Source organism: Bos grunniens, chromosome 11, assembly GCF_055505025.1.
Source record: "Bos grunniens cultivar Pamir isolate PY7600 chromosome 11, Bosgru_T2T1.0, whole genome shotgun sequence".
NCBI lineage: Eukaryota > Metazoa > Chordata > Mammalia > Artiodactyla > Bovidae > Bos > Bos grunniens.
Genome location: NC_141175.1, coordinates 15,430,980 through 15,575,158, shown reverse-complemented (window position 1 = coordinate 15,575,158; position 144,179 = coordinate 15,430,980). Strand labels below are relative to the sequence as shown.

The following is a 144,179-nucleotide window of genomic DNA, read 5'->3' as shown; positions in this document are numbered from 1 at the left end:
GTTTTGTGTCAGTCTCCACCTATTGACAGTGATGTTATCGGCTAGGAGTGCCTGGGGGCACTCACTGGAGTCCCTACTACTTGTGGTAAGACATCCCTACTTCCCACCAGACATCACCAGAGCCTATATTATGGCTGGACCAGTCTTTGTCATTCTTATTATAATCTCAAGGAGCACCTCAACAACAACCATAGGGAACTTTGAGAAAATAAGCTTTATTAATCACAAATCCTAGAGGATACGTGGCATGCCTGGGGCCACACAGTGAGGTCACAAGTTAGAAGTGGTGGGAGAGAGAGAAAGAGAGAAACACAAAGCACCTAGGGTTCTGCCTTTACTGGGTTGAGGGTGGGGTGCCTAGGGTTTTGCAAGTTCACTCTATTGATAAGTTTTAAACTTAAAAGCGGAAGTTAAAGCAAGGGAGGGGGAAAAACGGGGTCATGCAAGTGGTCATTTGTGTAGATCAGATCACTCAGGACTTTCTAAAAGGAAGATTTCATGGGTATGGTGACTTGGCTCTTTATCTAGTTGTTTAGCTAGTAAGCAATATTTTTATTTGAGATGGATGTCTTTAAAGTGGATATCTCAGGGGATTCCCTGGTGGTCCAGTGGTTATGACTCTGCCCTTTTATGGCACAGGGCCCAAGTTTTCTCCCTGGTCAGGGAACTAAGATCCCACAAGCTGTACAATGTGGCCAATGAATAAATAAATAAAATGGATGTCTCAGCAATCAATCAAAAGCTTAATATCAGGCATGTACAATTAAAAAAAAAACTTACTGTCACTACAATGGCAAACATTTTTTCCCCCAATTTTTAAAATGTTTTCTATGTTGGAATGCTATTAGACTTACTATGCTGGATCTTAGCAAGGCCTGCTTCCCAGTTGGTGCTAGTGGTAAAGAACCTGCCTGCCAATACAGGAGACTTAAGAGATGTTGGTTCAGTCCCTAGATTGGGAAGATCCCCTGGAGAAAGAAATGGCAACCCACTCCAGTATTCTTGCCTGGAAAATCCCATGGACAGAGGAACCTGGCAGGCTACAGTCTATAGGGTCGCAAAGAGTCAGACACAACTGAAGCTTAGCATAGCATTAGATTTACAGAAAAGTTGCAGATATATTACAGAGTTCCCACATATTCTCTACCCACCTTCCCCTAATAGTAATATATAACCATAGTACATTTGTCAAAACTAGGAAATTATCAGTGGTAAAATACTATTAGCTAATCCACAGATTTTATGTGATTTTCATCAGCTTCTTCCCTAATGACCTTTTCAGTTTCCAGGATCCAATCCAGAACACACACTGCATTCAGTCACTAGTCTCTTCTAGTCTCCCTAGTCTCTTCCACTCTGTCAATTTCTCTTCTTTTTGGTCATGACCCTGACCATGTATTTTGTAAAATGGCCTTCAGTTTGTGTTTCTCTGATTTTTTTCTTAGGTGAAGTTAATTTTAAGCAGTCAGACTTATCAGTATTTTCCTTTATGATTAGTAGTTTCCATGTCTTGATTAATAAATCCTTTTCTATCTTGAGTTCATGAGATATAGTTTTTCTTTTAACTACTGGTCTTCAAACTACCTAGTAATTGATGTTTGTATGTTTGTACATGATATGCTATAGAGGTACAATTTCAGGTTTCCTGTGTTGACATTTTCTCCAACATCATTTATGGAAGTCTTTCCCTACAGGTCTACAGTGCTATTGTCAATAAATAGAAAGTCTTTAAAATTTGTATGGCATTTTTCCATTTTATTTTATTGGCTTAATTGTTCATTCCTGTAGCAGATATTCATGTTGAAAATTTCCATATAGATACTTTAAATCTATCCTCCTAGTTTCAGTCCAATCTATACTCCTAATTTCAGAGGAAATTGATGCTATTTATTCCTGAGCTTTCAGAGGTTCTTTAAAACAGAGTGGGGGTTTCATGGTGAGGTTACTGAGGCTGTGGTTTCAGTGCCCCTTCCCTTATACAGTACACCCTTCCAAGACCCTGTATTCTATTCAGGAGGGTGTAGGAAGGAACCAGAAACTCCATCTGTGTCCTGAAGGTAGAAGCACTGCCCCGAATGGGGTCACTCCCCAGGATCTTGTTACAGATGCTGGGGCAGCAACTTGAAGAGACCACAGTGAGTCTCGGGAGGAGGTCATGGGAAAGTTCTTCAGTAAGGAGTCTTCCCTTCCTCCTCCCTTTCTTCCTCTTTCTGTGTTCTTTTTATTAAACAATAAATTACTATCAATATTTAATAGCAAGTTGCTATAAAGCTGATAACTTTATCATTTTAATGAGTGATAAGTATTGTTCAACTTAATACTTTTTTTTGGTATGATTTTGATATCAAGGCAGAATTTGCTTCATAAAATGATTTGGGATGTGTTCCTGTCTAGTCTCTTTTCTGAAAAAGATTGTGTAGAATTGATGTTAATTTTTCTTTAAGTATTCGGTAGAATTCTCTGATGAAACTATCTGCGCCTGAGGACTTTGAAAGTTGAAAGTACTTTCTTTGTGACCCCATGGACTATATCTAGTCCATGGAATTCTCCAGGCCAGAATACTGAAGTGAGTAGCTGTTCCCTTCTCGAGGGGACTGTCCTAACCCAGGGATCGAACCCAGGTCTTCTGCATTGCAAGCAGATTCTTTACTAGCTGAGCCACCAGCTAGCAAAATTTTTTAAATTATGAATTCTATTTCCTCAATAGATATAGGGTTATTCAAATGATCTGTTTCATGTTGGGTGAATTGTTGTTGTTTGTACTTTTTAAGGTCCATGTCCTCTAAATTGTCAGATATGTAGAGAATGTTATCGTGGTTCCTGATTATCCTTTTAAAGTCTACAAGGTCTGAGATGATATATCCTGTTTCTTTCCTGACATTTATAATTTGCATTAATTTTTTTTTCTTGGCTAGTCTTCCTGGGTGATTATGGATTTTATTGGGGGTTTTTTTCCCCCAAAGAACCACATTTTTGTTTCATTGATTTTTCTCTAAGACTTTTCTGTTTTCAATTTCATGGATTTCTGCTCTCACCTTTATTACTCCCTTATTTCTGCTTTCTTTGGTTTTATTTTTTTCTATTTTTTCTAAATTCTTGAGGTATATTATTGATAATCTCGCATTTTCTAAAATAAAACACTTGAATATAAAGGTCATTCAGCAATACCTACCTTCCCACAGCAAACACAGTTAACCCCACAGTAATTTTATGATTTGCGTAATAATTTTCCAGCACCACTTCATCATAAGTGCCATGCCACACAACGGGAGCTGCCCAACTGGTAGTTGTTATGTTTGAGTGATTTATGGCACTGTAAGGAAGATATAAGAATTATGAGCAAAATACTTTTAATAAAATTGTAGTAGATATTGCTAATGTATAAAGCCTATGTCTGATTGCAGTATTTCCTTATTCTAACCCAGAGCCTTGATGGCACGATAAACTGAAGAAATAGTTTATCAGAAATGGCTCAGTTCAGTTCAGTTCAGTCACTCAGTCATGTCCAACTCTTTGCAACCCCATGAACCACAGCACACCAGACCTCCCTGTCCATCACCAACTCCCGGAGTTCACCCAAAGTCATGTCCATTGAGTCAGTGATGCCATCCAACCATATTATCCTCTGTCATCCCCTTCTCCTTCTGCCCTCAGTCTTTTCCAGCATCAGGGTCTTTTCAAATGAGTTAGCTCTTTGCATCAGGCAGCCAAAGTATTGGAGTTTCAACTTCAACATCAGTCCTTCCAATGAACACCCAGGACTGATCTCCTTTAGGATGGACTGGTTGGATCTCTGTGCAGTCCAAGGGACTTGCAAGAGTCTTCTCCAACACCACAGTTCAAAAGCATCAATTCTTCGGTGCTCAGCTTTCTTCACAGTCCAACTCTCACATCCATACATGACTACTGGAAAAACCATAGCCTTGACTAGACGGACCTATGTTGACAAAGTAATGTCTCTGCTTTTTAATATGCTGTCTAAGTTGGTCATAACTTTCCTTCCAAGGGGTAAGCATCTTTTAATTTCATGGCTGCATCATTAGGGTGAGATGATTACAAAAGTACATGTACTGATTATATTATTGTTCCAAGATCTTTGAGGATGCATAGTTGAAATGTCACCCAAAGCCCAAAGTAACAATTTCTCTTACAGTTGGACAAGATCTACCGTCTTAAGCTATGGACACTGATTCTTTTCAGAAGCAATATTTTAAAAAACGAACTTCCCAGTTTTCATAATCTGAAATGCTGCCAGTGTTAACATTGCTGCATACTGTCAGAATCAACTTTGTCAGAACTTTGGAAGATAGCCAAAGATTTAGAGCAACCAAGCAAAAGTTATCTCAAAAAGAAAAAAAAAAAAAGACTCAATATGGTAGGACTAGAAAACCTTTGAGGTATTCTAACCCAGCCTTGCACCAATGCTCTTCCTAGTATAACAATGGCATTGAAAAGACAAAACCATGTTATGTTCTCAGTGTGGGTATCTGACTCAGAGAGTAGAAGAGTGAATCTAATTCCCAGCGATTGTGTTTATCTTTTTAAGCTACCTGAGAGTTCCTTGAAGGATTGACTCATAGTGCTTTTTTTCTTGTACTTAACATTCTCTAAGAATTGAATGGGAGGGTATTCCTTGAAAAAAAGTTGTAAAAGAACAAGCCCCTTTCACCTGAGTCAAAAGATTTCAGTTAAACACTATATATGCTGAAAGTCTGGGGAGGAAACATTTGAAAGACAGTTCTTTGGGAAGTAAGGGCTTTGACAAGATCCCATGGGTCAATCAGACACACACAGAACAAGGAACTGAGAAATCCATGCACATGTTCAGGGCAGAACGAATGTTCAGAAAAGACCTGTGAAGATCCTAGGCTTTTACCTCTGACTGGTATTTAGGCTCAAGGCCCACAAGAAGTGAAAGCTAAGGCAGAGTTATAAGCAACTGGGCTGTGTTGAAGAGGGGCCCAAACACAGAGCCAGTCTTTAAAGAATGTAATCATCTTCTTCTCTTTGTTTTGTTTTCCTTTTTTTTCTGTTTTTTTCTTCTTCTCCTTCTCCTCCTCCTCCTCCTTAATTTCCTTTTCCTCCTCCTTCTGCCCTCTAACACCTCTATCTCTCAGGTTTTAGGCACTTTAAGGAAATCTCTGTCAAACAACTCACTGGCTACAACCTAAGAGTAGCTCAGAGACTTCTGAGACCAAACCAGACAAAAAATACAGTCTTTAAAAAAAATAGTTTAGAAAAGCCACTAAACAAACAACCATAAAAAAAGAAAGATCTCATATTAATAATCTCACCTTCCACCTTAAGGGGAAAGGAGGGAAAACTAGAAAAAAAGGGAAAAACAAAACCAAACAAACAACCAATAGCAAATAAGAACAACAAACTCTGAGGAGGCAAAAGTATCTGATTTCCAGAGAAAATATAATACTCAAAATGTCTAGTTTTTAACCAAAATTTAAGAGTTATCCAAATAAAGAAGAATGCACAGCCCATTCACAAGAAAACAAATAAATGAGAACTGTCCAGGCATTGACTGAGTTTTTCTAAAAAGACTTTAAATCAACCATTTAAAATATGCTTAAAGTGCTAAAGGAAGCCATGGGCAAAGAACTAAAGGAAACCAGAAGAACATTGTCTTAACAAATAGAGAATATTAATAAAGATACAAATTATAAAAAACAAATGAAATAGAAATACTGAAGTTGAGACGTGTATAGCTGAAAGGAAAAAATTCACTTTAGGATGTCAACAGAAGATTTGAGCAGGCAAAAGAATGAATCAGACACACACAGAACACTTTATCTAACAACAGAATGCCTGTCCTTCTCAAATACACATGCAATATTCTCCAGGATAAATCTCACGTTAGAACATAAGACAAATCTCAATAACCTTAAAGTGACTGGAAACATACAAACTATCTTTTCCAATGATAATGGAATGAAATTAGAAATCAGTAACAGAAATGAGTCTAGAACATTCATAAACACCTGGAAATTAAACAACCCACCTAGACAACCAATGAGCCAAAGGAAAAAAATCATAAGGGAAAAAAAAACAAAAACAAAAAACTCCAAAATCATGAGGAAATTAGAAAATAAATTGAGATCAATAAAAATGAAGATACAACATGCTAAAACTTACGGGAGACAGTGAAAATCAGTACTCAGAAGGAAATGTATAGCTGTAAACATCCATGTTTTAAAAAAGAAAGATCTCATATTAATAACCTCACGTTCTACCTTAAGGGGAAAAAAGGGGAAGACTGGAAAAAAGAGGGAAAAACAAAGCCAACAGAAAGAAGAAATAATAAAGACTGGAGTAGAGAGAACTGAATAGAGAAAAAAATGATGGAATGAAACCAAAAGCCAATTCTTTGCAAAGATAAATGAAATTGGCATACCTTTAATTAAACTGACCAGGAAAAAATCAGAGATGACTCAAATTATTAAAATCAAGAACGGAAATGGGGACATTATTATAGACCTTATAGATGAAATGGATAAATTTCTAGAAATACACAAACTACTAAAACTGGTTCAAGAAGAACTAGAAAAACTTATAGACCTATAACAAGTAAAGGTAATTGAAAATCTGCTAACAAAGAAACCCCAGGATCAGATGGTTTACCTGCTGAATTCTACCAAACACTTAAAGAATTAACACCAATTAGATTCTCAAAGTCTTCCAAAGAAATAGAACTTTCTAACTCATTCTATGAGGCCAATATTACTTTGATGCCAAAGCCAGACAAAGACATCTCAAGATCAGCATCATTAGTCATTAGAGAAATGTAAATCAGAACTATAATAAGATATTTCACACACACTAGAATGGCCCTAACATAAGCAAAAACAAACACACACACCCAGAAAAACAAAAAATAGCAAGTGTTGGAAAGGATGCAGAGAAATTGAAACACTCATACATTGTCGATGGGAACATAAAATGATGTAACTATATGGAAAAGAGTTTGGTGGTTTCTCAAAAAGTTTAACTTAGGATTACCATATACCCAGTAAACCCACTTATAGATATATACCCAAGGGAACTGAAAGTATGATTTCAAATTAAAACTTGTACATGAATGTTTATAGCACCATTACTTACAATAGCCCCAAAGTGGAAACAACCTAATATCCATTTACTGGTGAATGGATGTGTGGTATATCCATACCATGGAATATTATTCAGCTATGAAAAGGAATGAAATACTGATAGATGCTACAATATAGATGAACCTTGAAAACATGCAAAGTGAAAGAAGTCAGACATTAAAAAAAATAACAAAACATACTATGCTCCCGTCATAGGAAATGTCCAGAATAGGCAAGTCCAGAGAGATAGAAAGCAGATTAGTGTTTGTCAAGGAGCGGGGAATGAGAAGTTACTTCTTAATGGGCAGAGATTCCTTTTTGCTATAATGAAGATATTCTGGAATTTGACAGCTAGAGCTATACATTTTTAAAAGACTTATTTACTTAAATTTTTGGTTCTGTTAGGTCGTGGATGCTGCACAGGCTTTTCTCTAGTTATGGTGAGCAGGGGCTACTCTTCACCGTGGCGCACGGCCTTCTCATTGAAGTGGCTTCCCCTGCTGTGGAGCACAGGCTGTAGGCTCTGCGGGCTTCAGAAGTTGCAGCATGCGGGCTCAGTAGTCACGGCCCACGGGCTTAGCTGCTCCGCAGCATGTGGAGTCTTTGTGCACCAGGGATTAAAAAGTTCCCTTGCATTGCAAGACATATTCTTAACTACTGGACCACCGGGAAAGCCCCAAATTGTACATTTTCAAACAATTAGAATAGTGACTTTTATATTATGTCTATTCAAATCTATAAGAAAAAGACAATCCATTGTGTGGGATAAAGAGAAGAGATATAAACAGGCAGTTTACAAAAGTGAATGTCCAAGTGGCCAATGTTCATATGAAAATGTGTTCGGCTTTAATGATCATCAATGAAAAAAATGAAAAATGCAATAGGAGTTGACATGCAGCAAGAGAAAGATTCTATTAGCTGTTTCAGAGCTTGTTGTGGACTGAATGTCTCCTCCAGATTCATGTGTTGAAGGTGTAACCCCAGTCTGAATATTTGGAAATAGGGCCTTTAGAGAGGTAATTAAGGTTAAACGGGACTTCCCCGGTGGCTCAGATGGTAAAGAGCCTGCCTACAATGCAAGAGGTCCGGGTTTGATACCTGGGTCGGAAAGATCCCCTGGAGAAGAGAATGACAACCCACTCCAGTATTCTTTCCTGGAGAATTCCATGTGTAGAGGAGCCTGGTGGGCTACAGTCCATGGAATTGCAAAGAGTCAGACACGACTGAGCAACTAACAGGTTAAGGTTAAACGAGGTCATAAAGACGGGGCCAAAGCCAAAAGGGCTGATGTCCTTTTAAGAAGAGTAAGAGACACCAGGGATGTGTACACAGAGAAAAAGCCCTGTGAGGACACAGCAAGGAGACAGGCAGCTGCCAGTCAAGAAGAGAAACCTCAAAAGAAACCAAACTTGCCAACACCTTGATCTTCTATTTCCAGCCTTCTGAAATGGGAGAAAATAAATCTCTGCTGTTTAAACACCACCCCCCACCCCCCACCCCCACCAAAAAAAAGGAATGGCGATCGAAACTTAAAAGTAGCCTACTGCAAACAGTCCATTCTAAAGGAGATCAGCCCTGGGATTTCCTTGGAAGGAATGATGCTAAAGCTGAAACTCCAGTACTTTGGCCACCTCATGCGAAGAGTTGACTCATTGGAAAAGACTCTGATGCTGGGAGGGATTGGGGGCAGGAGGAGAAGGGGACGACAGAGGATGAGACTGCTGGATGGCATCACGGACTCGATGGATGTGAGTCTCAGTGAACTCCGGGAGTTGGTGATGGACAGGGAGGCCTGGCGTGCTGCGATTCATGGGGTCACAAAGAGTTGGACACGACTGATCGACTGAACTGAACTGATTTGGAATCTACTTAAATGATTATGTGGTTTTGTCCTTTTTTCACCTGTTGTGATTGATCAGTACCTTGAATTATGAGGCTATAACTTACCTGTCTTATTAGGGGGATGCTGTATCAGTTATTAAGCTATTGTCTTTCATAGTTAAACCCACCACAGTATACCCTGCTTTATTATTTTGAGCTGGGACACTGCAAATCATTTCTCCTTTGCCAATGGGCACCCTGTTAGGCTGTACTAATAGAGGGCATTGGAGGGAAATTACAAGTCTGGAGGAAGAAGAAACTTGCTCTTTTCTGTTTCCTGTGGGCTTCTTGTCTACATCCTCTTCCTGCAAGTCCCATTCCAGCAATGCATCTTTACCACAGCAATAGCAGTTCTTTTCCCAAGCAATTGAATCCAACTTTCAGTTTTTGCAACACGTGCGAAACCAGTCTCGCCGTGCTCCTCCTTAGAAGGGCTGGTTCTCTGCCCCAAGAGCCTTCCCTGGAGCTCAGAGGCACCCGCACCAGGTGAGCAGCAGCGGAGTTTAAGCCCTGTGAGATTTGTCTCCAAGTTTTTAAGGTGTAATAATTCCAGTCCCTTCCTTTTGTTTCTTCAGAACCAGGGAAAATAATTACTTCCTGTAGCTGTTCCCTCTATGACACCTTAGAGTTGCATTTTCAGTTTTTCAGGTTACCTAGTTAATGACTTTATGGCTATCCATGGGTGCTAAATTGTTTTAGAAATGTGTGACTCTTTGCCACTCCATGGACTGTAGCCTGCCAGGCTCCTCTGGTCATGGGATTCTCCAGGCAAGAATACTGGAGTGTCATGCCCTCCTTCAGGGGATCTTCCCAACCCAGGGATCGAACTGACATCTCTGAGGTCTCCTGCATTGGCAGGTTCTTCCACTAGCATCACCTGGGAAGCCCCTTAATGACTATATGGTAATCAGCAATTCTTTATACTAAAACCTCTGTTTAAATAGCTGGTATGCTTTGTATGATCCGATTAGATCTGACAAATGTAGTGATATTATGGGAGGATGAGTCATGGATCATTATCCAATAACTGGATGTCTCCTTTCAAAGTTTTAATTAAGAAAGGTCCTCAGATCTACAGCATCAAGGTGAAAGACAGGTGCATAGAGTAAGAAGATGGAGTCAGCGAGGCCAGAAGAAAGCTGTTGTATTAAAGCAGGAAGTGCACAGACAGCCCACCCACCTGACTTGGGCTTTGGTTCTCTCATTAGTGAAATGAGAAACAACCAACCGATCTCAAGTGTACCCTTACATTTGTGACTCTCAGTCATTCTAGGATCCTTTGTGTTTCTGTCATCTAAATTCTCACTCATGGAGGACATAGGTCCTAATGCCCATTTCCGGTTGATCTCAGCTACTGCTTATTTGTTAAAATAACCATCAAAGATCTACGTGCTCTCCAACATTTGGAATGCCAGTCACAGTATTGTTGCCATCTGTTAATTTCTATTGAGCAGTCTATGGATTAATCTCATACGTATTAGATTTGGAATTCTTACTTGGGAAAAAACCAGTCTGATAGCTTTAATTCTTCTGTTTGAGTATTCTCAGACCTATTAGGAAAAATAATGCAAAGAGTCACATAATATGTATAGGGTTTGAGATGTATTATCAGATGTAAAATTCAAAATAAGCATGAAGCAGAAAATTAATAATGAACTTTAATGGTTGTGGCATGGAAAAATCATGATTTCCACCCTGAGAGTAATTCTGTGTGCTTCCCAGGAGTCTATCTGTTCCCACAGTTCTCATTCTAATCTTCTAATTCACATAGAAAATGGCAGTCATCAGATGGAAGCTCCCTCAACTTTCTGCAACCTCATCCCCAAATTTACCTGTAGTGACTTCTACCACAATTAAAATATATTCCTATTTTCTACCTAAGGTTAGCCTTAAATATCCTATCTGCTCAGAAGCCCTGATGTGATCATTATCCTCAGAAGGATTTTTATGTTCTCTGTTTGCTCAACTGACAATCTTCCGGGCATTTTTCTGTGGCTTCGAGTTCTTATATATAATGATACTTCTCCCATAAATTTAAGACTAAGTATACCCAACTGTGTTCTGAAGTCTTCTACTTGAATTTGCACAGATGCTACCAAAGGAAGACGTTTAAAGTCATAATCTTTTCCCCAAAGTAGGTCCTCTTTGTATGTTGCCTTAACTCACTGAATCTGCTTGGATTTGCATGGCAGAAACATGAGAGTCATTCTCCACTCAGAGCCCTTCTGAATCCCAACATCAAACCCACCATTAAACCCTGATGGTTTTACTCCCAAAACATCTCAAATGCATCCCTTATCTCCATTCCCTGCTAACACACGACTTCAGGTCAGCATCATTCCTTGTCTGGGCTGCTACCAAAGCCTGCTCATTGGCCTCACTGTTCACTTTTTAAAAGTTGGTGTACCTTTGAAAAGGTACACAAATGTAAAGAGAACAATATAATGAACCTTCCTTCATATTTCTATCCATGTAATTAGAGATGTGCTGCCCTCTGCTTATCCCTGCATTTTCCCTTTTCAACTGATTCACTGCTCCATTTCCACTCTGCTTCCAATAACATGTTTCTGAAACTCCAATGTTACCAATCATTATTCTATTTAACAATGTCCAGTGGCCTCCCACTGTCCTAAGGATCATGTCCATATTCCTTATAGAGCCACGATATTCTGCATGATCTGACCCTTCACACTGTTCCACCCACCTCTCCTACCTAGCCCCACATCGACAGTTTTTCAGACTCACTGGCCTTTTGTTAGTCCCTTAAACATGTCCCAGGTTCCACCAGCTAATTCCCACATAGCATTTAGGTCTCATTTAAATATCCCTTCTTAAGGGGAGTATTCCCTAATCTGCCAGATACATTTAGATTTCTTTTATTAATACTTATTGAATACTTTCCTAAGTATTATCTAATTCAATCCACTCCTAAGAAATAAACTGAAGAACAGCTTTTATTATCTTGTCCATAGTCACATAGTAGGTGAAAAGACCAGCAATTGTTCCTAAGCCCTTGTTTTTCCTCTTTCATAAAAGCTCTATGGCACTCTTGCTAAGACATCCTGGGAGAGCTGATTCTGGGCTGAGATAAGGGGATTAGGCAGCTGTGGAGCTGAGTCATACGTCATGAGATTGTCTTTGTGCCTATGTACACAGATGGGCGTAACTGCAAAGTTGGAATGTGGCTGAGATGTGACATTCTACCAGGCACTGCTTCCATCAGTAACAATGCCTTGGATGATAAGTATTACTATGCTACAGCTGTAGACTCTTGATGCTAAGGAGAGCCAATATTAATAAGAGGATGATTGTTAGGTTGTATTGCACTGAATACAGTTTGGCAGAAAGCATTTTAATCCACTCTTTCTCCCAGCATCTGCTGTAGCAGGCTTTCCTTGAATGTTCCCACCCTTGCTGGGATTTTCCTGCTTTTTTCAGGAGATGGAGAGTTCCAATGCCCTGCTAGCCATGAGAAAACATACTCTGCCTGGTACATGAAAACCTTCTTTATAATTTTCACATACAGCACAGCTCACCCAAGTATATGGAGTCTTGGTCTTAGTGGGGATGTTGCAATCATGAAACCATGAGAGAGACAAGGACCCTGAAGACAGCAAGCAACACAAAGGAAAGTTGCTTTCATTTCACTGTGTGTGTTCCTGTGAGCACAAGGAGAAGTAAAGGAACATCTTATGATACTGAACCTTGGACAAACTTTGAGGAAGCTTCCTCTCTGCACACACTCTGATGGCATGATTTTTCGGGTGGTATGTGATTAATAACTGGGAGTGTTTTAGCCAATACTCAACTCCCATGTGTTTCCCCAGAGCTTTAAAAGATCCAGGGTTCCTGTAGGCTAGCTTCTGGATTCTGGCTTCTATAACACACTTCCTTTAACCAGGTCTCACTCCTCTATCAGAGATAGCACCCTGCCAGTCTGCTCTTTCTTTGACTACTGGAACTCCGACCTTAAACAAATATCTCCACTCGTAAATACCTTAATTTGTAAAACTGCTTTGGTTTGCCCTGCCTATTGGTTTACCCTGCCAAGGACTTGCAGATAGTCCATTGCCCTCCAACTACTTTAGTCTTCAAAGAAGTCATAGCCTATTTGTAGATAAAGACTTACCAGCACTGATACATCCTCTGTAATTTCTTTGTGCTTAGAATAAATGAAAAGCATTGTATTAATTTCAAACTTATATAAAGGGTTTCCACATTTAATATAACTAGAGTTATTTCCCTGGGACTCCCCTGGTGGCTCAGTGGTAAAGGATCTACCTGCAAAGCAGGAGACGTAGGTTCAGTCCCTGGGTTGGGAAGATTCCCTGGAGGATGGAATTGGCTACCCACTCCAGTATTCTTGTCTGAAGAATGCCATGGGCAGAGAAGCCTGGCGGGCCATAGTCCATGGGGTTGCAAAGTATAGGACATGACTGAAGCAACTTAGCCAGCAGACAGAAATCAGTTCAGTTCAGTTGCTCAGTAGTGTCCGAGTCTTTGCGACCCCATGAACCACAGCACGCCAGGCCTCCCTGTCCATCACCAACTCCCGGAGTTCACCCAAACTCATGTCCATTGAGTTGGTGATGCCATCCAACCGTCTCATCCTCTGTCGTCCCCTTCTCCTTCTGCCCTCATTCTTTCCTAGCATCAGGGTCTTTTCAAATGAGTCAGCTCTTCTCATCAGGTGGCCAAAGTATTGGAGTTTCAGCTTCAACATCAGTCCTACCAATAAACACCCAGGACTTATATCCCTATAAACCCATTCATTTTATTACCTAATTTTGTTATCTAATATTACCAAATATTTAATGAACATTTAATGTTATATATGAAATATTTGCATGCCCCTCAAATTTGTATGTTGAAGTCCTAACTCCTAAGGTGATGGCATTAGGAGGTAGGGCCTTTGGGAGGTGATTAGATCATGAGGATGGAGCCCTCATGAACGTGATTGATGTCCTTGGGAAAGAGACCCCGTGGCAGAGACTTTTCTGCTACTGAAGGACACATTGGGAAGATGGCTGTGTATAAACTAGAAAATGTATCCTCAACAGACACCAGATTGGTTGGTGCCTTGATCCTGGACTTATCAACCTCCAGAACTGTGAGAAATTTCTGTAGTTCATAAGCCAATCAGTCTATGGAATTTTGTTAAAGTAGCTTAAATAGACTAAGACACACACTAGATGCCAAATACATTATTGGTTTTAGAGATACAGTAATAAACATGATAAAAATCATTACAATTATGACTGCATGCTACATCAAAAAAAAAAAAACAAAGTAATTATTTGAGATACAAATGACAGAGAAGCTTGCTTAATAACATTTAAAAAATGACATTTGTGGGAATTTCCTGATGGTCCAAAGGTTAGGACTCTCCTTTCACTGCCAAAAGCCGTGCAGCACAGCCAAAGAAACCAAGCAAAAGAAAAAATGAAATTTCCTAATTTCCAATGAAATCTCTCTACTTGCTCAAATATGTGGAGGGCAAATACCACACTTAATGTGTGAAGTCACCAATATTAGGAACTTTTTTTTTTAATGCCACCCATGTAAAAATGGCCAGTTTACAACATGTACTAACATTACACTGTCATTAATTCCATGGTAACTTCTTGGTAGCTTAACATCGCTTCTCCATGCACATATGGACCTACAGAAATTACATTACCTTTGATCACATTAGAAACAAAGAACTTTTATGCTGAAGACTATGTTTATGCTAATATATTTGGATATAATTGGGTATATTTGGATGATGATTCATTCAGGGGGAGAATTTATCACCTTTCTGAATACACTAGATCCTTTACTAGATCCTTTAATGAGATAAAATATCATTAATTTTTTTAAAGTTACCTGAAATGATACATTCTCTGAAAGGTCCACAGAAACAATAAAAATAATAACCCTTGAATTGTTTTCCTTTGGTATCTCATTCTGTCCTGGGAATAAAAAGAAAACAGGTAAAACTAGATTAAATAAAGCAGAATGTACACTGTATGCTGTGTTGAATCCTGCATCTCCATGACTGAAATTGTAATAAATGAAGTAATAGACATTGGTTGGGGTGGTGTAAGGCACCTCTGATCCTTGGATATCTCCCCGTATGAAAATGTAAAGTCAGTAGAAACACAATTTGAGCTAGCTGCCCAAAGACTTAGGACATTAGCTGGCCTAAGCTGGCCTTAACACAAGAGATCTTAAAACTTATGTCTTTTCTTAAGTACAAAGGGCTTTTCCTACAGAAACGAAAAATATAAAAGCCACTTCCAAGCCTAACTCACAGGGTGGGTGTCAGAGAAAGAGACTGTTATGAAAATACTTAATTGGACTCTAAAAAGTTGTATAGTTATGAAGGAATTATTTTAATTAAACAGTATTATGAAGATCATTCTAAGAAAGGTGATAGGACCAATAACAGCATAAAATATATGCTCTTTCTCAAAAGTATTTGAATATAAAATTGATTCAGATCACTGGCTGGTGGCTAAACTATCATTTTTAGATTATTTGTATACTGACCTCGGAATGTGAGCCAGGTTTACAAAACTCCTTTGTAATACTTAATCTAAGGAATATGAAATCTTGTGTGTACAGAAAAGGAACTAGATATGACTCAATTGTTGACATTAAGGACAAACTCTTACCTTTTGTTTCACAATGATTACATAGGAATTTTATACAGCTCTTCTCAGAGACAATGTTTATGGTATAGCGGTTTGGGAATTCATGCAGAGAATCCTAAGAGACTAGACAGTTTTCAGGTAGAACATTCTGAGATCTTTGAAAAATCATGAATCAGATAACCTAGTATTGGTTCTGTGATGCCCTCCAGTTTGTGTGTTTATGATTTCAGTCTCCTGTGATTGATGATGTCATCAAATTCTCTTTTGATGATGAAAGAATTAGACATTGTTACTGTAACAATTTATATGCCAGTAGCTTCTCTTTGTCATTACCAGGGGACTAGCTTTTGTCCAACTAAAAAAAATGACTTAAGTTTCTCTCTCCTTGGGGATTTTTTAAAGGTTCATAATACAGTTTTAACTGGTGTATAATTTACTCAAAGTAAAACATATGCAATGTAAGTGTACAGTTCATTGGATTTGTAACAAATGTACATGTACTTCTTTAAGATATAGAACATCTCCATAACTCCCAAAACATTTCCTGTGCCCCTTGGAGTCACTACCTTCCCACACCCAGGAAACCAGTTTTCTGATTCTATTACCATAGCTGAGCTAGTCCTGCTGTAAAACTTCACATAAATAGAACTATACTGATTCACTTGTTGTATTTGGCTTTTCTCACTCCAAAATTTTGCAACTCACCAATGTTATTGTGTGTATTTCACACCATACAAAAAGTTAATTCAATGTGAATTACAGATCTAAGCATAAAAGCTAAAGCCACAGGTTTTCTTAAAAAGTTATTTTATTTATTTTTATTGGAGGCTAATTACTTTACAATATTGTGGTGGTTTTTGCCATACATTGACATGAATCAGCCATGGGTGTACATGTGTCCCCCATCCTGAACCCCCCCTCCCCTCCCTCCCCATTCCATCCCTCAGGGTCATCCCAGTGCACTGGCTTTGAGTGCCCTATTTCATGTATTGAAGTTGGACTGGTGATCTATTTCACATATGGTAATATACATGTTTCAATGCTATTCTCTCAAATCATCCCACCCTCACCTTCTCCCAGAGTCCAAAAGTCTGTTCTTTATATCTGTGTCTCTTTTGCTGTCTCGCATATAGGGTTATTGTTACCATCTTTCTAAATTCCATATATGCATTAATATACTGTATTGGTGTTTTTCTTTCTGAGTTACTTCCCTCTATATAATAGGCTTCAGTTTCATCCACCTCATTAGAACTGATTCAAATGTGTTCTTTTTAATAGCTGAGTAATATTCCATTGTGTATATGTACCACAGATTTCTTATCCATTCATCTGCCGATCGACGTCTAGGTTGCTTCCATGTCCTAGCTATTGTAAACAGTGCTGCGATGAACATTAGGGTACATGTGTCTCTTTCAATTCTGGTTTTCTCGGTGTGTATGCGCAGCAGTGGGATTGCTGGGTAATATGGCAGTTCTATTTCCAGTTTTTTAAGCAATCTCCACACTGTTCTCCATAGTGGCTGTACTAGTTTGCATTCCCACCAACAGTGTAAGAGGGTTCCCTTTTCTCCACACCCTCTCCAGCATTTATTGTTTGTAGATTTTTTGATAGTGGCCATTCTAACTGGCGTGAGATGGTACCTCATTGTGGTTTTGATTTGCATTTCTCTGATAATGAGTGATATTGAACATCTTTTCATGTGTTTGTTAGCCATCTGTATGTATTCTTTGGATAAATGTCTGTTTAGTTCTTTGGTCCATTTTTTGATTGGGTCATTTGTATTTCTGGTATTGAGCTGCATGAGCTGCTTGTATATTTTTGAGATTAATTCTTTGTTAGTTGCTTCATTTGCTATTTTCTCCCATTCTGAAGGCTGTCTTTTCACCTTGCTTATAGTTTCCTTCGTTGTGCAAAAGCTTTTAAGTTTAATTAGGTCCCATTTGTTTATTTTTGCTTTTATTTCCATTACTCTCAGAGGTGGGTCATACAGGATCCTGCTGTGATTTATGTCAGAGAGTATTTTGCTTTTAGAGAAAAGCATAGGAGAATATCTTTGTAATTTGGGGGTAGATAAATGTCCCTTAGGTGACAGAAAACAACAGCTGAAAAAATGATAAAGTATACTTTATCAAAATTAGAAAATCTCTGGCTCATCATAATATACCATTCAAAAAAAGAATAAGGAAGCCATTATTGTTCACCAATGGTTTACAATTACCTGAAATAATACAACATGATTCAGGGCCTCCCTGGTGGCTCAGATGATAAAGAATCTGCCTGCAATGTGGGAAACCCAGATTCACTCCCTGCATTGGGAAGATCCCCTGGAAAAGGGAATGGCTACCCACTCCCCTATTCTTGCCTGGGAAATCCCATGGACAGAGGATCCTAGAGGGCTACAGCATGGGATCTCTAAGAGTTGGACATGACTGAGTGACTAACACTTGGTAAATTGATGCTTTTGAATTGTGGTGCTGGAGAAGACTCTTGAGAATCCCTTGGACAGCAAGGAGATCAAACCAGTCAATCCTAAAGGAAGTCAATCCTGAATTTTCATTGGAAGGACTGATGCTGAAGCTGAAGTTCCAATATTTTGGCCACCTGATACAAAGAGTCAACTCATTGGAAAAGACCCTGATGCTGGTAAAGATCGAAGGCAAAAGGAAAAGAGGACGGCAGAGCATGAGATGCTTTGATGGCATCAGCTACTCAATGGACATGAATTTGAGCAAATTCCAGGAGATAGTGAAGGACAGGGAAGCCTGGCATGATGCAGTTCATGGGGTCACAAAGAGTTGGACATGACTGAGCAACTAACACTTTCACTTTATACATGATTCATATACAAAATAAAAGCTGTATCAATGTTAGAGATTTTCTGTTGATTTCAGTTCTTCCTAGGAGAAAAAAAGAAGGTGGTGAAGGAGGATAATTAAGTTAAATTAGTGCAGAATTAGAATCTCTTTTGGATCACAACTGAATAGGTTATACCAGACTAATGCTCCCATATATTATATGAGTCATATGCTCTGGGTTAAATTTAAAGAAAAAGTTAAGTAAAATTATCAATGTCTAAAGGTAAATGAGAGGGACTAAAAATATGCCAATCCTTGAAAGGAGGGAAGTTTATTGGGCAAAATGCACATTTATAGAGCTTTTCATTTGAGGTTATCCCTCAATTCACATAGAGCTAGGTGGCTAGAACTCACATAGAAAGACTTGAAGAGTCAGAGGATAGAGTTGTAAAGGAGGCTGAAAAGCATAGGGAAATCCCAGAAAAAGGGATACACAGAATGAGGTACCCCAAAGTTGGCATAGAAACTTTTACCAAAACGTTGGATGACAATTTAACTGTCCATGCATAGGAAAGACTTTAGTTTCTCCAGGAAATAGCAACATTTACAAGGCTATAAAAATTGAGTAATTTCAACTGATGCCTCCTGCAGTAGAAATACGTTTTGGAATTTAGGTCCAGATCAGTTAACTAACTGTCCAAACAAAAATCAGCACTCTATAGAGGGAAATAACAGATCCAGAACTTCTACATGTCATCCATAATGCCAGATATATATTTTTAAAATGTTACTAGGCATGCAAAGAAACAGGAATATGTGATACATACTGACAAGAAATTAACCCCAATATAACTCAAACATTGGAAATGGTAAATAAGGACTTTAAAGCAGCTTTTATAAAAAAAAAAAAAAAAGTTTGAGAATTTAATGGACAACTTGTTCAAAATGAATGAACAGATAGGAATCAGCAAATAAATGAAAGCAATTAAAAACTAGAACTTTAAAAGTACTATATTTGAAATAAAAATGTTAGTGGGTGGACTTACAAAGAAATTGAACACTGTAGAAGGAAAGGTCAGTGAAATGAAAGGTAGATCATGTTAATCATCCATTGTGAAAAAAGAGAGGAAATTAAAATTTACTTATAGTTAAACTGCATTTGCTGGGCTGGAAGAAGCATAAGCTGGAATCAAGAATACCGGGAGAAATATCGATAAACTCAGATATGCAGATGACACCACCCTTATGGCAGAAAGTGAAGAGGAACTAAAAAGCCTCCTGATGAAAGTGAAAGAGGAGAGTGAAAAAGTTGGCTTAAAGCTCAACATTCAGAAAACAAAGATCATGGCATCCAGTCCCATCACTTCATGGCAAATAGATGGGGAAACAGTAGAAACAGTGTCAGACTTATTTTTTGGGACTCCAAAATCACTGCAGATGGTGACTGCAGCCATGAAATTAAAAGACGCTTACTCCTTGGAAGGAAAGTTATGACCAACCTAGATAGCATATTCAAAAGCAGAGACATTCCTTTGCCAACAAAGGTCCATCTAGTCAAGGCTATGGTTTTTCCAGTGGTCATGTATGGATGTGAGAGTTTGACTGTGAAGAAAGCTGAGCACTAAAGAATTCATGCTTTTGAACTGTGTTATTGGAGAAGACTCTTGAGAGTCCCTTGGACTGCAAGGAGATCCAACCAGTCCATTCTGAAGGAGATCAGTCCTGGGTGTTCTTTGGAAAGAATGATGCTAAAGCTGAAACTCCAGTACTTTGGCCACCTCATGTGAAGAGTTGACTCATTGGAAAAGACTCTGATGCTGGGAGGGATTGGGGGCAGGAGGAGAAGGGGACGACAGAGGATGAGATGGCTGGGTGGCATCACTGACTCAATGGACGTGAGTCTGAGTGAACTCCGGGAGTTGGTGATGGACAGGGAGGCCTGGCGTGCTGCAATTCATGGGGTTGCAAAGAGTCGGACACAACTGAGCGACTGAACTAATGACCTAACATTAAAAAATGCTTACTCCTTGGAAGGAAAGTTATGACCAACCTAGATAGCATATTCAAAAGCAGAGACATTACTTTGCCAACAAAGGTGCATCTAGTCAAGGCTATGGTTCTTCCAGTGGTCATGTATGGATATGAGTTGAACTGTGAAAAAAGCTGAATACTGAAGAATTGATGCTTTTGAACTGTGGTGTTGGAGAAGACTCTTGAGAGTCCCTTGGACTGCAAGGAGATCCAACCAGTCCATCCTAAAGGAGACCAGTCCTGGATTGTTCATTGGAAGGACTGATGCTGAAGCTGAAACTCCAATACTTTGGTCAACTCTTCTTTCATGTGAAGAGTTGACTCATTGGAAAAGACTCTGATGCTGGGAGGGATTGGGGGCAGGAGGAGAAGGGGACAACAGAGGATGAGATGGCTGGATTGCATCACCTACTCGATACACATGAGTTTGGGTGAACTCCGGGAGTTGGTGATGGACAGGGAGGCCTGGCGTGCTGCAATTCACGGGGTCACAAAGAGTCAGACATGACTGAGCAATTGAACTGAACTGAAACTTTATTCAGAAGTTATCTTCACTACTCACATAGGGAAGTTTCTGGATTCTCTCTTTGTGAGAATCTCTCCAAGCTGGGGGCCATCAGAAGGAGGGTAAAAAGGCAGTGGTGGTGGAACCAGGGGATGCAATGCTCTTTAGTTAGACAAATAGGGTGGTGAGGCATGAACAGGTGTAATAATATTATGAAACGTATTTTAAAGCCCATCTCCATTCAGGAGTTGTTTTAGATGGTTTACAATTAAGAAGGTGTGGTTGAAATAAACAGGGAAACAATATAAGAAGAACAAACAAGAACAGAAAGAGACATTTATTTAGTCACTCAGGTAGGTATTTTCCCATGACATTGTTCATCCCAGTCACTACATGAGAATAAATGTTTTACCTTTATTTTTATTTACATTTAAAGTAAAGTACTGATAGGGAGGGACTTAACTTCTGTCATTTTGCTATTTGCTTTCTATATGCCTTATAGCTTTTTTTGTCTCCCTTATTTCCTGCATTACTATCATCTTTTGTGTTCAGTTGATTTTTCAATAGTGAAGTATTTGAGATTATTTCTCATTTCCTCTTGTTTGCATTCTATAGCTATTGTCTTTGTGGTAATCTTGGGGTTTGCATCTAACATCCTGAAGTTATAACACTCAAATTAGAATTTATACCAGCTTGACTTCATAAACACACCAAAGTCGTGTCTGACTCTTTGCAACCCCATGGACTGTAGCCCACCAAGTTGCTCTATCCATGGAATTCTCCAGGCAAGAATACTGGAGTGGGTAGCCATTCCCTCCTCCAGGGGATCCTCCTGACCCAGGGATTGAACCCCAATCTCCTGCATTGCAGGGAGATTGTTTCCCATCTGAGCCACCAGGGAAGCCCAGACACACCACAACTCTGTTCCTTTTCAGCTCTGTCCCCACCCCTTGTGGCAGTTGATGTCATGAAATTACACACCTTTGTACATTGCACGCCCCAAACATAAACTAATAATTCTTTTAAAATTATTAGTCTCTTAAATTATGTAGAAAACAAAATTTGGAGTTACAAACCAAAGTTATAATAATAATACTAGTTTTTAGACAGGCAATTTAAAAATATATGTATATATATTTATCTGTCTCTTTAATAATATAGAAAACATGTGAAAGTTATAATAATACTAGTTTTCAGACAGGTAATTTTAAAATATATATGTGTGTGTGTGTGTCTTTACCAATGTAGAAAACAAAAAGTGGAGTTACAAGCAGTTGTTACAATACTAGCTTTTATAATTATCCATGTGTGTACTTTTATGCGATCTTTTATTTCTCCATGTAGGTTTGGGTAACTGGCTAATGTCCTTTCATTTCAACCTGCAAGACTCCCTTTTGGCTTCCAAAGATTCTAATGAAAAATCTGCCAATCATCTTTTTGAGGTTCTGTCATATGTGATGAGTCACTTCTCTCTTGCTTCTTTCACGATTTCCCCTTTGTCGTCCAAAAGTTTGACTATCGTGTGTCTTGGTGTGGGTCACTTTGAGCTCCTCTGACTTGGAGTGTATTGAGCTTCTTGGATGTTTATAGTCCTGTCTTTCATCAAACTTGGGAAAGGTTCAGGTATTATTTTTTCAAATGCTTTCTCCTCTCCTGCTGGGGCTCTTCCAATGCATATATTGCTCAGCTTGCTAGTATCCCATAGGTCTCCTAAGCTCCGTACACTTTTCTGCAATCTTTTTTCTTTCAGTTTCTCAGACTCAATAATTTCCGCAGTCCTATTTTCAAGTTCATGGATTCTTTCTTCTACTTCCTCAAACCTGTCTTTGAATCCCTCTAGCAGATGTTTTATTTCTGTTGTTGTAGTTTTCAGCTCCTGGATTACTTTTTGGTTTACTTTTAGATCTTCTCTCTACTGACATTTCCATTTTGTTCATACTTCATTTTTAAAATTTTCCATGTCTTCCTTTAGTTCTTTGGGCATCTTTGACAGTTATTTTAGAGCCTTTATCTAGGATATTTTCCATCAAGTCTTTTTTTTTTTTTTTTTTTTTTAGGAACAGTTGGTATTTGTTTTTTCCTTTGAATAGTCCACACTTTCCTGTTTGCTTGCATGACTTGTGATTTTTTGTTGTTGTTGTTATTGAAAACTGGACATTTGACTCACATACTGTGGTAACTCTGGAAAGCAGATTATCCTCTTTCCCCTGCAGTTTGCTGTTTTTTGTTATAGCTTTCAACTATTGTTTTTGCTTTTTTTGATTGTTGTAGGCTGTCTCTGTGTTAAGAATCAGTCTAACTTATAAACTTAAGGTCTTTGAAGTCTTTTCTGAGCCTTTCCCTGGGTATTCATGGTCGCTTACTAATTTCCCTTTATATGTATTGTTTTTGAATGTCCTTGTCTTTAATATCTAGAACCAATAGAGAAAAAGAAAAAAAAATGAAGGGAGGGGTAATGGTTGTTGACGCTTTAAATCCCCTGGAAGTTACTTCAACTGGAAGGGGAGGGACTTGCAACAATGATGGGAAGTGCATCATTGTTTGCCTCTCTGCACCTCTGTGATCAGAAGCAATCAGAGCACAGACACCCAATATTTGGAAGACAGGGTCCTTTTTGCCCACCCTGGCTTCCGCAAGCTGTGAGTAAGTCACTCCAGGAACACATGCACAGTGGTCTGTCTAATGGCTGGAAGAAGGGGATGAATGGCTGCTATGTGCCAAGAGCTGAAATCAATTGCAATTAACCTTAATCTGGTCTTCCCTGGTGGCTCAGTGGTAAAGAATCTGCTTGTCAATCCTGGAGACTTGGGTTCAATCCCTGTGTTGAGAAGATCGCCTGGAGAAGGAAATGGCAACCCACTCCAGTATTCTTGCCTGGGAAATCCCATGGACAGAGGAGCTTGGCGGGCTACAGTCCATGGGGTCACAAACGAGTTAGACACAACTTAGTGACTAAACCGCTATCACCAACAACCTTAATTTACCATTCAAGCCCTCCCTTGGAAGACGCAATCCTTCAATACAATCCAAAGTTCCAAAATAGTTACCCCAGAAAATTCTGCCAGCCTAGGTGGAGGGACAGCTTCCCAGTGCTTCACCTGGGAAGCTCTTGAAAGTCCCAGTGCCCACCCATACCAACTGAAACAGGATTCCTGGGGTTGGAACCAGGCAACTGTATTAGCTCTCCAGGTCATTCCAGAAAGCAACCAAGTTTGTCAACCAGAATGCAGCTTTAAGTCTTCTACTACTAAAGAGAGACATAACTCTTATGTCATACTTTGAATCTTGGAGGCAGTGTTCCCATGCATAAGGATATCCAGCAATCTCCCGCTTGTCTGATAAGTGTAAAAGCAGTGAGCTTCCAGCAGGACCTTGGACAGGAGAAAGCACTTCAGCTGGTCCATGTTTCAGACAAGTTGCCCTGCCACTGGACTCTTATGACCTTTAAATTTTACACGTTTAAAAAGATCTGAAGCAAACTGGGATGATGGATGAAGACTGTTGTTAGCCTTGATAGAAAACTTACCAGCAGAGGCCATCTGAATTCTGGAGTAAAGAAATGTCCTTTTGAGCAGATAACCATCATTCCCTCCTTTTATTTTTATTTTTTCCTTCCTTTGGAAAGATAGGAGTTACTGTAATGTTTCCCCCTCTTCCTTCCTTGCCTTTTACTACTGATTCTCATGTGAGCTAAATTTACTATTTATTTTAAAGATTGCAGAACAGTCAGATGGGCTTTCTAAGGAACCAAAGGCAAAATGGTTATTTCCTGGAGATAGTAGACTCTGAGAAACTTGGCCCTCTGACATTAGCTATGGATTCTGTGGTCTACTCGTCCCTTCCCTGGTGGCTCAGATGATAAAGAATCTGCCTGGAATGCAAGACACCCAGGTTCAATCCCTGGGTTGGGAAGATCGCCTGGAGAAGGGAATGGCTACCCATGCCAGTATTCTTGCCTGGAGAATTCCACGGACAGAGGAGCCTAGCAGGCTACAGTCCATGGGGATTGCAAAGAGTCAAACACGACTGAGTGACTAACATTTTCACTTTCTGTGGTCGATTAGGTGAGGGAGGCTGTGCTAGAATTGTGCATAATGTTTTTGAATCATGGTAGCAGGGAATATTTTAGATATCTGGAAAGAAGTGATCGACAGCCAGACAGCTATAAGTAAATGTTGTAGACACTTTTAGAGACATCAACGCAGCTCACAACAGCATGTCCTTCTCTGAGAACCACCCCAGAGAGCAATCTACCCTCCAGTAAACCTGCTCCAAGGTGCAGCTGCTGAAAGCATGAATGGATGCTACACCATTTGGCTTTTCTTTTCCAGGAATTTAGAGTTCTGAAGGAAGAAACCTTGAGTCTGGAGATAGTTGGAGCTTGGTCATATATGCAGACCTTTAGGGGAAGTTCACAGTTTTCAACTCTTGAGGCCCCTGTACTTCCCTGGCTCTTGCTTATGGCCTGGTTGTAGTGACGTGCTAGTAAATTTTTACACAACCACTTTCTTTAAAAAAAAAAAAAAAAAAAAACACATGGAAATGGAAAGGAAGGGGATGGAACCCTGATTTCTAGTGTTTGCTGATTTCCATGGTGCAAATATTCCCACTGTGGCCCATATCAAGCTACCGCATGAAGTCACTGAACAGGGAGCAGGGAAGTATTGCACTTAACAGGTTCTCATAAGCAGGTATGAACCGGCCTCAGTGTGCCACTATCTGGCTGTCAACTGTCCCTTATATTCAGTAGAACTCTCCAGTAGCCTCCCAGGAACCTCCCTTGGGATTTACACAACTCAAGGGGAATGTCAGTCCTTTGCAACAAAAATATCTTTAAAACACCTAGCTAGCATAACCCCCTTTTATTCTGAACAGTTTTGTTGTTATTGTTGTTCTTCATGCTAAGTCATGTCCCACTCTCTGAGACCCTGTGGACTGCAGCATGCCAGGCTTCCCTGTCCTTCACTATCTCCTGGAATTTGCTCAAATTCATGTCCATTGAGTCAGTGATGCCATCCAACTATCTCATCCTCTGCTGCCCTCTTCTCCTCCTGCCTTCAATCTTTCCCAGCATCAGGGTCTTTTCCAATGAGTTGGCTCTTCACATCAAGTGGCCAAAGTATTGGAACTTCAGCTTCAGCATCAGTCCTTCCAGTGAATATCCAGGGTTGACTTCCTTTAGGACTGACTGGTTTGATCTCCTTTCTGTCCAAGGGATTCTCAAGAGTCTTCTCCAGCACCACAATTCCAAAGCATCAATTTACCAAAAGTGTGTTCTAACATTGGCTGATTTTTCACAGCCACATACTTTAAATATTTACAGAAATCTTCATTTCTATGCAAAATTCATATATATTTCTACAAATATGCAGTCCTCTCCAGGTTCAGAAAAGAAGGTTTTTAATCATCTTTAGTGTTTTCATCAGCAGCAGTTGCCTAGGATTAAGTGTTGTCTTTGGAAATTCCTGCCCGCTGGTGTCCAGTATGGGGAACTACTTTCATCTTAGCTGTGAATGTTACTGGGGACTAAGAACAGATGAATTGGAAGCTTTTGGTACTGATCAGGGAATATTCCCTGGGTATAGACAGGTGGGTATTGTGCATATTGGCTCCCCTTTTTTCTTTCTTCATGACGTTCAAGGGAATTTCACACCAGATTTCTCTAGCTCATCACGATTGACATTTTGAGTCAGATAATGCTTTGTTGTGAGGGCTGCCCTGTGCATTGCAGGATGTCGAGGACCATCCCTGGCCTCTGCCCACTATATGTGCATAGCAACACTCTCCCTATAAGTTGTACAACCAATAAGATCTTAAGACACTGCAAAATATCCCGGGAGTTGGTGCAGGAGTGGGTGTGAGTGTGCAGCAGTGGTGGTGATTGTGAAAAATCATCCTGCTTGAGAATCGCTGTTCTACTCTGATGGAGGGAGTTTGTCCCCTGCGTCACTGACCTCGAGCCACACTGAACCTAGAGCTGAAAGTTACAGCCTGAAGCTCTAGAAGAAATAATTCCAGGTACCAGATAGAAAGGGCTTCCCCAGTGGCTCAGATGGTAAAGAATCTTCCTGCAATGCAGGATACCAGGGTTTGATCCCTGAGTCAGGAAGATCCCCTGGAAAAAGGAATGGCTACCCACTCCAGTTCTTGCCTGGAGAATCCCATGAACAGAGAAGCCTGCTGGGCTACAGTCCATGGGGTCACAAAGAGTTGGAGAGTTGGACACGACAGAGGACTATCACCTCTCACTCTGACCAGGTAGAAAAGCATCTACTTTGTAGTAGGACACAGAGTCCACAATCAAAAACATTTTTCTTGATTGCAAAAAAGCACTTCTTATGAGGCATGATGCGAGTGGAGGTGATGATTCATTTATTCATTCATCTAATAGATACTCTTAGCAGTGTCTGTGAGCCAGGTGATGTAATGGGTGCTGAAGCTCATGGAAAGGCAGACTTTAGGGAACTAACAATTCTAGAAGGGTTCAATGGGGATATTTTTAGTTCTAAGAGAAACCTGATTCCAAGTGTCTTAATGATGGGATTTTGTTGGCTCACACATTCAAGAGCCCACAGGCCGTGCACACTTTAGATAAGGCTGGATCCCCTGGCTCAGGGCTGTCATCGAGGACTGCGGTTCCTTCAGTGTCTCGGCTCCTAGGATCCTATTGTCAATTTCATCCTAAGGCTGACCTACCTTGTGGTCCCCAAAAGTGTTGCATGCATGCTAAGTTGTTTCAGTTGTGTACAACTCTACATGACTCTATGGTGCAGCCCACCGGGTGGCTCCTCTGTCCTTGGGATTCTCCGGGGAAGGATACTGGGGTGGGTTGCCATTTCCTCCTCCAGGGGATCTTCCCGACCCAGGGATCAAACCCGCGCCTCTTACGTTTACCTGCATTGGCAGGCGGGTTCTTTACCACTAGCGCCACCTGGGAAGCCAGACGTGTTAGCAGCTTCTAATGTCATCAGTATCATCCTAGATCAGATCAGATCAGTCGCTCAGTCGTGTCCGACTCTTTGCAACCCCATGAATTGCAGCATGCCAGGCCTCCCTGTCCATCACCAACTCCCGGAGTTCACTCAGACTCACGTCCATCGAGTCAGTGATGCCATCCAGCCATCTCATCCTCTGTCATCCCCTTCTCCTCTTGCCCCTAATCCCTCCCAGCATCAGAGTCTTTTCCAATGAGTCAACTCTTCACATGAGGTGGCCAAAGTACTGGAGTTTCAGCTTTAGCATCATTCCCTCCAAAGAAATCCCAGGGCTGATCTCCTTCAGAATGGACTGGTTGGATCTCCTTGCAGTCCAAAGGACTCTCAAGGGTCTTCTCCAACACCACAGTTCAAAAGCATCAGTTCTTCGGCGCTCAGCCTTCTTCACAGTCCAACTCTCACATCCATACATGACCACAGGAAAAACCATAGCCTTGACTAGACGGATCTTTGTTGGCAAAGGAATGTCTCTGCTTTGAATATGCTATCTAGGTTGGTCATAACTTTCCTTCCAAGGAGTAAGCATCTTTTAATTTCATGGCTGCAGTCACCATCTGCAGGGATTTTGGAACACCCCAAAATAAAGTCTGACACTGTTTCCACTGTTTCCCCATCTATTTGCCATGAAGTGATGGGACTGGATGCCATGATCTTTGTTTTCTGAATGTTGAGCTTTAAGCCAACTTTTTCACTCTCCTCTTTCACTTTCATCAAGAGGCTTTTTAGTTCCTCTTCACTTTCTGCCATAAGGGTGGTGTCATCTGCATATCTGAGGTTATTGATATTTCTCCCAGCAATCTTGATTCCAGCTTGTGTTTCTTCCAGTCCAGTGTTTCTCATGATGTACTCTGCATATAAGTTAAATAAACAGGGTGACAATATACAGCCTTGACGTACTCCTTTTCCTACTTGGAACAAAACTGTTGTTCCATGTCCAGTTCTAACTGTTGCTTACTGACTTCCATACAGATTTCTCAAGAGGCAGGTCAGGTGGTCTGGTATTCCCATCTCTTTCAGAATTTTCCACAGTTTATTGTAATCCACACAGTCAAAGGCTTTGGCATAGTCAATAAAACATAAATAGATGTTTTTCTGGAACTCTCTTGCTTTTTCCATGATCCAGCAGATGTTGGCAATTTGATCTCTGGTTCCTCTGCCTTTTCTAAAGCCAGCTTGAACATCAGGAAGTTCATGGTTCACGTATTGCTGAAGCCTGGCTTGGAGAATTTTGAGCATTACTTTACCAGCGTGTGAGATGAGTGCAATTGTGCGGTAGTTTGAGCATTCTTTGGCATTGCCTTTCTTTGGGATTGGAATGAAAACTGACCTTTTCCAGTCCTGTGGCCACTGCTGAGTTTTCCAAATTTGCTGGCATATTGAGTGCAGCACTTTCACAGCATCATCTTTCAGGATTTGGAATAGCTCAACTGGAATTCCATCACCTCCACTAGCTTTGTTCGTAGTGATGCTTTCTAAGGCCCACTTGACTTCACATTCCAGGATGTCTGGCTCTAGGTGAGTGATCACACCATCGTGATTATCTGGGTCGTGAAGATCTTTTTTGTACAGTTCTTCTGTGTATTCTTGCCATCTCTTCTTAATATCTTCTGCTTCTGTTATGTCCATACCATTTCTGTCCTTTATCGAGCCCATCTTTGCATGAAATGTTCCTTTGGTATCTCTGATTTTCTTGAAGAGATCTCTAGTCTTTCCCTAATGCATCCACATTTCCAGTAAAAGGCCTGAGATTCAACTTGATTGGATTAGTTTAGATCATCTGCTCACCAGGGGTAGGGTGGGAAGTGGGGAGGGAAAATGTTGATTAGCTTAGTCTGGGTCACTAGGTCCAACCATGGCATTAGTTGCCATAGAAACCACATAGACTCTATGAAGGAGATAAAGCGAGAAATAAAGGCACAGATGCTGGGCAAATGTGCAGCTCGCCACCAGCCAAAGCCCTTTCAAGCTCTTTGCTGCTTTTTACACAGGCTCTCCTATGAGATTTCATCCAGGGTCTCCCTAAAAGCCTCAGAACAGTCCTCCGTGCTTCGTACCTGCTGTTCCTCCCTCTGAAACCTCATTCCATTTCCACTTCTCAGTGATCCCTTTCTCTTCTCTCAATGCTCAATTCAGAAGCAGCCCCTCTGAGACTGTTTCCACCTCTCAGACCTTCCCTCCTCTGTACCTCCTCAGCTCTTGAACTTCCCTGAGCCTTGTATCACTCAGGTTCTGTTTGACTGCTTTCCAGCCAGGCTCCAGGGTGAGTTTAGACCTACCTTCCATCTCTGAAGAGTTTGAGTCCACTAAGTTCTCTTTCTTTAATGCTAATACAAGAATTGAGAGTTCTTGGTGGTGATTCCTTGCTGTCCTCAGTTTCAAAAACAAAATGGTTAAAGTGTGTGTGTGTGTGTGTGTGTGTGTGTGTGTGTTTGAAAGAGAAAGACTTGAGCTGTGGAAAGAACAAAGGATTTAGAGTCAGACAGTCCTGGGTTTGAATCCCTGAGACTTGACCAGTAGATCCCCACTTAACCTAGCTTTCTCTCTTTAAAAGGTATGCATCATATATTATGTATTCAGGCTTTCTATGGGGTTTCACACTTGTGAGTATGCTACATGCCTGTGTTATTCATGTACATAAGGTACATTTAATAAATGGTGATTTAATAAATTCTTAGAACTGTAAATATTGCCATAGCTATCAGTAAATTACATGGTGACTTTGGCTGAGAGGAAAAAAATGAGTCATTACGAGACAGACAAGCGATGACAGCCCCTTCCAGCTTTACAGAAATTTCTTTCTCTCCAGCTTCATGGGACCCCCAGAGTGGAAAAAGGAGGCATGGCTGTCCCTTTCACCTGCCCCTTCACCCAGCTTTGCCCTCCAAGGCAAAATGCCTTGGCATAACAGCTTCTGTGTGCCCATGGGGCTTCTAGGGGCCCTGCAGGCACAACCTAAAGTTAAGAATGATCACAGAGTCTTTTATTCATTTTTACATCATACATTGAAACTAATTTCATGCCCTTGGGGCAGGTTTCGGTGTCCCGGGCGGCACTAGTGGTAAAGAACCTGCTTGTCAATGAAGGAGATGTAAGAGACGTGGGTTCATTCTCTGGGTTGGGAAAATCCTCTGGAGGAGGGCATGGCAACTCACTCCAGTATTCTTTGTCCGGAGAATCTCATGGACAGAGGAGTCTGGCAGGCTACAGTCCACAGGGTCACAAAAAGCTGGACACAACTGAAGCAACTTAACACGCATGCACGCATGGGGCAGCTTTAGTGCAGAAAAAGTGGGAAGTGGTACGAGCCTAGGCGCATACCTAGTTTTTAAAATATTAATTCTTATGGCAAAAATTCCCCTTTATTAGATTCTTCCATAAAGCATTTTCCCTGATAGGAAACGTGGCCATGTGTGGGGTGGGCCACTTGAGGAGCCTGAAGTGGCTCAACACATTTATCCTTGTCAGCTTCTCTGGTGTGAGCTACAGCTCAGATGCTTTCTGTGTGGTTTAACCTTTCTGAACCTCATTTTGCTCGTCTGCAAAATGGCAATAAGTCTCTACTATGAGGGAATCATGCCCTCTTGTATATCCCATGCACCACACTACATCAGCCTGCTCCACTTTGACTTTGTATTCATAACAAATACACCCACCCAGTCGTGCTAGAAATTCAGCAAGTCTCTCTTGGGGCTCCCTTGGCCAGATATATTTCCCAGAGGTCAGGACTAGTAACCACCAGAAATGGTTATGGCATGGTTTTTTCCCTTTGCCCTCTTGCCCGCCCTGACCTTCATGGCAAGCCTAATCCTGCTGGTGCTGCTGCTGCTGCTGCTAAGTCACTTCAGTGTGTCCAACTCTGTGCGACCCCATAAATGGCAGCCCACCAGGCTCCCCCGTCCCTGGGATTCTCCAGGCAAGAACACTGGAGTGGGTTGCCATTTCCTTCTCCAATGCATGAAAGTGGAAAGTGAAAAGTGACAGTGAAGTCGCTCAGTCGTGTCTGACTCTTAGCGACCCCATGGACTGTAACCCACCAGGCTCCTCCATCCATGGGATTTTCCAGGCAAGAGTACTGGACTGGAGTACCATTGCCTTCTCCGAAGCCTAATCCTACTGGCACTTAATTACTTCAGTGCATCACTTTGGAAAGTTCTATATGAGCATTTGTTGTTATAAAAGTTAGCAAATCTCAACCATGTTCTTTCTATCTTTGTGACAGTGCACACATTTTTTAGGACCCAATGACTTTTTAAAGTCTAAGTATTTAAAATTCTGTTACTGACAGTCCTGAACATCTTTGAGAGAAAATGTACAATCCATGACAAAGACCAGAATATATTGAGAAAATAATTTATTTAATTGTAAATCAGGAATTTTATTTTAGTTTTTTAACATTGAACTATTGATTTTTGAGTTTGTCCATTTGGATTTTAAGTGAATTAAAAAAAAATCAAGATCCCTTCAAAAGGAAACTTCATTCCTTTTCTCTGATCTTTGAAGAAACGTCATTTCTTTGCTTTCAGACTTAAACCATGAACTCTCCCTAGTCCAGAATGGATCCCCAAAAACTTGAATTATACAGAAGCAAGAGTCCTAACTGACCTTTGATCTCCCTTTTCTTTTACAAGCCCACTTCTTCAGAATTTTTGTTGGTTTTCTTTTGTTTTACTGGGTTGTAAAAAAATTTGGCAAGAACGGAAGAGTAGGAGGCACAGTAAAACAGTAGAGAAAACGGAGGTTTCATTTTATCAAAGAAGCCCACACTGCTGAGCATCAAGCCAGTGAGGTGGCTCTTTAAGCCAATTGCTTGAAAATGAAAAGCAATGACATAAACTGGAACACGAGCAAAATATAAACATGCCTGCATATGTAAATGTTGCCTCCTTTACACTGACTTGCTTAACTTTAAATAATATATACAATTTCATAGCTTCTCTTAGAGAAAGGAATTGAATGGTAAGGTGTTCAGTCACAAGGACTGGATCTCCCATCGCCATCCCCTCTACTTTTGACATAAAATCAACTAACAATTTTATTAAACACATCTGGTTGTTATACTTCAGTAGTGCAGATGGGGCAAGGGGAAATGAGAGGTTCCTTGATGTCAGCCCTGCAACGTGGGGCTTGATGGGCTGAGGGTTAGGGCAGATGGTGGCAGGACTTGCTGACAACTGACTGTCATGAAGCCCAGGTCTGGGAAATGTAACCCCTGGCAATTCTCTTCAGTCCCCTGCAGGTTTTGGTTTCCTCGGACACCATCCACTTCGTCTGGCCAAGGATCTGAAGACTCAAGTTCCAGAGTCCGGCATACTGAATATGACTTGGCCAAAACAAGAAGCATCTTATAAGACAACACTGCTCTGGCTGTCATAATGGTTGAGGAGACTGGAGACCACCCACACTGCCTGGATCCGTGCTGTATTTATGTGCCAACCGCATGCCCTGTGCCCCTCAGAGAAGGCAATGCCCCACAGGGATCAGCTCCCTGTCTTTCAACTCTCTCTTTGCTTATTTCATGGCCAACTTACTTGGAGGCTTTGTTTTCATTATGTGCTGAGCACCCATTGACTCACTCAGATTGCCTGTGACTCCCAACATCTTCACCATATGCACTGGGAATCTTGACTAGTCTTGGCACAGAAGCCAATATCCTGATAAGGAAAGGAAATTGATCCATTTGAGGATCGCCAAGGTAGACTGTACCCTACTAAGAGTTCTCCTGCTGCAAAAGCAACTCTGTGTTGCTTCAGACCCAGCAGAGACAGGAAGACACAGAAATCAAGAGGACAGCCCCTCACAATCATTATCTTGTTGCCAAACACTTCCCTTTGCATACTTCTCTCCAGTAAGTCAATTGGCACATATAGAATGTTTCTGGCTTTTTCTTTGTCTATGACAATTTTTTTTTTTGGTTCAACTGATGGTGTACCCATTCCCCGCCCCCACAACCGAAAATAGGTAAGAAATCACTGGGAATTTACATCTGATTACCACAGGTTCATTCTCCCGTATTACAAGGCTCAAAGTTACAAGGAGAAATAATATGTATTTGCTGTGTTGATCTTTTGTTAGTATTTTTTTTTAAGTTAAAATTAAGTGTTACTTTTCTGAGGAAGTAGCCAGAATAATACTCTCTCAAATTCAGAAATGTACTGGCACAAAGTCAGACATTATTTCTAACCACATTATACTCTTTTGTCTGCCAAGACATCTTGACAAGCTTAATATCCGCAGGTAGGCCTATGTGATAATCCCAGCAGTATTCCGGGGATAAGATTTTAGTAGGTTTGTTGAGAAGGAAATACTTGTTTAGATGGCTTTCATCATGCCATTGGGCTTCTATGTCATTTTTCTTGTCCTTGAGGATTCCTTTGAAGCATTCCTGGGTGATGTTAAGGACCTGAGTGGGTGTTCCCCCAAAAATGGCTGCGTGGTAATAAAAATCCCCTTCGCCGAAGGGAATGTATGCTGCAGACTCCTTCCGCCTCTCGTAGGTGAAGTCATTGGGATCTGCCTTGTACCACCAGGCTTGTAGCTGGGCCACCGACTCGCCCAGGGTCTCCACCCCAAACTTGTCTTGGAAGACCTGGTCCACGTCCATGCAGAAAAGGAAGTCAACCTCATGCTGGATATGGGCCACAATGTGCTCCCCAATAGTCTTCATGCGCATCATGCTGATGTCCTGCCACCTCTTCTCAGGCTTGATCTTAAACACTTTGAAGGAGCGCAGAGGACCCAACTCTATCAAAGGCATCCTGGAGACATCATCCACCATGATATAAAAGATGACTGGGTGGCCAACCATGAAGTGCTTATTAGCAGACGTTAAGAACTCCTCCAAGTAATGCTCAATGTATCTGAAACAAAGAAGAATGGGATAAATGTAACCTCTGGGATTTCTGCAGGCTTCTCCAGTGGGTAAAGACTTGGCCTGCAATGCAGGAGATGAGGGAGACAAGGGAGATGCGGGTTTGATCCCTGGGAAGATCCCCTGGAGGAGGAAATGGCAACCTACTCTAATATTCTTGCCTGGAAAATTCCATGGACGGAGGAGCCTGGCAGGCTACAGTCCATAGGGGTCTCAAAGAGTTGGACATGACTGAGCAACTGAACACACACCCTGGGATTTCTGCAGGAGACGACATGCTGTTCTCATCAAGGTAAGTCCATTGCTGTACTATTATTTCTGGCCACTCTCCACCATACAGTCACTCAACTTTGAGGAGGTAAAGTGACTTACCTGATGATTCTGGAAGGTGACTGGGCAGGCCAGCCTCTCCTCTCTCACTCTTGGAAGCCAGTCAGGTGGAGAGGACATGTATTTTCAACTGCTCTGGGCCCTGCAGTGTAGCTAAATGATACAGGCCCTTCTCCAACATCCAGACACCTGCAGTTTCTCGTGCTATGGATGAGGGATGCCTACGTCTTTCTAATTCTGTGGTTCAACATCAGGAGGCTCAGGGCCTTCAGTTTTATAACCCATATTCTTCAATATCAGCTTTAACTGTACTGAAGATGATCATCACTACCATCTACCTTACTTATCCTTTTGTCTTATTTATCAGTTGGTTCCAGACTTTGGGTAGGCGGAAGTGTGTTAGTCCTTTTTTCATACTGTTTTATTGAGATATAATTGACATATAGCACAGTTTAAGCTTAAGGTGTGCCAAGTGTTGATTTGGTATATTCATATATTACAAAAGGGCTTCCCAGATGGCTCAGTGGGTACAGAATCTGCCTGCGATGCAAGAGACACAGGAGATGTGGGTTCAACGCCTGGGTCAGGAAGATCCCCTGGAGGAGGGCATGGCAATCCACCCCAGTATTCCTGCCTGGAGAATACCATGGACAGAGGAGCCTGGTGGGCTACAGTCCATAGAATCACAAAGAGTCAGACATGACTGAAGTGGCTGAGCACACAGCACACATATATCACAAAATTACCACCACTGTAGCATTGGTTAACACCTTCATCTCATCACATAATCATCATTTCTTTTTGGGGTAGAAGATTTGAGATTTATTATCTGAATAACTTTATAAGTATATAAAACAATATTATTAACAATAATCACAATGTTTTACGTCAGATCCTCAGAACTTGCTCATTTTATAACTGGAAGGTCGTACCCTTCGATCAACATCAGGGGGCGCTAGTTCTCAGGCATCTCTCAGAAACCCCAACATCCACTCCAACAGTATCCTGCCCTACCAGATGAAAGGGTGACATGCCCCTTAGGTCCACTGGGGATGCCCTAAGACTAACCATCGCCATTCTCTTCTCCTTCTCTGGGACCCACAGAATGGGTTATGGGACATGGATATCCCTCCACATTACACATTCACTTTAAGAGTTTTCCAGTGGTTACCCCAAACACCAATACATTATCCAGCTACAACCATTGTCAGACCCATCCAAATACCAGAGCAAATAACCTCTGATTTAAACTTATTTTAACTATCTCATTTCCTTTTCTAATAGGTTTTAATTATTAGAACATTTTTAGGCTTACAGCAATATGGAGCTGAAACTGCAGAGTTCTCATATACCCGCATGCTTCCTACTCCTTCCCACAGCTTCCCCCTCTATCAGTGTCCAGCACCCACTGCAGTTTATGAACCCAGACCGACACATCATTATCACACCAAACCCACCATTTACATTAAAGTTCACTCCTGGTTGCGTATATTCTATGGGTTTCAACAAATATATAATGACAAGTATTTTTCACTGTATATGATATCATACCGAGTATTTTCACTACCCTGAAAATTCCGTGTTCTGACTATTCATCCACTCCCCTTTGCCGACCCTTGGCAACTACTGATCTTTTTACTGTCTCCATAGTTTTGCCTTTTCCAGAATGTTACAAGGTTGGAATCTGACAGCAGGTAGTCTTTTCAGATGGGTTTCTTTTACTTAGTAATATGCATTTAAGTTTCCTCTATCTCTTCCATGGCTTGATAGATTTTGTGTTTTTTGCACTGGTAATATATTCTACCACCTAGATGTGCCACAGTTTATTAATCCATTCACCTACTAAAGGACATCTTAGTTATTTCTAAGTTTTAGAAACTATGAATAAAGCTGCTATAAACATCTGTATGCAAGTTTTGTGTGGATCTGGAGTTTCACCTTTTTTTGGTGAACACCAAGGATGCAATTGCTAGACTGTATGATAAGAATATGTTTAGCTTTATAAGAACCCGCTGAACTGCCTCCCAAAGCAGCAGAACCATCTTGCCTTCTCGCCAGCAGTGAATCAGAGCTCTTCTTGCTCAATATTTTTGCCAGCAGTTTGTGTGGTCAGTGTTTTGGACTTGGGGCCTTCTAATAGATGTGGTATTTTAGCTATTTACTTATTCATTCAAAAAACACGTTCATGTCTTTTGCGAGCCAAGCTACACACTATCACGTGACAACGTGGGGATGATAGAGAAGGAGAGGAGTTGGCTTAACACAACTGCATCACCCCCAGACTCACGCTCAGCGAATGTGGACTAAGTTTAATTTGCTGATCATACTCACGGCCAGTTATGACATTTTGTGAGTAATAATAACTGGCATTTGTTTTTGCTCCTTAGTCGTAGTTTGGATTCCTGTTCATTTCTACAAAAATAAACTGTGGTTTTAATACTGGTCTCTGGAAAAACCCCGGGGTTTACAGTAGTGATTCTTTAAACGGAGAGAATATATCTGAGCAATAGAAAGAGGGACTTTGCCATGGCTCTGAAAAAAATCTATTGTGCCCTGAAGCTTGGGAGACAATCCTAGGGGGAGGGGAGGGGGCCCTTGTGAGGTTTAACATTATTTAGAGATGAAAGCATTGCAATTGGCTCCAGGCATTGTTATTTGAAAACAAACCAAACATCACACCCCCTTAAAGTCCAAATCCACTCTTGGGAGGATTTACTGCTGCAGAGTACAAGCAATCCCCTCCTGCCTCCAAGAGGAGAGCTCAGGGTTTTCACCTCGGTGTACAATTTACTGCTTAGTTCTGTGAAGCTGCGGATACAAGGCTGAAGCCATTGCGGAGCCGCAGGCCACATTCTGTTCTTCGTGGAAACATCAGGAGTAAATCAGTCTACAGGGTAGCTGGCTTGTAGCCTCTCATACCAAAGCATGAGGTGAGCTAAGCATCTGCTCCAGACTCATAACAGTACAGATTCTTTCAGTAAAAATGTCAAAACTCCAGAGTCACCCTTCTCCATCAGAGATGCCCCTGGGACAGGCACAGGTGGTGACATCAGGACTTGACCAGTATGGTGAGGGCGATGGCTTCTGGGCTCTGGGCTGGGGACGATCTTGGGAGTGAAGACACGCAGATCCTCACTCAGATCAACCTGGGCCTTCACCGCTGTCTGTACAAGCGAGCAGACAACTTCCCATGTGGCGCTCGGAAAAGATACAGATGGGAAGGCCCATGGAGGGGGGCTGCGGGGAGGAGGCTAATAGGAAAAGGGAACTTTTGCTTTCGTTTTGATAAAGAAAAAAAAAAAAAAATTTCTCCAAAAGAACAAAATGGGTTATATTTTAAACTAATATCACAGCTCCGACTTTTAAGTAAGAATGATTGCAATTTGGGGAGAAATGTCGTTCTAAACAAGGAAATGGAAGCAGAAACAGGAACCCATCCAACCTCTGGAAGAGGAAGTTCTGGCTAGCCAGACCTCCGGGGGCCAAAGCCTCTAGGAGGAGGAGGGCAGAGGCAGCTGAGGAAGCCCGGGAGGAGCGGTCAGCCAGGCTGACGTGGGGAAGCTCCGCGCTTAGTCACTTCTGTCCTTGGTTCTCAGTCTGGGGTCTTGAGCGTGTGGGAGAAACAATGACACACGTTCGGGCTGTCTAATAGCTGGCATTTTTGGAATTCCCAGAGAGGGCCGTGGAGGTCAGGGTGGAGGCGGCTCTGGGTGTGCTGGAAACTCCAGGGCTCAGTGAGTATGGCAGACACTCTAACCTGCAACCGAGGCCTCGCTCAGGTGGGAAGCTGTCCACTCCCCATCCACTGCCTTGCTCTCAGCCTCCTGGGGCCTCAGCAAAAAGGAGCCTCAAACAGTCCTATTACTCCATTCTCCTGTCTAATGAATCAGACACGTCCATGAACAGCCTCCATGAGCCCAGGGAGCCCCTCACCAACCTTCTGACAGTGGGACAAAGGAAAAGTCAAGGTTACTTTTATTAGCAACACCTACCTTCCGACGGCGAAAACCGTCAGGCCGACGGTAATTTTCTGCTTGGCATAATAATTGTCTAAGACGGCTCTGTTGTAAGTGCCTTCCCACACCACTGGAGCCTTCCACTTCGTCATGGTCACAACCTCGGGGCGTTTACTGGTGACAAAACAGAGTCCATGAGTCAGGATGGCCTTGCTAAGGTGGGGCAGAGACATCTGATGGAAAACGGCTCAACCATGGCTGGTGGTGACCACCCTTGAATCCTGACGGGAGTTTAACCCCGAACAGTCGGCTGGCAGTGTGACATCTGCAGCATATTCTGGGTGAGGGACAGGAGACGGTGGCCCAGGTGCCAGGGGGCTGCCTTAGCAGGGGCCCTAGGGGGGTCTTACCTGTACAGCTCATGCCCTCTGTCCCCCTTTCCTGCTTCCCCTATCCTCATCTTCCTTCAATATCCCACTCCCATCTCCCCAGCCCCTTCCTAAGCTGCCAGTGGCATCTGACGTTATTTATCCCAATGGGTGCCATCTGACCCAGAGAAAGCCCTGATGCTTGACGCAGGGGGACAAGACAGTGACATTAGAGCTGAAAGAGGAAGAAACTGTTTCAATCTGCCTTTTGCCAGAAAGGAATTTCTGGTTGTAACCTGGGTATAGGACTATGGGGCTTCTGGTTTTATCGTTTATTTGACACACGAGGAGCAGACAGTCACTAAGAAAGGATCCTGCAGGCTCACAGTAGCCAGGGATGAAACACAGGGACCCTAGCTGTCACCTCTCTCAGATCACGTTTCCTCTTTACAAAGCTGGAGGCGGGGGAGGGGGGTGTTCTGTGCACTCAGCACACTTGAAAGGGACTTGGCAAAGCCAACACAAACACAGGAAGCAATGGAAGAGAGAAGACAAACCAGCGAACTGCAAAGAGTAAATGCAGAAAGGCTGAGCAGCGGCTGGGGCCCAGGCTAAGGCAGGAATGGGGTGGGGACTCAGCTCCAACCCCGTTTGAGTTTACAAGTGACTGCCCTTCCCTGGCGGGAAGTGGAGACTGAACAGTCATTTAGATTAGCCCATATCACACAGGGGCCCCGCCGTGTGCTTGTACTTCAGCCACTGCAGGGGGAGGGCCAGTGACTGGGGCAGAGTCCTGGTGGCCCCATCGGGCCCCTGCTGACTGTGCACAGATGGCCTTGGTGAGGCTATCGAGGAGACGTTGGCAAATAGATTGGCCCACTGAGAACTTCCTCTCTCCCTCATACATGGGTGAAGAGTGGGTTTTCACAACACTGCCCCTCCGCCATGGGTGAAGATAGCTTTTTCCAGGGAGGCTGGGCCAGGCCAGGTCACCCCCTCCTCACCCCAGCCCCCAGTAGACACTCGTCCACACCTCCTGTCCTTCCGTCACCAAGCTCTGCGGTCCTCCTGTTCTAGAACCAACCAGGCCCTCCCACCCCGTCCCGGTGCCCTGTGGCAGGCCTGCTTCCCTCCTCCACACACAAGGAGTCTCCTCCAGAGATGGGGAGGGACACTGCCGGGCCGGCCCTCCCCGCCAGGTCTCGTCTCAAACCCCACAGCCCAGCTCTACCTGCACACCCGGGTATGTCAGCGGCGTGGCTGCCCTGGACAGCTGCTCTGGGTTTCCCTTCAATCGTGAAAGCAGCTATTTTGGACTCTGCACCAACCTGCACGAGACACTTTCACACACACACACACACACACACTTTCTCAGGCAGTCTTTGCAAAAGCCCTGTCATGTATTACGTTCTTTGTACAGATAAGAAAACCAAGGCTCAGAAAAGCCTGTTAACTTGTCCAAGGCCAAACAGCTAATGGGGGTAACTAATGTACCCTGGATACTTCCTATGGAACAACACAGTACCCAGGGCTTCACCCTTCAGAGGAAGCTGCTATTTTGATTCCCATTTTATCAAAGCAGAAACTGCAGCACAGAACAGTTAAATAACTCATTGGAGGTCACACAGCAGCTATGGAGTCAGGCTGGAATCTGAACCCAGACAGTCTGACTCAGTAAGTCCATGCTCTGAACCACTACATCTATTGCTCATTGTGTTGGATATTTACTTGCTAGGCTGACGAACTGGGGTTAAAAACCAGGTTTGTCATCATTTCCATTCAACTTAGATACTTCAGCATTTTTATCAGTACAGATGAGAAATGAGCTTTTGTATTTTGTTTTTAGAAGCTTATGGGATGCTTTTAGTCACATAAAACCCCCAGCTTTGTTAAATGACTAGGTTTCAAACCAGAAAAACCACACACACACACACACACACACACAGGCTTATCATTCTATAACCACTATTTCTGAATGTAAACCCTCCCATATATTGTCATCCCATCCATTGCCGTTCTTAGTGAAGCCTGTCAGGGATCTCTTAGCTGTGCTGACCCAACCCATTAGCTAAGCCATCCAGCTGCGTGGGAGCTGAACATTTGGGGAGAAGGTAATATTTTTAAGAAAGAGAAGAGAAAGGGGAGGAAGAAAAGGAGAAAAGGATGGTATTCTTATTTAACACTTCCAGGCATTGGGGCTCAATCCTTGACTTTCATTCTTTCATTGAATACTCACAGCTACCTTCTAGAGTGGGTGCTGTCATAACCCTCATTTCACAAATAAAGAAAGTAGGGGGTTGGAGAGCAGGAGAAGCGAACTACCACTTAATCAACAGGAGGGGTCAGACCAAGGCACTAAACTCCTCCAGGCACTTCTGCTAAGTCCCTACTCCCTGCCAGGCCCCTCGCTGAGCTCCGAGATCAGGGGAATGAGACCTGCCTACCCCTTGAGGGTCTCAAAGTCCTGACAGTGGCCAGCCTGCCGCCTGCCACTCCTCCACTGCACGACCACTCAGTTCCACACCTTCTAGAAAGGACTGAGTCAGGACACCAATGTCCAGTTTGGTTACTTGATGGGGAAGATTGCTCTGAGCAAGGGAAAAAAAAATGTAGTAATATTAAAAATTAATGTTTCATTAAAAATTAAAATTTTCTATTTCCCAGCTGTTAATTATTAAATTCCACTGGCCATTCCCACACATCAGCGACCCTGACTAGGAAGCCAGATGACAGGCTGAAAAGGCAGGCCAAGGGGAGGACGAGGGGGTGGGAGGATGCTTGAGATCAGCTTCCTGGATGAACCTCTCCTACCCCACCCCAGAAAAAAAAAAAAAAGAAGTGACAGCAGGCAAGCGACACGTATGTAAGACCACAAGATGTCCAAGGTCACCAAGATGGGGCTCTAGAAGGAGGGAAAAGTACCAGGGAAGACGGAAAACTGCCCAGATGCCTTCTTTCCAAGCAGCACAGCTGCTGCGTTAGCTCCGCTTGTCGCGTTCCCCAAGTACAGGCCAAAGGTTCCCCACAACACAGATGGGCCTCCATAACCCAAACATACACCTACCTAGGTATCTGGTAGCATTTACATCTTATGTTTCTTTCATATATAGTACTATGTAGTTGTTAATAATTCAAACAAAAACTGGTACACAAATATTCATAGGGACCTTATTCACAATAGCCCAAAGGTAGAACCCATTCAAGTGTCCATCGGTGGGTGAATGAATATGCAACACAGGGTATATTCTAAAGCTTGAACAGTATTCTACCATACAAAAAGATAAACTGAAATGGTTCTGACACTGCACAAGACATTACAGAAATTACTCCAAAACTAATACATGGAATAAACAGATATTTCAATTTTAATTCATGCTGTGTACCCAAAAGGCTTGGAAAAGGGGGCTCAAAAAATGCATATTTCTGCAGTCACAGTCACAGCAGCATGATTCACACTGGCCAACAAACAGAAGCAATCTAAGTGTCCATGGACAGCCAATTCCATAAATGAACTGTGGTAGACACACAATGGAATCTGATTCGGCCCTTCAAAGTTGGTAATTCTGACAATGCTACAATGTGGACGAACCTTATGGTCATTATATTAAGTGAAATAAACCAGACCAAAAAAGGAGAAACGTTCTGTGATTCCACTAGTATGAGATATCCAAACAAGTCAAATCCAAAGCCAGAAGAAGCAGAAAGCGATTCCCAGGGATCGAAGACAGTTCATGTTTCACGGAACCCGCCCAGTTTCCCTTGGGGAAACTGACTTCTCCTGACATCTCCAAAACCAATTATACAAATAATTGGAAGCCATATACAGTCAAATGAATGTAGACATAATTTTATAATTTACACCAACCTCACTCAAACTTCTCAACAGACAAAAGGCAAAATTGTATCTATGGTACCTCAGCTTTGCTTAAAACTGTATCTACAATACCTTAGTTTTGCTTATGAAATTTAACCAAAACAAAACAAAACACCAAAGTCTATCCAATGCGAAGAGTTGACTCACTGGAAAAGACTCTGATGCTGGGAGGGATTGGGGGCAGGAGGAGAAGGGGACAACAGAGGATGAGATGGCTAGATGGCATCACTGACTCGATGGACATGAGTCTGAGTAAACTCTGGGAGTTGGTGATGGACAGGGAGGCCTGGCGTGCTGCGATTCATGGGGTCGCAAAGAGTCAGACACAACTGAGCGACTGAACTGAACTGAACTGAACATCATACGTACTTATTTATGGGCTTCCCAGGTGCCTTCCTTGGTAAAGAATCTGCCTGCCATGCAGGAAATGCAGATTAGATCCCTGGGATGGGAAGACCCCCTAGAGTAGAAAATGGCAACCCATTCCAGTATTCTAACCTGGAAAACTCCATGGACAGAAGAGCCTGGCAGGCTATAGTCCATGGGGTCATAGAGTCAGACTTGATTGAGCATGTGCATATACTTAATGGGAACACTGTGGTCCCCAGGGGCTGGGCAGAGGAAGTATTAAAATTCTATGAATCAGGCAGCAGTTCACGAAAGATGTAGCATGCGTACAGCATGTTCTTTACTGGACCCCTTCCAGGCAGCAGGACAAAGACAAGAGCTGTGGGGTGGCAAGAAAGAGATGATGTAGGAAGAATTTTGGAGGAAGAATTAACAGAACGTGCTAATGGATTAGACTGTAGGATGGATGAAGGAAAGAGTGAAGGATGAATTGGAGAGGTCTCCTGGATTCTGACTTAAATAGGAATGAGAAGAACGGGGGTGGGGTGAATCAAAAACTCTGTGAGACACACAGACAGTTAGACATAAGTGGGGGCTCAGAGAAAACCTTTGGACTTAAGATGTAAATGTGGGAGTCATTCTCCCATGGATGGTGTCTAACGCCATGGAAATGGATGAGAGCACATTGGAAGATAGTATAAAGAAAAGAGATGAGGATACTGGACTCAACCTCCAGAAGCTAATATTTGAGGCTTGGGAAGAGGCCCCATTAAAGAGACTGAGAAAGTAGGAGGCAAATTAAGAGAATGTGATGATATGAGGCTAAGAGATATTGATATTGATATATATATATATTGAAGAGATATTGATATAAAAAAATGTATCTACAATATACTTACCATGCTTCTGGTAGTTTATAGAAAAGGATACATTTCTATAAATATGTCATCTGTGAATCCAGTTGTTCATTTTTCATTCATTTATGCAAGAAATATACTTTAGTGCCCTTAGAAGGCTTAGATTTGGCGTCACTACAAATCAATATTCTTTAAATATCTGCTTGTCATTCATTTGGAGGGCGGTGGAGAGAGTGACCACTGCTGGTTGTAATCTGCTTCTCTTCTCTGACCGGAGTAACCCAGCCCCAGCCCCCGCCTCCAGGTCCCACTCAGCAAAGCAGAAGTACCACAGTGAAAGTGTACCACCCTCCTTTGAAGTAAGCATGGCGACTATATCGCTAGCTCATCCAACTGGCCACTGGGGGGCTCTCACCCACCTCACACACACACACACACACACACACACACACACACATATACCTAAGGGGCTTATCAAACCACAGTGCTTCCATATTCTTCCATTTCCAGGAATGGTTTAGCATACCATAGAGGGCTACCCTGTTGTCCAGCTCCTTAAATGATACCTTGGGGGGAGGGAGCAAAATTCCCATCCTTTGACACTGGCATGGATCCTTTGTCCCAAAATAAAAGAACTTGCCAGAACACATTCAGTCTTTGCAGAACCAAGATCCCTCATGCTGTGATAGCTGCTGTTCTCCCCTGATCCTCCTCCTACCTCTATGGCCACCCCTGCTGCTTTTCAGACTTCTCTCCCTGCACTGGCCCTTTCAATGCTGATGTCAGACATCGGCCTGGTGCCTCATCCAGGCCTGCAGATCCCATTGCCACCTGTACGCTGAAGGCTCCTCTTCCCACATCTCCACCACCTATCTTCTGCCACACTTAGGGGCACTGCTACAGACTGACTGTTGTGTCCCCCAAAATTCATGTGTTGAAACCTAAGGGGTGGAGCCTTAGGGAGAGGATTAGGACATGAGGGTGGAGCCCTCATGAATGGGATTAGTGCCCTTAGAAAAGAGACCCCTGAGAGCTCCCTCTCCCCTTCTGGCACGTGAGAGCAAGGTGAGAACACCGTCATGAATATACTAGGAAGTGGGTCCTCATCAGACACCACCACCCCGTCTGGGGCCTTGATCTTGGACTCCCCAGCCTCCAGAACTGTAGGAAATACATATTTGTTGTTTATAAGCCATCCAGTCTATGGTATTTTGTTATAGCAGCCTGAATGACTAAGATAGGCACCCTATGAATCTCTGTCCAGTTGCCCCACAAGTTGCTGAATCCATACGCATCCCTAGTTGAGCTCATCACCCCTCCCTTTCACCACTCCCAGACACTTTCCTGGTCAGTGGCACCACCACCCACTGGTCTCTCAGGACTCATGGTCATCCTGGACAGCTCCCACCTCCCTGCTCCCCAAACCACAGCCTTCTAAGTCAGGTTGCTCACAGCTCCTTAATCAATCTTGGCAAACACTAGTTACACATCTAGAGCCCCTACAGGACCATGAACTTCTTGATGAACCATGCTGATTGATTTTTCCTGTCTCCTATACCTAACACAATGCCTAGTACAGAATTTTTTACCATGATTCACAGTAAGAAATACATCTCATGTCAAAAACACATGGACATACACATATGTAAGAGGCAAAAATCCACTTAACAATACCTATCCTTCCTCAGGTGATGCCCTGATTTTCTATTGATTTCAATTTTTAAAAGGCTGCTTTAAACCCAGTCAGCTAGTTTCTGAACACATTAATGGATAGTGGCCAGTAGTTTGTAAAACACCAGCTAGCATATAATGGGTGTTTGACAAACATTTGTTGTATGCTTGTTTAAAGGATGTACGCATGGCCCTATGAGCTTCTGTAACATCACTGCCATTTTACAGATGAGTTAACTGAATCTCAGAATTTTCTTGCTCTGACTCTAGCTTTGTAGCTTTCCATAATACCCCGTGGCCTATGAGACCCCCTTCCAGCCCCAGTATATTGTGATTCTTCCACTGCCATTGGCTGACTGCTGTCAGAATCATTGTAGTTATTGCTCAAACAAATAAGACAACCAGCCTCTCAAGTTTCTCATCTAATCTGGTGTAAAGGTCTGCTGTTGCTGCTGCAGCTGCTGCTAAGTTGCTTCAGTCGTGTCCGACTCTGTGCGACCCCATAGACGGCAGCCCATCAGGCTCCACCATCCCTGGGATTCTCCAGGCAAGAACACTGGAGTGGGTTGCCATTTCCTTCTCCAATGCATGAAAGTGAAAAGTGAAAGTGAAGTCGCTCAGTCGTGTCCGACTCTTAGCGACCCCATGGACTGCAGCCTACCAGGCTCCTCCGTCCATGGGATTTTCCAGGCAAGAGTACTGGAGTGGGGTGCCAATGCCTTCTCTGGTGTAAAGGTCTAATAGATGCTAAGTCTCTGTCCCCCTAGTCAGGGCTGTTCTCCATGGCACTGTTGCCTCCATAGCCCCCGCCCCTTTATGCTGAGCTATGGATTTACTGGAAACAGGGCGACACTTCTTTTCTTACAATGGGTTGAACCAGTCCGATAGCTTAAGCTTGCTTTCGTCTTCGTTTCTTTGTTCCTTTTCTTCGTTTATGTCTCCATCTTCTTCATGGTAACTGCGGGTCACACATACAAAGGGAAAAATAAGCTGAGGAAGGCAAGAAGGCTGGCCTATGGTATCAGGATGGTGGCTGAGGACCTTATAAAAATGGTTCCACGGCAGAGAACACCTGCACTAAGTGAATGTCTGGAGAAAGGTTCATGATGCTAAACGTTTATTCATAAAGACCTACTTTTGTTGAAATGGTGCAGGACTCAGCTTGCTTATTATCCTTCCAGGTCAGCACAGTTAGCAATTTAACGACCCAATAACCATCAGGTTATTTCAAGAGGAGGGAAAACTAATAAAACAGTCCTCATAAAAACATTTTAGTTTATGATAGGCTTTCCTGCAATCCCAACTTTAGCCTGAACTTCATTCACCCTCAAGTTAAATGGGGAAAAAATAAAAACATGACCGCCAAACTTAACGGCCCAGTCCCAACCATGAAATAGAGGCCTCGTGTGTTTCCAATAAGCCAGAAATACAAATGACTGAGGTCATGGCTGTGAAACCATTCTATCTGGACTCTATAGCATTGGGTGGATAAACAGATCACTACACAACCACCTTACCCATTGTTAAACCATCTCGGAAGCCACCAGCCCTTCTGAATGCTGCTGCCACCAACTTCTGGGTTTCTAAGAAATGAGAAAAAATGACAAACATTTTTAGAAAAGGAGGCAGTCCCAAACGGGGGGATTTCCAAATTCTTTTTCTGGTATGTCATTTAAAATTTTGTTTAAAAAAATCGCTCATTTGTAAATGAATGCAAGTGACGCTGCTGTAGCTGAACAGGAGGGGATGCGCCTGACGCCACCTAGATCTCCCCTCCCGTGGGCAGTCCCCCGCACTCAGCCCATCCAGGGGTCCCTCACAGGGAGAGAAGGAGAAAAATGGAGCGACAAAGTGGGGTTGATGCTAAGCCATAAATCTGCATCCTGGGTCTGCCGCTTACTAGCTGGGTGACTGTGAGAGGACATTTCCCCTCTCTGAATCTTGAATTTTCTCCTCTGAAAAGTCAGAGATAATAAGAACAACAACAATAAGAAACCTACCATGAGGGTGGCTTTGAAGCCTAAATATACGTAGCATACACAAAAGAGCTTTCTAAGATGAAAATTACTGTAGCAAGTCGTAGTCTTTAAACAAAACGGTTCACATGTCCAGGAATGATCTCTTTGGCTAAATGAGAAGAATCTGAGTTGCTACAAAGGTCAGCAGTGACAGACACAGGAAATCCGAGGGTCTGTAAACCAGTAAGAAGCTCAACCAACTGTAATTAGAAGCCACTTTCACCACGCACATACTGACGCGTCCACACTCCCTGTGAGAGCCTCTCCAGGGTGGGGACCTTCCAGAAGAGGGAAAAGAAGGGGAATCCAGGAAACAATACACTTCAGTTGAACAAATAAGGTGGTAAGGTATGAACAGCATGATAAAAAAGAAACATGCTTTAAAACCCATCTCTTCAAAAAGTGCTTGAAATAGTTTATGATTAAGAAAGTATGGTTACAATAAATAGGAAAAAAAATACAAGAATAAAAATGAAGCAAGAAGAAACAAACATTTTAGTCACTCAGTAGGCATGTTCACATGACCTTGATCATCTGAGCCACTCTGGGAGAATAAAAATTTTACCTTTATTTTTCTGACTGAGATACTGGTTGAGTGGGTTTGAGCAAATTGCCAAAGTCATATGACATGTAAGCATAAAAGCCAAGATTTAATACCAGGGGAGAAATTGTTTCAAAAATGAAGGTCAAGGAAAGTTCAAGCAGTTGAACATAACACTTTGCTCTGAGCTTCCTGGCAACCAAGCCAAAGATTGAAAACCAAGGCTTGCAGAGTCCTCAAGACCAATGATAACAATACTACCACACCACACACTAGTTCATCAGGAGACCCAAACTTTTTTCCTGATCCTTTATCACAATGAAATTTCTTGCAAGGGTCTTTATACAACATGTGGTGGGTAGCATAATGGACAATAGCTACCCTGATTTTTTTTATAAGCAAGGCAGGAATGTTCTCCGAACAAGACTACCTGAAGAGATAGATACTTGATAAAAAGCAAGGACAAAACATGAGTCATGGCTCTAGAGAGACAAGACTAAGGGGCTGGAGGAATACAGTCCAGACTCCTGAGACCCTTCCCCTCCACCTGTGACCAGAGCTGTGTCACCACCTGCCAAGTTAAGAATGGACTGCAGGGGAGCCAGAGCAGGCAGGAGGAGAATCCCATAGAAACCCAGAATTAAAAGCACTTACCTTGATGGGTTTATCCAGAACAAAGAGCCTTCTGGGCTAAAAGCAAATGAGAAATAAAAATGTATCATATTACTTTTAATTCAGAAAAGCTATTTTGCAGCCATTATCACTGAAGCCCCGGGCCAAATTGAGAGCTTGGGTTTTGGCTACTTCCAGGTTTCCATTCATTTCACATGCTAGCAAAGTAATGCAGAAAATTCTCCAAACTAGGCTTCAACAGTATGTGAACTGAGAACTTCCAGATGTTCAAGCTGGATTTAGAAAAGGCAGAGGAATCAGAGATCAAATTGCCAACATCTGTTGGATCATCGAAAAAGCAACTGAGTTCCAGAAAAACAGCTACTTCTGCTTCACTGACTATGCTAAAGCCTTTGACTGTGTAGATCACAACAAACTGTGGAAAATTCTGAAAGAGATACAAATACCAGACCACCCGACCTGCCTCCTGAGAAATCTGTATGCAGGTCAAGAAGCAACAGTTAGAACCAGACATGGAACAGACTGGCTCAAAATTGGTAAAGGATTATGGCAAGACTGTATATTGTCACCCTGCTTATTTAACTTAAATGCAGAGCACAACAAGAGAAATGCTGGACTGGATGAAGCACAAGCTGGAATCAAGATTGCCGGGAGAAGTATCAATAATCTCAGATATGCAGATGACACCACCCTTATGGCAGAAAGTGAAGAGGAACTCAAAAGCCTCTTGATGAAGGTGAAGGAGGACAGTGAAAAAGCTGGTTTAAAACTCAACATTCAAAAACTAAGATCATGGCATCTGGTCCCATCACTTCATGGCAAATACATGGAGAAACAATGGAAATAGTGAGACTTTATTTTCTTGGGCTCCAAAATCACTGCAGATGGTGACCACAGCCTACTCCTTGGAAGAAAAGGTATAACAAACCTAGACAATGTATTAAAAAGCAGAGACATTACTTTGCCAACAAAGGTCCATCTAGTCAAGGCTATGGGTTTTCCAGTAGTCATGTATGGATGTGAGACTTGGACCATAAAGAATGCTGAGCACCAAAGAATTGATGCTTTTGAACTATGGTGTTGGAGAAGACTCTTGAGAGTCCCTTGGACTGCAAAGAGACCCAATCAGTCCATCCTAAAGGAAATCAATCCTGAATATTCATTGGAAGGACTGATGCTGAAACTGAAGCTCTAATACTTTGGCCACCTGATGCAAAAAACTGACTCACTGAAAAAGACCCTGATACTGGGAAAGATTGAAGGCAGGAGGAGAAGGGGATGACTGAGGATAAGATGGTTGGATGGCATCACCGACTCAAAGGACATGAGTTTGAGCAAACTCTGGGAGATAGTGATAAGGAAGCCTGGAGTGCTGCAGTCCATGGAATTGCAAAGAGTCAGACACAACTGAGCAACTGAACAAGAACGAGATTCCTACCTTCCTTTGAGATAAAACCAATGACACCAAGGGACTTTAATCACTTCTGGATTACCCAGAACAAGCAGTGGTCAGAAGATCTCTGGAGAATCTCAAATCTTAGTTTAAAAATAAAAGATGGCAGCTCTCCATTGTCCACAGTGGCTTCACTGAGGGAGAGGGGCTCCCAGATGGCTCCCCTCTTGACTCCTAGTGGGGAACACCACGGCCCATCCCTTGCCCAGGATTTATCTTCCCCCAGAAAACCAATGACTGCCGAGCTGGCACCCTACCACCTCAGAGCCTCCTCAAAGGGGGAGCAGCCTCAAAGGGCATTTCTGAAGCTAACGAAGGCAGTGAAACCATCTGAAGGCATCTACAAGACTGGACCAGTGACCATCTGACTCCTCTAGCAGACCACCTCCCTCCATTCCACAAATACTTTCTGAGCATGTGCCACGTGGCCTGGCGCTGGGGATACAGTGCTGTCTGAGACAGAGTCCCTATGCATCCTGTGGTACAGACAAGCTAGTGCGGAGGTCAGACCCTATATCACACAGCTACGGGACTCCAAACTCCAAGAAGAGCTGTTAAAAAAAAAAGAAGAAGAAGCAAAAGTAACTAGGAGCACTTAACGGGAAGACCTGGAAGGCCTCCCAGAGGAGGGGATAATGTTTTAGCTGAGTTCTCAAGGATGACTACAAGTCCAGGGGAAGAGAAATTAGAAAGAGTGTCTCTTGGAGACCAAAAATATATATGCAAAGGCCCTGAAAAAGGAAGGAGGCATTTAAATGTGCAAGGAAATAAACGAAGAAGTAACTGGAGGTCCCCTCGCTGTAGCCTGCTGTGGATTTTGCCCTTGAAGAGTTTTAGGCAGGAGTGGGACCGGGTCGTCTCTGTAGGCAGCAAGAGAGTAAACGGGGTGACTAGTCAGGAGGTGTTGGCAGTGGTCCAGGCCCAGGTCAAGGCAGCCAAAGAGATGGAGAGAGCGGAGTGCGCTGACTTGAGAGATATTTTGGGGGCAAAGGGATAGGACTTGTCGTACTGGATTCTTCCACCGTCCTGTGCACGGAAGCTGTGCCCAATGGTTAAATCTTTCTTGCTTCCTTCTCCCTGTGAATAAAAGGGATAGAGCCTGGTAGAAAGAGTTCTTGACCTGGGCTCAGGCACCTGCCCTGGCTCTGCACCTGTCTGGCCCTAGCTGCCCTCATCACTGAAAAAAAATATAAATGACTAATACTTGTTTCAGACTCTGCCTTCTGCCCCTGCTGGGAGTCCATATCACCTAACCAGAGTGAAATGTATGCCCTCTTTCCTCCTACGGTTACCCCTCTGAGCTCAACACTTGTGGACCAAGTTCTAATATCTCTTGTTTCTAAATCTGTTTATTGATCTGACAATATTCATAACAGCTAATACTTGGCCTGGGACTGTTCTAAGCAATTGATATGTATTAGCTCATTAAATCCTCACAACAATCAATGAAGGAGGTTCTATGCTTCCTCGGAGGCACCTAGGCATTAAGTGGTTTTGTCTAAGATTGGATTGCTAGAAGAAACAGTACTTGAACCTGGGGAATCTGACTCCAGACCCGACAAGAGGGGGTTAGGAAGAAGGGAAAGAGGAGGGAGAGGGCCCTCTGCAACCTAGCACTCAGACCCCCACCAGGTGCTCAGGACATCATTTTGTAGAGTCAGACTTGCCATCTTGTTCCATCTTTCAAATTTGTTATCTTTCCCTTTTCACCCTCCACTCCCAGAGGCCTGTGACATTTCAGGTCCCAGCAACACCCACCTTGCAGAGCACGACATTTAACACATATTCATCCTTCAAGGCACAATTCAAATGCCCCCTCTCCTGTGGTACAATCTGAGTACAGTGTCTGGCACATAGTAGCTGCTCAATAAATATTTGTAAATGAATGCCTCTCCCCTCCCCCCAAAAAAAGACAGATCGCTGTCTAAGTCGAACATAATCTTCGCCTCCTTGAACTCTCACGGTTCCTTTTCTCTCCCTCTGATATCCTTCCTTCACTTTGCATTGTTGATATTGATGTACACATCTGCTTGCTCCATCTAAAGTTTAACCTCCTGAGGGTAGGAATTCCCTGAGCCTCATACTGTATCCCTCATAGCATGAACAACCAGCTGAAGAAGGAGCCCCGGACAATGAATCAGATCTGAGTTCCAATTAGAACTTGAACATAAATTCACTGCTAAGTCATTTCACCTATTTGGTTTCCATTTTGTCACTTGAAAAATGAGAACCCTCAACTGAAGGAAGGGTTGTATCGTGGGTCAGAGAATAAGCTGTATTCTAATAGCCTCAGACCTAAATCTTCCTGAAAATGTGACCTTGAACCTTCACGTTTAACACTGTGGAGACTCAGTGTGCCTCATCCAGATACATAGACTATGCAGACTAATACTTAGCTTGCAGGGCTATTTTAAGAACTGGAGGGAGTGCCTAGTGCAGTTCCTGGCACATTCGAACGCTCAATAACTAGTAGGTACTATCATCAAAATCACCCTCACCATCATTACTTTATCATAAACGTTTTAATTTTCTTCCATCTCTAAAATTCTAAGGTTTTTTCTTTTCATCCAACCTCAAATCAAACCCTGTCCTGGATGACATTCTTTCAGGATGCTCTATTGGTAATAGTCTCTCTTTACTTATCAGTTGACATGTTTGACTGAGCTACTTTTAAATCTTTTTTAGCTAAAGTGCTGCCCACCTGTCTAAGGTTGGTGCCCTCAGCTCACCTCACACCATCACAAGGCCAGTTCTCAGGGTGGCAAAGAATTTGCTGCCCTTTAAACCTCCTGCAGACATTCAAATAGATTCCCCACATTGAAGCATGATGTGGCTGCAGTCTGGATGCCAGACTATGGCCCTGAAGAGCAGCCAGAAGCTGCTCTAGTTACTGTGTGGGAGAGTGTACCCAGCACGGCAAAATAACCTTCTTTATGGAGGCCAGTGCCAATATGCACATTTGGGCCTTTGGCTCCCATATTTTAATTTTGTGAAGTACCCAAAATTTGGAAGTGTGACTCTGGCTGCAATTCAAAATGCCAAGGTTATCCAATCAAGCATTCAGAGCTCGAATGCTGTCAAGGTTACCTACACAAGTATCTCAGCTCAGGGCAGCACCCCAGAGGACGCTCGCTCTTCTGTTGGATTCTTCCACCTGCTGGAGCTCTTCCTTCTATTTGCCAAATCTTACCTCTGAGCAGGTGATGAGAATGGCGGTGATGATGGTGATGGTGATGGCAGCAAACGTTTACCGAGTGCACTGCCCTATGTGCTTTATACACAATAACTTATTTAATCCAACAACCCTATGACGCAGGTACTACCATTATGCCCATTTTAAACAACAGGGAAACTTATTGAAAACCAAAGAACAGAGTCGCGAAGTAACTTGCCCAAAACAGAGGAGGTAAGTCATGGCACAGGACCAGCCCCAGGCAGCCTAGTTCCAGACTCCAGCCAGGATACTTCCTCAGCCCTCAAGAAAAGGGAGCCCCAGGGTCCCTGCATCCAACACTGAGTCATCTTTTCTTCGGACTAAGTACCCACAGTTTCCTTCAATTCGAAAGACCTGGTTTGTAGACCCCTTTAACATAGTCACTCTCTAGCTTGTCCTCTTTCTTTTAAAATGAGTTGTTCAGAATGAAACAATAATACTCCAGAAATGGTTAGGTCACCCTGGGGAAAACCAGCTACAGAGTCTAGAGATTCCTCCTTCCACTGATGTACCTGAATGGGCAGTCCCTTTATAAGTAGCCAGGACAGTCCTCCCAGCTCATCAAACCTTAGAATCTAAGAATTGAAAGCAACATTCTAATGTTTATCCAGGCCATCATCTTGAACTTGGGAAGCTACTAAGACCATGAAGATATCAATGGTGACAAGACAGTGCTCCTGGCCCAGAGTTGTATGGTGGCCTTATTTATTTATTTGAATTTATGTATTTTTAATTGGAGGACAATTACAATATTGTGTTGGTTTCCACCACACATAAACATGAATCAGTCATAGGTATACATATGTCCCCTCCCTCTTGAACCTCCCTCCCACCACCCACCCCATCACACCCCTCTAAATTGTCACAGAGCATTGGATTTGATCTCCCTGCAGCATCCAGCAAATTCCCACTGGCTACCTATTTTACATATGGCAATATATATTTTTCAATGCTGTTCTCTCAGTTCATCCCACCCTCTCCTTCCCTCACTGTGTCCACAAGTCTGTTCTTTATGTCTGCATCTCCTGTGCTGCTCTGCAAATACTTTCATCTGTACCATCTTTTTAGATTCCATATGAATGCATTAATATACAACACTTGTTTATCTCTTTCTGACTTATTTCACTATGTCTAATAGGCTCTAGGTTCATCCACCTCTAGGTGTAAGGTGGCCTTTTTGAAAGAAAGGCTGAACTATACTGATGCCTCTTAAAGTCAAAACCATTGTGCATTTTTGTAGCTGCTTGGGGAGACTTCTTTCTGTCAGAAGCCTCTCCAGCTGGAACCCCCGAGGCATTATAGTTTCTCAAAACACACAAAGCAGCTCAAAAATTTGAGGTGAATCCACTGATGAATTTGAAAACTCAGAAATATTTCATTCATTGTGTTTTCCAGAGTTTAAAAAAAAAAAAAACACAGACAAAACACTCAAAAGTTTAGCCAGGCACAAATAAATCACCAGGGACTCTAAGTGTATTTTTGCAGCAAAAGTCAACAACTTTGAGTTGTTCCTTTGAACTTTGCAAATATTTTAGGACTGCAAAAATCAGGGTGAATTTCTCGTGGAATTCCTGTCTGAAATTTCTTAATGCAATTTCCATATCTGGTCATATTTTAATATGACATTTTGGTCTTAATAGGACCTTACTGTTTCTGGCTCTAGTCTTCCCAGAACTGCAAAGCTATATAAAAATTGAGACATTAGGAACATGGCAGGAAGAAAGATAATTAATTCCTTAGAAAGTGCTTGAGGATCTAATGATTTTAAAGACAGTCGTTAAAGTCTAGGGCTCAGGGAAACAGGAAGGAAGAAATCCTAATTTTAATTCAACGTGGTGACTTGGCTGATGGAGACGTTCACTAACATCACTTTATCATGTTCCATAATTACCTGTGGATATATTCCCAAAACACAACAATGACAGTTGAGACAACCAGCATTGACAGAATCACTTTTCCTTTGACATTCATTATTTTCTCCTGGGAAAAGAAAAGAAGAGGGGGGAAATAGATTAAATATAGCAAGAGTGGGATATGATTTTTTTTAAGAAATATTTATACCCATATCCTTTCTAAAAGGAAAAGGTGATGAACATTTAATAAGCACTGAGGGGCATGTTCTGGGCTTCCCCAGTGGCTCAGCAGTGAAGAATCTGCCTGCAATGCAGGAGACACAAGTTCGATCCCTGGATGGGGAAGATCCCCTGAAGGAGGGCATGGCAACCCACTCCAGTACTCTTGCCTGGAGAATCCCATGGACAGAAGTGTCTGGTGGGCTATAGTCCATAGTGTCACAAACAGCTGGACACGACTGAAGCAACTGGGCACACACACGTGCAAGGAGCAGGCTCTACCTTAAATTGCATGGGTCTGCAATGGCAAATTAGCCAATTCAATGAGCAGATGGGGCTGCCTGAGTTGTGAAAGATGCTAAGGCCACTTTGAGGCTCAGAGGGAAAGTGTCCTGACTGATCACAAGGTCCACCATGGATGTGGGAGAGGGTTTACTGATTTTTATTGGAGTACAGTTACTCTAAACTGTTGTATTAGTTTTCACTGTACAGTAAAGTAAATCAGCTATACACATACACATATCCCCTCATTTTTAGATTTCCTTCCCAGTTAGGTCACCACAGAGCACTGAGTACAGTTCCTCGTGCTACACAGTAGGTTCTCATTAGTTATCTACTTAATACACAGCAGGATCAGTACGTGAACACCAATCTCTCAATTCATCCCATCTCGCCCCTCCCTGACTTGATAACCTTAAATTTGTTCTCTATATCTGTGACTATTTCTACTTTGCAAACAAGTTCATCTGTACCATTTTTCTAGAGTGAGGGTTGAGCTAATGGTTCCCACAGATGCTGGCCTCCTCTGACTTAATAGCATTACCTCTTGGCATGTGACTTTGGGGAATCATCAATTCCATGGCTCTGCTGCCCCTGATATCCTAACTACGTGCTCCCTCATTCAGAGGGGAAAGCATGCTGGTCTTTTACCATTGAGACTCAACCATTTCCCTACCACACCCACACAGCTGGTGCACAGTAGGTACATAAATATTTCTTAATTGCTGCATGAAATTGTGATCAAAGGGGGAAGGGGTACTGGGTAGAGAATTACAGCTTGGGAAGTACTTTGATTTGGGTGGTTGGGGAAGGGCTCACTTGGGGAGATGATTTTAAAGCTTCCCATGGGGTGAAGATAGGATGGAAAAGGATGGAAAAGAAAGTCCCATGAGAAGGGATGAGAATATTTCAGAAACAGCATCCATACCAGGCTGACTAGAGAAAAAGCTTCCTGTGTTTGGGAAAACAAAAGCCAAAAACGTGGACAAGATAAAAATAGTGCAGTTGTCCCACCTGAGTGAAAGAGGCAGGGTGGTGGTGGTGATGACCGGTCGGCAGAGGGTGGGCAGGGGCAGTCAGAGGCTGGAAGGGCATGGAAAGAGGGCGGCGCCCACAAAAGCATCTGAAGCTGGAGAGTCACCCCACCCATCTTCATTCAGAGAAATCCATCTGGGCACTGGGTGTGGGGAACGGACAAAATGACAAGCTAGACTATTCTAATTGCAACAGGGAAGATAGGCTGGAGACTTCCCTGGTGGTCCAAAGAATCTGCCTGCCGATGCAGAGGACAAGGGTTCAATCCCTAGTCTGGGAAGATCCCACATACTGGGCACTCTAAAGCCCTCGAGCCACAACTACTAAGCCTATGTGCTACAACTACTGAAGCCCAACACGCTCAGAGCCTGTGATCCGCAACAAAAGAAGCCATCGCAACGAGAAGTCTGTGCACGACAACTAAAGAGTAGTCCCTGCCCACCACAACTAGAGAAAGCCCTTGCATAGTAACAAAGACCCAGGGCAACCAAAATTAAATCAATAAAATTTTTTAAAAAAGAGGAGATGGGCTGGCTCAATGGTTGGTTTCATTCAAAACATACTTTGGAGAGAGAATTGATAGGATTTGGCTGGTAACTTAGTCATTGGGGATGAAGGAAGAAATAAGGTTTCTGCTTAAGCAGGTAGGTTGTAGCATTTAGTCAGATTGGTTAGAGGAGGAATAGGCTTGAAGGAAAATAAGATGAGTTTCCTCTTGGATATGTGAATTTCAAAGAGTGTGTGAACACCTGAATGGAGACTCACAGGCAAGCGGAACTCAAGTCTGAAGTTCATCAGAGAACTGTGGGCAGGCTGTGCAATTGGGGGAGTGTCCATAGACCAAGGATGATATTTAACATGAAGGGAATAAACTCAATTACCAAGGAGATAATGGAGAGAGACAAAAGGGAAGGAGGGCCCTGGGCTGAAGCTTAAAAATGCCGACACTCGAAGGTAGGACAGAGAAGGGGGCAAGAAGGAGAGGGCCAGGAGGTGGAGGAAACGTGAGAGTAGACATCAGGGAGCCAACGTCATCACCTTGGAGAGACCACTTGTGCAGAAACTGACTGACAACATGAAGCCAGTCAGGCTCTCCTGTCCCACTCTCTCACAGCCTCACACCTTGTGTTCTGTAAACAACAATATTGCTGACCTTTGTAGCACTGGGCCTTCGCACCTACCTGGCCATGGGCCACTTATGTCTGTCTTAGTATATCAGTAGTCTTTGAAAACTTGCTGCTGCTGCTGCTGGGAGAGAATAAACATGTCTGCAGTCCCTCCGGCTTCTTGAGTCTTCTTCCAGCTTCCCTAGTTGTGCCTTATCTACCCTGGGTCCAGTGAACCGTGTGAGTGGCAAGACATCACTCCCTACCCCCAACCACCAGCGTAGCCCCCTTTCCCTCCTCCGGCTCCCCCATCATTGTGTTCACGTTGCTGCACATATCACCTTGGGCGGCGGCTCACGTGGCAACATCCACATTTGGCTCCATCTCCTCTGATCTTCTTATTCAACCCTGAATCCCCTGTACCTTCAAAGAGCCAGAGGAGGCCGTCACCTAGTGAGTGTGTGAAATAAAATGAGAAGGCACCAGGACAGTCCTTCGTGGGACAGGTTATTCTCTAACTCTTTTCAAAGAGGGTTCTGAAATGATTCCTGGCTTGGATCTCCTGTGCTCCATCACCTTTATTATTATTTTCTTTTTCCTCCCTACTTTTTAAACAACTTTTTGGCCTCACCGAGTGGTATGTGGGATCTTAGTTCCCTGACCAGTGATAGAACCTGCACCCACCCCCTGCATTGAAAGAGCGGAGTCTTAATCACTGGACCGCCAGGGATAGTCCCTTCATCACTTTTATTATTAAATGCAGTTAAAAAAGAGGAAGTGTGGGATTACCAGCCATGACATTTCTTGCTTAGAAAGTGAGCTCTGTTTGGCAATGGAAAAGCCAGGGCTGAACTCAAGGTCATAACTCACCCTCCCGCTTTCAGATACAACTGTGACCAGTGGTGTTCCAGAGACCATGAGAAGATTGACCTGCTAGGCCACAGGGACACCTCAGTTTGAGCTTCTTCCCTGTGAATACCTCATGAGCTGGTACACAGAGCCCAGGACCCAAGGCAAAGTTACAAAATGCAGAGGAATGCTTGCAACTCATCCTGGCTGCTAGGAAAAGCCACTTGATTTCTACATCAATACCATGAGCATTGCGTGCAAGGAAAGGCCAGGGTTTGGAAACAAACAGGTCTGGACTGAAACTGTAGCCACCCCAATCTACTGCTATGGTCCCTCCCAGAGAAGTGTGGACGGTGATTAGAACACAGGAGTCTGGGAGTGAAGTAGGGATTTGAGACATATAAAACTGGCTACCTCCAAACACAAAGCAGCTTCTCAGACCCTCATCTGACTCCAGCAAGCTCTGAAAACTGAAAGCCTGTTTATAATTCAATTGACATCCAGGCCCTAACTGATGTGAGGCTATTTATAATCTTTATCCCTCTCAGTGAGGCTGTTTAAATGTTTCTTTGTATAAATATTGAGGTATTTTGTTATGTGCTGCTGCTGCTGCATTGGGACATTACATAATATATGATAAATACTCTGCATACAAAAAAAAAAAAATTCTGAATTCCAACATATTTGGCCTAGGGATTCAGAAAAGGGACGCTGGACTTGTAATGGACCATATTAGATAGGTTTCCTCGTCTTTAAAATGGGGGAAAAATGGGGATGGTTGCAAGAGATGGCATCTGTAAAAGGCTTAGCATTGTGCCTGGCACCCTGTAAATGCTCAAAAATTGCCAGTTCTTCTTACTGGTGTCCATCAAACGGGCTGTTGGGAGGATCCAATGAGGAAAGCAAAGAGCCTGGTACTCAGCAAAAGCTCAGAACATATTTGAGAGAAAAGAATCGGGTTTTGTTAGACAATAAAGTGCAAATCGACGCAAATTAGGGACGCTGAAGGTCTATCCATCTGTTCTGTGCTGCAGCCTGGTTAAGAGCTCTTTGGAAAGGCCAGGCAACTTTGATTTTCTTTGATCAAGCCCCAGCCATCTGAAGCTTTATCAACCCCACCTGCTGAGGATCAAACACAAATTTTCTCCCAGTGTAAGAAACATTAAACACACAACTCTCGTGGTAGAGAACACTGACACGTACATCAGGGACACCCCTCATCTCCTCTCCAAATGCAGGTGTTTGATTTTTTTTAATCTCAGAAATTAGCCCCAGAGACAACTCTTGAAGCCCATTTTTAATATTTTTCTTCTTTTTTTTTATATTTTATTTTTTAGCTTTACAATTTTGTATTGGTTTTGCCATAGATCAACATGAATTCGCCACAGGTATACACGTGTTCCCCATCCTGAACCCTCTAATGTTTTTCTTATTTTTTAAATTTTGGCTGCTCTGGGTCTTCCTTGTAGAGCGCAGGCTTAGTTGTCCAGCAGCTCGTGGGGCCTTAGGTCCTGGACCAGGGATCAACCACCAACCCCTGCCTTAGAAGGGATTCTTAACCTGCAGATTCTTAACCACCAGACCACCAGGGAAGTCCCTTGGAGCCCATTTCTTTCTGGATCCTATAAATGACTTGAATCTGCTGACTTTTTGCTGTGGTCAGGTGTCACTCTTGTTAAAAGACTCACAGTTGGAAGCTGGCCAAATGAGTCAATCTCGAGTCCTTCAGCAAAGCACTGGCTACAGAAGGGTTGGCAGGGAGGCCAGTGGGTCTTTGAAAACATTTTCATTTTTCTCTCTGGATATGATGAGGCATTTGGCAGGCAATGTGGTCTAAAATCCCTTCACTGATGTGTTTGAAATTCTCTCAGAATTTTCAAAACTGCATCTTTCTGAAGACTGGTAGTTGACTATCTTACCCACCAAGTAGGAAATGTGGGCTTGCTTCTAAATAGCCCATTTAAGGAGTAGAGCATAGAATTAGGCCCTGTGTGTGCTCAGAAGATCCAGGGGATCTTCTCAACCCAGGGCCTGAACCCGCGACCCCTGCACTGCACCCTTTCCTTGTTGCTCAGATGGTAAAGAGTCCACCTGCAATGCAGGAGACCAGGGTTCAATCCGTGGGTAGGGAAGATGCCCTGGAGGAGAGCATGGCAACCCACTCCAGTATTCTTGCCTGGAGAATCCCATGGACAGAAAAGCCTGGTGGGCTACAGTCAGTGGAGTAGCATACAGTCGGACACGACTGAGCGACTAACACAAACCTCCCCTGCATTGTAGGCAGATTCTTTACCACTGAGCCACCCAGGAAGCCCCTCAATTAGGCCCTACAGGGTACAAACATCCTGTCTTATATGGGAGAGTGTGACTATCTGAGTCACCTGGCCCCACCCCTCAGAGGATCAGGTGAGCCCAGCCAGGCCCAGTTCCACCTGAGCCCTCCCAGCATCTCTCAGCCCTCTTGTCAACGGTGTTGGCAATTTCTCTCTGAATCCAACCTACCACCCACACGGGCCGCTCCTGGGCCACTCCCAGGACTCAGCCCTTACCATGGCTTCCAAATAAAACCACCCCCACTCCTGAAACATGTACAGATGGTGCTAACAACCCCAGTGCATTTCGCAAGGCTGGGTCACACTGTCATTTCTCCACCTTCCTTACCCCCTTCCCCTGCCTCCTTTTCTGCTTCTGTTTCCCTGGAGCGTCAGACTTTTCCATGAGGCCCATAAATTAATTCTTCCACACAGACGATACACACACCCACGGCTTGAGAGAATCTCATCATTTCACCCCATCTGGTATAAGCCCAGGTATTCCTTCCCAGCAAAACTCCTCTCTGAAGGGAAGTCTAGTGGCTCTTGTTTTCCCCATCTCACATCAGGGGGAGAGGTGAGCTTCTCAGCTGAATCACTGGGCACTCAGAAGCCCTGGAAAAGCCATTATCTGGGGCAGAGCAGGGGGAAAGTAGCGCCTTCCCGCAGGCTATATCCTCCTCTCTGCCTGTGATTCATCGTCCCCTGTCCCTGGAACACATCCCGTCCTGCAACCTCGAGCCGCAGTCACTTCTGGACCACTGCATGGGGTCGAGAGACTCAAAACGATTCGCATCAGACAGTGACAAGTGTTGCAAAGGAAACAAAGCAGGTGAGGGTGCGGGTGGTGGGGCAGGAGGGAGGGCCAGGAACTGACTATTAGTCACCCTTCGGGAAACTTCCTATCATTCATCTTCCACATCCTCCATTGTAACATTTAGTTCCAGCGTTCCGGGCAGAAATGAGTCTGGCAGCTAAGGCTGTGCAGCCCTAGACGCACACCCCAGGCAAGTTCTCTGGCTCTGAGCCTCTGTTCACACAGACAAAATGGAGCTTCAAATACGCCCCCATTTAGGGTTCTTGAAAGGACAAAAGGAGACCGTGTTTACGCAGCACTTTGTCCTGGTGGGCAGTAAATGCTCCACAAACCGCAGTCGAAATGAGGACGCTGCTTTTTTTAGGGGAAAGATTCAGAAGCACGTGGCTCCATCGGAGACTGCAGGACCCAGAAGGGTCACAGGCGGGCCCTCCCCGCCTGCGGACTGATGTGATAGTCAGCTCCACTCCCCACTGCCCCCAGCTCAGGGTCCCGCGGACATCACGTTTGACCCCATGGCCCACGATGGGGAGGGGAAGAAGAGGAGGCTCAAATGCCACCCCCAGCGGCCACATGAAGTGGCTTTGTGAACTGAGTCATGGTTTCTCTGACCTCAGTCTCCCCGTCCTTGAAACAAGTCCTGTGAACTTAACTTTCCACCACAGTCTTTCTTGATTGACCCGGGACCTGGCGATAAATCAGCCAGAAGGCTGGAAATCTCATTGCCGAGAGGACAGGTTCACTCAGCCACACCAAGCTCATCTTTCTGCAATAGCCCCAGTTTCTTGGAAGTGATGATCATGAGAGAAGACTGCCAACCAAGTCATGTTGAGTCCACAGGTCAACTGACCTGGAAGCTTATGCAACCTCCATGTCAGGCCCCTTGGCAAACTGGGCCTGCTCTCCCTTTGGGGTGGGGACTGGTTAAGGCTCAAATGCTTCCCGGAGATGAGATGCAGCCGTGTCTGGGGGAATCATACCAGTCCTGGGGCTGCAGGTGGGGCCTGGGTCCTGACCCCACTCCCCACAGGTGGGCCTTGCTGAGCTCCCAGGAGCCCCTCACTGTGATTCAGAGAAGGAGCTGAACTAACTGCTGTTCTGCTCCCCACTTGGGGGTCTCAGGGGTCACAGTAATCCAGACTTCACAGCTACCTGGTGCCCATATTCCCCCAACACACCCCTACCACCCCATCCAGGATGGAAGAGCTGAGTTCCCTGGAGCTCTGGCTGGAGTCACCTGAGCAGGAAACTGCCAAGCGATTCACAGCCATGGCATCACCAATAACAAGCTGTGAAGCTGAAAGAAACTCTTCTAAACTCGAGGTAATAAAATGCAACCTTTGATTTAACCAAGCTAGAGGCAAAACTCCAGTACTCTTGCCTGGAAAATCCCATGGACGGAGGAGCCTGGTAGGCTGCAGTCCATGGGGTCTCTAAGAGTTGGCACGACTCAGCAGCTTCACGTTCACTCTTCACTTTCATGCATTGGAGAAGGAAATGGCAACCCACTCCAATGTTCTTGCCTGGAGAATCCCAGGGATGGGGGAGCCTGGTGGGCTGCCGTCTATGGGGTCGCACAGAGTCGGACACACTGAAGTGACTTAGCAGCAGCAGCAGCACAGGCAAAAACTGATTTGTCTTCTTTTTGTCTCAATTTAAAATGTTATTACAAAGTCAGCAAAGAGGCAGTCCAAGAGTTTGCAGCCAAAATATAACAGGTGCATCCGACAGCTGAGTAATACTAATCATTTTTATATTATCTTCACACTTTATTACAATGTTATTTTCTGGATTTTTTCCTATGGAGAGCATTTGTCTGTTTTTGTTATATGTTCGGATGTCTCCTCCTTTCCTAAATACGGTCAGTCTTCTGTACCCATGGGTTTCATCTGCAGATGCAACCAACCACAGATCAAAAACTTTAAAAAACAAAAAATTCCAGGAAAGCCTCAAAAAGCAAAACTGGAATTTGCTGCGTGCAGGTAACTATTTACATAGCATTTACCCTGTACTAGGTATTCTAAGTCGGAGAAGGCAATGGCACCCCACTCCAGTACTCTTGCCTGGAAAATCCCATGGACGGAGGAGCCTGGTAGGCTGCAGTCCATGGGGTCGCTAAGAGTTGGACATGGCTGAGCGACTTCACTTTCACTTTTCCTTTCATGCATTGGAGAAGGAAATGGCAACCCACTCCAGTGTTCTTGCCTGGAAAATCCCAGGGACGGTGGAGCCTGATGGGCTGCCATCTATGGGGTCGCACAGAGTCGGACACGACTGAAGCGACTTAGCAGCAGCAGCAGCAGGTATTCTAAGTAATCTTGAGGTGATTAAAAGTAAATGGGAAGATGTATGTGGGTAGTATGTAAATACCATACCATTTTATGTAAGGGACTTGAGTGTCCCTGGATTTTGGTATCTGCGAGGGTCTCGGAACCAATCCCCAGTGGATACCAAGGGATGATGGCATTTACTTCCACTTTGCATTCTTTTTCCTAAAGGGAGCCTGGAAATGGAATAAACTTCTGGCCCTGCAACACTTGGATGCCCCTCAACTGAACCAGGCCACGGCCTGGGCTAAACGCTTTCCCAGCAGTCTCTCGGGTAAGCCTCATAATGACCCTGTGAAGGCACTATAGTATTATCCTCATTTTACAGACATGAAAATGGAGGCTCAGAAAGGTTAAGTGACTTGCCCAGTGTCACACAGCATAAAGCAGTGGGGCCAGGATTCAGGTCCAGAGAGCTGGCCTCCAGTGCTCACCCTTGTATCTCTTGTGTCCTCAGCAGACATGCAGGCTCACCCGCAGGTTCATCAGCCAGCTCTGAGGCCCATCCTTTCGTTTTGCCTTTCCTGGTTGCATGAGTGGGTACATGCTTGCTGAGTTGCTTCAGTGTCCGACTCTTTTGTGACCTTTGGACTGTAGTCCACCAGGCTCCTCTGTCCATGGGATTCTCCAGACAAGAATACTGGAGTGGGAAGCTGTGCCCTCCTCCATGGGATCTTCCTGACCCAGGAAGATGGCTCCTGCCTCTCTTACGTCTCCTGCATTGGCAGGTGGGTTCTTTACCACTAATACCACCTGGGAAGCCTGCCTTTCACGGTTATCACTAAGCAACTGGCCCAAAGCTAGCCAATCACAGGCTTCCTTGGACCAGCTGGTGCGCCTACTCGGTTCAGCGCCTCTGCCATTTCCAGGTGCCTCCTGTGTACCTGGCATTTGAGCCTTCCTTACTCTATCCTGTTCGTCCCTCATCCTGGGCAGCACAGCAGCTTTATAGCTGAGGAAACTGAGCTTTCACAAAGGCTGAGATCACTGGGCTTACCCTCAAGGTGGTGATGGGGGGATGCTGTGTTTGAAAAGCAGACCCTCTGCCCTCCTGGCCCAGCTCCTGGCAGGGAGGTGGTGCTGGGGGTGAGGAGAGAAAGTTCTGCTTTTACCCTGAAATCTCTCTAAACTGGTGGGCATTAGGGAGAGATGCTCCCTGTTAGAAGAAACATGGTATAATTTGTTGGGGGGAAAAAGGTACATGGACGTGTTTCCAGTTATGTTTTTCATTATAAGGGTCAAAGTAAACACAGATAGAGGAAACTAAGAGACAAGCCTCAGACTAAATATACGACTAGCTGTTGCTCCAGTCACCACAGATGGAATAACCTGTTTTTGGAGGGATTCTCACAATGCCCTTTCTAGAATCCCCTTCAGGAAATCTGAAGCCTGGGTCCAGCCAGCTTTTCCTTGCTGCCTGATCCAGGAATCATTGCGCAAGAGTTTTCCCAGGAGAAATAAGGCGAGGTAAATGAAGGGTCAGTGCTGCCCCAAGAGGGCTCTGCATGCACAAGCCCTCCTACCCCTGCATTGGCACTTTGAGTCCCAGAAAAACCCCAGGCTGCAGCCCCGCCCTGTGAGGTCCTGCCAGGGGCAGCAAACTCCAGCAGAGCTTCCAGGGACGGAGCCAGCACCCCGCCAGCACCCACTTCTAGATCCAGCACTGGGAGAAGAGGACTTTGTTGTCTTCCAGAACGACTGGAGGATTCCAGCAAGAAGCCAGGGGGAGAGTGGGCTTCCTCCCCCAGGAGTGTCCACACTGCAGCTGACTCACGATACCCCCAGGGACCCTGACCCAGCAGAGGTAGATCATTCCACTGTGTCACATACCTCATCGTCTGCTTCTCTCCTCCTAGAGTAAAAGGCAAAAGTACCAAGTTCTATTGAGCTCCGTTCTGCAGAAGGAGGCAGGGCTGGGAGGAAGCGAAGGTGCAGCCTTCTGACTCCTGTCAAAAGAATAAGCAGCTGTTTCAGGAAGAGGGGGTGGGCGGATCCCGCAGCCGTCAGGGGCTTTGTTCCTTGCTGGTCCTGGGAAGTGGGCTGTTTATCAGGCCTGTTGACTCAGAGCTGCATGCCAAAGGCAGAGACGTTCCTCTCTCGGTGCCGGTGCCGAGGAAGGGCCCAGCCTCCCTCACCAAGCGAAACTACAGGTCCAAACTCGGCCTGGCGTTGGAGGAAGGAAAGCCACCACCCTCAGGACAGACAGCAGCGTCACCCACTCCTGGCGAAAACAAGAACCATTCTGAACCTGAACACCCCAAGTGACAACCACCAGGAACAGCTGGTGGAGAATTAAAAAAGAAAAAAAACAAAAATGCAGAGGGGTGGCTGAAGGAGCGAGTCCTCAAGACTCCTGCTGAAAGGCTACCCAAACGTCCCTCCACATGGAGCCTCTCCCCCACATCCTGTAGGCTTTCCGTTTTGTTTGAACACTATTTTAATAGAAAGTACTGAGATCTCCCGCATCATGAGCTGAGCTTTAAGAACTTTAAAAAGGTCAATGAGGACCAGCCCTGCTCTTGGACTGAATAATGCTTAACCCTTCCCACACCCTCCTCCTGATCCCAAAATAGAATTATCCAGATGGAAGGGACCTCAAGCGGTCCCTTCAACAATTTTCAAATGTTCCATAGCTAAAGCTTTTTTTTTTTTTTTTTAAGAAAAACAAAACAATAATCACATGCTGTCATTCTCAAAATCCTACTATGTAAAACAGAGGACACAGGGGGCTTTGGTTGATGCAGGGAAATGAAGCTTAAAACCCTCCTACCCATCCCTTCCAAGTGGCCCCAGATACCTCCTTGGGAGTACAGACTGGGCACCCAGACAGACTATGGAAAGGGGAACAAAACCAGACAGAGAGGGGCCAAGGACTACCCACCCCAGCCTCCAACGCAGGCCTGCCTCCTTCAGCCTCTTCCTCCTGTTTTCCAGAGGAAATTTCAAGAGGTGTGACAAGAGCTAACCCACCAACAGTCTGCAGGGTCTGGAAGTCCTGCTTAACTGCTTGTTTAAATCCTTCCTGCTGGCATCTACTACAACCAAACCAACCACCTCTTACGAGCCTATCATTCCACCCCAGGTCTGTACTCCCAACGAAAGTGCACATCAGCTCACCCAGACACGTGGACTAGAACATTCATAGCGCATGGAAAACTGGAAATGACCCCACTGCCCACCATCAGACAGATCAGGTGTGACCAAGTGTAGGCATCCACGTACATCAGGGAGAAGGAACTGGCTACAGCCACTGACATCACCAGGATGAAGCTCCCACACACACGGCGCTGAGCGAAAGGAGCTCTGGACGGATTCCACGTATTTAACATTCAGAGGTGAAATCAACCCTTGGTGCTAGAAGTCAGAGTCGGGGTGGGCGAGACTAGGAAGGGGCCCCGAGGGAGTTCCCAGGGGGCTGGTCATGTCATTTCTTGAGCCGGGTAGTGGTGACACAGGTGTGTGTCCACTTTGTAAAATTCATCACAAACATGCCTTTTCTGTGTATATATGAAGAGCAAATATGAACAGAAAACTTCCTGCTGGAAACTGCCTTCGCTTGGGCGTTCTGGCTTCCCCTGACTTTGGCTCGCAGGACATAGGGTCCTGGGTAGACCTGCAGTTTCCTTCTCTGGGGTTCAACACCCTAATTCTGAGCACCACGGAGCATCTCTCTACAGGCTCAGAGAAAATTTGCGGTTGTAAATGATCCAGGCATCTGGACTGTGGTCAGCGGACAAAGGAAAGGGGAACAGCGTTTAGAAGCTAAGGAGCTAGGCCAAGACAGATTGGTCCTGCCGACAAGCAGCCCCCAATCACACAGGTCTCCCCCTTTACTGTTTACAAAACAGCCTCTCCCTTTATCTCGGTGGGTCCTCAGGCTCACCCACCTCGTGGTCAGGAAAGAGAGAGAGGCTCTGAGACCTCCATGACTTACTCGAGGTCACCAGCCGGTGGGTCTTTGCTGCCCTTCCTCCTGCCTCCAGGAAGACTCTCTCCAGGTTATGGAATCAGAGGCTCCAGGTGGGTTATCTACAGCTCAACAGAGCATGTAAAACTGGAAGGCAGAAGATTCATCTTCCAGGAGATCCAACAGGATCTTTGTTTTTCCCTAAAGCAACCTGAGGCTAAGGACTCTCAAAACAATGGAACGCATACCTGTGGTCATTCTTTAATTGGGAGGCAGGGAACTGGAGCAAGTAAGCCTCAGGCCATGTCGCTCCACTGATCAAAGGAGGCCAGAGGCTGTCCAGGTAAGTGAGTGAAAGTGAAGTCGCACAGTTGTGTCTGACTCTTCGAGACCCTATGGACTGTAGCCTACCAGGCTTCTCCGTCCATGGGACTTTCCAGGCAAGAGTACTGGAGTGGGTTGCCATTTCCTTCTCCAGGTAAGAGCCTGGAACCATTCCCAGCCAGGCTGACTAATCTCATCATTCAATAAATCACTAAGGCCCCTTTCAACAATGATAGTCCAGGGACGGTCAGATGACCGCCAGCATTGAGTGACTATCTCTTGGCCACACCCATAGTCAAAGGATCACAGGGCCTCAGAGTTGCAGCCAACATAAAAAGGTGCAGCCCAGGCGTGGGGTGCCCTAGCTTCACATCCCAGACCCCTTTCATCTGGGAAACACAAAAGTCCAGATCCCCACCCTGCTTACCTCTGTGGGCATGAGGATTAAATGTACCCGGGAAAGCTTGCTACAGACACAAAGGTCGCAGGCTATTGCTGTTTGTTTAAACCTAAATGTGTTCCGGGCAGTTATAAAAGACATTCTTGGTGATGCTTGTGACTGATGGAACAAGCTGGTTGGTTTCCTCTTCTGTGTGTTGGAGATAATCACAGTCCCCACCTCTCAAGGTGGACGAGGAGCTTACAGCGTGGTGGTTCTGAATGTGGACTCTGGGTCCAGGCCGCCTGGGTTTGAGTCCCAGCTCTGCCCTGTATGCTGTGCAATCCTGGGCAATTTACTTAACTTCTGTGTTTCTACAGCTGTAAGATGGGGATAATAGCAGTTGGGTGGTAGGCGGCATGTATAAAGGTATAGACATGCATGTTACCCATTATTGCAAGAATTAAGGAACTACCCCTTGGAAAGTGCTTGAGGTTCTCAACTGCCCATAGACTCTCAGATCAGATCAGATCAGATCAGTCGCTCAGTCGTGTCCGACTCTTTGCGACCCCATGAATTGCAGCACGCCAGGCCTCCCTGTCCATCACCAACTCCCGGAGTTCACTCAGACTCACGTCCATCGAGTCAGTGATGCCATCCAGCCATCTCACCCTCTGTCGTCCCCTTCTCCTCCTGCCCCCAATCCTTCCCAGCATCAGAGTCTTTTCCAATGAGTCAACTCTTCACATGAGGTGGCCAAAGTACTGAAGTTTCAGCTTTAGCATCATTCCTTCCAAAGAAATCCCAGGGCTGATCTCCTTCAGAATGGACTGGTTGGATCTCCTTGCAGTCCAAGGGACTCTCAAGAGTCTTCTCCAACAACACAGTTCAAAAGCATCAATTCTTTGGCACTCAGCCTTCTTCACAGTCCAATTCTCGAATCCATACATGACCACTGAAAAACCATAGCCTTGACTAGATGAACCTTTGTTGGCCAAGTATTGTCTCTGCTTTTGAATATGCTATCTAGGTTGGTCATAACTTTCCTTCCAAGGAGTAAGCGTCTTTTAATTTCGTGGCTGCAGTCACCATCTGCAGTGATTTTGGAGCCCAGAAAAATAAAGTCTGACACTGTTTCCACTGTTTCCCCATCTATTTCCCACGAAGTGATGGGACCGGATGCCATGATCTTCATTTTCTGAATGTTGAGCTTTAAGCCAACTTTTTCACTCTCCACTTTCACTTTCGTCAAGAGGCTTTTTAGTTCCTCTTCACTTTCTGCCATAAGGGTGGTGTCATCTGCATATCTGAGGTTATTGATATTTCTCCCAGCAATCTTGATTCCAGCTTGTGCTTCTTCCAGTCCAGCGTTTCTCATGATGTACTCTGCATATAAGTTAAATAAACAGGGTGACAATATACAGCCTTGACGTACTCCTTTTCCTATTTGGAATCAGTCTGTTGTTCCATGTTCAGTTCTAATTGTTGCTTCCTGACCTGCATACAAATTTCTCAAGAGGCAGATCAGGTGGTCTGGTATTCCCATCTCTTTCAGAATTTTCCACAGTTTATTGTGATCCACACAGTCAAAGGCTTTGGCATAGTCAATAAAGCAGAAATAGATGTTTTTCTGCAACTCTCTTGCTTTTTCCATGATCCAACGGATGTTGGCAATTTGATCTCTGGTTCCTCTGCCTTTCTAAAACCAGCTTGAACATCAGGAAGTTCATGGTTCACATATTCTCCAAGTCTGGCTTGGAGAATTTTGAGCATTACTTTACTAGTGTGTGAGATGAGTACAATTGTGTGGTACTTTGAGCATTCTTTGGCATTGCCTTTCTTTGGGATTGGAATGAAAACTGACCTTTTCCAGTCCTGTGGCCACTGCTGAGTTTTCCAAATTTGCTGGCATATTGAGTGCAGCACTTTCATAGCATCATCTTTCAGGATTTGGAATAGCTCAACTGGAATTCTATCACCTCCGCTAGCTTTGTTCGTAGTGATGCTTTCTAAGGCCTACTTGACTTCACATTCCAGGATATCTGGCTCTAGGTGAGTGATCACACCATCATGATTATCTGGGTCATGAAGATCTTTTTTGTACAGTTCTTCTGTGTATTCTTGCCATCTCTTCTTAATATCTTCTGCTTCTGTAGGTCCATACCATTTCTGTCCTTTATCGAGCCCATCTTTGCATGAAATGTTCCTTTGGTATCTCTGATTTTCTTGAAGAGATCTCTAGTCTTTCCCATTCTGTTGTTTTCCTCTATTTCTTTGCATTAATCGCTGAAGAAGGGTTTCTTATCTCTTCTTGCCATTCTTTGGAACTCTGCATTCAGATGTTTATATCTTTCCTTTTCTCCTTTGCTTTTCGCTTCTCTTCTTTTCACAGCTATAGACTCTAATGTTCTTTCACAGCTATAGACTCTAATGTTCTTTTCGCACCATAGACTCTAATGTTCAATTAATCCAAGGTTGCTGCTCCCACAGCTTTACATCAGATAAAAATATTGGCCATGTAGCCTGGTGGGTGGGAGAAAGGTAGGGAAGGAGAGGTTCTGGCCCAAGGTCCCATTATCATTAAGTATTGCCATACACCTGTGAGCGTCAGTGCTGAAATGGTCCTGGCAAAAGCCCACACAATAAATGACTGCAATCAGGAGTGTTTGTATCTGCAAGTCTACTTCCCTGAGAAGAGGTGGGAAAAATGAAATCATGATGACTCTTTCCAAGCAACACCTAGCCAACCTTCTTGAGATCTGCCATCCCACCTAACTCCAGGACAGATGCCACCGAACCCATGCTAGAGCCCTCCCTCTTCCTCTACAAGCTTCCATCATGAGCCTCAGCCTTATCCCCTTGCACCAGGAAGTCCCTCTGTGAAGCTAACCTCAGTTCTTCATGCTGTAGGTCAGACACTTTCTAGAGAAGGGAGATGCCGGCTTTGTTGACAGCTTGGAAGATGGGAGGAGCTCCCACTGAGGGGCAAGGTCCAGGTACTGAAGGCAGCCTGGGTTTGAGCTTCCAGCAAAGAGGAAATCCCCTCCCCCTCCACCCTCCCTCAGTTCTCACCACTTCCTCAGGCTGAGGACCCCAGACGGAGGTGAAAAAGCAACACCTGATCATTCTTATCACAATCTGGCAATGGGTGCGAGGGGGTGCCCTCCCCCTCCCCGCACCCCCCAGAGAAATTCTCAGCCCTCCCTGAGCAGAGAGTCTTGAAGCCAAGTAGGTCAGCACCATTCCTCAGAGCCCAACCGCTTCCTGAACAGGTGAAGACTTCAGCATCCCTCAAGGTCAGAAAGTCACGCCCCATTTAGAGCTCCCTGTAGAGCTCTACAAACACCCAGATAGCTTTCACACAACCCTAGAGGAAAGTAGGGTAAAGATCACAGTCCCAAGTTGTAAGGAAGGAAACTAAGGGTAAAATAAGAACCTCACAGAATTGTATGGTCTGAGTCATCAACCCTGAAATGGAAGACAAGCTTGGGGTTTCTCCATAATTTCCTCGTACCTCAAATTCTTATATCCCCGGTGGTGGTGAAGCCAGACCGAGCTGGGGATGTTAATGGATCCCCATTAGAATGAGGCAGGGGCTGTGAACCTAATGCCACTGGAACCCAAGGACTACTGGGGTGCGGGGGTGGCTTGTCTTCCATCTTGGTCACTTCTGGGTTTTCCCAGTACCTGGATCAGTACCTGGTACCTATCACCCAGTACCTGGCACCTATTAGAGGCTCAAAAGATATTTGCTGAATGAATGCTGAGTGGAAGCCCGGGTGACGGAAGTGTGTGACTCTGACCAAGTATAATGCAATAGGAAGCAGTGGGATCCGCAGAAAACTGGGGACCTTCTGCCCGAATCAGATCAAAATCAAATTTTCAAAAGAGAGAAAAAATAATGGGACTTCCCTGGTGGTCCAGGGGTTAGAACTCCACACTTCCACTGCAGGGGGCCTGGGTCCGACGCCTGGCTGGGGAACTAAGCTCCTGCAAGCTGCCGAGTGTGGCCGAAAATAAAAAATAAATAAAAAGAGAAAAAACAAACCCTGCATCTAAACAGAACTTCTGAGTCCGGAATGTGATATCCTGGCCATGAGGACTCCTTTTTTAAGGAAAATCATTTTGTACCAGAAGCTAAAAGTACTGTCTGAACCCTTGCTCTGCCATCACCAGACTGTGTGACATAGACATGTCCGGCTTCCTTCTCTGTGCCTCTGTTTTCTCATCTGTGGAGTGCAGTTCCTCCCCATCCGACTCTGCCCTGCCTGGGCCTGAGTCTGGGGTACAGCTGTGAATTGGGGTCCTATAGAAATCTGACCGGGGCAATCCCAGAAGGCTTCATGGAGGAGGTGATGTGACTGGCCCTTTTCAGACGGACATCTCCTGCCTCCTAGGGACCTGGTGAGTCAATATGCACAGGCTCTTTCTTGTGCACTCCTCTCTTTCTTGTCACTAAAGAGAGGCTGGAAAACTAAGCTGCAGGGGGAGGCGGGCAGCCCAACCCTTCAGGATGTGTAAATCCTCTTCTACTCAAGCCCTGTCCCCCCAGGCTCCTGGGGTCATCTTACGAAAGACTAGCTCCGGCTTTTGGAGGAGGCGGGGGGTGGGGGGGGGAAGGTGGCTAGGATGCCACAGGATTGCCAGCCCACTCAGGAGCCCCACTGAACCCTCCCAAGGCGGGTGCCCAAACAAACCAGTGAAAGAAAAAACAGAGAAGAGAGAAAAGCAGAAGTGAGGGAAACAACTTTTGAGAGAGGAGACTTGGAATCTGGTAGGGCCCCAGAGAAGTCTCTCTCACCCTGGCTCACTGCAAGGCCAGGTGAGAACTAAAGCAGTCGTGAAGATAAGGAGGACGCGCAGGCCTGCCCCTACCCGGCCCCGCCCTGGAAACATTTCTTTCCCAAAAGCCTGTGCAAGGGGGTGGTTTGCAGTGAAGAGAGTTTTTTTAAAACTGAGGTCAACACCAATAATACAAGCAGAGAAAAGAAAGCCCAAGAAAGTGCTTTATAAATCCAGTGACATGGTTCCACAGGCCATGTAGCCCCAGGCACATTCTTTGTCCCCATCTGGGCCTCACACCCCGTGTGGGCGCTGACGAAACTGAGGCGGAACTTTCCCAGGATCCTGTGGCTCCTTGGCGGGGACCCACGTGGGCTTGGTGGCTGTGGAAGGCCTGTTCTCACTTGCTCTGCAAAGCTGGCTGATGAATGTGCAGCCTTCAGAGCTGAGAGCTCAATGCCACCTCCTCTGGGATCCGCTTCCTGGCCAAGGCTGACTCTCTCTCCTGAATTCCCTCTGCCCTTGCGTGGCCTGCTTGGAGCCCAGGTTGCTGTGTGTGTGTGTGTCCATGTGTCCATCTTAGCTTCCATACGCAAGTTCCCAAGGGCAGCAGGGAGCTCTGCTTTGACCCAAGGTCCCTGCTGGTCCTCACACAGGGTCTGGTACAGAGGAGGGCCTGATGATGGGTGGGCTGGTGGACGGATGGACGGATGGTCAGCATATGGGCTTCCTAGGGCTTCCGTAAGACCGTACCACAGACTGGGTGGCTTAACACAACAGAAGTTTATTCTCTCACAGTTTTAGAGGCCAGAAGTCCAAAGTCAAGGTGTCAGCAGAGTTGGTTCTTTCTGAAGGTCATGAGGGAGAGTCCATCGCGCCTAACTCGCAGCTTCTGGTGGTTGCCAGCAGTCACTGGCATTTCTTGTGTCTTCTTGTTCAGCTGCTAAGTCGTGTCCAACTCTTTGTGACCCCATGGACTGCAGTACACCAGGCTCTTCTGTCCTCCACTGTCTCCCAGAGTTTGCTCAAATTCATGTCCACTGAGTCAGTGATGCTATCTCATCTCATCTCATCCTCTGTCACCCCTTCTCCTATTGCACTTCAGTCTTTCCCAGGATCAGGGTCTTTTCCAGTGAATCAGCTCTTCACATCAGGTGGCAAAGATACGGAGCTTCAACCTCAGCAACAATCCTTCCAATGAATATTCGGGGCTGATTTCCTTTAGGACTGGCTAGTTGGATCTCCTTGCAGTCCATGGGACTTTCAAGAGTCTTCTCCAGCACCAGTCTGAAAGTGCCCTTGTGTGTACATTGTGTCCATTCCAGCACGGTCTATGTAGTGTTCTCCATGTGTGTCTGTGTCGTGTCCAAGTTTCCTTCTTCTTATAAGAAGGAAATGACACTGGTCATTGGATTGGATGACACTGGTCATCCCCAATCCAGGATGACCTCATCTGAATTTGAGTCATTTACAAAGAATCTATTTCCAAAAATAGCCATAGGCACTTGGGGTTAGGACTTGAACACATCTTTTTGGAAGACTTGACTCTATCCACTAGAGACAGTTACCTAAATAGTTATTGGTTGGGAGCCTGTAAACACTAGCAGAACCACCCGTGGAGGCAGAAACCCCGTACATAATTACAGAGTTGAAAGCAACAGTTGGAGGTGGGCGGGGAGGTGGAGGTGCTCTTTAGAAAGAGGAAAGTAGATGGAATCCTTAGAGCATCTCTGTTTGACCAGGATTGTAGGAAGAAGAGAAATACCACCCTGGGACAGGCTTTGTGGGATGCCCCAGAAAGATGCTACAGGTCTCTCAGACTCAGCTCTGGGGATCACTGAGATGTGAATGGATAAGATCACCCTCAGAGGGGAAGGATGTGAAAGAAGAGCTTCCTGGGGCAGCTGGCATCAAGAACACATGGATGCTTGGAGCTGGGCACCAAATTGCAGTGGCTCAAGGAATGAACCTCAGGTGAGGAAGTGATGTCAGTGAGTGTAAGGACCTCGCGCCAGCAGCTTGCCTTGGGAAGGGCTGGAGAGAGGGTCCAATTAGAAAGGCCGTGGAGAAAAAGGGAAATACTCATGAGTTCACTGCTGCCCCTGGAAAACTCATGATGGGACAGAGACAAGGGGAGAAGAGTTTGAAGATTCATAGGAGAGAAAGGACGGGTACCAAAGATCAGCTCTGCAAGGAGGATCAGCAGTGTAGGGGGCGGGGGCACCAAGACAGGCAGAAGGTGCTTCCCCTTGTGCAAAAAGTGAAGAGACAGACTGGGTGGGTTGGTGATCCGGGGCAGGGGTGGGTGGTGGGGTGGAGGATGGGTAGCAACGTGGGAAGTTAAGAAGCCCCAATCCAGAACAGCTGAAGTGTGGAGGATGAAGGAGGCAGAAGCGGGGTGGGGTGGGGTCAGAGAAACTGGAGGGCCAAGCTGAATCTCATCACTACCAGCCTCAAACCTGAGGAATCTGCATTTCCTCCTGAAGGTACTAGGGAATCCTTGAATGCTGTTAGGCAAAGAGAGCTACAACGATTTGCTTTTTAGAAGACTTTTTTGGCTGAAGGATGAGGGTCAGTGGGAGAAGTTAAATCTCCAGGCAGGGAGCTCAGCCAGGAGGTGGCTGGCCAATGTCCAGGGGGAATGTGGAGACCTAATGCCATGGGGAGACGAGAAAGAAGTGGCATCTTGAGACCTTAGGTTATAAGAACTGAATTCTCTTTCAAAATTTGTTTCAGTGTCACGTTCTTGGAGAGACGAGATGGTCCTGCATTTTAGATTACCTTCCTTTTGTAGGTAACTTATTTTTCCTTTAAGTTTCTTTCTTCCTTGACCAGAACGTCAACTCTACTGGCAAATACATCTGTGTTTTATACCAATATGGAAATGCCTATTACAGCACCTGGTACTCAGTACATCTTTGTAGGCTGAAATGCATGCCTGGTATAGGGCTTGGCCCCTAAATGTTCAATACGTATTAACTATGGTAATAATAACAAGAATGTGTGTATATGTTAGTTGCTCAGTCTTGTCAGACGCTTTGCAACCCTATGGACTGTAGCCCACAAACCTCCTCTGTCCATGAAATTCTGTAGACAAGAATACTAGAGTGAGTTACCATGCCTTTCTCCAGGGGATCTTCCCAAACCAAGGGATAGAACCTGGGTCTCCTGCATTGCAGGCAGATTCTTTACTGTCTGAGCCACCAGGGAAGCCCCAGTAACAAGATTAACAGTGAGCCATGGGATGAAGGGAGAGAGAGGAGTCTAGTTCAGTGAGACTCAATGTGGATGAACAAGCAGCAGCCTCGGCATCACCTGGGAGCTTGTTAGAGATGTGGAGCATCAGGTCCACTCAGCTCTAACCAAGCAGGATGCCCAGGGTGGGGCCCAGGAATCTGTCTGCAGGTGATCCGGAAACCCAGCTGGTCCCCAGGTTTCTGGCTGGTATAGGAGATCAGACGGTTGATTGAAAAATGGAGAGGAGGGGTTGGAAGGAGGGGGCGTTGGTGCTTGGTTCTGGAAGTGCTGAGTTTGAAGAACCTGCCAAAGCCAGCTCAGTAACACTGTTCTAGAGAGAAAGCCTGGGCAGAGCCCGATTTGGGAGCTGCCAGCGTGCAGGCAAGAGCTGGCAGATCTGTTGTGCACCAAGGGAAGGGTGCGCTGAGAGACAGCAGGGAGTCCTGAATGGGCACGTGAACGGACACACCCCTGAAACCTGAGGGGCAGAGCCAAGAGGCAGGACAGCCAGGCACCAAAGTTGTGGGGAATGCTGAGAGAAGCCACATTTGAATTCTCAGCTCAGCGCCACTCGCGGACACTCCTGTGACTGCCTCTTGCCACACGTGCCCCCGGAAGAGGGAAGGTCGTGTTCCCCTGGCAAGGGTGCTGCTGTCTCAGAATCCCACGGAGTGGGGCAAATGGAACAGTGGCAATAGACAGACAGGGGTCCAATTCTAAGCAACTCCTTGGGTGTGCCTCAGTATCCCCCTGCCCTCTAACCCTCCCCATTAGATGAAAAGATAGGAGCTGTGTCTTCCTGACTCTGCATTGCCTGCCAGCTCCAGGGGCTCATGGCACCCTCGTGTCCAGTCACAGACTCTGGGCGAAGAACCCCCTCACGGGCGCAGCTGGTGCATCCAGAGCATGTGATGAGGCTCCAGAGACCAGGGCCAGAGGGGAGGGCACAGCCTTGGATGGAGGGAGTGTGCCCGGGGGCCAACAAGTGTGCCGAACCCCAAGCTCTACCAGGCTCCCATCGGAACAGCTGAGCACTCAAGGTCCAAAGAAGCCGCCTCCTCTCTCTCAGCCAAGATGGGAGGCCCTGGAACCAGCAAGGGGCTGATGCATGGGAAAAAGAGAAAATCGTCAGGGACCTCTGCCTATTTCCTGTTCTCCCTCCTAGGAGCAGATCTCCCTTCTCAAAGGGCTAGTCCACTTCAGTCCCGGGCTGCTGGTCCCGTGTGCTCCCCTCGCTGGCTGACAGCACAGTCTTCCAGGTGACATGGACAGGGATGTAAACAAGTCACTCTTCTCAGCTTCCTCTCCCCCAGGTCCTGCTAACCCAGCCTCTCTCCCAAAGGTGGCCACACCATTTATAGCATCCATGCCCGACCACCTCTGCTTGAAGAAAGACTTCCAGTGATGAGAAGGCTTCATCACCAACCCGGGTAGTCTGGTTCATCTCTGGACTGTTCTGATTGATTGTAAGACACATCTTTTCAGGAGAGCTGAGTTCTCCTTCCCAGAATCTTATTATTAGTAATCAAAACTGCCTTTCATTTACACATACTATCTCATTGAATCCTATTCTCATAAGTGTTAGTTGCTCAGTCGTGTCCGACTCTTTGCAGCCCCATGGGCTGTAGCCTGCCAGGCTCCTCTGTCATGGAATTCTCCAGGCAAGAATACTAGAGTGGGTTGCCATGCCCTTCTCCAGGGGATCTTCCTGACCTTGGGATCAAACCTGGGTCTCCCACATTGCAGGTAAACTCTTTACTGTCTGAGCCATCAGGGAAGCCCCGCAATCAGTAAAGAGCCCTCTGTTTCCCAGACAGGGAATCCAAAGCTCAGAATCAACTAATATGGCAAGATCGTAGAATCAGTAAGTTCTGCCTGCCTCGCCTTTCCCACTGAACCTAACAGCTCCTCACAAATAGGGCCCCTGACTCTTCCCTCTGCAAGCCAAACATCATCTCCCCCCTGGCACACTTCAGGAAAGCCATGCCCACTAGCATTTATAGCATCATCAGCAAATGCTCGAAAGGCAAGTACTCAGTCCTGAGACTGTTGGGACTGGGCTATGCACAGACTAAACGGCATCCAGTCCCTGCACTTGTTAAGTGCAAGTCTGGTCAGAGGGACACGTGTGCCCACTAATGCCCAGTGCTCTCTGCAGACCTCAGCTACTGCCGTTGTGTTAACCAAGGGGGGGCTGGCACAGGACCAGAGTTGCAGAGGTGTCCCAGAGGGGAAGTCACTGCTCCACCTGCCCCATCTCCTGGTCTCCTGTTCTATTTTACCACCCTCCTATTCTTGCCACCTGGTCTTTACCTTTTCACAGCCACCCACCCCCCAACCTGGTGTGGGTAGTTTCCCAGAGCCTGTAAGATCAAGATGCTTTCCCTACCACAGTTCTGATCTGTGTTGTGATCAAGTAACAGGTCACCGTTTTCATGCCCCATTCACTCTCAAAGATGTGCAGGTTGGAGGATAAATCACAGGGTCGTTTTATGTAAAAACAGCTCAATAAAAGAAAAAGCGTTCAATGAAGTCCCCTTGGACCCTTTAGGACTCCAGGCTTGTGTTGACTATCAACCCATGCCTTAGGTTAGCCTCTCCAGCAGCCAGGCTCTTTCCTGTGGCCATTTACAATCCAGGAGGTGGTACAAGCCCCTCTTAGCACCTGGGGCTAGAATCATCTCAGCTTGCCCTGCTTACCCTATGTAGGCCAGGAAGTATTAAGACTCTAAGAATTTACCAGAAAATCCTGAGGTTGCTTTGTCTTGGGCTTCCCCCACACACGCTAGATTTTTTTTTTCTTACAGTAAGTTGACTTGAGCATAAAAGCCTGTCCAAGAATTAATCTGTAGTGATGAGGTTCCAGGAACCCTAGTGAGAAGTTAAACAACTACAAAATCAAGAAAATCTCTTAACGGAGCCCATAGCAGAGATGATTTTTTTTCTGCCTGTTCTTGGAATGAGCCAGGCCTGAGCTCAAATTCCAGCTGCCCCTCACCCTCCAACTTTCTTGCTGTGTGGCCCTGAATAAGTCACATCACTTTCTGAGCCTCAATTTGCTCGTCTATAAAAGTAGGGATAATAATTTACTACTCCTTAAGTTGTTAAAAGGTGAAGAATAACATCTGTAAAGTTCCTGGTACCTCGTAGGTACTTAGAAAAAGGCAACTTGTATTATTATTAATATCACGGACAAGCACTGTTTCCATCTCATCACAGTAGCGGGAGGCAGTATAGCCTAGTGGTTACAGCCTGCACTTGCACGAGCCTGGTCTGAGCGTTGACTGAATACCTCACCCTGGGCAAGTCAGTTGACCTCCTGGGACTTGGTTTCTCTCCTCTGTAAATGAAATGTCTCTCTTTTTGTTGTTACTGTTTAGTTGCTAACTTGTGTCCAACTTCTTAGTGACCCCATGGACTGCAGCACACCAGGCTTCCCTGTCCTTCACTATCTCCCGGAGTTTGTTCAAACTCATGTTCATTGACTCAGTGATGCTATCTAACCATCTTATTATCTGCTGGCCTATTCTTTCGCCTTCAATCTTTCCCAGCATCAGGGTCTTTTCCAATGAGTCGGCTCTTTGCATCAGGTGACCAAAGTACTGGAGCTACAGCTTCAGTATCAGTCCTTCCAGTGAATATTCAGGGTTGATTTCCTTTAGGATTGACTGATTTATCTCCTTGCAATCCAAGTGTCAACTACAAATTGGCACTTACCAAGAGCATTGCCAGGAGACAGGAGACAGGGATCAAGACCATCCCCATGGAAAAGAAATGCAAAAAAGCAAAATGGCTGTCTGAGGAGGCCTTACAAATACCTGTGAAAAGAAGAGAAGCAAAAAGCAAAGGAGAAAAGGAAAGAAAAAAGCATCTGAATGCAGAGTTCCAAAGAATAGCAAGAAGAGATAAGAAAGCCTTCCTCAGCGATCAATGCAAAGAAATAGAGGAAAACAACAGAATAGGAAAGACTGGAGATCTCTTCAAGAAAATTAGAGATACCAAGGGAATATTTCATGCAAAGATGGGCTCGATAAAGGACAGAAATGGTATGGACCTAACAGAAGCAGAAGATATTAAGAAGAGGTGGCAGGAATACACAGAAGAACTATACAAAAAAGATCTTCACAACCAAGATAATCCCGATGGTGTGATCACTCACCTAGAGCCAGACATCCTGGAATGTGAAGTCAAGTGGGCCTTAGAAAGCATCACTACAAACAAAGAACAAAGCTAGTGGAGGTGATGGCATTCCAGTTGAGCTATTTCAAATCCTGAAAGATGATGCTGTGAAAGTGCTGCACTCAATATGCCAGCAAATTTGGAAAACTCAGCAGTGGCCACAGGACTGGAAAAGGTCAGTTTTCATTCCAATCCCAAAGAAAGGCAATGCCAAAGAATGCTCAAACTACCGCACAATTGCACTCATCTCACACGCTAGTAAAGTAATGCTCAAAATTCTCCAAGCCAGGCTTCAGCAATACATGAACCGTGAACTTCCAGATGTTCAAGCTGGCTTTAGAAAAGGCAGAGGAACCAGAGATCAAATTGCCAACATCCACTGGATCATGGAAAAAGCAAGAGAGTTCCAGAAAAACATCTATTTCTGCTTTATTGACTATGCCAAAGCCTTTGACTGTGTGGATCACAATAAACTGTGGAAAATTCTGAAAGAGATGGGAATACCAGACCACCTGACCTGCCTCTTGAGAAACCTATATGCGGGTCAGGAAGCAACAGTTAGAACTGGACATGGAAAAACAGACTGGTTCCAAACAGGAAAAGGAGTACGTCAAGGCTGTATATTGTCACCCTGCTTATTTAACTTATATGCAGAGTACATCATGAAAAACACTGGACTGGAAGAAGCACAAGCTGGAATCAAGATTGCCGGGAGAAATATCAATAACCTCAGATATGCAGGTGACACCACCCTTATGGCAGAAAGTGAAGAGGAACTCAAAAGCCTCTTGATGAAAGTGAAAGTGGAGAGTGAAAAAGTTGGCTTAAAGCTCAACATTCAGAAAACGAAGATCATGGCATCTGGTCCCATCACTTCATGGGAAATAGATGGGGAAACAGTGGAAACAGTGACTGACTTTATTTTGGGGGGCTCCAAAATCCCTGCAGATGGTGACTGCAGCCATGAAATTAAAAGACGCTTACTCCTTGGAAGGAAAGTTATAACCAATCTAAATAGCCTATTGAAAAGCAGAGACATTACTTTGCCAACAAAGGTCCGTCTAGTCAAGGCTATGGTTTTTCCAGTGGTCATGTATGGATGTGAGAGTTGGACTGTGAAGAAAGCTGAGTGCTGAAGAATTGATGCTTTTGAACTGTGGTGTTGGAGAAGACTCTTGAGGGTCCCCTGGACTGCAAGGAGATCCGACCAGTCCATTCTGAAGGAGATCAGCCCTGGGATTTCTTTGGAAGGAATGATGCTAAAACTGAAACTCCAGTACTTTGGCCACCTCATGCGAAGAGATGACTCATTGGAAAAGACTCTGATGCTGGGAGGGAGTGGGGGCAGGAGCAGAAAGGGATGACAGAGGATGAGATGGCTGGATGGACGTGAGTCAGAGTGAACTCCGGGAGTTGGTGATGGACAGGGAGGCCTGGCGGGCTGCGATTCATGGGGCCACAAAGAGTCGGACATGACTGAGTGACTGAACTGAACTGAACTGAGCAACAAAGGCATTTGCCATCTGCCTCTAGGGAAATGGAACCCCCTGCAGCTATAGCTGTTGACCTGCAACAGCCCCTGAGGGGGTTCAGGGTGGAGTGAGGTGCTCTTTGTTCCAGGGAATCTGGTGGGATAGGTCTCTAGGTAGTTGTATGTTTTTAGGAACAGATTTTATGATCTCAGTCCTTGCATCTCCTCATATCTAGAGAAGCACTAAATCCATTCATGGTGACATCAGATCCTCATGACTAGCAAAAAACCTTTTGTAAAATGAGTGCTTAATGGTATTGAACTCCCCCTTCATCAAAACCTTATATATTGACCTTCCCCCACTGCCGCTTTGGAGCAGTCTCTCAGAGCTATCTGAGGTGCTGTTCCCTGGGCTGCAGTCCTCATTTTGCCCCAAATAAAACTTAACTTGCAAGTTGTGCATCTTTTTTAGTCGACACAAGGGACTCTCAAGAGTTTGCAGCACCACAGTTCAAAAGCATCAGTTCTTCAGAGCTCAGCCAGACTTCTTTATTGGAAAGCCTTCCAACTTTCACATCCATACATGACTACTGGAAAAAAAAGTTTTGACTATATGGACCTTTGCTGGCAAAGTGATATCTCTGCTTTTTAATGCGCCATCTAGGTTTGTCATACCTTTCTTTTCAAGGAGCAAGTATCTTTTAATTTCGTGGCTGCGGTCACTGTCCTCAGTGATTTTGGAGCCCAAGAAAATAAAATCTGTCACTGTTTCCACTCTTTCCTCTTCTATTTGCCATGAAGTGACAGGACCAGATGCCATGATCTTAGTTTTTTAAACGTCGAGTTTTAAGCCAGCTTTATCACTCTTTCACCCTCATTAAGAGGCTCTTTCTTTGGCATTGCCTTTCTTTGGGATTAGAATGCAAACTGACCTTTTCCAGTCCTGTGGCCACTGCTGAGTTTTCCATATTTGCTGGCATATTGAGGGCAGCACTTTCACAGCATCATCTTTTAGGATTCGAAATAGCTCAACTGGAATTCCATCACGTCCATTAGCTTTGTTCATCATGACGCTTCCTAAGGCCCACTTGACTTTGAATTCCAGGATGTCTGGCTGTAGGTTGGTGTTGACACCATTGTGGTTATCTGGGTCATGAAGATCTTTTTTGTGTAGTTCTTAGAAGTTATAGTTCATAGAAGTTAAAAAAGCAGGGTGACAATATACAGCCTTGACATACTCCTTTCCCAATTTTGAACCAGTCCATTGTTCCATGTTCGGTTCTAACTGTTGCTTCTTGACTTTCATACAAGTTTCTCAGGAGACAGATAAGGTGGTCTGGAATTCCCATCTCTTTAAGAATTTTCCACTGTTTGTTGTGATCCACACAGTCAAAGACTTTAGCATAGTTAATGAAGCAGAAGTGGATGTTTTTCTGGAATTCTCTTGTTTTTTCTATGATCCAGTGAATGTTGGCAATTTGATCTCCAGTTCCTCTGCCTTTTCTAAATCCTGCTCGTTCTCGGCTCATGTATTGTTGAGGCCTAGCTTGAAGGATTTTGAGCATTACCTTGCTAGCATGTGAAATGAGCACAACTATATGGCATTGCCTTTCTTTTGGACTGGAATGAAAACTGACATTTTCAGTCCTGTGGCCAATGCTGAGTTTTCCAAATTTGCAGGCATATGGAGTGCAGCAATTTAACAGCATCATCTTTTAGGACTTTAAATAGCTCAGCTGGAATTCCATTACCTCCACTAGCTTTGTTCATAGTAATGCTTCCTTACTTGACTTCACAATCCTGGATGTCTGGCTCTAGGTGAGTGACCACACCACTGTGGTTATCCTGGTCATTAAGACCTTTCTTGTACAGTTCTTCTGTGTATTCTTGCAACCACTTCTTAATCTCTTCTGCTTCTGTTAGGTCCTTACCATTTCTGTCCTTTATCGTGCCCATCCTTTCATGAAATGGTCTCTTTTTTAGACCATAATAAATGAGATAGTGTACATCACATCACTGACTCCATGAACATGAGTCTGAGCAAACTCTGGGAGACAGTGAAGGACAGGGAAGCCTGGTGGGCTACAGTCCATGGGGTCTCAAAGAGTCGGACACAACTGAGCAACTAACACACAATCCTGGCACCTACCAAGTGCCAGGCACTGTCCAGGCTACAAGATTGACAAGGGTTAGCCAATAAGGACCCTCTCTCATAGAGCTCAGTGTAGTGGGAAGTCCAACTCTACTGCAGCCACATACATCCTGCAACCAAGGTGAGTGTCCCATGGCAGCAGTGAGTCACTCCCTTCCTCTGGGCTCCATGGACATTGGGAGGATTCAGAGAGGAGTCTTACCTGCCTCCTTGTCCATGTACTACCACTGCATGGTGAGGGAACAGCCTCACCACCCAGCACCACTCTCCTCTCAAGTCTGGCCTGAGGCTTCTGAACCACTTCAATTTACAGATGAGAAACCTGAGGCAGCAAGGCAGGGAAATAACTTATCAGGGCCCACTCAGCAACGAAGTGGGAGAGCTGCAGCTGGTACACAAGTATCTGGCATCTCTCCAGGAGGAGACGCCTCTTAACGGTAGCACAGGAAATCAAGCGCTCAGGGAAGGGGCTGAGGGCTTTAGTCAAAGGTCTTCTTCTAGAGTTTCCTTATTTATGTCCAAGAAAAACCCCAAATCTTCTTCCAGGGATGGCCACATCTCTGTCCTTCCTTCCCCCTTCTACCCGCACTGCTCTTGAACGATTTTGGATGCCACGATGGGACATAGAAATGTCACTGGCAGGACTTCCCTGGTGGTCCAGTGTTTAAGAATGTGCCTTGCAATGCAGGGGACACAGGTTCGATCTCTGGTTGGGGAACTAAGATCCCACGTGCCGCAACGACTGAAGCCCATGAGCACTGGAGACCATGTGCTACAACTACTGTCCCACACGATACATCGGTTCAACTAAGACCTGACACAGCCAAAAGACAAATAAACAAACAAATAAAAGAAATGCCACTGGAAGAAGGTAAGCATCGGGGGTGCCCTGGAGATAAGTGAGGCATCCAATTCAGAAAGAACATCCCTCTCCTAAACATCAAATAGCTCAGAAATGGAGCAAAAACACCTAAATGTGCACTCCACTTGTAGAACACCACGTAGTTCTGAGATGAAGAACGTGGTTTGCAAACCCTGGTTCAGCACGTATTGCCTCTGCCTTGCCTACACATTGAGCACCTGGAACTCCCAGCAAGCATCACCTGCCTCTTCGTGGCTGCTATTCTTCATGAGGAGCTGCTTTTTTTCCCACCCTAGAGAGGCTGGCGGTTGCACGTGACTTCTTGATCCTCTGCTTCACACTTGAGCCTGAGAAGTGCCTTGGGGTTTTTCCTCTCTGGTTGTGGTTTCCTAGCACTCACAGAGGAGAGCTGACAGCCTGCTCTATCGGTACCACCAGCCTGGTTATCTCAGCTTGGAGAGTTGATTTAGCACCCTAGGTAAAGAAAGGAGTAACGTGCCTAGGGTACTCATTAATTCTGTTCTACGAAATATTTCCTACTCTCCATCTTCGTGGTAGGCTTTCATTTCCTGGTCCCCTTGTGGCTGAGTAGGGCCACGTGACTAGTCTGACCAATAAGACGTGAGCTGGCCCAAATATTTATTGCCAGTGGAAGACCCTCAAGGGCTCTCTTTCTGTGTGCCATGAAGTACATTCAAAGAGGTAACTGCTCCATCAGCCTGGCTCCTTGAATGAGGAGCGCAGCCCCTAGCTGACTCAAGATGTTCACAATAACTAGAGTAAGAAAGAAATCTTTAGGGAATTCCCTGGCAGTCCAGAGGTTAGGACTCCATGCTCTCACTGCTGAAGGCCTGGGTTCAATCTCCAGTTTGGGGAACTAAGATCCCACAAACTGAGAGGTATAGCCAAAAAAAAAAAAACCCTACCTTTATGGATTTAGTCCCTAAGATTCAGGGGTTGTTTGTTACTGCAGCATAACGTACTCCATCCTGACTGATACACTCCCCATCTCACACAGAGTAGGATATCTTCTACTCTTCCCTATAAAATCTTTACCCTCCTCATCAATGAGAGCCTTGCATGACCAAAGGAAAATGAAGCAGAGATAAGAGTGTTCCTCAGTGTCCTGTAGAAATTTTTTCCTCCTTAGGTCTCAAAGAAGGGTGCAGATTCGGCTAAATTTGAAAAGAATGAGAAAGAAGTTCAGAGCATTGTCTTCTATGGCTTCCCTTTGCTATGGAATAGGAAGCTACATCACTCCTATGAACATGTCAGGCTTGCAGCATGACAGCCACCCAGGTTAGGAGCAGATGCCTTGGGCACCAAGAGAGGACACTGGCCAGGAATGAGGACACAGGGTGCCAAGCAGCTCTGCAACCCTGCTAGGGTTGTAACCGAGCCAGCCACACCAGCCCAGGGACAATGGGAGGGATGGCAACTTGCCTGATCCCTCCCCAGTTAGGCACAGACTGTTCCAGACCAGGGGTGGGGAGAGCTGGCTAGAAAGACAAGGAGGGGCATACGGTTCAAGGCAACAAAGATGTGTGATTTAACTGGCTGATCCTGGGAGGGAAGGAGGTGACGTCCACAGCATCCTTATGGATTCTACTGGTACTCCCATTGTACAGGGAGGGAAACTGAGGCTTAGGAAGGTGCTATCTCTTGCTCAAGCTCAGTCAGCTAAGGATCAGAACCAGAACTCATCCAGGTCTGGCTGACCCAAAACCCGGTGTTCTTTCACCCAGAAACCATCTCATTCTCTCTGCATCCACCTTGGCCCCTTCTCAGGCTTCTCTTCTGCACCTTTACTTCTACCTTTAATTACTTATATATAATTATATATATCCCAGTCCAGAGTGTGAGGTACTGAATAGTAGGAGCCTGTTTATATAATAAAACAATAACAAAGCAGGAGCAGCAGCAAATGCTACTATTTATTGAATGCTGGGCTGGGTTCTCAGCACTTTATACTCATTATTCAATTCTTGCTAAGCTGTCTGAGAGGCAGGTACTGGAATTACCCCCAATTACCGATGAGGAAGCATCTCAGTTTGGTTGAACTGAAATTCAACCCCTAACATTAATATTTTAACAGATGCCAAAGGAGTCCATGAAAGAGCACAATAATGGCTAACAACCCCTGCAGAGGCAAAAGCCAGGTTTCCAGAGGCTGGGTTCTGTCCCACCTTATCCCACAGAACCCAGAGTTCCTGGGTAGGATGGGGTAAAGGACCGGAATACCATCTTCACGCAACAGTGGGGAGTGAACAGAAACTGCTATCCCATCCACACAGCGTAAATACATAAACATCACAAATCATTTGATTTCAGCGCTGTAAGCACGTGTATAACATTTCTCAGAATAAGCAATGCACCTGTTTTCCCAATTAAAAAAACTATTTTAGCATCCAGCGTGCTAATTAGAAAAGCATCAGTTGTTGATCACAACTTAGGATAACAGGAGTGCTTGGAGCAACCACCTCTGGATAGCAGGCTGGCTGGCCCCGCCCCCAGACAGTCGCTGTTAGTCTTGCTTCTTAGCTTCTGAGCACTGGCTTGGTCCAAGTGGCGGTCACGTAATATCTGCTGAAGTTTTATACTTTGTGAAACTTCATGAAACTCAATTTTATTTGCAATGCCAGGCATCCAGACATGCACACTGAATCACTAGCAAGGTGGAGCTTTCTGGATTTCAGAAAACATGGGCTATCATGGGAGGCAGCAGTAAGGCAGAGGAGCCGATGCTCTCTGCTCAGGCCAGACAAATAATTGCCTTCCCGGGCAGCTGGCCAGTGCCAAGCTGAGCCCAGGACACACCTGATGGGCTGTATGACCTTTCACAAATTGCAGGCTTTATCTGGGCTGCAATTTTTTTTTTTTTTTATCCTCTAAATATGGGGCTGTACTAGATCCAAGTCCAGCCAATAAACAATCACGAAGCATCCCCATCTATGCCTGGTACCGTGGGGCACGCAGAGATTATAAAAACTCCCTAAGGAGCTTACATTGTAGTCAGGGAGCCAGGCCTGGAAGCAATTACATACGATAGAAAGAAAAAAATGTGAGTGGCTGAGTGAGAATGAAGCCCCCCTGTTGTGTTTTGGGGGCCTCAGAGGAAGGAAGCCATTGCAGCCAGGCTTCATAGAGGAAGGGGCTACGTTTGAACTGGGCCTCAGAGGGTGAGTAGGAGTGTGGTGGGTGGGGAAGGGCATTCGGGTCAAAAGGCTGAATATGCAGACACAGGGGCTGCAGTGGGAAACCGCCCATGGACAGCCCCGTGTGGACTGTGGAGCTGCCTCCTGTCCCGGTCTCACCACGCGCCTGTGCTTTGCAGTCCAGACGCAAGAGTCCTGGGAACCTGTATTTTTAACAAGCTCCCTAAGTGATGCTTGCCATGCGCACAGTAGGTGTTATGGGCCGAGAAAAAGTATAAGTGAATGAATGAACTTTAAAAAATGAACTTGACCTCAAGCAAGTCCCTTCTTCTCTCAAGATGTCCACTCTTTGTTAAAATTAAAATGCTGGATCAGCATGGTGGTTTTTAAACTGAGTTCCAGAAAAAAAAAAACCAGAATCTCCCCACCAAAGTCCCTCAAAGACAGAGAAGAGCTGGGGAGACTGAGAGAGCAGGACTCTGAGTCCCATCCACCTTTCTCTAGATCAGCTCTCCTTTTATCTCTTTGCTATTTTGTTTGTAGTAAAGGTTTCTTGGCGACAAAGAACTTTTGAAAACACTGAACTGGATGATCCCCAAGAATCCTCAAGGAGAAATTTAAAAATTTCTTGAAGGCAGCCACTTATCTTTGGTGAGTATTTCTCGAACAAGTACGAACAAAACACAAGGCTGTTTACCAGAAGCAAGGTATTTATTTTATCATCATAGTTCAAAATCTTTTGCTGTGGCCCAGAAATCAATGAGTGGGGAGAAAGGAAATGTGGTATAACAATGCAAACTTTCGAAAATGTTTTTAAGGAATAGTTAATAAAACGGAAAATCAAGTGAGAAAGTCAGGCACAAAATTACACATAGGGCTTCCCAGGTGGCTCAGTGGCAAAAAAAAAAAAAAAAAAAAAAAATCCACCTGCCAATGCAGGAGACACCGGTTCCATCCCTGAGCTGGGAAGATCCCACTTGTAGTGGAGCAACTAAGAGCATGTGCTAAAACCATTGAGCCTGTGCTCTAGAGCCTGGGAACCACAGCTGTGCTTTGCGTGCGGCAAATACTGAAGCCCAAGTGCCCTAGAGCCTGTGCTCCACAACGAGAGAGGCCACCTCAGTGAGAAGCCCGAGTACCCCAACTAGAGAGTAGCCCCCACTTGCTGCAGCTAGAGAAAAAACCGTGCAGCCACAGAGACCCAGCACAGCCCAAAAGTAAATAAATAAAATTAGTTTTAAAAATTGCATAGACTATGATTTATATTTGGGATCTTATACATCAGAGTTACCGGACATGTAGGACATTTCGTCAAAAAATTAAACACAGAATTACAATATGATTCAGCTATCCTACTTCTGGCGATAGACCCAGAAGAACTGAAAGCAGGGACTCAGAGAGATATTGGTACACTGATGTTCAAGCAGCAATTATTCACAAAAGCTAAAAAGGTGAAGACAACTCAGACATCCATCCACGAGTGAATGGACGAAGAAATGCGGTCCAGACACACAGTGGAATGCTATTTGGCCTGAAAAAGGAATGAAATTCTGACACATGCTTCAACCTGGATAAACCTTGAAAACATTATGCTAAGTGAAATAAGCCAGACACCAAAGGACACATATTGTATAATTTTACTTAGCTGAGGTACCTAGAGTAGTTGAATTCATAGATACAGAAAGTAGACTAGCAATTACCATGCGCTGCAAGGGCTTCTCTGATGGCTCAGTCAGTAAAGAATCTGCCTGCACTGTGGGAGACCTGGGTTCGATCCCTGGGTTGGGAAGATCCCCTGCAGAAGGGAATGGCTACCCACTCCAGTATTCTGGCCCGGAGACTTCCATAGAGACAGGAGCCTGGCAGGATACAGTCCATGGGGTTGTAAAGGGTTGGATATGACTGAATGACTTTCACGTTTACATGCTGCAAGGAGTTGGTGGTGGTAGTTTAGTTTCCTGGAGTGGGTTGCCATTTCCTTCTCCAGGGGATCTCCCCAACCCAGGAATCGAACCCACTTCTCCTGCATTGCAGGTGGATTCTTTACCCCTGAGCCACCAGGGAAACCTGCAAGGAGTTAGAAATGGGAAATTATTTGCTCAGTTGGTACAGGGCTTCTGTTTGGGATGATGGGAAAGTTCTAGAAACTGGTGAAGCAAATGTACTTAGTGCTACTGAATTGCACACTCAAATCGTGTTAAAACAGTTTGTGTTATATTTTACAGCAAGAACAAAACAACGCCTAGTGTCATGTGGTCATAGCGGTGAATTCTGTGCGATGAGATTGTGGTAGTGTGATCCCTTTATTCTTTCCACTTCTCTACATTTTTCAAATGCTCTACAATGAGAATACATTACTCTTAAAGCCAGACCAAAAGGTATTTAAATAAATCTAGTGGTTCTTTGATACTTTCCGAAAATGCATTGCTGTCTTTTATGTAAATGCAAGCAATATTTTCTGTGCTTAATTAATAAAAGGAGCCAAGTTCAAATATGTCATCCAAAGAATACCCCAAGCTGTTCAGTCAAAATAAATGACGGACAGAGTGGTCCACCTTTCTGAGACTAGTTGTTCTCATCTGTATTTAAATAAATTTCAAATAAAAACAGAACCAAAACAAATCTTCTAACGAGCCTCCCAAGAAGCTGTCTGGCTTGGAAAAGCTCAAACGCACACTGGAGAGAGAAAGAAAAATGGGGAACAGCCAGTGTTTTTTTAGGACATTAACTCACTGCAGCTGGGAAAGTGACTTTGTCAGTGAATTTCTATCCCTTCTGTTCTGCAAAACATTCTTGTGTAGAATGAATTCAGAATTGAGAAGAGGTTCACCATTTGGATTCACTGCAAATCCACTTCCTCCAGCACGAACCCCCTCCACCCCAGATAAATGTTGAACAAAGATTTAAAGACTATCAGTTTAGAAGGGCAGCCAGTGTATCTGCCTGCCAGGGTTGCCCTCTGCCCTGGGCCACACGGGTCCACTTTCCTGGTGCCTGGACCCTCTGCTTAGGGCTGTCTCAAGGGCAGACAGACCAGAAGGTAGCTGCCAAGGTGAGCAGGCTGGGGCTGCACCCCGCCTCCCCCGCCCCGGAGTGGCCCCTCCCCAGCCATGTGAGCTCAGGCAGGATCCTTCTGAGAGATTCGGTGTCCTTCCCTAGCCCAGGGGCAGAAGAGCTACCCCCTTGCAAGGCTGCTGGGAGGAGTAAAGGGCACTGCCTGTTGAAGTGTCTATTGAGATGATGGATGTATAGTATTAATAGGCTCCCAAGCCTCCTCTTTATCTCCTAGAAGTTCACTGTCCAAGATTCATTTTGTCTTGATGGGACACTGGTACCATATACAGTTAATGCTGACTGGTGGGTTATAGGATTACAGTCAAACAACGGGGTGGAGAGAGGCCCCTTCAGACCCTGGGCCCAGGGCTGACCTAGGAAGAGGCACAGGACGGGAGCTGGCAGTTCCTGGCTGTTTCCCACATTGACCAGCCAGCATGGAGTCCTTTCATGGGAAGGGCTTCATCATTTTACAGATGAAGAAACAGGGGCTCTGAGGGGCTAACTGTCATAGTCAAGGTCCCATGGTTCAGAAACTGCCCGTTTTAAGGTTTTCTAAAATTCCATCATCATGAAGGGGTGGGTCCTTGTCATTTCAGCTCTGCCACTACCTCATTTGTTTAGCTAGTTGTTTATCTTCTGCCTCTTTCCCTCAAAAAAGTTAGAGAGAATTTGGAGGCATGGAGGGGAGACAAAGATTCTTGGGGTTGCTTAGCTGGATCAGTTTCCAGTCTCTGGGCTTCGGCTTTTTCATGTACAAAATGAGGGGCTTCCTGCCTCGGGGCCTTTGCACATGCTCTTTCCTCTGCCTGGGACACCTTTCCCTGCTGCTCACACCCATTCACCCCCTCACTACCTGTCCTTTAGGTCTCAGCTACAAACATACTTTCTAAGGGAAGAGTCTTATTCTCCATATAGCTTCCTGTTTTTGTTTTTTTTTTTCTTGAGGGCAGTGACCCCTCTTTGGACACATATGCATAATTATTGGATTAATATCTGCCTCCCCACCAGATGGAAAGTTCCTTGTTAATCAGCATCGGGTAAGAGGTGGCATTCAATGGTATTTGTTGTATGTTGATTCAAAAAATGAGTTCTCCTCAGGGTTCTGCCAGCAGCCAGCTCTAGAATCTTAAGAAAGATTCTAAAAAGATTTGGGGGTGGGGGGAAGAGTAGATATAGGGACCTCCCTGGTGGCCCAGTGGTTAACAATCTGCCTTCCAATGCAAGGGATGCAGGCTTGATCCCTGGTTAGGGAACTAAGATCCCGTATGTTGTTTAGTCACTACTTTGTGTCCAACTCTTTGCAACCCCATGGACTGTAGCCCACCAGGCTCCCCTGTCCATGGAATTTTCCAGGCAAAATTACTGGAGCAGCTTGCTATTTGCTTCTCCAGGGGATCTTTCTGACCCAAGGATCAAACCTGTGTCTCCTGCACTAGCAGGCGTATTCTTTACCACTGAGCCACCTGAGAAGCCCCCAAGATCTTACCTACCTTGGGGCAACTAAGTCCATGTGCTGCATACTACAGAGTCTATGGGCTCTGGAGCCTGTGCCCCATAACTAGAGAGCTGAAACTAAGACCTGACACGGCCATAAAAAATTCTTTTTTAAAAAGAGTGACTATATGTATAACTGATTCACTTTGCTATACAGCAGAAACTAACACAACACTGTAAATCAACTATAATCCAATAAAAATTAATTTTAAAAAATATTTTCTTAAGTGGCCCAAATTTTCAACAATAAAGTAATTGTTAAATATACTATGAAACATTTAGATCAAATTGCCAACATCCATTTTATCCCAGAAAAACATCTACTTCTGCTCCACTGACTACGCTAATGCCTTTGACTGTGTGGATCACAACAAACTGGAAAATTCTTAAAGAGATGAGAATACCAGACCACCTTACCTGCCTCCTGAGAAACCTGTATGCAGGTCAAGAAGCAACAGTTAGAACCAGACATGGAACAACGGACTGGTTCCAAATTAGGAAAGGAAGTACACCAAGGCTGTCACCCTGCTTCTTTAACTTCTATGCAGAGAACATCATGCAAAACTCCAGACTGGATGAATCACAAGTTGGAATCAAGATCGCTGGCTGAAATATCAACAACCTCAGATATGCAGATGATACCACCCTAATGGCAAAAAGCGAAGAGGAACTAGAGTCTCATGATGAAGGTGAAAGAGGAGAGTGAGAAAGCTGACTTAAAACTCAACATTCAAAAAACTAAGATTATGGCATCCGGTCCCATCACTTCATGGCAAATAGAAGGGGAAAAAATGAAAACAGAAGCAGATTTTATTTTCTTGGTCTCCAAAATCACTTTGGACAATAACTGCAGCCATAAAGTTAAAAGATGCTTGCTCCTTGGAAGGAAAGCTATGACCAACCTAGACAGCATATTAAAAAGCAGAGATGTCACTTTGATGACAAAGGTCCGTTTAGCCAAAGCTATGTTTTTCCAATAGTCATGTATAGATGTGAGAGTTGGACCAAAAAGAAGGTTGAGTGCTCAGGAATTGATGCTTTTGAACTGTGGTGTTGGACAAGACTCTTGAGAGTCCCTTGAACTGCAAAGAGCTCAAACCAGTCAATCCTAAAGGAAATCAACCCTGAATATTCATTAAAAGGACTGATGCTGAAGCTCCAATACTTTGGCCACCGATGCGAAGAGCTGACTCATTGGAAGAGACCCTGATGCTGAGAAAGACTGAGTAGGAGAAGGGGGTGACAGAGGATGAGATGGCTGGATGGCATCACCGACTGAGTAGAAATGAATTTGAGCAAACTCCAGGAGTTAGTGAAGGACAGGGAAGCCTGGTGTGCTGCAGTCCATGGGGTTGCAAAGAGTTGGACACACTTACGGAGTGAACAACAACAAATACAATAAAGCATTACAGAATTTAAAAAAAAAAGAGTACTCTCCCATTCCTGCCCACATCCACCCCAGCCTCAGCTTCTCAACTGAGCAACCGAGGGAGGTGAACCGAAGCACTGATTAGATCTCTGCCAGCTCACACATTCTATGATTGTATCATCTCAAAAAGAATAAAAAAAAACTAAACCAACCCAACCCTAAAAGCAAAACCAAAACCCTGGGTGATCCCAGAGCCCTCTGTGACTTCGGCCAGGTTCTTACACTTGGTGGGCCTTGGTGCCCCTGTCTACAAGAATGAAACACTTAGGGACAACGTTGCAGCAATTACCCCGTCCAACAATTCAAATTCCCGAAAGGAAGGGCCTTCCTCCCCTTGCCCTTCCTCAGGGCTCTACCACAACCCAGGCTCACAAACAGGAAATGTGACATCCAGGCACGGTTGGGCCACTTGTTTCTCTACAGCCTGGAGGGGCCAGCAAGGGAGCCAAGAGTTTCTGAACTTTTCCAGCTAAATCCTGGACTCTGTACCCAGGACCTCCCTCAAGCAGTGTAGGTGGAGGGGCACTGCTGGGATCTGCCTGGACCTCCCAGGCCCTGTGTGACCTGAGAGAAGCCTCCACCCCTCTCTGGGCCTGGGTCTCTCCACCTGTTGAGCAAGAGGCCTGGGCTGGGGGCTCTGCCAGCTCCCGGCTCACTCTGCAGTCTTCTTTCTGAAGACAGTGTGCAGCTTTAAGGAAGGGTACCGTCATCTTGCCCGTATCTGAGTCTCAAATCTCTCCCTTACCATGTGGCCCTGGGGAATCGCTGAATCTTTCTGTGCTTCATTTCCTCACTTATAAACTGGGTTTCTGGGTGATGAAAAGGCAGGGCTCCTGTAAAGCTCCAAGACCAGCATCCGGAGTGAGTGTTCAGTAAACGTGAGCTGTTACTGTTTGGTGATGTCTCTGGTTTCTGAATTGCTCCTCATCCCGGTTTGCCATCTGGAGAAGGAGCAAGCTGAGCCCTGAGAGCCCCACTGGCCCTGCGGTGCGTGCCCAAGTCCTGGCCCTCAGGAAAAGCAAGTCCGAATCTCAGTGTGAGCCAAGCGTGGTAGAAACACAGAACTGTGTAAACAACAACAACAACAACAACAAAACCCTACGATGCTGCCCCAAAGCAGATGAACTGGGAGATCAGCTGCTCCCTGGGGTTGCTGGTGCCCAAGGAGGCTGCACCCAGAGTCAGTAGTCGAGGGGTGGGCCCATTCCCAGCTTGCCCTGGGGGATGAGGGACAACCTGAGGGAAGTGGGAGTTGGCGGTAAGATGCAGCAGAAGATATGGCCTTGGTTTATCTCTGTTCCTTCTTCTGCCCAGAACCTTCCAGGGAAGAGGAGGCTGAATTCAGTCAGATCAGCCCCCAGGGAAACAGACAACAGAGAAGAGACAGGCAGACTCCCTAGACAGCAATGGGTGGCCTCTTCCCTGGGGACAGGGACGTGTGCTCCTCACAGGGAGAGTCCCAAACCCTGTCCAGCCTCACCTGCAAAAGGAAAAGTGAAAGTGAAAGTCACTCGGTCGTGTCCGACTCTTTGCAACCCCATGGACTATACAGTCTGTGGAATTCTCTAGGCCAGAATACTGGAATGGGTAGCCTTTCCCTTCTCCTGGGGATCTTCCCAAACCAGGGATTGAAGCCGGGTCTCCCGCACTGCAGGCGGATTCTTTACCCACTGAGCCACAAGAGAAGCCCAAGAATACTGGAGTGGGTAGCCTATCCCTTCTCCAGGGCATCTTCCCAACCCAGGAATCAAACCGGGATCTCCTGCAGGTGGATTTTCCTGATAGCTCAGTTGGTAAAGAATCCACCTGCAAAAGGAGGAGACTCAAATACCTCTTTCCACCAGCCGCTGAGAGTGTCAAAGTATGGCTACAAATGGATGCAACCGGCCTCAAACTCTCCGCTGCCCCTGAACTGGCAGGGCCTGGCTCGCGCTCTCTGTCTGCACAGCCCAGGAGGTTGGGCTGGGGCCAGTCACGGCCGCTCAAGAGAAGCCACGCTGCACTCAGTGCGAAAAGCTATCCTCAGAAGAGAAGAATAAAACCGACAGTCCTAAGAACCAGTGCACGGGCTTTCACCCTTGAGGATGCTCAGCTAAGAATCCCTGTTGGGCTGCACTGCGGGTAAGGGATGCCTTTATCAGGTATAGACCTTTTAGAGCTTACGGAAACCCTGGGGGTCTCTGCTCCAACTCTTTTATAGATAAAGAGGCTCAAGGAAAGATACACCCTTAATAGATCAACATATACACACTATCCAAAATCACTGCAGATGGTGACTGCAGCCATGAAATTAAAAGACGCTTACTCCTTGGAAGGAAAGTTATGACCAACCTAGATAGCATATTCAAAAGCAGAGACATTACTTTGCCAACAAAGGTCCGTCTAGTCAAGGCTATGGTTTTTCCAGTGGTCATGTATGGATGTGAGAGCTGGACTGTGAAGAAGGCTGAGCGCCGAAGAATTGATGCTTTTGAACTGTGTTGTTGGAGAAGACTCTTGAGAGTCCCTTGGACTGCAAGGAGATCCAACCAGTCCATTCTGAAGGAGATCAGCCCTGAGATTTCTTTGGAAGGAATGATGCTAAAGCTGAAACTCCAGTACTTTGGCCACCTCATGTGAAGAGTTGACTCATTGGAAAAGACTCTGATGCTGGGAGGGATTGGGGGCAAGAGGAGAAGGGGAAGACAGAGGATGAGATGGCTGGATGGCATCACCTACTCAATGGACGTGAGTCTGAGTGAACTCCGGGAGTTGGTGATGGACAGGGAGGCCTGGCGTGCTGCGATTCATGGGGTCGCAAAGAGTCGGACACGACTGAGCAAATGATCTGATCTGATCTGATCTGATCCCTGGTGGCTCAGATAGTGAAGAATCTGCCTGCAATGCAGGAGACCTGAATTCAATCCTTGGGTTGGGAAGACCCCCTGGAGAAGGGAATGGCAACCCACTACAGTATTCCTGCCTGGAGAATTTCATGGATAAGAGGAACCTGGCAGGCTACAGTCCATGGAGTTGCAAAGAGTCAGACACAACTGAGCAACTAACACACACACACATTTGAAATAACCAATAAGAACCTACTGAATAGCACAGGGAACTCTATGCAGTATCTTTTAATAACGTATAAGGGAAAAGAATTTGAATATATATATATATATATAAAATATACTGAATCTATTTGCTGTACAGCTGAAACTAACACAGCACTGTAAAACTACACTCCAGTTTTTTTAAAGATGCACTTTGTACCAGAGGCAAGATTTGAACCCTTGAAGGCTTCTAGCCCTGTCTCTGCTCGTGCATTCGATCCATGGCTATTGAGGGGCAGCTGCACGCATGCGTTGTTCTCAGCACTGGGGATTCAGAGATGAAGCACCCAAGAAGGCCTTTGTTCTCACAGAGCTCACATTCTAGTTGGTAAACAAATAAACAAATCAATAACAATTAACAAGTCATTAAAGACATAATTTCAGGTGGGGACAAGGGTAATAAAGCAAATAGAAGGCTGGCATGTTGGAGACTGCCTCGGGGCAGGGGAAACATGTTTGTGGGGATGATCCATTTTCACTGGGTCCTCTAGGGTCCCCAAGGACCTCCCCAGCCAGCAGCACGCTGGAGCTGGCTCATGCAAGAGCCAGTTGTTAAATCTTCAGGAACTTGGTGAGCAAGTTGTTAAACAAAGTCACTATGAAAAAATTAAATTCTATAAACTCAAGACTAAATAAAATGTAGCCAGATCAAAGATAGTCATCAAAACTCATCACTTCCTAATTGTTTTACTACATGCTATACTCAAGGTTATTTACATCTATTGTAGCTAGATGTAGTGGAGAATACTCTATAGCAGCATGCTCCCCACTCACGGTGGAAATATTTCCACTATGGAAACTGACAAACACAACATACCAGGGTCTTTGTTGTTGTTCTTTGGCCCATCATATGGCTTGCAGGATCTTGGCTCCCCAACCAGGGATCAAACGCGTGCCCCTACAGCGGGAGTGCAGAGTCCTAACCACTGGCCTGCCAGGGAAGTCCCTGAGCTTTCATTCTTCAGCTGGTCATGAAATATTTAAGGGCACACCATGACCTCCAGCTCTAATCCAGGCCTTCCGTATTTGTGGGAGTCTGTTTTTCCAGGGAGAGAGTGTGGCAGTGTAGTCCAATTCTCCCGGGGCTGTATGTGGGGGCGGTGCCCCAGTCCTGAGGCAGTCAACTTCCCTCTTCCTTTTTTAAGGCTTCCACAGTGAAGAAGCTAGTCCAAGATCTTCAAACAGATCTGTCAGTCCCAGGGAAAAAAATTGTTCTCTTCAACAGTAGTATTTAAGGAGGGTCCGTAAGATGGTGATTCATTCCTTCCTTTGTTTGTTTATTTATTTGATACATTAAATCTTATCGTAAGTCTATTGTGAAGGTAAAAATTTAAAGGAACACCCTGCAGAGAACCTGTTTGTATAAATGTGTGTGGTCACTTCTTAATTCCTCTAGATTTTCATATGTTGAGTTTCTTCCTTCAGGAATATAACTGTACTGGTTAATAGCAGAATGAAGTTACTATCACTTCTACTAATAATAATGGTAACAGTAGTTTACACTCACTAGCCCCACGTCAGGCACTAGACACATAGATTATCTTTCAAATCCACATCGACCCATTTTACACATGGGAACATTGAGGCTCAGGGGCTGCGTAACTTGACCAAGGCCAAGCTGTCCCTCTGAAAGCTCCCCAGAACACGTTTCCCTCCAGTAGCTATGGCCCTGTGACTCTGCTTACACATGTAGGATTCCATGGCACTACTGGAAGCCCATCTCTGGCAGCTTGGGAGCATTTTGTGGTTTCTCAGCTTATCGTCAGGACCCTTCTTTCTCCATCAGAATGGAATGACCTAGACCCTGCCCCTGGCCATTCATCTGCACTTGGAATGCAGAAAAGTGACCTCAGTGTGGTCACTTAGTAGCTCTGTGTCCTAAAGAAGCAGCACCAAGGCTCAGATGCCACTGAAATGTTACAGCGGCTCCAGTGGCAGCAGAAACTACAATTAGCTCCTGTTGGGAGACCCTGAGTGTGCTGTCTGTTGCCCAACCTCTACTAGTTCTGGGCAGCTTGCTTTTCCAGCTTCCCCAGGGACACCATGAGCAACAGCAAAAAATCCTTCCAATGCACGCCTCCTCTGCCTCAGTGAGCTAGAAGCTTCATCCCTTGCTTGCAGCCACGGATTCTCCTGCGTTTCTCAACACATCAGACTCAAACATTCAGGGAGCTTTTTCATGCCAGGGAATGAATTCCTAAGCACTCAATTAATTTGCACACACACCCCCTCTGCACAGCTCTGGCTAACATGTGAAAATAGTTTGCCATACAAAACACCAATGTACAGACAACCATAGATCAACCTAGAGCATCCAGACCCCTGTCCCTGCTCTCTGGGGGCCATGTTCCCCTTAAAGTAAGCCTCACCGTTGATTTTGTGAAGTGTCTTGTCTTTCCGTGCAAATGCCAGGCAAGTTCCTCTTGGGGACAGCTGGCTGGCCACTTGAGGACACGTGGTTTCCCTGACAGAGGAGAAAGGACAGCTGCACTTCTGCACGTAGATGCTGCCAAATACAACGTCACCCCGCTGGGCAGCTGACCCCCCTCAGTGCCCCTCCAGACACCAGGGCCATCTGGATTCGGGAACAGCCCTGGAGAAGATGTGGATGACTGTTTCTCAGGGCCTCCTACCTTTGCCCAAAACACTCTTCCCTCTTCAGCCTCCAAATCCTGCAGGCCACAGTTGGAAGGTCACTTCCTCCAGGAAGCCCTTCCTGATCACGTGCCCTGACAGGTACAGACCCCTGCCCCCTGCCCACCCCCTACCTTGCCTCCCATGCTTCTCCTTCATGGCTCCCTCTGGGCAATTGGCTATTTAATGACTGTCTCCCAAGCTGACTTCCATCTCAGCAGGGAAGCAGGGGAGGGATTGTACCTCTCTGTTTACTGCTAATCTCAGGTGTGTCTAGCAGAGATGCTGAGTACATTCTGGATGCTTTGACCAGCAGTAAATGAAGATCTGGCAGCCCGATGAATGTTGGGTAAGATCTGATTCAAAGCACGAATTTGGCAAGAGGTGCATCTTTCAGAACCACAGTTCCTGGTACCCAAATTCACAGGTGGGAAGCTCAAAGCTTGGGATCTCTCTGAACACTTCAGCAGCTACTTCTCCCTGGCACATTTTTAATTTGAATGTTCATTTCCTGTGGGTTTGGACTTGTCTGCCTTTTGTTTAACAGCAGATAGTGCTCAAAGAGAAGTTTCCTGGATCACAGCCTCAAACCATTTTGTTAACAAGGAAACTGAGGCTCCGACAGTCTCCACGTCCTGTGGGGCAAGACCAGCTCACTTTCAGCCCAGCGCTCTTTTCAGTGACCCCACCCCGACTCACCTTGGCCACCCACCAGCTGGAAGGTCACTTCCTCCAGGAAGCCCTTCCTGATCACTTGTCCTGATGGTACAAACCCCTGCCCCGTGTGGCCAAGACCAGGGCATGTTAAAGTAAGGCTCTGAAAGATAAGACACCTAGACTGGGATGGAGTTGGAAACTTTCTTTAAGAACTAATCACAAGACCTGGCCTCTCCCACCACCCTCTTTCAGCAGCTACTTTGCACTCTGGCTAATTCCGGGCTGCACAGTGCCAGGCAGGAGCCCTCTCTTGGGCTGGGCATGGATCTGCTCCACAGCCCGTGCCCTCCCCTTCCTTTAGAATCACCTTCACTCCCCCTACCCGCAGCCCACCAGGATCTCCAAGTCAAACTGTGTTTGGAGTGAGGACTGGGCTCTCATGCCTCAGTTCTTTCACTTCGTTCTTGAGAACCTTTGGCCAAAAGATCAACACTCTAAGCCTCAGTTTCCCCACATGTAAAATGAGGGGATAATTCCCACTTTGCCAGCTTCACAGGGCTTTCGTGAGCCTCAAGCGAGGTGGATATACGATCTCACTTATCTAACTGGCCATTCGTGTAGAGAACTCTAGGAAGAACAACACTGTAGTATTTTTCCATTTCCACCAGGGTCCTGCAGTCAACCCACAACCAGCTAACCCCTTCCAGGGCCCAATCCTCTACTCAGCCTCTCCGCCATGCAACCCTCTTGACCATATCCTTCTAGACATCCTCTCTCCCTCTGCCTTCCCACATGTGCCCCCTCTCTCGGATCACTCACTCTCCAGTTAGGATCCGGTCCGGGGAGCAACTCCATGCTTTTTCCTGCCGTTCACATCTGCCTACCACACATGGCCTGAAACACACCCTGCAGGAAGCTGATGCCCTTACACCCAGATCCCTGGAGAAACCCAGCATGCAGTTTCCCCACGGACACGACATGTAAACATGCAACCTCAGGTCCCCACCCCGCTGCCCTCGCCACCTCTCCTTTAGGAAACTCTATCTGGCAATAAAGCTGGAGCACAGTGCCAGCAAGAGCCCCAGCCAGGTCTGACCAGAGGTAGCCGAGGGTCTGGCGCCTCCACCCCCCATTGCGACAAGCTGAGCAGACCAGCTCTTTGTCTGGAGATTTCTATGACATACTTTTACTTCCTCTTTTTAGAACTGCAAGGAATTTTATAAATAATTCTGGGTTCAGTACACTAAATGATGACCCCCTTGCCTCCATGGTCCAAATGTACATTACTCTTTGATTTCCCAGTCTGACCTACCTGGCCTCTCTCTTGCAGGAGCGAGCATGAAGCTTTTTATCAGCAGAGCTTTTCAGCCCAGGCTCAGAGGGGAGGTATTTTGTTCTAGGTCTGACAGGCAGTAGAGGCGCAAACTCAGTCAGTGGAGGCCACTCTCAGCCAGCAGGGTGAGCCAGGCAAAGAGTACTGTGGTCACGTGCACAGTGGGTTCCAGCAGTTCATGGTCAAGGACGGGAGAGATATGACACGTGACATAATGTGTCAGAGTGTGCATTGCAAGATGCCCAGAGATCCATGTGGGGAAGTGCCTAATTCATGGCAGGGAGCAAGAGGCAGAATGAAGAGACTGGCAGCTTAGAGATGATTAAGCTGGGTCTTGAAGGATGAGTAGGAGTCTGTGAGTAGCTTTTTAGGGGAGGAGGGAATGGTGTTCTAAGCAAAGGAAGCAGATGGGGAAAAGCCCAGAGGTACCAAACCAGGAGAGGGTTTCAGGAATTACAGTAGTTCCCTGAGGCTGGAGCAGAAGTTCCAAGAGGTGGGGTGGTGAGGGTGATGAGAGCTTCAGAGAGTAGCTCATGCAAGACCTTGCATATCACCTAGAGGAATATGTGCTGTATCTGGAGAGCAGAGGGGAGCCTTGGAAAGATGGACAGTGCCAATCATCTAGTGTCTAGAAAGAGGACTTGGGTTGCTGGGAGAGGATATGAGGAGGGTGCTAGTTTAGAGGAGAGAACAGGGAGTGCCCGGCAGCAGGGCTCTCAGTTAAGGAGGGTTGCATGCCAACTCAGCAGGGGCAGTTGGGTTGGAAGTAAAGGAACTCTCTGCAGAACTGGTAAAGAGGTGGAATTACCTGAACTATATTAGATTGTGGGGGCTGCAAGAGAATGATGGTGTCCAGATAGAGGGATATAAAGACTTGAAAGGCCATTGCCATGCTTGAAAAAAGGGGAACAATGGAGCCAAAGAGCAGTGGTGCAATGAAGATTAGTTTGGAGAGTTAAAGACAGGTGCAGATCTGTTTGAAGGGGTTTCTAATAAATATATGTGGTCAGGTGGATTGCTGGTCCTAAGCATCCATTCTGGACCAATAGGCAGAGCATATATCTCCATCCCATTGACTCTAGACTTGGTCACATGACTGTCTTTGATGAATGGAATATGGATAGAAGTGATCACATGCCAGTGCAGCCACTTTAAGAAACATCACATCATCTCTTTCTCCCTCCAGCTCTCACCATAAAATAACACATATCAGGTAGAAGCAGCAACTTCAGCCTGGGTTCTGGGAGGAGAGGATACACAGAGCAGACAGTCTGCCTGGCTGGAACCCAATGCAAGTCTACAAAACCATGTAGTCTTGACTGCCCTCCAGCTGACATATAGCATGAGTAATAAAGAAACCTTTGTGGTCATAAACTAAGAATCAGTGATGGGGGGATGTTTGTTATGCAGCATTAACTGCAGCCAAAGCTGATATATGCTATATATATGAGACAAGAAGGGAACAGATGGTGAAGAACCTCACATGTCATGATTAGGAGTTGTGCACATGGAGGGTCAACAGAATTTTGTAGGTGATGAAACTTCTCCATCTTTTTCAAAGCCAACCCTCCTCATTCCTTTCTACTCCTCCCAGTACCTCACTCTATCAGCCATCCCTGCCCTCTCCTGGACTGAATCCTTCCCCTGAGCTTATATTTCACTTGTCTTTTCCATCTAAAATCCTTTTCTTCACCCTCTCTTCCTTCAACTATAGCTCAATCGCTCCCCTGACTTTCTCAAACAAACTTCCTCAAAGAGTTGATTCTACTCACCATCTCCACTTCTTTCTCTATCACCTACCAGCAATCTAGCTTACCTGCCCTCCACTCCACCAAAACTACTCACAGTATATTCCAGTAATCTCTTAATTGCTCAATGCCATCCAGAGATCAAATTGCCAACATCCACTGGATCATCAAAAAAGCAAGAGAGTTCCAGAAAAGCATCTATTTCTGCTTTATTGACTATGCCAAAGCCTTTGACTGTGTGGATCACAATAAACTGTGGAAAATTCTGAAAGAGATGGGAATACCAGACCACCTGACCTGCCTCTTGAGAAACCTGTATGCAGGTCAGGAAGCAACAGTTAGAACTGGATAGGAACAACAGACTGGTTTCAAATAGGAAAAGGAGTATGTCAAGGCTATATATTTTCACCCCGCTTATTTAACTTATATGCAGAGTTCATCATGAGAAACACTGGACTGGAGGAAGCACAAGCTAGAATCAAGGTTGCAGGGAGAAATATCAATAACCTCAGATATGCAGATGACACCACCCTTATGGCAGAAAGTGAAGAAGAACTAAAGAGCCTCCTGATGAAAGTGAAAAAGGAGAGTGAAAAATTTGGCTTAAAGCTCAACATTCAGAAAACTAAGATCATAGCATCCAATCCCATCACTTCATGGCATCCAGTCCCATCACTTCATGGCAAACAGATGGGGAAACAGTGGAAACAGTGACTGACTTTATTTTTCTGGGCTCCAAAATCACTGCAGATGGTGACTGCAGCCATGAAGTTAAAAGACACTTACTCCTTGGAAGAAAAGTTATGACCAAACAAGACAGCATGTTCAAAAGCAGAGACATCATTACTTTGCCAACAAAGGTCCGTCCAGTCAAGGCTATGGTTCTTCCAGTGGTCGTGTATGGACGTGAGAGTTGGACTGTGAAGAAAGCTGAGCGCTGAAGAATTGATGCTTTTAAACTGTGTTGTTGGAGAAGACTCTTGAGAGTCCCTTGGACTGCAAGGAGATCCAACCAGTCCACTCTAAAGGAGATCAGTCCTGGGTGTTCATTGGAAGGACTGATGCTGAAGCTGAAACTCCAATACTTTGGCCACCTGATGTGAAGAGCTGACTCATTTGAAAAGACCCTGATGTTGGGAAAGATTGAGGGCAGGAGGAGAAGGGGATGACAGAAGATGAGATGGTTGGATGGCATCACTGACTCAATGGACATGGGTTTGGGTGGACTCCCGGAGTTGGTGATAGACAGGGAGGCCTGGCATGCTACGGTTCATGAGGTCGCAAAGAGTCAGACATGACTGAGCGACTGAACTGAACTGATCCAGTCCTTATCTTCCTAGATTGTTCCACAACAGTTAGCTTTGAACTAAATTCAGTATCTCGTTGCTCAACCTCAGACATTCCTCTTTCTGTATTCTCTTAGCTAGTGGCACAATTATTCATTCAGTGATCCCTGACAGAAAGCCAAAAGGAGATAATGAATTCTGTTCTGGATTTGTCCAGTCTGCATTGCCTTTGGGACATCCAAGGAGAGATACCCAAAGGGCAGTTAAACATGTGAACTGGGGGCTTACAATAGAGATCTGAACTGGAGATAAAGATGATTGTTATAGAGGTAGCATGAGTCAACTTGCCTATTTACAGAGTACAAGGACCAGATCTTTAAATCTCCATTCTCACATGAGAGAGCTCTTTCCTGAGCCCATAAATTCCTATTCCTAAAATCACAATTCCAGCCACCATTTGGTCCCTTTCCTCAGGAGTCATGCCTCACAATGGCCTCCACTGTTGTTGCTGCTGTTCAGTCGCTAAGCCATGTCGGACTCTTCGCAGTTCCAGGGACTGTAGCTCGCCAGGCTCCTCTGTCCTTCACTATCTCCCCAAGTTTGCTCAGATTCATGGCCATTGAGTCAGTGATGCTAACCAACCATCTCATCCTCTGCTGGCCCCTTTTCCTTTTGCCTTCAGTCTTTCTTAACATCAGGGTCTTTTCCAGTGAGTTGGCTCTTTGCATCTTATTTCATATTCTTCACCGTGATCATGTTGTGTTCTCCAAGAACTCTTAAAATTCTATCATAAAAATAGAAGGTATAAAATACTACTACCCAGGCACTAAAAAAGGCTAAAACAAAAAAGATGGACAATACCAAATCTTGACAAGGATGTGGAATAATTATGTCTTATGCTTTGCTGTGGGAATGTAAAATGGTACCCTCTATGATCCCACAATTTCACTACTAAGTGATAACAAATGACCACAAAAGACTTCTCTAAGAAATAATAAAAAAAGTTGGCTTAAAACTCAACGTTCAGAAAACGAAGATCATGGCATCTGGTCCCATCACTTCGTGGGAAATAGATGGGGAAATAGTGGAAACAGTGTCAGACTTTATTTTGGGGGGCTCCAAAATCACTGCAGATGGTGACTGTAGCCATGAAATTAAAAGACGCTTACTCCTTGGAAGGAAAGTTATGACCAACCTAGATAGCATATTCAAAAGCAGAGACATCACTTTGCCAACAAAGGTCCGTCTAGTCAAGGCTATGGTTTTTCCAGTGGTCATGTATGGATGTGAGAGCTGGACTGTGAAGAAGGCTGAGCACTGAAGAATTGATGCTTTTGAACTGTGTTGTTGGAGAAGACTCTTGAGAGTCCCTTGGACTGCAAGGAGATCCAACCAGTCCATTCTGAAGGAGATCAGCCCTGGGATTTCTTTGGAAGGAACGATGCTGAAGCTGAAACTCCAGTACTTTGGCCACCTGATGTGAAGAGTTGACTCATTGGAAAAGACTCTGATGCTGGGAGGGAGTGGGAGCAGGAGGAGAAGGGGATGACAGAGGATGAGATGGCTGGATGGCATCACTGACTCGATGGACGTGAGTCTGAGTGAACTCCGGGAGTTGGTGATGGACAGGGAGGCCTGGCATGCTTCAATTCATGGGGTCACAAAGAGTCAGACATGACTGAGTGACTGAACTAAACTGAACTGAACTGAAGAAATAATAGCCCAAATTGGAAATAACTCAAATATCCATCAACAGGAGAATAAATATGCAATGATGGTATATCCATAAAATGGAATACTACTCAGCACTAAAAAGGAACAAACTACTCATATACACAACAACATGGGTGAATTTAACAAACACTACACCAAGTGAAATAAGCCAGACGTGAAAAAGACATACAGTACAATTCCATTTATGTGATGTTCCAGAGCAGGCAAAATTAATCAGTGATGAAGAAAATCACCAACTGGTTACTTGGAAGGGTGGAAGGAAAAGTCACTACAAATGGGAACCTTCTGCTGCTGCTGCTGCTAAGTCACTTCAGTCATGTCCAACTCTGTGCGACCCCATAGACAGCAGTCCACCAGGCTCCGCCGTCCCTGGGCAATTCATATCTCATATCTCATTTTGGGTGGTGGTTACATGAGTGCAAACAACTGTCAAACCATGGTAAACCTAGCACTTACAATCTGTGAATTTTATTGTACAAAAATTATAGTTTAGTTAAAACTTAGCAAAACAAAAAAATTGTAAAGTATCTAGAAAATAAAAACTAAAATAATGAGAATATACAGGGCAGAAAAGGTGGCTCAATGGTAAAGAAGTTCAATCACTGGGTCAGGAAGATCCCCTGGAGAAGGAAATGGCAACCCATTCCAGTATTTTTGCCTGGAGAATCCCATGGACAGGGGAGCCTGGCAGGATGCAGTCCATGGGGTCGCAAAAGAGTCCAATTCGACTTAGTGATTGAGTGCCCACAAATGCACAGGGCAGAAAACATTCAGTTAAAATACAAGTATATTTATGCTATGGATACACCTATATAAATGTCAGTCCCCCCCACCTTAACCTAGTCCCCCTTTCAGTCTTTCTCCCCTCACCCTTGCCCCAATCTCCATGACAATTGCCCGTTAATCAGTTTCTAGCCATCCTAAGAGATGATGCAATGCAAAGAGCAGAAGCCTTAGAGACAGAGCTGCTTTCAAATCCCAGCTGCAATTTAGGAACTGAGTGCCCACCAGCAAGTTACTTGGTCTCTCAGCCTACACTGCCTCAATGATAAAGTCGGTTGATACCTGTTGGGCTGGGCTAAGCAAGCTGCAGTGTGCTGATTAGTTTCTGGAGAACCTAATTCTTTTGACCTCAGCCTGTGAAACCAAACTATATGTGAAAGACTCGCTGAAGGACTGGAAAAGCTTAGCAAGGAGACTCCTGGGCTGTTTCTCCCCTGAAGGTAGAGAGGTGGCCCTGGGGGTCCTGGAGTTAGGGTCTGGGTGGGCCAATGCTAAAAGCTCAGAGCCACCAGGGCCAGGAAAAGGTGTTCCTGACCAATGACTAAGGTCACAGGTTTCCTGGCAAGGCTTGGCCACTGGTGGGTCTTGCCCAAATCACTTTGCACACCTCTAGATTCAGTTGCTACACCAAAAGGGCCCAGATCAGACTGGATCTGAAGAATCTGATACTGAAAACAGCCTCCAGGGTTTCCCAGTATCTAGAGGAGGCAAAGACAGACCTGAACTGGTTCTGTCTGAAAGATGGAAGGGAAAGATCAGCGCCCTGCTGCCCAGGCTCCCCCCCCACCACCACCATGGTGCCCCTTGAGCCAGGACTCTAGGCCTCTCAGGGGCAAAGTTTGAAATCCCCCTAACCAGATGAACCCGAGGGCCGTCTTCAGCTAGCTTGTGCAGTCATTGTGCACCTGTTCCATGTAACAGTAACTAAGAATCTGCACCTGCCCCCTCCCCCCTCAATGTGGTAGGGAAGGCAAGGAAGACCCAGAAATGATTCCCAGGAAGGAAGAAAGAACTTCGTGCAGCCCAAGAGGTGCAGAAGGACGATAGAACACCCACAATCTTCCCCCAGGTACACGCGACCCCCCACCCACCCCAGCCCCTCTGCCCTTGGCATTTCCTCACTCACTGCTGTCTCTATTTCGTGGTCGCAGAAACGGAGGCTCTCCCTGGGAAAGGGTTTCCCGCCTAGGAAGCAGCGAGGCCAGATGCTCCCCGCCCCACCTCCGGCCCCTTGAGACCCACCCATTTCTAAGTAAACGGAGGAGGCCACGAGGCCTGCTGAGGAGGAGCGCAAACGACAAGCAAAGCCACCAACGCCGCCGCAGGGGCTCGGGTCTCGCCTCCGCAAAGAGGAGCGCGCTGGCTGACAAACCTCCGCGTATTCGTCCCTCCCCTCCCCGGCCCGCGGGAAGAATGGGAATCTCAAGTCGCTCTGCTTGCTCTCTTTGCGTGCTGACATTTTTTTCCACTTTACTGTTTCTTGGACGCCTTTCAAGAGTTTGTGCAATCATTCTGTTTAGCTGCTTTTCTGCCATTTTCAAACGCAGGGTGGTGTCCCTTTGGAGTGGGAACGTGGTGGTCTGAAGACTTGAAGGGCCCGGATCGCGTCCCATCACCCCGCCGCCTCCGGCCTCTAGCTGCCAAAGTTACTACGTTTGAAACTTTCCCCGGGCTGGGTGTTGGGCTTGGTCCTCGGCTTTCTGAGCTTCCCGACCTCTCCCTCTCGGCGCCCCGGCTCTGAGGGGTTCCTGCGCCCCTCCCTTACCCTCCCAGGAGCCCCCTTCCCGGAGGGATCCTCTTCCCAACCCTGTCCAGGGCGAGGGCGCCCCTTCCCACCTCCTGCCCCGTAGATGAGGCAGAGCCCTCCCTCCTTCCGAGACTTCCTCGGTGGTCCCGCCCTGCGCCCCCTGAACCTGCCTTCTCCCGCCTCCACTCCCCCGGACCCCGTGAGAAGCCCTGCCCGCAGCCCTTCAAGAGGCCCGAGTCCGGAAAGCTGGGCAGAGGCTGCGACGGGGACGGGATGGGACAGAGACCGGGTCAGAGTTGGGCACCGCGGGAGCGATCAGAACAAAAGCGGGGACACGGGCAGGGCAGCAACAGGGCAGGGCCGGCGCGGCGGCCCGTCCTCTCGTCGCGCCGCCCGCACCCGGCTCCAGCCCCCCGGGGGCTCGCGGGCTCAGGGGCGTGGGGTGGCGCCTCGCGGGACCCACCTGATCCGCAGAAGCTGGGCGCGCTGGGGGCTGGCCGGCGCCTCGGCTCCCCGGCGGCGTCCTCGGCTGCCGGAACAGTCGGCGCGCTGCCTCCTCCCGAGCCCCGCGGGGCGTGCCGGGGCGGGGTGTGCCGCCTGCGCTCCCGTCGGCCGGCCGCCGGGCGCTCCTCCGGGGCGGCGGGCAGGGGCGCGAGGGAGCCGGCGGGCGCTGGGCAGCGGGCTGCACGCTCCCAGCTCGGCCCGGCCCCCGGTGTTTGTGCAGAGCGGGTCCCGCCCCGGACTCGGCCGCTGGGAGGCCCGGCGCGCTAGTGCGCGAGTGCCGGTGCGCGTGTGTGTCTGGTGGCAGGGCGGCGCAGGGGAGTGTTTGTTTCATTTTCACTCAGGCAGAAAAAAGCCTGAAACCAGCAAAAAAAGAAAAGACAATCCCTGGTGAGGGTGGCTGGGCCTCTTTGCCTTCTTGGGCCTGCGCGTGGTGGGGGTGGCCGTGGGGCGGGGGCGGGGGGGAGGGGTACCCGGAGCTCGGACGGTGGGGTTGGGTCTGTCACCCAGGACCGCGGGGAGGGGCCCCGAAGCCCTGGCGCCCCGCCAGACACGAGGGAAGAGGAGAGCCTGGGAGGTCTGATCCACTGTTTGTTTCCTGGGGAAGGAAGGGTGCAGATGACAGCGACAGGCCGGCAGGCGGGAGCCACTCTCGCCGGAGCCCCCCACATCCTGAGCTCCGAATGGGAGGGGCTGGCCACTGAGCACCTAGCGCCGGCCCTGCCAGGGTTTGTTCGCAGACTTAGTAGTCTTCGGGCCCAGAGTTCCTCAAACAGAATTCTGCACAGGCCCTGTGGTTCACCACTAGAATTATTTTAGAACAGAACTAGAAAACAAATTTAAAAAAAAAATCTATTTCAAAGTTTGTGCTTCTGAGCCCGGGCGTGACTACATTTCACTTCTGGTGAGTTGATGTAGGCACATCCGGCTGACTTAGTTCTGTGCTGGTGGCCACAACAATCATCTCACTTCTTGGTTTCCAGACCGTATATTTTGCTGCTGCAAAACTCAGAATTTTATTTGGCGGGGATCATTTGCCTTTGAACTTCAACTTCAGGGGCTAAGAAATTAGCGTCTTAAATATTTTAACGCGTTGAAACTGTAATTTGACACCATGAAAATGGCACAGAGCCTGAGTATAATGTATCATTTTAATTGTTTCATGCTAATGAGAAAAGAACAGAGCCCTGATCAAATATTTGAAGGATATAAGAGGCTGCAGGAGGCCAAGTGACTTCTGAAAACTTGGAAGGATGGAGTTTCCTGATGATTCTGAAACCTTTTACCTCAGATTGGGACTCAAACCCAGCCAAAACCCTGCTTGGGACTTGAATCCACATGGCTGGGACTCAAACCCAGCCAAAACACCCAGTACCTGGTTTCAGGACCTAATGAAGCTCAGGTTCTTGATGTCTCATCGCAGAAAGAATTCAGTGAGAGACAAAGTCATAGGTAAGAGGTGGATTTATTCAGATATGGAAAGCTGCACACTCCAGACTGTGGGCCGTTGCAGAGGGCAAACTGGGCCACGAAATCTGGTGTGGTTCATTTTTATAGGCTGGATAATTTCATATGCTAATAAGTGAGAGGATTATTCCAACTATTTTTGGGAAGGGGTGGAGATTTCCAGGATCTGGGCCATCGTGCCCACTCCTCAGGGCACTTCTGGGCGTGTCATTTCACTTGTTGATTAAGGATTAAGGTCTTCTGCTTTGTATCCTTGGGCTATGTCATTCTTTCAAAAGTTGTGCCCTGCCCCTTTCCCTCCTGTTACAGTTCCAGTGGAATAAACGGGTGGGAGAATTGAATCATCAACCCCACATGGTTGCTCAGGAAGGAGGTGTTCCATGACAATCAGCACAGTACATCCTTTGCAAAAGTACAAACTGCTCCCTTATTGTCTTGGGTGAACTCACTTGCAATAGTTCATTAGTGGTGAGTATCACAGTAAATATACGAATGATGTAATACCAAGTTCATCATTCCCCATGTTTTCATTATTGCATCTAAGGATGCATTGTTTCAATTGTTCAGTCCATCAAACTGGACAATAAATGAGTTTTTTTTTTTTTTTTAAGAAAACTATGACAGTAATTCAAGTGGCTCAAATGATAGCTCATCGTGATTAAAATCAAAAGAAAAGGACACAGGAAATAGAACGTGTAAAAACATCACTCCGCTACTATTAAACTCAATGCAAGAGGTTTGATTTCAGCAACGCATCACCAGTCACATTAATTTAATGTTGTTATTCTGGATTTTGTTGGTTTTGAGGTTGCGTTTGTATCTTAGAAATTTTGTTTTGGTTTTACAGTTGGTTTATAGAGTGTGAGCATGACAGCTTCCTGGTTAATTTTAGGTTTATACCTATTTCAGTAACAATAAAATAAAAATAATTTAAGTCAATACTATGGATCTGGACTTTTTTATTTGTTTGTTTTGGGAAGACCTATATAGTTCTCACGTCCAAGGTAAGAGAAACCCAAGTAAGACGGTAGGTGTTGCAAGAGGGCATCAGAGGGCAGACACACTGAAACCATACTCACAGAAAACTAGTCAATCTAATCACACTAGGACCACAGCCTTGTCTAACTCAATGAAAATAAGCCATGCTCTGTGGTGCCACCCAAGACGGGCGGGTCATGGTGGAGAGATCTGACAGAATGTGGTCCACTGGAGAAGGGAATGGCAAACCACTTCAGTATTCTTGCCTTGAGAACCCCATGAACAGTATGAAAAGGCAAGATGATAAGATACTGAAAGAGAAACTCCCCAGGTCAGTAGGTGCCCAATATGCTACTGGAGATCAGTGCAGAAATAACTCCAGAAAGAATGAAGGGATGGAGCCAAAGCAAAAACAATACCCAGTTGTGGATGTGACTGGTGATAGAAGCAAGGTCTGATGCGGTAAAGAGCAATATTGCATAGGAACCTGGAATGTCAGGTCCATGAATCAAGGCAAATTGGAAGTGGTCAAACAGAAGATGGCAAGAGTGAACGTCGACATTCTAGGAATCAGCAAACTAAAATGGACTGGAATGGGTGAATTTAACTCAGATGACTATTATATCTACTACTGCGGGCAGGAATCCCTTAGAAGAAATGGAGTAGCCATCATGGTCAACAAAAGAGTGTGAAATGCAATACATGGATGCAAGCTCAAAAACAACAGAATGATCTCTGTTCATTTCCAAGGCAAACCATTCAATATCACAGTAATCCAAGTCTATGCCCCAACCAGTAACGCTGAAGAAGCTGAAGTTGAACAGTTCTATGAAGACCTACAAGACCTTTTAGAACTAACACCCCAAAAAGATGTCCTTTTCATTATAGGGGACTGGTCAAGAAACACCTGGAGTAACAGACAAATTTGGCCTTGGAATATGGAATGAAGCAGCGCAAAGACTAACAGAGTTTTGTCAAGAAAATGCACTGGTCATAGCAAACACCCTCTTGCAACAACACAAGAGAAGACTCTACACATGGACATCACCAGATGGTCAACACCAAAATCAGATTGATTATATTCTTTGCAACCAAAGATGGAGAAGCTCTATACAGTCAGCAAAAACAAGACCAGGAGCTGACTGTGGCTCAGATCATGAACTCCTTATTGCCAAATTCAGACTGAAATTGAAGAAAGTAGGGAAAACCACTAGACCATTCAGATATGACCTAAATCAAATCCCTTATGATTATACAGTGGAAGTGAGAAATAGATTTAAGGGCCTAGATCTGATAGATAGAGTGCCTGATGAACTATGGACGGAGGTTCATGACATTGTACAGGAGACAGGGATCAAGACCATCCCCATGGAAAAGAAATGCAAAAAAGCAAAATGGCTGTCTGAGGAGGCCTTACAAATAGCTGTGAAAAGAAGAGAAGCAAAAAGCAATGGAGAAAAGGAAAGATATAAAAATCTGAATGCAGCATTGGAAAGAATAGCAAGAAGAGATAAGAAAGCCTTCTTCAGAGATCAATGCAAAGAAAGAGAGGAAAACAACAGAATGGGAAAGACAAGAGATCTCTTCAAGAAAATGAGAGATACCAAGGGAACATTTCATGCAAAGATGGGCTCGATAAAGGACAGAAATGGTATGGACTTAACAGAGCAGAAGATATTAAGAAGAGGTGGAAAGAATACACAGAAGAACTGTTCAAAAAAGATCTTCATGACCCAGATAATCACGATGGTGTGATCACTCACTTAGAGCCAGACATCCTGGAATGTGAAGTCAAGTGGGCCTTAGAAAGCATCACTACGAACAAAGCTAGTGGAGGTGATGGAATTCCAGTTGAGCTATTTCAAATCCTGAAAGATGGTGCTGTGAAAGTCCTGCACTCATTGTGCCAGCAAATTTGGAGAACACAGCAGTGGCCACAGGACTGGAAAAGGTCAGTTTTCATTCCAGTCCCAAAGAAAGGCAATGCCAAAGAATGCTCAAACTACCGCACAATTGCACACATCTCACACACTAGTAAAGTAATGCTCAAAATTCTTCAAGCCAGGCTTCAGCAATATGTGAATCATGAACTTCCTGTTGTTCAAGCTGGTTTTAGAAAAGGCAGAGGAAACAGAGATCAAATTGCCAACATCTGCTGGATCATGGAAAAAGCAAGAGAGTTGCAGAAAAACATCTATTTCTGTTTTATTGACTCTGCCAAAGCCTTTGACTGTGTGGATTACAATAAACTGTGGAAAATTCTGAAAGAGATGGGAATACCAGACCACCTGACCTGCTTCTTGAGAAACCTATATGCAGGTCAGGAAGCAACAGTTAGAATGGCCATGGAACAACAGACTGGTTCCAAATAGGAAAAGGAGTACGTCAAGGCTGTATATTGTCACCCTGCTTATATGAGAAATGCTGGGTTGGAAGAAGCACAAGCTGGAATCAAGATTGCCAGGAGAAATATCAATAACCTCATATATGCAGATGACACCACCCTTATGGCAGAAAGTGAAGAGGAACTAAAAAGCCTCTTGATGAAGGTGAAAGAGGAGAGTGAAAAAGTTGGCTTAAAACTCAACTTTCAGAAAATGAAGATCATGGCATCTGGTCCCATCACTTCATGGGAAATAGATGGGGAAACAGTGGAAACAGTGTCAGACTTTATTGTTTAGGGCTCCAAAATCACTACAGATGGTGACTGCAGCCATGAAATTAAAAGACACTTACTCCTTGGAAGAAAAGTTATGACCAACCTAGATAGCATATTCAAAAGCAGAGACATTACTTTGCCAACAAAGGTCCGTCTAGTCAAGGCTATGGTTTTTCCTATGGTCGTGTGTGGATGTGAGAGTTGGAATGTGAAGAAGGCTGAGTGCCGAAGAATTGATACTTTTGAACTGTGTTGTTGGAGAAGACTCTTGAGAGTCCCTTGGACTGCAAGGAGATCCAACCAGTCCATTCTGAAGGAGATCAGCCCTGGGATTTCTTTGGAAGGAATGATGCTAAAGCTGAAACTCCAGTACTTTGGCCACCTCATGCAAAGAGTTGACTCATTGGAAAAATCTTTGATGCTGGGAGAGATTGGAGGCAAAAGGAGAAGGGGACGACAGAGGATGAGATGGCTGGATGGCATCACTGACTCGATGGATATGAGTCTGAGTGAACTCTGGGTGCTGGTGATGGACAGGGAGGCCTGGTGTGCTGCAATTCATGGGGTCGCAAAGAGTCAGACACGACTGAGCGACTGAACTGAACTGTACTGATATAGTTCTCAGGGCTTCTTTCCTGGTGGCTCAGCAGTAAACTGCCTGCAATCCTGGAGACTCAGGTTTGATCCCAGGGTCAGGAAGATCCCTTGGAGGAGGGCATGGCAACCCACTCCAGTATTCTTGCCTGGAGAATCCCGTGAACAGAGGCACCTGGTGGGCTATGGTCCATAAGGTCGCAAAGAGTCAGACACGACTAAGGCAACTGAGCATGTATGCACACACATATAGCTCTCAAAATCTAACTGGAAATTCTACTGACTGAATGGCTGAGCTGTAAAACACCTTCAAGATTACATACATCAGCTTTGGGTCAAGACTTCTAGGTTTAAGGTCTTAGATGAGTCATTCTTCCTGTCTGAGACTACTTTGTGTCATATGCTGAAAGGGAATAAGGTGACTAGTTCATGGGATAATGTTGGGGAAAGGGCTTTGGAATCACAGGAGTGTGAGGCTGAATATTGACAGAGGGGAAGGATGAGGCAGGTAAGCACAGGTAGCTCTGATGACTTGCCAGGCATTGCTCCAGGTGCCTCTCACATACTTCAGCTCATGTCATCCTTCGTGCATGCTAATCACATCCCCCGATTTCCAGAAAAGAAAGCCGAGGCAGAGGCAAGTTAGGTAACTTTTGTTCCCCATCTCTCTAGGTCTGACCAAAATGCTCTGAATCCAGAAGGCCTTTCTCACTCTTTTAACAAATACTTACTGGGACCTCGGTATCTGTCAGCCCCTGATCTTCAAGCTGAGGATATCAAAGTAAGCATGTAGCATCATAGCCCTGGGGGATGGCTGCAGCCCAGACATTAAACCAAGGCCCACCCAATGAATAATTTTGGGACCATTGTGATCAGGGCTCTGAGGGATAACTACAGGTTGCAGGGGACCCTGAGACCAAAAGAAGGAGAAATTCACCAGGTGAAGGCTTAGGGGAGAGCCAAAGCTCTCTTTGACCCAAGCAGAGCCAAAGTCTTTAGGGAGGAGGAGAAAGAGCCATGAGTGTGTGCTAGAAAGCTTCAGCATCACAAAGATAGCCATTTTCTGCAAATCAACCTATTCGATCAAAATAAATCCCAGCAGAGTTTTGTGGAACTTGGCAAGCTGGTCTTAAAACCTGAATGGAAGAGCAAAGGGCCAGGTGTAACCAAGACAGTCTTGACTGAGCAGGGAGGTGAGAGATGGGCTGTTGTTCAGCCAGATATCAAGACACACCATGAAACTCTAACAGCATAGGGTTAGTGCCAGGATGGATTACCGGACTAAGGGAATGAAATAAGGAGCCTAGAAAGAGACCCATAAGCATGTGGAAACTCAGTGTAGGCCAGAAATGGGGCTACAGATCAGCGGAGAAAGAATAGACTTCAGAGAGTATTGCTGAGCCCAAAAGAATTGGAAGCAGGTGGGCAAACAAAAACTTGCACAGGCATGTTCATAGCATCGCTATTTATAACAGCAGAAAAGCGGAAACAACCCAGGTGTCCTTCAAGCAACGACCGGATAAAGAAAACATGGTACATCCATACAAAGGAATATTATTTGGCATAAAAAGGAATGAAATACTGATTCATGTTACCGTGTGGATGAACCTTGAAAACATGCTAAGTGAAAGAAACCAGACTCAAAAGGTCACGTATTGTGTAACTCAACTTTATGGAAATATCCAAAATAGGCAAATTCATAGAGACAGAAAGCAGACAAATGGTTACCAGGGGCTGGGGGAGGGAGCACGGGAGCGACTGCCAAGTGGGTACTTGGTTTCCTCTTGGGCTGATGAAGAACAGTATGGAAATAGACACTGCTGAGGGTTCCACAGCACCTTGAAGACCTTAAATGCCCTGAACTGTGCACTTGAGCACGGCTCACCCATTTTGAATGTGAATTTTATGTTATGACTTTTATCACAACTTTAAAAAGTGTTTCTGAGCAATCCATATGAGAAGTAAAATTAGATTCCTAACACACACAACGCACACACACATGCCACAGAACACATGGGTAACTGACCTAAAGGAAAAGAGAAACTAAAACCTTCAGAGGAAAATATCGTTATTACTTCACAATAGGTAAGTGTTTATTTAAACACACATACACAGAGCACTGACCTTAAAGAAAAATATAAATAAATTTGACTACATCAAAATACAAATACAACACATACTGGAAAGATGCCACAATGAATTAATGGGCAAACCAGAAACTGTGAGATGTTTGCAAGGTAGAAAACAAAAAAGGGTTGGTATCCTGAGTCTGCAGGAACGCCTGCAGATAAACAGGAAGAAAACGCATCTTCTTCTATTTTTACATCTGGCTAAGGGCCTGCGTGAAATGTCACTGGGTCAGAGTTCACAGGTGTCCCCTTCGTAGCACTTATCATAACTGTAGGAACAAAACTTTCTGTGTTGCTACAAGCCCCATCAGTCCATTTCAGTGGATGGAAAATTGTTCTAGGCTTTTGTGGGGAAGAGCTTATCAGCAGGGGCGTGCTGGGAGTGAGCGGGAGGGGGCGGCGAGAAGACCAGGGTCTGCAGAGTTTGATGAGCCCGACCCACAGAAATCCCACCTCAAGGAAATGGGAAACTTCCCCAGAACCAGAGACACACAGGGCTCTGGAGCCCCAGGAGATGGCCAGACGATGCCCTTCAATTTACAGACGAGGAAATGAGTTTCGGACTACGGGGGAGTGACTTCCTCAAAATCACCTACTCGAACTTTTCAGAGCTGGGTTTCATTCCTTCTTCTCTCACGTGCTCCTCAGGCCCCAGATAGGAGGGGAAACTCTCAGGGCCAGAAGGGGAAAGTGTTCTACAGCAGCTGCCAGAAATAGTCAAGTTAGTTGAAGCAGGTGAGGCTGAGTACTGAGTCCTGGAGGAAGTGGGGGTGCAGGAGGGCAGCTGGGAGGATGAGAACAGGAAGCAGAGGAGCTTGTGCAAAGGACAGATAGGACAGGCAAAGTCCTCCCCCTGAGCCATGGGGCCACCGGCCGGAGGCTGAGGGGCCATGGTGGAGAGGCTTGGAAGGCGGAGACCAAGAATTTGCCTTTTATCCTGTCCACAGAAGGGAGCCTCTAGAGTCATCATCCCTGGGGATGGAGAAAGCAGGAAGGAGTTTGCCTTGGAGGGATTAGTCCTACCCCTACTATCACTGTCCCTGAAAAGTAAAGTCACACGGGAAGGAAAGAGAGAGGAGTCAAAAAGGAAGGAGGGAAGGAAAGAAAGAAGGAAGGAAGGGAGGGAAGGAGGAATTAAGGGAAACAGAACTTGCCACCCACCCCCACCCCTACTCCAGCCTCCCCACCCCCAGCGTCCAGTGATTAAGTCTCTGTGCTCCCAAGTGCAGGGGCAGGAGTTTGATCCCTGGGTGGAGAAGCTTTAGATCCCTGCTGCGTGGCATGGCCAATAAAATAAAATGATGGAGCATTTATGTAAACAAAGTTCTCTTCTTATCAAACACAACAATTAAAAAAATACACCACCCCCAAAATATGTCACTTTGGCATGAAGACTATTTGGAGCTGAAGGTAATTGGGAAGCAGCAGACACAGGAACAACTCTCTGCTACCACTTTCCCCCCTTACCATTCTGCCTAAAAGCAGGGCATAAATTTCCCTTCCTAATGGTGACATAAATTCTCCTTGTGAAGGTCCACTTCCCCACCTCCAACCCCCACTCATACCAGGAGGAGGAGAGCGACCTTTATCACCAGCGATCAGGTGAGTCTGCATAAGCAAAACAACCTGACTCAAATAACACTTATCTTCCATTAGCTTCCTCCAGATATATTCCTTCCCACAACGTACCACCCCTAGTAGCCCCAACTCCTTTACTTTTGTCTAGTCACTTCTCCACCATTTACTATCCTTTGTTAAAGTGGTGGATAAGACCTTAGGTCTAATCCCTTCTTTGGGTTTTCACTTTTATTTCTCCTGTGAAGCCCCCACATATATAAAAATATTAGCATCAATAAAGGAACACATGCCTTTTTCTCCAGTTAATCTGTCTTTGTCGGTTTAATTTGCAGGTTGCATTAACAGAACGGAAGAGGGTAAAGGAACAGTGCTTTCCTCCCCTACTGAGGCAAGAAAGTGGGGAGAGGGAGGGAGAGAAGGAAGAAGAAAAGGCTTTCTGACTTGAGACTGGCATCAGATAATTGCTTTCCTTCCAGTTGGACAATAAATAAGATGGGAGGAATTGACAAGCCCAGGAGACCAGAGGCTGACTTGGCTCCTTAAAGGCCCATCATTTTCTCCATCCTTTATTGAACCAGGGAAATGCTATTAAAATCATCATCTCCAGGCAAGGAAATATCCTTTTTTACTTGGTTTGGTACTTGGAAGTCATTTGTTTTCTAATGATGTTAAATTCTACCTCTGGCATTTACATATATCTAATTTCAAAAGGCAGAAACAGGGAGAAGGCCAAGTTTTTTAAGGCTCTTGGGTTCATTTTTGAAAACTGTCCGTGCTTCCAGGGCCAAAGAATTCTACCAGTTGAAATAAAATTTTATATTCGCAACCAAAACTAATAAAGCTACATTCCACCGTGTTAAAAGTGTGTTCCTCTCAACTTTCAAAAAAGGTCAAAGAAATAATCCACTTAAACCCTTGTGTATTTCAAGATTGTTATTCCCTGAGAATATCTTCTCTATTTTTCAAATTAAGCACATAAATAAAATAAAGATGCAACTTAAAAACACTAATGTCCTCGGTCTTCTCAAGAGTTTGAATGAATGTTATGTTCTGGGCATTAGAAAAAAAATGTGTAATAGAACCAGCCTGGGATCAGCTCTGGTTCAGTTTTTGTTCCTGAAATTCCACAAGCCAGGTGACCTTGAGAGGAAAAAGAATCACTTAAATTTTCTGTCCTATACTTATCTATTCTTTTATAGATAGTTATCTATAAAATGGAGATAATTATCTCTACCTCCCAGGGGTATGTTAGAATAAAAAATGACATATGTTCATATAAAAGAGGTTCTAAATATAGTAAGGCACCAAATAAATGTGAGCTCCTATGGTCAATTATATAAAGTTTTTCTTTGAATTTTTGAGTCACTAAACCCAGTGGACATGAGGTCCCCCCTACTAAGTCATGCTAATTCCCTCTGCTCCTCTCCTCACCCTGCAGATCTCAGCTCAGGCACAACCTGGCTGCCTGGTCCCTCACCAATCTTCCTGGGCCCCCTAAGCCTCCAGCCACCGTCTCCTCTGTGCTGTCCCTCAAACAGGTTGCCTATAATCCACATCTGGGCATTTGTACCTGCTGTTCCCTCTGCCTCAGATCTTCCCGACCCAGTGCTTATTGTAAGCACATACTTTCTCACTCGCTCAGTCATGTCTGGCTCTTTGCGACCCCATGGACTACAGCATGCCAGGCTTCCCTGTCCTTCACTATCTCCCAGAGTTTGCTCACACTCTTGTCTATTGAGTCAGCGATGCCATCCAACCATCTCATCCTCTGTCATCCCCTTCTCCTCTTGCCTTTAATCTTTCCCAGCATCAGGATCTTTTCCAGTGAGTAAGTTCTTTGCATCAGATGGCCAAAGTATTGGAGCTTCTGCTTCAGCATCAGTCCTTCCAATGAATATTTAGGATTGATTTTCCTTTAAGATGGACTGGTTTGATCTCCTTGCAGTCCAAGGGACTCTCAAGAGTCTTCTCCAACACCACAATTCAAAAGCATCAATGTTGTTTTTAGATTTTTTTTAATTAAAAACCAAACCAAAACCCTTCTTTAGATAAGAAAGTTGATTCAGATCTGTCTCCATTGGTCCTGGCTTTTGACTTGTGGGCTGTCAAACCAGGTGCTGGGAGCCTGGTCTGTTTTTTCGCTTTGCAGCACTGTCAGGAGGCCCCTGGCTCGTGCTTGGCTCTGACTGCCTCATCAGGCAACTTCATAGTTCCTCCAATACTTCAGCTTCATGCCCCCAGGCTCACAGGCCTGGAGGCACCCCACATGAAAAGTCCATTCCACCCTATTTTTAGAGGCAGAAGTCACAGCCAGGAGGACTCCAAGTTACCAGTGGCTGCCCCAGTAAAGAGAGAAGGTCCTGAACTCTAAAAAATCTAGGTGGCCATCGTGGCTTGACCATTACTAGCTGGGATCTTTGATCAGGAGGAGGAAGCCCTTCCCAGGATCAGTCTCCATATCTGGGTAAGTAGGAAGCCTCCCTCCCAGGAGCCAATGAGATGAGATATGTGAGGCACCCGTCCATGTAAGACAGTTGCGATGGTTATCAGGACACAGGAATGAACCTCAGATGGTGGAATGTCAGAAACTGAAAGGGTGATTGGGAGGAAACAGGGGCAGGGGGATGGGCATCTTGAGTCATCTCAAATCATTGCCATAGGTAAAACCAAGCTACCCAAGTGTCCAGTCCTGTGTCTCTTTTTGTACAGAAAGCAGAAGGTGGAGTGAGGAGGAGATGACCTCCATTTTCTTTCTTTTTGGCCATGCCACATGGCATGTGGGATCCTAATTCCCCAACCAGAGATCAAACCCATGCCCCTGCAGTGAAAGCATGGACTCTTAATCCTGGACTGCCTGGAAAGTCCCTCATTTTTAATACTTACTATGGCAGCGGGTCTCTCCCCACACTGCACACTGCACATGCTGGGGTCCTGAACAAACTGACCATGGATCATTTCTAGAGGCTGTCAATACTCAAAGACCGCCTGCGGTTGACTGTAACTATGGCTTTTTTCTCTCTGTAATGAGACTCTCCATTTCAGAGAGTCCTGGCTTGGTTGAGCATCAGCATTGGAATTCTCCCTGAAGGAGACTCTTGCTGTGTGACCTGGGGAGGGCCCCTCCCCTGGGCTCCAGATGCCCCATCTGTACAGTGACTCCAGAGGGTGGATGGGTCTCCCCAGGCTCTCTTTGCTCTGGCGTCCTGCCTGTGCGGCATTTGAGTCAAGGCAATGTCTTCTCTGAACTTGCCAGGCATCGTTACTGTGTGATCTTGAGCAAGTGGTGTCACCTTTCTGTGCCTTAGCTGCCTCATGGACAAAGTGAAAGTAATAATTTACTTAAGAGTGTAGAACAGAGCCTGGCAAGAGTAGGTACTGTGTGTGAGTCGATACCCTCATGACGGCCAGTAATTCCATCATAATCATCACCCATCACCGTCATCACCATCACCATCACTATCAATACCACCATTATCACAACCATCGTCATCATTGCCGCCACCACCACCATCACCACCACCATCATCTGTATCATCCAGCCATTCGACTGGGAGTAGGTGCGGCTGGTGTGAGGAAAATTGCTCAGAACAGGATACAGAAACCTGGGTACAAGTCCGTGCTTAAGCAAGTTTCTATCTCTTCCCTAACCTCAAGCCTTTCTTCCTGAGGAGAGGGGGTTGAGTCTGATAGTTGGGGTAAAGGGTGCAGCCTGTGGCCAAAGACTACATCCTTTCCTTGTCCCTCTAGCTTTCCAACCAAATTCTTCAAGTTCTGGGTTCCAGGACAGATTTTTACTCTTCCTTCCCACTCGGCACCCGCCTCCTCTGAGATCATCAGCATCTGGCCCTACCTCAGCTAAAGGCAGTCAGGTTGATCTGAGCAAAAGAAAAAGGGTGGATTAAGTGTCCATAAACAGAGGAATGGATAAAGAAGATGTAAATATATAAAATGGAATATTATGTAGCCACAAAAAAGAATGAAATAATTCTATTTGCAGTAACATGGATAGACCTAAAGATGATCAAGGCTTCCCTGGTGGCTCAGATGGTAAAGAGTCTGACCGCAATGTGGGAGACCTGGGTTCAATCCCTGGGTCGGGAAGATCCCCTGGAGAAGGAAATGACAGTCCACTCCAGTGTTCTTGCCTGGAAAATGCCATGGATGGAGGAGTCTGGAGGGCTATAGTCCATGGGGTTGCGAAGAGTCAGACACGACTGAGTGACTAACACTTTCTTTCACAGATGATCAAACTAAGTGAAGTAAGTCAGACATAGAAAGACAAATATTGTATCATATTACTTAGATGTGGGATCTAAAAAACTACACTAATGAATTCACTTACAAAACAGAAACAGACTTAGAGACATAGAAAACAAACTTATGATTGCCAAAGAGGAAAAGAGGGTGGGAAGGGAAAAATTAGGAGTACAGGATTAACAGATACATACTGCTATATATAAAATAGATAAACCATAAGGATGTACTGTATAGCACAGGGAACTGTACTATTCATTATCTTGCAATAACCATTGTATAATGGAAAGGAATCTGAAAAAAAAAAAAAAATATATATATATATAACTGAGTCACTTTGCTATGCACGTGAAACTAGCACAATATTGTAAATTAACTGTACTTCAATTTAAGAAAGAGAGAAAGAAAGAAAAAGCATTGGAGCAGCACAAGGGAAGAAAGAAATCCAGGCCCACAAGATTTTCAGGTTGAATTTCTTACAACTGAAACAGGGTTGTAGCCACCCATCTCCTGAGAAAAATCAGATCAGATCAGTCGCTCAGTCGTGTCTGACTCTTTTCGACCCCATGAATCGCAGCATGCCAGGCCTCCCTGTCCATCACCAACTCCCGGAGTTCACTCAGACTCACGTCCATCGAATCCATGATGCCATCCAGCCATCTCATCCTTTGTCGTCCTCTTCTCCTCCTGCCCCCAATCCCTCCCAGCATCAGAGTCTTCTCCAATGAGTCAACTCTTCGCATGAGGTGGCCAAAGTACTAGAGTTTCAGCTTTAGCATCATTCCTTCCAAAGAAATCCCAGGGCTGATCTCCTTCAGAATGGACCGGTTGGATCTCCTTGCAGTCCAAGGGACTCTCAAGAGTCTTCTCCAACACCACAGTTCAAAAGCATCAATTCTTCAGTGCTCAGCTATCTTCACAGTCCAACTCTCACATCCATACATGACCACAGGAAAAACCATAGCCTTGACTAGACGAACCTTTGTTGGCAAAGTAATGTCTCTGCTTTTGAATATGCTATCTAGGTTGGTCATAACTTTCCTTCCAAGGAGTAAGCGTCTTTTAATTTCATGGCTGCAGTCACCATCTGCAGTGATTTTGGAGCCCAGAAAAATAAAGTCTGACACTGTTTCCAATGTTTCCCCATCTATTTCCCATGAAGTGATGGGACCAGATGCCATGATCTTCGTTTTCTGAATGTTGAGTTTTAAGCCAACTTTTTCACTCTCCTCTTTCACTTTCATCAAGAGGCTTTTGAGTTCCTCTTCACTTTCTGCCATAAGGGTGGTGTCATCTGCATATCTGAGGTTGTTGATATTTCTCCCGGCAATCTTGATTCCAGCTTGTGTTTCTTCCAGTCCAGCGTTTCTCATGATGTACTCTGCATATAAGTTAAATAAGCAGGGTGACAATATACAGCCTTGACGTACTCCTTTTCCTATTTGGAACCAGTCTGTTGTTCCATGTCCAGTTCTAACTGTTGCTTCCTGACCTGCATACAAATTTCTCAAGAGGCAGGTCAGGTGGTCTGGTATTCCCATCTCTTTCAGAATTTTCCACAGTTGATTGTGATCCACACAGTCAAAGGCTTTGGCATAGTCAATAAAACATAAATAGATGTTTCTCTGGAACTCTCTTGCTTTTTCCATGATCCAGCGGATGTTGGCAATTTGATCTCTGGTTCCTCTGCCTTTTCTAAAACCAGCTTGAACAACAGGAAGTTCACAGTTCACATATTGCCGAAGCCTGGCTTGGAGAATTTTGAGCATTACTTTACTAGCGTGTGAGATGAGTGCAATTGTGAGGTAGTTTGAGCATTCTTTGGCATTGCCTTTCTTTGGGATTGGAATGAAAACTGACCTTTTCCAGTCCTGTGGCCACTGCTGAGTTTTCCAAATTTGCTGGCATATTGAGTGCAGCACTTTCACAGCATCATCTTTTAGGATTTGGAATAGCTCAACTGGAATTCCGTCACCTCCACTAGCTTTGTTCATAGTGATGCTTTCTAGGGCCCACTTGACTTCACATTCCTGGATGTCTGGCTCTAAGTGAGTGATCACACCATCGTGATTATCAGGGTCGTGAAGATCTTTTTTGTACAGTTCTTCTGTGTATTCTTGCCATCTCTTCTTAATATCTTCTGCTTCTGTTAGGTCCATACCATTTTGTCCTTTATCGAGCCCATCTTTGCATGAAATGTTCCCTTGGTATCTCTCATTTTCTTGAAGAGATCCCTAGTCTTTCCCATTCTGTTGTTTTCCTCTATTTCTTTGCATTGATCGCTGAAGAAGGCGTTCTTATCTCTTCTTGCTATTCTTTGGAACTCTGCATTCAGATGTTTATATCTTTTCTTTTCTCCTTTGCTTTTTGCTTCTCTTCTTTTCACAGCTATTTGTAAGGCCTCCTCAGACAGCCATTTTGCTTTTTTTGCATTTCTTTTCCATGGGGATGGTCTTGATCCCTGTCTCCTGTACAGTGTCACGAACCTCATTCCATAGTTCATCAGGCACTCTATCTATCAGATCTAGGCCCTGAAATCTATTTCTCACTTCCACTGTATAATCATAAGGGATTTGGTTTAGGTCATACCTGAATGGTCTAGTGGTTTTCCCTACTTTCTTCAATTTCAGTCTGAATTTGGCAATAAGGAGTTCATGATCTGAGCCACAGTCAGCTCCTGGTCTTGTTTTTACTGACTGTATAGAGCTTCTCCATCTTTGGCTGCAAAGAATATAATCAATCGGAAAAATAGGAGATAGATTTTGGGAAGGGGACTTCCTAGGTGGCGTTAGTGGTAAAGAATCTACCTGCCAATGCAGGAGACTCGGGAGACTTGAGTTCGATCCTTGGACAGGAAAGAGCCCTTGGAGGAGGAAATGGCACCCCACGCCAGTATTCTTGCCTAAGGAATCCCTTGGACAGAGGAGACTGGTGGGCTCCAGTCCATGTGGTCACAAAGAATTGGACACTACTGAGCGTCTGAGCTTACACACAGACTTTGGGAGAAGAGAGAAGGAGGGGAGAGATGAAAGGGGAAAGGAGAGCAGGAGTGGGAGAAAGGAGGAGAGAGGAGGAGGCAGGGAGAGAACACCGAGGCAAGATGTTTCAAAAACTACATCGCTTGTCATTTTCACTCACTGAGAAATCGGACTGTGTGTGGTCAATTATATCTCAGTAAAGCTGGGGGGGGGGAATGGTTGTGTGTATTTGTTATGTATGGTGTGTACATGTGTGTGTCTGTCTTTGTGTCTGTGTGTGTGCTTGAGTGTGTGTGTTTGTGTGGAGATACTTGAACATGTATCTGTGTGTCCACATACCTGCATGTCTAGACAAATCAGTGTGTGTGTGTGTGTGTGTGTGGAGATACTTGAACGTGTATCTGTGTGTCCACATACCTGCATGTCTAGACAAATCGATGTGTGTGTGTATGTTTGTGTGTGTGTGTGCACACTCAGTACTTTAGCCATGTGGGTGGGTGCTCAGTCGTTTAGCCATGTCTGACTCTTTGCTACTCCATCATTATAGCCTGCCAGGCTCCTCTGTTCATGGGATTTCCCAGGCAAGAATACTGGAGTGGGTTGCCATTTCCTCCTCCAAGGGATCTTCCCTGCCCAAGGATGGAACGTGCATCTCTGGCATCTTGCATATGGGCAGATGGATTATTTACCACTGATATCCACTGCACAATGAATATCTGATCACTGAAGGAATATGCTCTAGAGTATGTGTGACTCCTTGAGTGACCCTGATAGTCACATGTGTGTGTGGCTGTGTGTACATTCCTATGTTCTTCTGAATGTGCACCTGTGATGGGGATGAGCTGGGGAGGCATATTGGTATCTGGATGTGTGTTGTAACTGTGTCTGCACATGTAAGTATGTGAGTGTGTGTTTCAGTGTGTGCGGCTGCAGGGCTGAATGTGAGGGAGTGGGTGCTTGTGGGTGGCTGTGAGCCTACCCACAAGGGAGGTGCCTGAAATGGCATCTTGGTGTTCAACTGTGTGTGGTGTGTGCATGCTTGTGTGCTGTGGGTGGGTGTGCACCTAGGTGTCCATGTGTGCAGGAAGCCTGGTAGCCCCAGGCTTGATTTCTCTCCCTGCAGTCAAGAAATGCCTGTGGTTCACACAGTCAGTCCCCTTTGCACTTCAGTGGGGGCTCAGGCAGGCTTTTATTAGTAGCAGCTCTCACTCACCAGACTATATTGACTTCCTTTGTGGGAACCAGAAGGAGTGAGTTTGCAAGAGCCCTAGTGAGACTGGTTGACACCCTGATGCTGAGTATTTGGGGTGGGAGCTCCTTTCCTTCCAGGTTCTGGGGGGCTCCCAGATCCCCCACTGGGCAGACCCTTCCCCAGCCAGGGGAGCCTCAGCCTTAGGAGGAGGATTGTTTGAAGGACAAGAGATTTGGAGGCAGACATCCTAGTTTCAAGGTCTGCTCCCACTCTTGGATGAACTAGGCTTTGGACAAGTTGCTTAAACTTTGGAAGGTTCCACTTCCTAGACAACATGATAGGATACCAAGGTCAAGCCCTTTCCATTCCAGTGACCGTGAACATGTACAGTGGAGGTTTCCAGAGCCCACCCAGGTCTCCTTCACGCCCACTGGTGCCCTTGGCTTTTTTAAAAATTTATTTTAAAAATCATATTTAAGTGTATGTCACCCATTATTCTTTCCCCTTTTGTTTAAAAAACTGTATATTTTGGCCACACCAAACAGCATGTGGGATCTTATTTCCCTAACCAGAGATCCAACCCAGGCTCCCTGCATTGACAGCACAGAGTCTTAACTACTGACCACCGGGAAAATCCCAGGATTGGCTTCTAAAGTCTAGCTGCCCTCTTCTTATCCTTGGCCAAATGGAAGTTGTTTGCTTGGGAGGTCAGGTACCTCTCAGAACACCCAGCAACCAATGACTCCTGACTGGTCTGGGTTACAGAAAGTCAGCCCTCTTGTTGGAAGATGATACAGTTCATGCTTCAGAGATCCCCAAGGGAACAGGTTAAATCAGCAGCCAAGACCACATCCTTTTATGACTTTCTTTCTCTGCCCCAACTGTGTTCTTCAACACAACCCCGCCCTTTCACCTGCGCTTTTCCTGAGAACATGCCTCTAATAAATCAAGTTTTCAAGAAGCCCCTCCCAGGCTCTGCTTCTAGGAAACCCAGCTGAGGAGAGTAGGACAGCATTTTTATACACAGTAATCCCATGGGTTGGGGCGTAATTATTATCATCCCGTTTTTAAGATGAGAAAATGAATAGTGGAGAGGAAAATGAGATAAACATTCATAGTTTAAAAAGTGAATTAGAAGGGCTTCCCAGGTGGCACAGTGGTAAAGAATCCACCTGCCAATGTAGGAGATGCAAAAGACGCGGGTTCAGTCCCTGGATCGGGAAGACCACCCTGGAGAAGGAAATGGCAACCCATTCCAGTATTCTTGCCTGGAAAGTTGCATGGATGGAGCTTTCTGGGCTACAGTCCACAGGGTCAAAAAGAGTCTTGACTGAGCACAGCACTACACAAATGCTTAGACTTAAATATTGCAACTATAAAGGGAGATTAAAAAGTGAATTAGATTTGAGCCAGATGTCAATGTGGGTCTCTCAGACAATAGCCAGCCAGCCACTTCATCAGGGGTTCCCCAGGTCTCAGGCTTCTTGGGATCAAAGGTGACCCGAAAGCTCATCTGGTACATGCATCTCTTGCTTGACTTCTCTCTACACATATGTACCCTCCAGACAAACATCCAGTTGTACTTGAATGCTCCTGATGATGGAGGCCTCACTCTCTCCAAAGAAGCATCATCTATTTTTAGAGGGCACAAGTCTTGATCCCCTTTCCTTCATTCAGCAAATACTCTTTAAGCACCTAGTGTGTGCCGGGCTCTACATGAAGAACCAAGGATGCAGTGACTGAGTGAAAGCTGCCATGAGGGCAGCTCACTTCCTGCCCTCATGGAGCTTATGAACTGGTGGGAGAGAAAACCAAGGAGAAACAACTGCAGAAAAAAAAAAGCCTAAAAGATGCTGGAACAGAGGTGCAGGATGTGAGAAGGGTCCGGGGTGCCCTTGAGGGCTTCTGATGGGGAAATCCGGATGTGTGTCAGCAGGACAGGGAACACTTTCCTGAAGGTGTGATGACCCAGCTTGTTATTGAATCCAAGCTTGCTCTGCTTGCTGCAGGACAGGCCAAATAATCCGAGAGGAAGCATAGAGGCAAGGAATATGACTTTATTCGGAAAGCCAGTTGACCAAGAAGATGGCAGACTAATTTGTCAAAGTAACCATCTCCTCTGGGTCTGGACATCAGGTTCTTTTATAGAGCCAGAGAGAGAAGTTTCTCATTGCTTCTCTAAAGTCGAAAGGCAGAATAGAGAGGGAAAGGCAGTGAGGAAGTAAAGTAAAAAGGGTTTTTCGTCTTGCAAAACATCTCTGGGAAGGGCCAGCCTTTGGAAAAGAGTGTGTTCATCTCTTCTTTTTTGTAGCCAATCACAGGTGAGCAGGATCGGATTATCTCTGTATGAGCTGGACAAAGGCACTTTAGTTTAACAGTAAGGCAGAGTGGCAGGGTGCTCTGAGTCAGCTATGTGTGATTGAAATAACAAAAACAACGAAAAGTGAATCAAAGAAACAATTGTAGCATGGAGTCAGAATTGACTTCTCTGCAACAAGCTGGCTTCTGAAGGATGAGTAGAAAGTAACAGAGGGATAAGAGAGGGAAGAGTGTTAAAGAAGGAAGGAACAGCATAATCAAAGGCTGAGTTGACAAGAAGAACAGCACACATGTGGCCTGAAAGGGAGCCAGAAGATGGGGGTGGGCTGTGGCCTCTAGAGCAGAGGAGGCCTAGTGGGGTTGGGCAGAGCCATCCCTGGTGGTTCTGATGGTAAAGAGTCTGCCTGTAATGCAGGAGACATGGATTCAATTCCTAGGTCAGGAAGATCCCCTACAGAAGGAACTTCTACCCACTCCAGTATTCTTGCCTGGAGAATTCCATGGACAGAGGAGCCTAACAGGCTATAGTCCATGGGGTCACAAAGAGTTAGACACGACTAAGCAACTAACTTTCTTTCACTCCTCATTCATAGGGTTCTTCAGGCAAGAATACTGGAGCAGGTTGCCATTTCCTTCTCCAGTGGACCACGTTTTGTCAGAACTCTTCACTATGACCCATTCATCTTCGGTGGCCCTGCACAGCATGGCACATAGCTTCATTGAGTTACACAAGCCCCTTCGCCAAGACAAGGCTGTGATTCATGAAGGGAATCATGAAGCAGAAGCTCCAATAGTTTGGCTGCCTGATGCAAAGAGCTGGCTCATTGGAAAAGACCCTGATGATGGGAAAGATTGAAGGCAAAAGGAGAAGGAGGCGGTGGAGGATGAGACAGTTAGATAGCATCACCGACTCAAAGGATATGGATTTAAGCAATCTCCGGGAGATAGTGGAGGACAGGGGAGCCTGGTGTGCTACAGTCCATGGGATTGTCAACTACAAACTGGCGCTTGTCAAGAGCATTTGCTAGTGACTGAACAACGACAAGGGCATTGCCATCTGCCTGTTTCTGTGCTCCAGGGAAACTGGTGGAACAGGTCTTTAGATAGTTAGACATTCTCAGGAACTGATTTCATGATCACAATCCTTGCATCTCTTCATATCCAGAAAAGCACTTGTCAGCTACAAATTGGCACTTGCTGAGAGCATTGCCAATGACTGAATAACAAGGGCATTTGCCATCTGCCTTTAGGGAGATTGAATCCCATGCTGCTGTAGCTGTTGACCTTCAACAGCCCCTGAGGGAGTGTAGTGAGATGCTCTATGTTCCAGGGAATCTGATGGGGCAGGTCTTTAGATAGTTGGATGTTTTTAGGAACAGACTTTATTATTTCAATCCTTGTATTTCCTCATATCTAAGAGGCACTAAATCCCTTCACGGTGACATCACATCTTCCTAACTAGCAGAAAACCTTTTGTAAGTTCAGTTCAGTTCAGTCGCTCAGTCGTGTCCGACTCTTTGTAACCCCGTGAATCGAAGCACGCCAGGCCTCCTTGTCCATCACCAACTCCTAGAGTTCACTCAGACTCACATCCATTGAGTCAGTGATGCCATGCAGCCATCTCATCCTCTGTCGTCCCCTTCTCCTCTTGCCCCCAATCCCTCCCAGCATCAGAGTCTTTTCCAATGAGTCAACTCTTCCCATGAGGTGGCCAAAGTACTGGAGTTTCAGCTTTAGCATCATTCCTTCCAAAGAAATCCCAGGGCTGGTCTCCTTCAGAATGGACTAGTTGGATCTCCTTGCAGTCCAAGGGACTCTCAAGAGTCTTCTCCAACAACACAGTTCAAAAGCATCAATTCTTCAGTGCTCAGCTTTCTTCATAGTCCAGCTCTCACACTGGAAAAACCATAGCCTTGACTAGACGGACCTTTGTTGGCAAAGTAATGTCTCTGCTTTTGAATATGCTATCTAGGTTGGTCATAACTTTCCCTCCAAGGAGTAAGCGTCTTTTAATTTCATGGCTGCAGTCACCATCTGTAGTGATTTTGGAGCCCCAAACAATAAAGTCTGACACTGTTTCCACTGTTTCCCCATCTATTTCCCATGAAGTGATAGGACCAGATACCATGATCTTCGTTTTCTGAATGTTGAGTTTTAAGCCAACTTTTTCACTCTCCTCTTTCACCTTCATCAAGAGGCTTTTTAGTTCCTCTTCACTTTCTGCCATAAGGGTGGTGTCATCTGCATATCTGAGGTTGCTGATATTTTTCCCGGCAATCTTGATTCCAGCTTGTGCTTCTTCCAGCCCAGCATTTCTCATGATGTACTCTGCATATAAGTTAAATAAGCAGGGTGACAATACACAGCCTTGACGTACTCCTTTTCCTATTTGGAACCATTCTGTTGTTCCATGTCCAGTTCTAACTGTTGCTTCCTGACCTGCATACAAATTTCTCAAGAGGCAGGTCAGGTGGTCTGGTATTCCCATCTCTTTCAGAATTTTCCACAGTTGATTGTGATCCACACAGTCAAAGGCTTTGGCATAGTCAATTGTAAAAGGAGTGCTTAATGGTGTTGGAGTGCTTAATGGTGTTGAACTGCCTTTTCACCAAAATCTTATATATTGATTTTCCCCCACTGCCTCTTTGGAGCAGTCTCTCAGAGCAATCTCCCAGGCTGCAGGTCTCGTTTTGCCCCAACTAAAACTTGACTTGCACCTTTTTAGTCGACAGGATCAAAAAGAGTCGCACAAAGCTTAGTGACTGAACAACAACTTCCCATTCAGATCATCAATCATCTCCTCCAGTTCTTCTCTTGACAAAATGGCTCCTTTCCATCTGGTTGCGACATCCCTGCTCCCACTGGAATTCATCCACAGGCTCCAACAAGCCCCCTGCAGGCTCTCCTCACCACCCGTCTGTGACTCAGAATGCAGGCATTTCAGGATCGCAAAGAGATACACATAGGAATGGCTTTTGCCACCACAAATTGCAACAAAGACCAGGGTCTCTTCAACAGCCTGAAGGCGACCAGGGTGACACGGGGACCTTGAAACGGAAAAGCAAGTTTTCGGGAGTCCGGAGAACACACCTGGGAAGTCTGGAGTTCTCTTCTTAACAGAGACACACCCAAGGCCTGGGTTTTAATTCACCCACCTTTCGGTCCCCCCAGGCCTGAAGCTGGCGGGAGGAGGACACAGCTGTTGAGGCCGCAGGGGAAGGAGGCTCTTAGGAGACGAAAGGAACCAGGAAATCTTCCCCCTCCCCATCAGCCCCACCTGCTCTGCTTTCCCCCAGCCCCCACCTCCTACCTTCTCACTGCCCCAGGGTAAAACAGACTCCAGAGCCCCTGACGGCACCCCTGTCTGCTGCAGGGGCCCTGGAGTCTGCAGTACAACAAGATGTGGAAGCAGGATACTGGCCTTCTTGGGACCTCCCTGGTGGGCACAGTGGTTAAGAATCCACCTTGCACTGCAGGGGACGTGGGTTCGATCCTTGGTCTGGGAACAAACATCCCACATGCCTCGGAGCAGCTAAGCCTATGCACTGAAACGCAAGGTCCTGCATGCCATAATGAAGATCCTGTGTGCCACAGCTAAGACCCGATGCAGCCTAATTAATTAATTACTAAGAATAAGTGAAGTCCCTCAGTCGTGTCCGACTCTTAGTGACCCCATGGACTGCAGCCTACCAGGCTCCTCCATCCATGGGATTTTCCAAGCAAGAGTACTCGAGTGGGGTACCATTGCCTTCTCCAAATTACTAAGAACAGAAAGCAGTAATACCAGTGCCTGAGCACATCCAGGTCGGAATCCCAGAAACTGTGAATGTGTTACATTATGTGGCAAAGGGAGTGGAGGCAGTGGATGGAATTAAAGTTGCTAATTAGCTGATCTTAAAAATCAAATGTAAAAATTCTAGATTATCTGGGTGAACCCAAGACAAGAATATTTAAAAGTGGGAGGTGGAGGCAGAAGATGTCTAGGAATGAAGGAGAGGTTGGGGCGATGCAACGCAAGTATTCAAACCCTCGTCTCTGCTCTGAGGGTAGAAGAAGCCATAAGTCGAGGGATGCTGACAGCCTCTGGAGCTGGAAAGTCAAGGAGATAGATTGTCCCCGAGAGCTTCAGGAAAGCACTACAGCCTTGCCAATGCCATGAACTTAATCCAGTGAGACTTGTGTCAGACTGCGGACATCAGAACCATAGGATAATAGATGTGTCTGTGTTTGAAGTCAGTATGTGTTTGGTGGTTGTAACAAACAAGCCTCCAGGGGTTTCCCTGGAGGTCCAGCAGTTAACCTTCCAATTACAGGGAGTGTGGGTTCAATTCCTGGTCTGGGCCCACATGGCTTTTGGCCAAAAAACCAAAACATAAAACAGGAGCAAATTTGTAACAGATTCAATAAAGAGTTTTGCTGGGAAAAAAGCTACAAAGAGCTTCTGAGATTTACGTAATAGACTAACATCTCATTATTCTGATACAAGTTTATTCTGACTAGTGGAAGATTGAAAGTAACTGCTAGTTCCCTCAAATGCCTCAGAATTCTTTAAGAAAAATAGCTAAACCTTAAAAAAAAAAATTCAATTGAGTTTAGAAAATGATCCATATCAAAACAATCTCGAAAAAAAGAAATGAACCCACAAGGGTCTGGGTAAGCTTGTGCAGTGTCCAGCCCAGCTAGGCAATGGCAATTTATGTCTCCAGCCCAGGCATGGGCAGGACTGGGTAAAGAGGCCTCTGGTTTTGAAGAGACACTGCTCCAGGGTCCCTGAATGGACGTAGATCTATCCCAGGAGTACTTGCATCCTATAAGGGCCGTGTCCCCACCGGTTCGGTTCAGTTCGGTCTCTCAGTCCTGTCCGACTCTTTGTGACCGCATGAACTGCAGCACACCAAGCTTCCCTGTCCATCACCAACTCCCGGAGCTTACACCAACTCATGTCCATTGAGTTGGTGATGCCATCCAACCATCTCATCCTCTGTCGTCCCCTTCTCCTCCTGCCTTCCATCTTTCCCAACATTGGAGTCTTTTCCAATGAGTCTCAGTTCTATGCATCAGGTGGCCAAAGTATTGTAGTTTCAACTTCAGCATCAGTCCTTCTAATGAATATTCAGGACTGATTTCCTTTAGGATGGACTGGTTGGATCTCTTTGCAGTCCACGGGACTCTCAAGAGTCTTCTCCAGCACTACAGTTCAAAAGCATCAATTCTTCGGCACTCAGCTTTCTTTATAGTCCAACTCTCACATCCATACATGACTACTGGAAAAGCCATAGCTTTGACTAGATGTACCTTTGTTGGCAAAGTAATGTCTCTGCTTTTTAATATGCTGTCTAGGTTGGTGATAGCTTTTTTCCAGGAGCAAGCATCTTTTAATTTCATGGCTGAAGTCATCATTTGCAGTGATTTTGGAGCCTCAAAACATAAAGTCCGTCACTGTTTCCATTGTTTCCCCATCTATTTGCCATGAAGTGATGGGACCATATGCCAAGATCTTAGTTTTCTGAATGCTGAGTTTTAAGACAACTTTTCCACTCTTCTCTTTCACCTTCAAGAGGTTCTTTGGTTCCTCTTCATTTTCTAACATAAGGATGGTGTCATCTGCCTGTCATCTCCTGGCAATCTTGATTCCAGCTTGTGCTTCATCCAGCCCAGCATTTTGCAAGATGTATCCTGAATATAAGTTAAATAAGCAGGGTGACAATATATGGCCTTGATGTATTCCTTTCCCAATTTGGAACCAGTCTGCTGTTCCATGTTCGGTTCTAACTGCTGTTTCTTGACCTGCATGCAGATTTCTCAGGAAGCAGGCCAGGTGGTCCGGTATTCCCATTTCTTGAAGAATTTTCCAGTTTGTTGTGATCCACACAGTAAAAGGCTTAGGCATAGTCAATAAAGCAGAAATAGATGTTTTTCTGCAACTCTCTTGTTTTTTTTGATGATCCAATGGATGTTGGCAATATGGTCTCTGTTCCTCTGCCTTTTCTAAATCCAGCTTGAACATCAGGAAGTTCACAGTTCACATACTACTGAAGCCTGGCTTGGAGAATTTTGAGCATTACTTTGCTAGCATGTGAAAGGAGTGCAATTGTGTGATAGTTTGAGCATTCTTTGGCATTGCCTTTCTTTGGGATTGGAATGAAAACTGACCTTTTCCAGTCCTGTAGCTGAGTTTTCCAAATTTGCTGACATATTGAGGGCAGCACTTTAACAGCAATCATCTTTTAGGATTTGAAATAGCTCAACCAGAATTCCATCTCCTCCTCTAGCTTTGTTCGTAGTGATGCTTTCAAAGGCCCACTTGACTTCACATTCCAGGATGTCTGGCTCTAGGTGCGTGATCACACCATTGTGGTTATTTGGGTCATGAACATCTTTTTTGTATAGTTCTTCTGTGTATTCTTGCCACCTCTTCTTAATATCGTCTGCTTCTGTTAAGTCCATACCATTTCTGTCCTTTATTGTGCCCATCTTTACATGAAATGTTACCTTGGTATCTCTAATTTTCTTGAAGAGATCTTTAGTCTTTCCCATTCTGTTGTTTCCCTATATTTCTTTGCATTGATAGCTGAGGAAGTCTTTCTTATCTCTCCTTGCTATTCTTTGGAACTCTGAATTCAAATGGGTATATCTTTCCTTTTCTTCTTTGCCTTTCACTTCTCCTCTTTTCTCAGCTATTTGTAAGGCCTACTCAAACAACCATTTTGCCTTTTTGCATTTTGTTTTCTTGGGGATGGTCTTGATCCCTGTCTCCTGTACAATGTCACAAACCTCCATCCATAGTTCTTCAGGCACTCTGTCTATCAGATCTAATCCCTTGAATTTATTTCTCACTTTCATTGTATAATCGTAAGGGATTTGATTTAGGTCATACTTGAATGGTCTGGTGGTTTTCCCTACTTTCTTCAATTTAAGTCTGAATTTAACAATAACGTGCTCATAATCTGAGCCACAGTCAGCTCCCAGTCTTGTTTTTGCTGACTCTAGAGCTTCTCCATCTTTGGCTGCAAAGAATATAATCAATCTGATTTCAGTATTGACCATCTGGTGATGTCCATGTGTAGAGTCTTCTCTTGTGTTGTTGGAAGAGGGTGTTTGCTATGACCAGTGCATTCTCTTGGCAAAACTCTGTTGGCCTTTGACCTGCTTTGTTTTGTACTCCAGGGCCAAATTTGCCTGTTACTCCAGTTATCTCTTGACTTACTTTTGCATTCCATTCCCTATAATGAAAAGGACATTTTTGGGGGGTATTAGTTCTAGAAGGTCTTGTAGGTGTTCATAGAACCGTTCAGCTTCTTCTTCAGCATTACTGCTTGTTAATGCTGGTAGATACTGATCACGGTATTGCCCTGAATTTTCAGAGATGCAGTGGTGGAGAAGCAACAGCCCCATTTTTGCAGAGATTCTAGGCAGGAGAAACAGATCCCTGGTCAGGGAACTAAGATCCCATGTGCCGCAGGGCAACTAGGCCCTCTCACTGCAACTACTGAGCCTGTGTTCTCTGGAGCCCGTGTGCCACAACCAGAGAGAAGCCCACAGTGCAAGGAAAGATCCCTCATGACACAATGAATATCCCATGCACTGCAACTAAGACTGGATGGAGCCAAAAAAAAAGCACATAGAAGACCAGAGACCGTCAGGTTTGGGAAGGGAAGGAAATGCAAATCAAAACCACTATGAGGTACCATTTCATGCCAGTCACAATGGCTGTGATCCAAAAGTCTACAAGCAATAAATGCTGGAGAGGGTGTGGAGAAAAGGGAACCCTCTTACACTGTTGGTGGGAATGCAAACTAGTACAGCCACTATGGAGAACAGTGTGGAGATTCCTTAAAAAACTGGAAATAGAACTGCCTTATGATCCAGCAATCCCATTGCTGGGCATACACACTGAGGAAACCAGAATTGAAAGAGACACGTGTACACCAATGTTCATCGCAGCACTGTTTATAATAGCCAGGACATGGAAGCAACCTAGATGTCCATCAGCAGATGAATGGATAAGAAAACTGTGGTACATATACACAATGGAGTATTACTCAGCCATTAAAAAGAATACATTTGAATCAGTTCTAATGAGGTGGATGAAACTGGAGCCTATTATACAGAGTGAAGTAAGCCAGAAATAAAAACACAAATATAGTATACTAATGCATGTATATGGAATTTAGAAAGATGGTAACAATAACCCTGTATACGAGACAGCAAAAGAGACACTGATGCATAGAACAGTCTTTTGGACTCTGTGGGAGAGGGAGAGGGTGGGATGATTTGGGAAAATGGCACTGAAACATGTAAAATATCATATATGAAACGAGTCGCCAGTCCAGGTTCGATGCGCGATACTGGATGCTTGGGGCTGGTGCACTGGGATGACCCAGAGGGATGGTACAGGGAGGGAGGAGGGTTCAGGATGGAGAACGCGTGTATACCTGTGGCAGATTCATGTTGATATATGGCAAAACCAATACAATATTGTAAAGTTAAAAAAAAAAATTAAATAAAAGCATCCCAGCATTTAGTGGCTTAAAACCACAAGCATTCTTTGTCTCACAGTTTCTGGGGTGAGAAAGCCAGGAGCAGTTTAACCGGCTGCCTCTGGCCCAGATCTCTCTGAAGGCTGGACTCGTGATGTCATCTGGGGCTGCCATCTCTACCGGGGGATGGCCTGTTAGATCCATTTCTAAGCTCCTCCAAGTGTTTGCAGGCAGGATTCGATTGCTCATGGGCCACGGGACTGAGGGTCTTGGTTCTTCCCTTCCTGTTGACTGGACACCTCCCTCAGCTCCTTGTCTCGTGGGCCTCTCCACAGAGCAGCTCACAACACGGCAGCCGATTTCCCTCTGAGTAGGAAGTGAGAGACCGAGAGAATGATAGAAGCCACAGGGGTTTTGTACTCTAATCTTGGACAGGACATCCATCACTTTTTACTTTTTCTATATTCTGCTCGTTAGAATCAAGCTCCCATTTTCAGCTCACACTCAGAGGGAGGACTCTGTGAGGAAATGGATATTAGAAGTGGGAATTCTAGGGGGGTTCATCTTAAAGGTTGCCTACCACAGCTATCATATCGCAGCTGCTGGGATATTTCTTCAGGATGGAGCTGAGATGGGGTATGAAGAGGGCAACAAGCTCAGCTTGCTGGGGGCAGTCATCTTGGTAAGAGACAGGGCAGACCGGAGTCACAGAGAGGTGACTCCAGGGGGCTGAACACTTGGGTGGACGGTGGTTCCTCCGCTGAGACACTCCTTGCCTTGATACCCGCCAAGGCTCCTGGTATCTTACACCTTCAATATGTAGAGAAGGGAGCTGATTTGTCCAAGCTGGTTGGTGGCAGAGCCAGGGAGAGCCTAGAGCTTAGGACCCTTGACCCATGTCTAGCCGGGACCTGCAGAGCAGTTCATGCCTAAGTGTCCTATGTTGTGGTCAGGAGATAACACAGGCACATGGAGTATCCCTGTCCCTGTCCCCTGAAACCTCTGACATGGGCACATTGGCCAGAGTGGTCTCTCAATCCCACATCCTGTCTTCACATTATTGGGACTGGCACACAGACATGGGGACAATCTTAGACATGAAAGTAGCCTTGGACAGCTCCCCACTCCCTAAAAGTTGTGGAGCTGCACAAGAATACCAGTGAAGGTTCCCAGCCCTTTCCTCTCCTCCTGGCCCCACTCACAGCTCCATGTCAACCACCACAGGGGCCTCACCTATCTGCACAAGCATCCTCAGTTGCTCTAAACTATGTCCACATCTGCTTGCTGCACAGCCTTCATGGTCCTAGGCCTGTGCACGCTGTCTAGTGTGGGCTAGTGTGGTCTGCCCTCAGGAAGCAGGCCCCAGGACCTCTGGGTAGAGAATGCCAGGTACCAGGGATGTGGTTCCAAGAAGGGGATGATGGAAGCTCTGAGAAAGCATGTCCCCTTGGCCCTGGAGACTCCTCACCCCACAAAGAGGGTATGGTCAGAGGGGAACCAGAGCACAGGGGGGACTCAACCCCCATCCTAAGAGCAGGAAAGATACACACTCTCACCTTCCTGAAGTTCATTTACAGCAATCCTTCCCCTCACCCCTTTCCCCACCACTCTTTCCAAATTCCAAATTGTGTCCCCATTTTCCCCTTGCACAGCATCCCCAGCCAGCCCTGCAGCCTGCCTGCTGCAAGCTCTCCCAGCCAGAGGTACAGTTCCTCAATTTCCTGCATTTGCACAAGTGAGCAAAAGGGTTTCCACATACTCAGATGACACTGGATGGCTGAAAAGGACTGACTGAAGCTCAAGTTCTAGAACAAGTCCGACATTCAACTTTGTTTCTGTGTCACTGTCAACGTCGATGCCCAGTTGGAAAGAATTCTGTCTAAAACATTTTTTTTCAATCGCTGCTACAAAAAAACTGCCAAATATGAAAGGACCAAAAAAAAAAAAAGTTTAAATATATATATATATACATGTACATACAATTTTGTGTAATTCTGAATATAGCCCATGGGTTTTTTGTTTGTTTGTTTTTTGCAAATATTAAACAGACAAAAATAGATGTCACATTTTTGTTTTTAAAAAATATTTATTTATTTATTTTGGACTGTGCTGGGTCTTCATTGCTGCTAGGGGGCTTTCTGTAGTTGCAGAGAGTGGGAGCTACTCTCTAGCGGTGGTGTGCGGGCTTCTCACTGCAGTGGCTTCTCTTGTGGAGCGTGGGTCCTAGAGCACTTGGACTTCAGTAGTTGCTGCACATGGGCTCAGTAGCTGTGGTTCCCAAGCCTAAGAGCACAGGCTCAGTAATTGCGGCACACAGGCTTAGTTGTCCTGAGGCATGTGGGATCTTCCTGGACCAGGGGATGGAGCTTGTGTCGCCTGCATTGCAAGGCAGATTCTCAACCACTGGATCACCAGGAAAGCCCAATATATGTTACACTATGAAGTCACAAAGCATTGCAATGAAGCCAGTGTGTGTCCTTCAAGCATGTGCATTAGACGCTAGAAGTCGCTGATACTGTCAAGGCCATCTGTGTGCTTCCCTGCTCCAGCCCGGGGCTTCTTCCCCACCCCCTGTAACCACTACTTAAAGCCCTGTTTCTGATGCCTTTACTTTTCAAAAATAGTTTTCTCACGGATGTATCCACCCCTAAAGAACATATTCTTTGGTTTAGCTTCATTTTGAAACTTTTATATACATGGTATCATGTTGCAGGTCTTTTGTGAGTCTTCTTTCCCCTTTGATATTATGTTTCTAAGGCACATTCGGGCTGTGGTTTCCAGTTGTAATTTCTTCATATTCACTGCTTTATGTTACTCTGTTGCGGCAACAGAAACTGGATACATGAATGATATTTTCTTCCATTTTTTCTTGGTATATGATAAATAAATCCTCTCTTGGGAAGGCATATGTGTATGTTCTTCCTCCCTTTTCTGGTGTTGATACCAAAAATAATTTTTAAACTTTTATTTGACTGGTTCAAATAAAAGTTGAACTGGTATTTGACTTTTATTTTATGAGACCCAGAGCTTAGAGTCTGCAGGTTCTCAGCATCCTCCTCATTGAATCATCCGACCTCTGCCAGAATCCTGCGGGGCCAGGTACTCACTATTACCTGAAGGGATCCGGCTCTCGAAAGTTCTTCCTTGAGCTGAAGGAGAATCTGCATCTGCGTGGCTTTCTCCCATTGGTTCCAGCTCCTCCCACCACCTGAGCTCTGAAAGGAGTTGTGGCCCACCCCCACCCCTGAAGTGAAGTGAAAGTGTTAGTGGATCGGTGTGTCCGAATCTTTGCAGCCCCACGAACGGTAGCCCTCCAGGCTTCACTGTCCGTGGGATTCTCCAGGCAAGAATACTGGAGTGGGTAGTCATTCCCTTCTCTAGAGGATCTTCGCAACCCAGAGATTGAACCTGGGTCTCCTGCATTGTAGGCAGACTCTTTACCATCTGAGCCACATATTATATTTCCTCGCCAGGCTCCACAAAATCCTACCACTCTCGTCCTCCCTAAGAGATTTCCAGTTCTCTACCCATCTGATTACCATCCTTCTACCCACTCCATCCTTATTTTGGTATCATCTAACCTTCCCAGATCTTGCCAACGTCCCGCTAACAGTTGACTTTCAGTTCTGCAAGTTAGAAACCTACCTGCTAACACAGGAACTCCAGTTCCAAGGAGTGTGATGTGGTCCCTGAGGAGTCAGTCCTGGCTGCCAATATATGTCACTGCCACGGCCAAGGCTCTCAGAAGTAGAAAGTGACTAACGTCGAAGGTGACATTGCTGCTAGCTGAGCAGGAGACATCATCTGATACGGCAAGCCCCCATCCTCTCCAAGGCTCCAAGGCCACCACGATCCAGCCTATAACACTGCCACCCACACTTCTGGCCTCATAGTGCCACCATGGTTTGTCCTATGGCTGCAAAGGAGAAAGCTCTTTCCTCTCTGGGCTGCACACTGTCTTGGAACCCCATAGCAGGGCTTCTTGGACCCTTACGTGTTATGGAGTTTAGAGACACAGCTCCTGCATTCCCAGGAGGACCAGGAAGATGATGGCAGTTTTCCACAATGGCCACTAATCCCTGGTGTCCCCCTCCTTGGCCTTGGGGCTGAGTCTGCTATGCCACACCAGGTCTCTTGGCCTTTAAATGTTTACTGATTTATTTTTGGCTGTGCAGGGTCTTCATTGCTGTGCCGGCTTTTCCCTAGTTGCAGTGCAAGGGACCACTCTCTGCAGCGTGTGGGCTTCTCTTTGCAGTGACTTCCCTTGTTGCAGAGCATGTGCCCTCGGCACGCAGGCTCAGTAGTTGTTGCGTACAGGCTTAGTTTCTCCACAGCATGTGGAATCATGGTTCCTAGACCAGGGATTGAACCCCTATCCCCTACATTGGTAGGAGGATTCTTAACCACTGGACCACCAGGGAAGTCCCCAAGTCTCTTGCCCCTTCCTTGACAGTCAGTCCCTCCCTCCTTCACCACATTCTGCCACACATCCCTGCATGTGTCTGAACCTTGACATATGTCTGAACATGGGTGTCCCTCCCAGACAGCGCCTCAGCCCTCCGTGAATCAGTGGGTACAATAGCCTGTGGCTGGGTGGAGGACATCGCCTAACTGGACACATGTACTAAGGCATCTGAATCCCAACTCTGACCGTCCAGGACCTCTGGACACAGGGTTGATGGTCTCCTTGTCCCACCCCCTCATTAATAACCAGATTCACCTCCACTTTTAGGTAAATGAA

The 144,179-nt window shown here is 45.3% G+C and overlaps 2 protein-coding genes and 1 long non-coding RNA gene across 30 annotated transcripts in view; 1 reads left to right on the top strand and 2 right to left on the bottom strand.

Moving 5' to 3' along the window:
- Positions 1–3,324, bottom strand: part of LOC147362654 (N-acetyllactosaminide alpha-1,3-galactosyltransferase-like) — a gene marked incomplete at its 5' end in the record, with an annotated part of 5,348 nt that extends 2,024 nt beyond the window's left edge. The window contains one exon of the mRNA XM_086328362.1: positions 3,173–3,324. Within this exon, the coding sequence (XP_086184488.1) occupies positions 3,173–3,324 (152 nt within the window). The remainder of the gene's footprint in view (positions 1–3,172) is intronic.
- A 28,954-nt stretch (positions 3,325–32,278) lies between these two features.
- Positions 32,279–110,874, bottom strand: GGTA1 (glycoprotein alpha-galactosyltransferase 1 (inactive)). Of its 25 annotated transcripts, XM_086325454.1 has the most exons (11): positions 110,773–110,874; positions 100,757–100,851; positions 68,805–96,778; positions 66,701–66,816; positions 58,907–59,015; positions 55,965–56,053; positions 49,428–49,463; positions 47,732–47,797; positions 47,080–47,172; positions 39,133–39,270; positions 32,279–34,799 (listed from the first exon to the last, which is right to left on the bottom strand). In XM_086325454.1, exons 5-11 carry the CDS (start codon positions 58,937–58,939, stop codon positions 34,106–34,108), a joined length of 1,149 nt encoding a protein of 382 aa, XP_086181580.1. In that variant the 5' UTR covers positions 58,940–59,015; positions 66,701–66,816; positions 68,805–96,778; positions 100,757–100,851; positions 110,773–110,874; the 3' UTR covers positions 32,279–34,105. The 25 variants fall into 25 exon arrangements, 22 of the variants coding, with proteins under 22 accessions (XP_086181580.1, XP_086181584.1, XP_086181582.1 ...); XM_086325458.1 differs by lacking the exons at positions 58,907–59,015; positions 68,805–96,778; XM_086325456.1 differs by lacking the exons at positions 68,805–96,778; positions 100,757–100,851.
- Positions 59,011–68,545, top strand: LOC147362653 (uncharacterized). 4 transcript variants are annotated; one of them, XR_015136384.1, is made up of 4 exons: positions 59,011–62,558; positions 63,740–63,866; positions 65,042–65,144; positions 67,953–68,545. It is a non-coding gene; the product is annotated as an uncharacterized LOC147362653 (long non-coding RNA). The 4 variants fall into 4 exon arrangements; XR_015136385.1 differs by lacking the exon at positions 67,953–68,545 and adding an exon at positions 67,805–67,944; XR_015136386.1 differs by lacking the exon at positions 67,953–68,545 and adding an exon at positions 66,564–66,700.
- Positions 110,875–144,179: the final 33,305 nt, after the last annotated feature.

Coding starts and splice junctions, on each gene's coding strand:
- GGTA1 (XM_086325446.1), bottom strand. CDS start 110,175: ATGGGACGCGATCCGGGCCCTTCAAGTCTTCAGACCACCACGTTCCCA. Junction 47,798..49,427: donor TTCTGGATAAACCCATCAAG/GTAAGTGCTTTT, acceptor CTCATTTCTTAG/AAACCCAGAAGTTGGTGGCA. Junction 34,800..39,132: donor ACGGTTTTCGCCGTCGGAAG/GTAGGTGTTGCT, acceptor TCTTTGTTTCAG/ATACATTGAGCATTACTTGG.